This window comes from Prunus avium, chromosome 8 (genome assembly GCF_965620075.1).
Source record: "Prunus avium chromosome 8, drPruAviu1.hap1.1, whole genome shotgun sequence".
In the NCBI taxonomy this organism is placed as follows: Eukaryota; Viridiplantae; Streptophyta; class Magnoliopsida; order Rosales; family Rosaceae; genus Prunus; species Prunus avium.
This window is the reverse complement of record NC_142291.1, coordinates 1155895-1275847: the sequence shown is the minus strand read 5'-3', so window position 1 is coordinate 1275847 and position 119953 is coordinate 1155895. Positions and strand designations below refer to the sequence as shown.

Below are 119953 nucleotides of genomic sequence, written 5' to 3'. Positions count from 1 at the left end.
ACCAACAGAGTATTTTTTGTCGTTAACCCTAAAATTGATCTCAGAAACTTTTTTATTTTCAATTTTATTGTTAAATGTTGAGACATTTTGATGATTGTTGTCTTGATTTTATGGGTTAGATGTCGAATTGCATCTGCCCCTTCTATCCCGTACTATGTTTCTTTAATGTTGATCATGATACGAAAATGTATGGTCGCTCTCTTGATCCCACATGAAAATAATTCAACTTAAATGTCATAGAAATTCAACTTAAATTCACCTCACATGTGATAGAAATTCAACTTAAATTCACCTCAAAAAATTTTCTCAACGGTGCATCAAGTTATACACAAAACGTGTGCAACCAATGACATGGCCTTGTCCAATTAGGGAGGTACAAAAAATTTTGTACACCCATAGTTTACTTTATTAAGCCCTGGGCCATTGTCGGCCATATAATATCTGCTTTTTGGCAACCACCCATTGGAAAAGCAAGGTCAGGTTCAATCAAATGTACCATTTTACTTTATTGAGCCCTGGTCTGTGGGCCTGGCCTGTGGCCTTGCCTGATGAATCTGACATCAACTATTTATACAAAAGTCCGTGACAAGTTGCCAACCATACCTGTTTGGAAAATCACTTGATGAATTACGCCTCACTAGATTAGACTGGGTTAAATATTATAGCACTTGAAATCCTCGTTTGGTAAGAGACGGGACTAACTTAAATAAAACTGTATAGTAGTGAAAAAAATGCCTCACTCACTCGTCTAATATAATGAGACTGAAAAGTGGTTTGCTAAATAACACACTCACTAAATAGAATACGTGAGTCCAACGCCTCTCTTTAAAAAATATCATAATTTTATTTGTTTTCTTTTAATTATTGTTTTAGATCTATGAATGAATTTTTTTGCTGTATTTATTTTTTTAAGATAAAAATCCTTAGAATATTACAATAATTATTTTGATATTGCATTTGGAAAATCAAACTATAGTAATTTACAAATGTTTGATATTTTTTTATATTGAAACAAGTTTAATAATACATGATGTGATGCTTTCTTTATCAGGAGCAATTTTTACCTTGTCAACTTATATTTTTCAATTTGAAGTCAAAAGTCAAATATACAAAAATTATACATATATATAAATAATTTTTTTAATTATTGTTTTACTTGGTCCCTGAAAAACCTAGAATTATATAGAGTGAGCTTAGCTCCTTTAACAAAGTTTTGACCAACTAAAATTAATCTTGAGAAGCCAAAAAACAAATATCATAATTTTATTCTTCATTAAAAAAAAAAAGAATTTTATTTGTTTTCTTTTTATTATTGTTATAAATCTTTTTTTTTTTCTTCAGATAGATATTGTTATAAATCTTTGAGTTGGGTTTCTCTGTAGCTTTTATTTATCTTTTAAGTCAAAAACCCCAATTAAATTTAAATATTATAAGAATTATTTTTTAGTCTGACACAGCACCAAACATAGGTCTTCACTATTTTTATAATTCAGCTTCTTAATCCGAAGTAGCACCAAAAGTAGGTCAGTACTTAATCCAGCTTAGGCCAATCCGAGACAATCCCATGATTTAGTCCAGTCTGTAACAGTTTGATGTGCCAAACGACCCCTAATAATAGGATATAAAGGTCTTTCTAGGCCGCATAACCCTGGTTCTCAATTGCATTCATATGAAATATGTTTAATCATGTAGGAGTTGATACTTCATCTCAAACTAGATCGCTGGATTTTTTTTTTTTTGGTTATCTTCAAAACTAAGTTATATATATATATACGAGGCGAATCTGTGGCACTATATTTTTGGCACAAGTTTTGACACAATTTTTGGGCCATTAGATTACTCTACTACTTCGATGGTTAAGATTAAATATTACATGGTAAATAGTTTTAATTTTTTAAAATAAACAATCATTAATTTTATTCTCTCTCACTAAAATAAAAGAAAATCTTTCTCTCTCCAACTTTTTTTGCTGAAAGATGTATCTCTCTTGCCTTTTTAATCTCAAATATTTATTAGGGTCTAATAAATAAAGAATCTCACATTATCTTCTTTTGAGAGAGAGACGTGAGAATGTGGGATTGTGGGTTGGGCATTTACTTTTTGGTGAAATTCTTTATTTATTAGATCCTAATAAATATTTAAGATTAAAAAGGCAAGAGAGATACGTCTTCCAGCAAAAAAGTTGGAGAGAGAGATTTTCTTTTATTTTTATGAGACAGAAAATAAAATAAATGATTGTCTATTTAAAAAAATTAAAACTACTTGCCATGTAATATTTAATCTTAACCATCGAAAGGAGATATTTTTATATGTTTCGGGTACACCACGTGACTGGTGTACCATCCAATAAACATAGGACATGTGGAATTATTGTTCGACTTACTGTATTTCTTTTTATGACATGTGGCGGGCTGCATTGGAAATATTTCATATGTCCTCCGTCTATTGGATGGTGCACCAGCCATGTGGTGTACCTGGAACACCCAAAAATTACTCCATCGAAAGTGGAGTAATCTAATGGCCCAAAAGTTGTGTCAAAACTTGTGTCAAAAACGTAGTGCCACGAATCCGCCCCGATATATATATATATACCTTTGGAGGCGATTTCATGGTGGAAATGGTGTCACATGACCTTGTATGACTACTGCCAGAGAAGCCCTCCCTAAATCAGAGGCTATTTTATTGCTTCAAATATGGCTTACAAACTGCTCGAGTTACATGACCTTGTATGATTATTGTATGGATGTCGATGGTTGTTCCTTATTGTTCGAACCTCATAGGAGCTCTTCATTTATGTAGATGCACACCTAAATTATAATCCAATGTTGAAACAAAGTATGAATTTATGCATGGTTTATTCATTAACGGCATTACATACCACATATATTTAATCATACGTAGATCTTATACTTAGTAAATTTTTAGTTTTATTTATTCAATACATTCATTGATAATGTAAAATTACTCCAAAATTCTGTGTTTTAGAGCCTATGTATGTCATTTTTGTTGATTTTTTTTTTCCGATACCTAAACCATACTGATATATCACTGAAAGATCTGTAAATTGGAGCCCCATATTATTTGCACTACAAATATTTTCATCCTTGGTCATAAAAAACCGTGGACTTTGGCTTTTGTAAAAGAACCGCAACGCAAGTGGAGCTTCTGAATATATTCTTATATGGTGCTACAAGAAAAATGGAAGATTGTTGTACTGTTTTCGTTAATCTGAGTGAAGGGATATTGATGCTGTTGTCTAGGAGGCTTATATCTATATATATAAAGCAAAATGCAGAGAATGGTGAAACATTCAAAATACCAGAAAATGCCCTTAGTTAATGCAAACATTAAGAATTAAAATTATTAATTAAATGAGGATAATATGGTAAATTCACACTTTTTCATATTAAATTTTTTTTTAATTAAAAGAAAAATCAGATAATGGATCATCTTTTTATGGAACACAGCTACCTATTATCTTTTTCAATTCTAAAATAAATTTAAATTTTTTTAAAAAAAGCCTCTCACAAGCGCAGAAACGAGTGCAAAGAGGCTAGTGATTATAATGGTAAAGTTTTGAAATAGAAAGAAAGTATTTATTGATTGGAAAGGAGTACACGGCTTTAGACTTGTTGTGGGTTTGTTATTTTCACTTGATTACAAAGCCTTTTGGGTTAATGACCTAAATGGTCCCCAAATTATTGCCCCATTATCATTTTGGTCCACCAACTAAAATTTTCAATTCAAACGTCCTTAAATTTTTTATTTTGTACCAAGATGGTCCATCCGTTACAGATTCCGTTACTTCTGATCACGCGATGGCCACGTGACTGAGTTTTGAAGGGTATATGCGACTTTTTGAGAAGCTCTATCGTTCAAAACCAAAATACCTCCGGTCCCTCAACTATTGCTCTAGTATCATTTTGGTTCACCAACTAAAATTTTTATTTGAACCGTTCTTCAACTTTTTTTTTTTTTGGTATCAAGATGGTGCTACAGTCAAAGTCCATCAATTTTATTGTTATTTATTTTTGTATTTATTTGATTTTAAATTTTTTAATTAATTTAAACAATAGAGAAAAAAAATTATTACTTTTTAAGTCCATGTCAGCAAAAAAAAAAGCCATGTTGGTGGTGAGATTCAATTTTTTCAATTTTAAAATTAGGTACAAGTTCCTATAATAGTTTCCTTTAATTTTTAATTATTGTTTACTCTTTTTAAAAAATTGTTATTTTATATTTATATTTATGTGATTTTAATTAATTTATAGAATAGAGAATTTTTTATTATTAATTGTTAGGTCAGTCTCACGAAAAAAAAAAGCCATGTGGCTGGTGAGATTCAATTTTTAATTTTTTAAAAAGTTTTATAATAGTTTCCTTTAATTTTTAATTATATATTACTATTTTAATTCATAGAGACATTTTTACCCCTCAATTTGACAATGAAATTGACAGACTTTAACAATAGGACCATCTTGATACCAAAAAAAAAAAAAAGAGTTGAAGGACGGTTCAAATGAAAATTTTAGTTGGTGGACCAAAATGATACTAGAGCAATAGTTGGAGGGCCATTAGGATCAATAACCCTTTTAGAGGAGGATACTCACCTAAAAATATGGTTTTGTCCCTCAATTTCACGGAATAATACACAGACTTTGACGGATGGACCATCTTGGTACAAAATAAAAAGTTTAAGGACGTTTGAATTGAAAATTTTAGTTGGTGGACCAAAATGATAATAGGGCAAAAGTTGGGGGACTATTTAGGTCATTAACCCAAGCCTTTTTATAGAAACTCCACACAGTAAAGTTTTGAAATATCATGATATTTCTAGTTTTTACTCAAGTGTGCATTAACTTTTAGGGAGATGGTAGCAATCTTCTCTCTAACTTTTTTTTTTAGACATTTATCTCTTTTTCTCATGACATGTGACACTTTTCATTAAAATATTATCATTAATACAACAAATAAGCTAGTTTTTATTTTCCAAGTTTACCCTTCATTAATAAATACTAGCCTCTCTGCACGCGCTTCCGCGCCTGCGAGAGGCTTTTTTAAAAAAAAATTAAAAATGATTTTAGAATTAAAAAAGATAATAGGTAGTTGTGTTCCATAAAAATAGGCCATTATCTGATTTTTCTTTTAATTTTATTTTTTTTTAAATATGAAAAAGTGTGAATTTACCATATTATCCTCATTTAATTAATAATTTCAATTCTTAATGTTTGCATTAACCAATGGCATTTTCTGGTATTTTGAATGTTTCACCATTCTCTGCCTTTTGCTTTATATATATAGATAACCAAATGCTTTTTAATTTTTATTATTTTTAATTAAACACATTAACAAATTAGAGCATCTCCAGGGGATATGTAAAATACCAAACATCAAATTTAAATTTGATGGCTGATGTGGCAATTTGACATCTTACACAGCTTTACACTCCACCCGATATATCAAATTAAATTATTATTTTATTATATTTTAGTGTTGATTTATTTTTAATTAAAAAGAAAAGAAAAGAAAATAACCCAGAGATGCAAGGATGTCGAACGCATCTTTGTTCTCAGCGCACAGAGTTCGATAAGGCACCTTGTACACTCTACTGGTTGCCAACTTTGCCAGCCATCTGGAAATAGAAAGGTGTAGAGAACAAGAACAAGAACTACATAGCCGTACTCTTTCGGTAGCAATTCAACTGCATTGGTGGCCATTTGTTCTTTTTTGTTTTTTTGAAATGAAAAATCTGGAGCTTTTCTGATTGGGGTTGGTATGAATGTGATGATGGGATCCAAATTAGGCCCTGCAAATAGGTTATTTGTCGACTTTTTGATTGACCAACTATGTTTGGATATGGATGGAGGTCTTCTTCTCTTCTCATCTCTTCAGCCAGTATTTTGACGTGTGAGGGAGCTGCGAAGAGGAAAAGTCCTAACTCATTGGTTAATGTGTTTAGTTAACAATATTAAAATTAAAAAGCATTTGGTAATATTTAATGACCCATATTTAATTAGGGTAAATTTGGAAAATAAAAACTAAATTATTTTATGTATTAATGATATTATTTTAAGAATAAAAAAAGGTCTACATGAAAGAGGGAAAGTACAAAAAGAGAAGTTCAGAAAAAGAGTTGCTGGCATTAGCTTTACTCCACTTACGCTAAAAAAGAGCAACCCCAAGACAAGCTTCAAGGAAATTGAATTGGCAGTCTGAGGGTGTGTGTGTGTGTGTGTGTGTGAGAGAGAGAGAGAGAGAGAGAGAGAGTAAACAACAGAAAGAAGAGGAGATGGCTTCCGCTGTGATAGACCTTTCCATCGGCAAACTAGGATCGTTTCTCGAAAGCGAAGCGTCCCTGCTAGCAGGAGTTCATGACGAGCTTGAAGAAATCAAGCTCGAGATGTTAACCATGAAAGCCTTCTTGGCAGACGCAGAAAGAAAAGGAGCTTTGGGTGAAGTGGAGAAAACATGGGTGGAAAATGTGAGGGACGTATCCATGGACGTTCAAGACATCATTGACGAGTTTCAATATCAAGTAAACAAGCAGAGAAGTTGGGGTCCATACAGAAGAGCCTTTCGTCAAACAATTTGCTTCCCCAAGGGTCTTTGGGAGAGGCATTGGATCGCCACCAAGTTGCAAAGGATCATCAAAACAATCAGAGCCATTCCAGAGAGAAGCAAACGTTATGGTGTTCATCGTATCGAGGGCCTGAGGAATAGTTCTGATCATTACGATCCCAATCGAGTCAAAATCTATGGTGAGTCGTCTCTTTTCTTTAAAGATGATGAACTTTTTGGGATCGAAGATGCTAAAGCGAAGTTAGTTGGATGGTTGCTGTCTGGAGAGCCTCAAAGGACTGTAATTTCAGTGGTTGGTATGGGGGGTTCGGGCAAGACAACTTTAGTTGCAAACACCTTCAAAACTCAAACTGCAAAGTTTCATTGCTACGCGTGGCTCACTGTCTCAAAAACTTACAACATTGAAGATCTGTTAAGGGTCTTGATAACAGAACTTTCTAAATCAGCAATGGAAGATGTTTCTCAAGACTTGAGCAATATGAGCTACATGCATCTGGTGGCAATGGTGACCAACTATTTGCAGCCAAAGAGGTATATGATTGTGTTAGATGATGTGTGGAATATATACCTTTGGACTCAAATCCACGTAGCACTTCCAGATGGAGCCTATGGAAGCCGAGTTATGCTTACAACTCGAAACGAAGACATTGCTTCTTTTCCATTTGAGGCTGGAAGTCATGTTCACCATGTTCAGCCTCTTAATGAGAAGGCGGCTTGGGCTCTTTTTTCCAAGAAAGCTTTCTCTAGCTGGCCTAACGGCTGTTGCCCACCAGAGCTTGAATCCATTGCTTGGGATCTTCTTGTAAAATGCCAAGGCTTACCTCTTGGAATTGCGGCCTTGGGTGCTCTCATGTCAACCAGAAGATTGCCGTCTGACTGGATGAAATTTTCCAGCACTTTGAATTGGGAGCTAAGTAACAACCCGACGCTTGACGTAGTGAAGAGCATCTTGCTGTTAAGCTTTAATGACTTAACTTATCGACTAAAGCATTGCTTCTTATATTTGTGCATTTTCCCAGAAGATTATGTGATTGACTCTGCAAGGCTTTTTAGATTGTGGATGGCAGAGGGATTTGTGGAAAGAGTCGAAGGGCCTAAGCCGGAAGACATTGCTAAAAGCTACGTAGCAGAGCTCACTTGTCGATGCATGGTACAAGTTGTTAGGAGGGATCCATTTGGAATGGCCAAAACGTTTAAGGTGCACGACCTTTTACGAGAAATTGCGCTTTCAATTTCTAAAGCGGAGAAATTTTGTACCATTTTTTATGAGCAAAAAACAAATGAAGATAGCAAAGCTCCCCATCGCCTATCAATGCAAGCAAATTATGAAGAATTACAAACATACAGAGACATGTCAAAGGTTCGCACCTTCTTTATTTTTGCTCCGAAGATATCTGATTCTTCTTCAGTTGAAAAACTGCCCTCTGGTTTCAAGCTCTTAAGGGTTTTGGATCTTAAACATGTCCCGATTTCTCAACTCCCATATGAAATAGTTCATTTTTTTAACATGAAGTACTTAAATTTGAAAGGAACAAAAGTGAAAGAGCTTCCGAGAGACATAGGAAAACTTCATAATTTGGAAACCCTGGACATTAGGCATTCCAAAATTCGCTCGCTTCCAGCGGGGATTGTGAAGTTAAAACACTTACGACATCTTTTGATGTACCATTGCAATTTTGAAGCGCTTTTTAGGTCTTATTATTTCTTTGATGGCACACAAGTACCACTCGACATATGTAAGCTAAAGCACTTACAAGTTTTGGATGCTATTGAGTTGAGAGACGGGTTAATCAAACAACTTGGACGCTTGACCCAACTCACAAGAACGAGCATAACAAATTTGAGAGAGGCCGATGAGGAAGACTTGTGCAAGTCCATCCAACGTTTGAGACACCTTGAACACTTGTTTGTCCATACAAGTTCTGAGGATGAAGTGTTACGCTTGCACGCATTGCCATCTGCTCCTCCTATGCTCAAGGCACTTGGTCTAATTGGTAAATTAGAGAGCGTGCCGCTTTGGTTTCATTCTCTATATAGCCTTACAGCATTGAGATTGCATTGGTCAAGATTAACGGAAGATTTTGTTCCTCACATCAAAGCTCTGCCTAATTTGACCATACTTCGGCTAAACAACTCATACGTCGGAAATCAACTGGTCTTTCAAACTGGATTCCCAAGGCTTGCTGAATTGTACTTGATGGATTTTTCTCAGTTGAATGCGATCAACATAGAGAAGGGGGCGATGCCTGCATTACAGACACTGGTAATTACTGAATGCATGAAGCTAGAGCAATTGCCTAATGGAATCGAACAACTTACATGTCTCCACACTTTCGATCTGGTAAATGTTCCCAACGAAATCGTGGAGCGAATACGTGGAGAAGGAAGCTTGGATCATGACAAAGTTCAGCACATCTCTGAAATCAGTTATCACTATAAAAGTGAATCTGGGTGGTCTGGGGAAAGATTACGATCTTGTAACGAATGGATCGTTCGACCCTCATCTTCTCAGCTCAATATTCTGTCCCGGGATGGTCTACCTTATTTACCAGGTGATAACTCTTTGTTATGCTTAGTTTCTTCTTCTAATCTGCGCTTGCTCTTGCCTCCCCCTTCTCATATATTCAGTAACTGACGTTTTGTTATTTTATAGGTCATTGACATTTTGAACAATGAAAGGTAGGGCCTGCATGCCAACCAATATCGTTATACTTTAAATTTGTGAACAAACTTCTGAAAAACTAGATTTACAGTATATGTTCATGCGACGTTTTGTTCTCTCTCTCTCTCTCTCTCTCTCTCTCTCTCTCTCTCTCTCTCTTAATACCTTCTGCAATCTTTTTATAGGTAATTGATGTGGGGGATGAATAAAGTAGCGCTGACTCTGCATTGATCCATGTTCATCTCTAAATTGGAGCAGATCACTTCAGAGATTTCGGGTGCTTAGAATTTCCAGTCCAATAAGATCAGTCCAAGACTTGGCTTTGTGATAATGGCTTAAATGTAAAGTATACCGGTCTTGCTATTGTTTACCTTAATGCTATGTGTGTATTAATTACAATTTGCCACCGTGCTACTCTATATATATGTATGCGTCTTTATCATTTGCGTCTTCCCAAAGAATTATTTGAACTTTACACATGAAAGCTGATTCGTTCATTGCCTCTGGCGTTGGCTGTTGAAGTTGACGAGCCTCAAAGGTATTAAAAAATTTCGAGATCATATTTTATACGCAATAGACTTCAATGAATCAAAGAAGGAATGCAAATAGAACTTGAAATATGGATTTTGGCGCTCTCTGCTTGTCCCGAGGATGGGAAGAATCCATAAGTGCAGTTATTCCTTTGGTATGATCTTCTTGTCTTCCCTGAAATAAAACTCTTGTTCAAATGAAAATTAAGGCATCATGTGAAACTAAAATATGTAATTCCCCTATATTTTTGGGGACAACAAGTCTTCACAACATGTGATGACTGAAGTTGATAACAAGTCTTCACAAAGTAACATATGGTGACTCACTTGACAATTAGCAAGCAATCTTGAAAGTAGCAACATGCAGATTTAAGTGCCTGAGTGTGGTTATGCATGCGCATGTTGAGTTTTTACCTCTACAGCATCCTTGAGAGGCCCCCAGCATTCAATTCTATTGTACTTCTTCAAATTGGAATGAAAATGAACCCGAACCAAGGCATCCAATAGCTCAGGATGTGTTGAGAAGTCAACTAAATCCCAATAATATATTAGGGATTGAGGGATGAGCCAAATTATATGTAACTGATTGTACATGATTTGCTTTCCTTTATTAGTCTCTTGATTGTACGAAACCCTTGACATTGTAAAGAGAAAATCATCCAGTAATCAAATATTCTTCCTTTGATTACAATTTTACAGGATGCTCTCTGAAAAGTAGTGAGTCTCCATCTCAGCTACGTATAGAAACCAAAAGTAAGGAAATATTTAAGTTACAAAACATTCATTCAAACCATCTCAGGATTGCCAAAGTACTTAATAAAGTCGAGCAACATCTCAGACTTAGTGTAATATCACCCCTTTCATGATATTTGGTATGAGAATTGCGACATTATTACTAAATGGTATCTGTGTATCTAACATTTTTGGCTTGTGTTTTCTAATGAGTTGGCTGTGCAACGTATATGACTATGCATGGCCATGGAAGTGTTCATATCATATAGGCCTTTTAGAGTTACGTTCTCAAGCACCTCAGTTTCCTAATTATTCCCTTTTGCAAATAGGAAAGGATATCAGAGTACAGTCTTAGAAGAAATGCTTACCAAAGGCATTTCTTTCGTGCAAAATTTCAGTATGTTGTTTCGTGCAAAAATGAATGGGAGTGGACTTTAAAACCCATTCTATTCTAATTAGTCCAGGTAAGCACACCAAACAGGACCTAAAGAAACAACATATGTAAAGCGTGCAACCCACATGAAACATAAACCTACACAAAGTATCCCACATGATAATAATAATTCAACTTAAATGTCAAATGTCATAGAAATTCAACTTAAATTCGCTCCACATGAAAAAGTCGACTCTAAAAAAAATCCCTGCAAGTCCAGAATTCACCATTGGAGGAGAATATGTTGACCCCTGAAAATTGCCCACAAACTGCTTAATGAAATGCTCCAGAGGGCACAGCACACCAGAGCGCATTCATTTATTTTTATATTACTCAATTTACTTAAGTTTACAATGTAAATAAGGAAGTTCTCCCCCATTTGGATTCAAATAAAAATACTAGAAAATCAAATTCCCACTAAATCAAAATATGAAAAATCGGTTTTAGCGCAAAATACAATTTAGGCTAAAAATGATGGCTCATTAAGTCAATATATACTTCATACTAAAATCCCATAAAATCAAGTTTTCTTATTTGATGTGTAAGGAATAAAAGCCGCCAAAAATTATCTTGAGAAAATGATTATTCCAAAAAATCGTTTTTCATACTTAGCCAATATTTTTACATAAAATAATTTTTCATGTATGATATGAATGCTTGAAGGGACCTAAGGTCAATCTAGGTAAAAAGCCTTAGATGTTCAATCTACAAAGAGTTTTACAAGAATAACCTAACTCTTACGTATTGAAGAAATATTTGCTTGAAAAAGCTCCCCTTAAGACAGTACTCATAAGGGTCCAAAGTTTGAGAGCTGGAGCCTAAAAGAAATGCAAATAAAGCCCAAAAGCAAAACGACGACGTACCTCAAAAATAACGTAAATGCCCTAAAATGAGCAGGATTGCACTAATATATGCCAGCTCTTCGGTCGAATAGGACGAGACGCCTTGGGAGATGAAGAGTATTGCTCTAATTTTTTTGGTTTATTATCACATTCTTAGAGATATTTCTGGTTTATTGCAGTGTGTGTTTAATTTTCGAAGTTGATGCAGTTCTCTTTGATAATGAACATGAGTATTTTGTATGGTTTTATCTATTAACTATGAATTAGAATCCTATCATTTCATTTCGATGGGTCTATTTCGGATAGAACTTTTTTTAACCTTTTACACGTTGACCCCCGGAATGAAAATTCATGGATCCGCCACTGCTTACCGTAGATAAAACTTGCAGGGGCTTTGGTTTTGTTTGAAGGGAGATTGGGGGAAGAGAGAAAAAGACGGAGAGAGAAGGGAGAGAGTATGGGGAGCTGGGGAGGAGAGGGTGGGGTGGGGATCGGTGGCACTAAGGAGATGCTGGGGAAGATAGAGGTGCTGGGCTTTGGGGAAGAAGGTGGGGACAACTTGAGATAGGTTTTTTATTTTGTTTTTTTTTAATATTTAGTAAATTAATATAATAATTTTTTACAAAGTATTACGAAAGCTGTAAAAAAAAATTACTAAATTAAAGTAAAGCCAATACATCAAATAAGGGTAAATATGGAAAATAAAAGTTAGATTGTTTGATGTATTAATGGCATTGTTTTTTTTTTTTTTTTTTGAGAGGGGCGATAGCATATTAAACTCACACACACTACACTGATGCAAGGACTCGAACCCAGGACCTTGCCTGAGGGAGTAAATACTCCAAACCACTACACTAGTGGGTCATTTGCATTAATGGCATTGTTTTAAGTGTAAAGAAAATGACACATATCATGAGGGAAAGGAGAAGGTCCAAAAGAGAAGGTTTCTAGCATTCCCCTTAGTTTATTGAGCCCTGGCCTCATAGCTGTTTGGAAAAGCAGGTGATGGCTGCTTTTCAAAACTGTTGTTTGTATTTGTAACCACTAGGGTGGGAGGCATCTCATAGCGTACCAACCGTACCTAACCAAAAATTTGATTTGATCTGGTTAAATGACTTTTTTCTTCAATTTTACCTAACCAAAGATTTGATTTGATTTGGTTAAATGACTTTTTTCTTCAATTAGTCTGATTCAATCCAAATCGAAAAGTTTGCTTAAGGGACTGGTTAATAATACCTCTAATCCGGCATAAATTCATACCAAACTTATATTTATAATTATTTTATTATTTAAATCAATTCAGTATAGTAGTAGTAGGATATAAAGGTTTCCCTAGGGTGCATAACTCTGGTTCTCAATTGCATTCATATGAAATATGTTTATTTTATCACTTTCATTATTGATTTAGAGAGATATTTTCCCATTTCCTTTTTGTCTACTTACACTCTCTTTTGTTTTTTAATATTTTTTTTAATCAATTTAATTATTTTTTGTTATTTCTCTTTCGTATTCTACCTTTACCCATAATTAAGGTTTTGACAACTAAAATTAAGAAAAGTTCACAGAAAAGAAGTCCCATCGATAAAAAAAAAAACAACAAAAAGATCTCTATACAAAATTCCAACAAACTAAACCATCTTTAACTTGTGTTTCAATTGCTCTCAAATGATTTCCAATCCTCAAGTAAGCTTTGAATCCCCAAAAATATACTCAAATACCATAACAAAGCATTGAATTGCTGAGTAATTTCTCAAAAACCCCAAACTGGAGAAATTCCAAAATCTCAACAACCCTTAAAATTAACTTAGTTTGTGGGGCTCAATCTCACAATCATGTGAGCAAAAACGGTTCATGGATCCAACAACTAGGAAGAAAGTTATGATTTTTTGAAAAAATTTCAACCAAACTTCATTTTTGGAAGTTGCAGACTCGCACAAGAAGGAAGATGAAAGAAATTAATGCAGGGTAAGGGTAGAATAGGAAAGAGAAAGAACAAAAATAAAGAACAAAATTGATTAAAAAGTATTAAAAAACAAAAGAGAGTTTAAGTGAACAAAAGGAGAATGGGAAAATCAGCAAGTTGATACTTTATCTCAAACTAGCTAGCCCCTTGGCGTAGAATTTTTTTGTTAATATATATATATATATATATATTTAAAATCTTCATAACCGAGTTATATATATAGCGGTTGGGTTGAGTCAGTTTTGGTCCTAACCAAAAACCCAACCTATACATAGTGGTTTTTTTATTTCTTGGGCCCAAGACTCACTTATTATTAGGTCAACCCAACCCTTTTGTGATCGGGTTGAGCGATTAGGTAGGGGTTAGGGGTGAGCACAATTTTGGGTCAACCCGACCAAACCACCAAACCTAATCATAGTGAGTTTGGTTGGGTTGGGTGGCCTAAAAATGAGCGGGTCTTGCGTTCAAAAAATCGTAAACGGCTATGTACGGGTTGGAACCAAAACTTAAAAGTATGCTTAATTTTGAGTTAACCCGACCGAACCGCCCAACTCAATCACAAAAAATTTGGGTTGAGTTGAATTGACCTAATAATAAGTAGGTCTTGAGTCCAAGAATTCATAAACCGCTCGCTCTATATTTACTTTAGCTAGTTATTTAGACTCGGATGTTCCCATTTAATTTTTCTATCCCTTTTTCTTTTTCCTGAGTTGTACCAGCTGAATATCCCAAAACTCATACAACAACTTTTCCACAATATTTATTGCTAGCATAACTTGAGGAACTTTTTTATTGGAAAATTAACTTATTCCTTTGTTACCAAATTTGCCAACAAATTGTAACAGAGTCCAAACTTGTCTTGCAAAAGAACAGTCCACAAACAAATGATTATATTTGGGCAAGCGAAAATTGTTGGCCTGAAGCTAATTAAGAAAAGATGGTTCACAATAACAGCCGCATCCGATACTATGACCTTTAAGATGGACCCTTAGCCCCGACACCAACTGTGAAATTTCGCTTTTGCAAAAGAAAAGCAACCCAACATGAGCTTGTCTTGTGAGTATATTCTTATCGTGCTACAAGAAAACGAAGATAGATTTGTTTGTTTATACTAAATGGAGACACCAAGATTGGTTACAATTGTGATACCAAAATTTGGAATTTTTTCATTTGCAAAACAAAAGCAACATGAGCTTGTGAATAAATTGATTCTTATCGTGCTACAAGAAAGCGAAGATATGTTTGTTTTTTGGTGCCATTTTCCATAAGAAACGTGGACTTTGGCTTTTGCAAAAAGGAAATCAACACAGGAGGAGCTCCTGAATATATTCTTATATCGTGCTACAAGAAAATGAAGATTCCTGTGTTTTACTAAACAAGAGCAACCCCAAGACAACCTTGCATGTGTGTGACGAGTACATTCTTCTTGTGCTGCAAGAAACTTGACTTGGCAGTCTGAGAGAGAGAGAGAGAGAGAGAGAGTAAACAGCGCCGGAGAAGAAGAGGAGATGGCTTCCGCTGTGATAGACCTTTCCATCGGCAAACTAGGATTGTTTCTCGAAAGCGAAGCATCTCTGCTAGCAGGAGTTCATGATGAGCTTGAAGAAATCAAGCTCGAGTTATTAACCATGAAAGCCTTCTTGGCAGACGCAGAAAGAAAAGGAGCTCTGAGTGAAGTGGAGAAAACATGGGTGGAAAATGTGAGGGACGTATCCAAGGACGTTCAAGACATCATTGACGAGTTTCAATATCAAGTAAACAAGCAGAGAAGTTGGGGCCCACACAGAAGAGCCTTTCGTCAAACAATTTGCTTCCCCAAGGGTCTTTGGGAGAGGCATTGGATCGCCACCAAGTTGCAACGGATCATCAAAACAATCAAAGCCATTCCAGAGAGAAACCGACGTTATGGTGTTGATCGTATCGAAGGCCTGAGGAATAGTTCTGATCATTACGATCCCAATCGAGTCAAAATCTACGGCGAGTCGTCTCTTTTCTTTAAAGATGATGAACTTTTCGGGATCGAAGATGCTAAAGCGAAGTTAGTTGGATGGTTGCTGTCTGGAGAGCCTCAAAGGACTGTAATTTCAGTGGTTGGTATGGGGGGTTCGGGCAAGACAACTTTAGTTGCAAACACCTTCAAAACTCAAACTGCAAAGTTTCATTGCTACGCGTGGCTCACTGTCTCAAAAACTTACAACATTGAAGATCTGTTAAGGGTCTTGATAACAGAACTTTCTAAATCAGCAATGGAAGATGTTTCTCAAGACTTGAGCAATATGAGCTACATGCATCTGGTGGCAATGGTGACCAACTATTTGCAGCCAAAGAGGTATATGATTGTGTTAGATGATGTGTGGAATATATACCTTTGGACTCAAATCCACGTAGCACTTCCAGATGGAGCCTATGGAAGCCGAGTTATGCTTACAACTCGAAACGAAGACATTGCTTCTTTTCCATTTGAGGCTGGAAGTCATGTTCACCATGTTCAGCCTCTTAATGAGAAGGCGGCTTGGGCTCTTTTTTCCAAGAAAGCTTTCTCTAGCTGGCCTAACGGCTGTTGCCCACCAGAGCTTGAATCCATTGCTTGGGATCTTCTTGTAAAATGCCAAGGCTTACCTCTTGGAATTGCAGCCTTGGGTGCTCTCATGTCAACCAGAAGATTGCCGTCTGACTGGATGAAATTTTCCAGCACTTTGAATTGGGAGCTAAGTAACAACCCGAAGCTTGACGTAGTGAAGAGCATCTTGCTGTTAAGCTTTAATGACTTATCTTATCGACTAAAGCATTGCTTCTTATATTTGTGCATTTTCCCAGAAGATTATGTGATTGACTCTGCAAGGCTTTTTAGATTGTGGATGGCAGAGGGATTTGTGGAAAGAGTCGAAGGGCCTAAGCCGGAAGACATTGCTAAAAGCTATGTAGCAGAGCTCACTTGTCGATGCATGGTACAAGTTGTTAGGAGGGATCCATTTGGAATGGCCAAAACGTTTAAGGTGCACGACCTTTTACGAGAAATTGCGCTTTCAATTTCTAAAGCGGAGAAATTTTGTACCATTTTTGATGAGCAAAAAACAAATGAAGATAGCAAAGCTCCCCATCGCCTATCAATGCAAGCAAATTATGGAGAATTACAAACATACAGAGACATGTCAAAGGTTCGCACCTTCTTTATTTTTGCTCCGAAGATATCTGATTCTTCTTCAGTTGAAAAACTGCCCTCTGGTTTCAAACTCTTAAGGGTTTTGGATCTTAAACATGTCCCGATTTCTCAACTCCCATATGAAATAGTTCATTTTTTTAACATGAAGTACTTAAATTTGAAAGGAACAAAAGTGAAAGAGCTTCCGAGAGACATAGGAAAACTTCATAATTTGGAAACCCTGGACATTAGGCATTCCAAAATTCGCTCGCTTCCAGCGGGGATTGTGAAGTTAAAACACTTACGACATCTTTTGATGTACCATTGCAATTTTGAAGCGCTTTTTAGGTCTTATTATTTCTTTGATGGCACACAAGTACCACTCGACATATGTAAGCTAAAGCACTTACAAGTTTTGGATGCTATTGAGTTGAGAGACGGGTTAATCAAACAACTTGGACGCTTGACCCAACTCACAAGAACGAGCATAACAAATTTGGGAGAGGCCGATGAGGAAGACTTGTGCAAGTCCATCCAACGTTTGAGACACCTTGAACACTTGTTTGTCCATACAAGTTCTGAGGATGAAGTGTTACGCTTGCACGCATTGCCATCTGCTCCTCCTATGCTCAAGGCACTTGGTCTAATTGGTAAATTAGAGAGCGTGCCGCTTTGGTTTCATTCTCTATATAGCCTTACAGCATTGAGATTGCATTGGTCAAGATTAACGGAAGATTTTGTTCCTCACATCAAAGCTCTGCCTAATTTGACCATACTTCGGCTAAACAACTCATACGTCGGAAATCAACTGGTCTTTCAAACTGGATTCCCAAGGCTTGCTGAATTGTACTTGATGGATTTTTCTCAGTTGAATGCGATCAACATAGAGAAGGGGGCGATGCCTGCATTACAGACACTGGTAATTACTGAATGCATGAAGCTAGAGCAATTGCCTAATGGAATCGAACAACTTACATGTCTCCACACTTTCGATCTGGTAAATGTTCCCAATGAAATCGTGGAGCGAATACGTGGAGAAGGAAGCTTGGATCATGACAAAGTTCAGCACATCTCTGAAATCAGTTATCACTACAAAAGTGAATATGGGTGGTCTGGGGAAAGATTGCGATCGTGTAACGAATGGATCGTTCGACCCTCATCTTCTCAGCTCGATATTCTGTCCCGGGATGGTCTACCTTATTTACCAGGTGATAACTCTTTGTTATGTTTTGCTAAGTTTCTTCTTCTAATATTCGCTCGCTTTTGCCTCCCCCTTCTCATATATTTAGTAACAAATAATGCTACTCTTATCATATCACATTCCTATACCACCTTATGTGGCAAATGAGGTGGACAACCACATCAATTAAATTTATTTAACATTTTCTTTTCTTTTATGATTTATTAACACTTTAAAAAGCACTGTTAATACACTTCATTGATTTAATTGATGTGGCATATGATATGGACGTGCCACATCATGTGATATAGAAATTTGGGATAAAAATATAGTAAGTGTAGCATTACTCATTCAGTAACTGATGCCTTGTTATTTTATAGGTCATTGACGTTTTGTACAATGAAAAGGGTCAGACAAAATAAAAGGTAGGGCCTGCACATGCCAACCAGTATCGTTATACTTTAAATTTGTTAACCAACTTCTGAAAAACTTGATTTACAATATATGTTCATGTGACGTTTTGTTCTCTCTCTCTCTCTCTCTCTCTCTCTCTCTCAATATACTTGTACAATATTTTTATAGGTAATTGATGTGGGAGGTCAATAAAGTAGCGCCGACTCTGCATTGATCCATGTAAATTGGAGCATATCAGAGAGAGATTTCGGGTGCTTAGAATTTCCAGTCCAATAAGATCAGTCCAAGACTTGATAAATTATTACCAAATAATAATGGCTTAAATGTAAAGTATACCGGTATTGCTATTGTTTACCTTAATGCTATGTGTGTATTAATTACTAATTTGCTACCATGCTACTCTATATATGCATGTGTCCACTTTATTATGTATGCCTACGAACTATGCGCGTTTATGCGTGGTCAAATCCAGTTTGTGTCCACTTCACACCCTAGTCCCCAAAAATTCATCCAGTTTATGTGAAAGGAAATAAAACTCATTAATCGTGACAAAAGATGAGTTAATTGGTCAAACCCTATTTCGTTTCTTTCGTTGTGTAAATTGCAACATTTTTAACAAAAAATAAAAAAGCAAAAACTACTGGTTGTTTTATTTCGCCATTTTACCTCTTCAAATAGATTAGCAAAGGGAAATTTAGGATTTTTTATTTTTATTTTTTACCAAAGTGCTAATGAACTTCTAATAGCTCTCTAAGGATAGGGCTACGGTTTCTTTTTGTGTACGCTTGTAGGAGGAGTTAGACAGGCTGGGATCGTATATTTCATGCATCCCAGGAAACTTCCGAACGCTTTAATATGTTCATGACAAAGTCTGGGAACTGTATAGACAACACACTTCGGATTTTTTGGAGGTAGATACTTGACAATTTTCGGCATAAAATTATCATTTTATGAGAGTGGAAGAATTTCAGAGGGAAGTGGAGGAAGAGATGAGGGAGACACAACATCTTTTGCTTCTACTACAATTTGGAGAAGACCCATCAATCCTAACATTATCATCATAACTACTCTCAAATAATTGTCCGCCATTGCTTTTACCTTGTTTCAGATCTTTACTGTTTTCAAGTTGAAGATATCTATAACTCTAACGTTTAAATCCTTTCACAGATTTTACTATATATTCAAATAAATTTAAATTCATAAGCTTAGAGACACCATACGATCACCGAAAACTTAGCAATTCTTTTTAGGATAAAATATTTTCTAATTAGTGCCTTTTGGGTTAGCCCAAATGGTGAGGGCTTGTGACAAAATGATCAGAGAGAATTGAAAGAGGTTGAGGGGGTTTCCATTCCATCTAATGTAAATACAACCAAAAAATAATTAATTAATTGGTCCAATAAAGTGATAAATAAGATGAGGGAAAGACGAGCAGAGAAGCAACATATATCATTTGCTTGCACTGCAACTTGGATAACGCCAACAAACTAAAGAAAACAATTTAGTTTGGATACACTTATCTTGCAAGTTCCTTAAAGTCAAATTTATATGCTAACTATCATTTTGTCTAGTGGTAGTTGTCTCCATTTGGTTGGAGGAGGTCTCAAGTTCGAATCACATGGGCAAGTATGATATGTTTGTCATTAGTTCAATACTTAATTATAGCTAGCTCATTTTCATGGTGTAACTCTGTTGTGAGTGTTGCATTTCTTTATTACACTTACACCGATGTCGATTGGGTGAGGCTTCGTCAATGTATGTTCGGTTGCCCATTCCTAGGTGAGGAGAGAAACTCTCATGCAAGGATAACAATTTTTCTATCCCCAACTAATAAGACAATGACAGATGGAATAACTTTTCCACTTGTCATTGTATCATCGGTCGAGGATAGCAAAACAGTGTTATCCCTGTTACAAGAAAGTTTTGTTTTTCCGAAATGAGGCTTTGTTCCCTTCGTGACGAGTGATAGTCCAAAGTGACGCTGGTGGGGCAACGCAGCATATGATGGTTGTTGTTGTGATGAAGTTGAGAGAAGAGGGAGGGAAAGGTGAAATTTTAAAAACAAATATGAATTAACTTAAAATTCTTAAAAGGTAATTAAAGCAATAGAAATACAACTGGCCATTTTGAATGACATTGCATCATATATAACATATTGAAAACCATCTTACGAAGGATACAAATGGTTCTCATCGTTGAATGCTTTGCGTAGTAGCTCTATCTAGAAAGGATCCCCGTTTTATTTATTTATTTTAAATAAGGGCATCCTTACTAGAAAATTCTCCACAAACATATATATACAAGTATTTTAATACCATACCATACTTGTGCCTTCCAAGTTCAGTATGAGGAATTACGTACATGAATGTTGGGTTGCAAGCTTCAATCTTTTGAATAGAAGGGCAAGAATCTTACGCTTGATCCTTCCTCTAGGAGGGACTAGGCAGTATCTCTTGGAGCTACTTCCTAATCCGACGAATCTCGACACTGCTTCCAACTCTGCGCCGATATGATGCGTAGTCTTCATGGTCGTCTTCCTCTCCATCTCCACGTTACTCTGTACTGCATACATCTGCCAATGAGATGAGCCTCTGCATGTGTGTGTATCTAGTATTTAGAGAGTGAGAGAGGAAGAGAGAGTTGCATGAGAAGTAGCTTGCGCTAGCTAGAGATATCCAATATTACATCTTTTGGGGGAGAGTAGGAACCTTCGTCCCACTTTCATTTCATGCACTTTACCTACAACACAGCTTCCATGTTTTGCTCAAAATAGTGATTTTGTTGTTTAGCGAGTAGTGAATTGTGGGGGGATTTTCGCTTTTAACAATAATGAGAAGTTGCGAGGGAATTGAACAGTGCTACACCCAAAGTCTTGTGTTTGAAATCCCCTTCCGTAATATTGCTTGTGTCCAAAAAAAAAAAATCAATAATTTTGCTGGGCCTAGGCCCACTGAATTCCAGAATTTTGTTGGATCTTGAGTTTTCAGAGATCTAGAAGAGAGGTTTAAGTGAAATTGGACTGTCTACAGTCAAAGTGGACTCATGAGTCACATGGAGTCGGGAGACATGAACAAACTCAAACGCTCTGCTTGGTACATTTACATGAACAAACTCAAACGCTACGCTTGGGACATTTACATCAAGGCCGGAGTTAAAATTGTAAGGTTAGGTTGCCGAAAATACGAGGATATCAAATACATATTGATTCAAGATTTACATGTTAGTGTTAAATATTTCTAACTTAGTCATGTTTAATTTGTTTTAGAGGAGTCATTACGTCTATGTTAGAACACGTATTTATCATATAGTAGATGAGAGATGTCAAAAACCTGGGGGCCAAGGGCACTCTAAGAGTGGCTCCGCACCACTGGTTTACAATGAGATTTTATATGAATTGATATCTGCATTAGTAATAGAAAAAATAGAGTGGAATGCATGTAAACATGAAGCAAAAGACATGTCAAGCAACAAAGACATTAGCCATTGATTAACGCATGAACAAATTGGTCTTAGTCACAGAAAAATTGTGAATCAGTTTTATGAACCCCAAACAGTCCTTGTTTTACATCAACCTGATTTTTTTTTTCCTTTTCGCGTCTTCCCAAAGAATTATTTGAACTTTACACATGAAAGCTGATTCGTTCGTTGCCTCTGGCGTTGGCTGTTGAAGTTGACGAGCCTCGAAGGTATTAAAAAACTTCGAGATCATAATACGCAATAGACTTCAAAGAATCAAAGAAGGAATGCAAATAGAACTTGAAATATGGATTTTGGCGTTCCCTGCTTGTCCCGAGGATGTGAAGAATCCATATGTGCAGTTATTGACTTCAAAGAATCAAAGAAGGAATGCAAATAGAACTTGAAATATTGATTTTGGCGTTCTCTGCTTGTCCCGAGGATGGGAAGAATCCATGTGTGCAGTTATTCCTTTGGTATGATCCCCTTGTCTTCCCTGAAATAAAACTCTTGTTCAAATGAAAATTAAGGAATCATATGAACCTAAAATATGTAATTCCCCTATATTTTTCGGGACAACGACATGTAATGACTGAAGTTGATAACAAATCTTCACATAGTAACATATGGTGACTCACATGACAATTAGCAAGCAATCTTGAAAGTAGCAACATGCAGATTTAAGTGCCTAAGTGTGGTTATGCATGCACATGTTGAGTTTTACCTCTACAGCATCCTTGAGAGGCCCCCAGCATTCAATTCTATTGTACTTCTTCAAATTGGAATGAAAATAAACCCGAACCAAGGCATCCAATAGCTCAGGATGCTCTCTGAAAAGTAGAGAGTCTCCATGTAACACAGCTTTGAGTACCTGCTTGTATAGAAACCAAAAGTAGGAAATATTTAAGTAACACAACATTCATTCAACCATCTCAGGCATGCCAAAGTACCTAATAAAGTCAAGCAAAATCTCAGACGCAAGGCCGTCTTTAGTGTAATATCACCCCTTTCATGATATTTTGTATGAGAATTGCGACATTGCTAAATGGTATATGTGTATCTAACATTATTTGGCTTGTGTTTTCTAATGTGTTGCCTGTGCAACGTATATGACTATGCATGGCCATGGAAGTGTTCATATCATATAGGCCTCTTAGAGTTACCTTCTCAAGCACCTCAGTTTCCTAATTATTCCCTTTTGCAAATAGGATAGGAGATCATAGTAGTCTTAGAAGAAACGCTTACCAAAGGCATTTCTTTGGAAAATATGTGATATCTAAACTCTGCGGCCAGGTCCAGCATGAGATTGGGACCGCTCACATAGCAATGAATATGTAGGCACATTTCACCATTCACCCGTTTCCATTCTGCAACCACGTCATCCTTGCTGTACCATCCTTTTAACTGCAATAAGGATCAAAATCGCAGTCGTAAACACCAAATGGACTATCAGATGCAACCAATCACATTGAAACTTTTTCAATCCTAGCATAGATAGGTATCATGAAAGAAAAACTTTAGAAGCATCAGAAGAAATAAAATAGAAAACAGACCTGATCAAGGTTGATGACATTGGAGATCGTTAAGGTCAGGTTAGCTGTGAAGTCACAATGTGATAGGATGTAAGTTCTTGGGATGATTCCTACATAATTATTGAACTCTTCTCCTATAAATTCAACTTTGAGCTTTGAAGCGTCAAACGTTGCTGGACCCAAAAGACTGATAGCCTGCAAACAAGAATATAAAATGTTCATTTGGCATTTCATGAACTCAATGTCAAAAGTGAGAGGATGCAGAACAGCTAAGATGTCATGCGTTAACATAAGTATTCAACAATCACACGGTTGAGATCTTATAATATATCCTAAAATGTCATGTGAAGTCTCCCATTGTGCTAGGACAAAATCATTATTCTGAAAAATGAATGACCCTAGCAGAGCAGTATACTCAAAATCATAGAGAGAACTTTCTACAACAGAGAGGCATTTTCTACAAATTACAACCCAACTCAATGGAAAGATGCCATATGGGGGCTGCTGGAACTCAAAAGTCTATGAACTTCTCATGAGAATGAATGCATTGAACAAAAACATCATCTTTTTAAAATATAACAAAATGCTGGTGGCTAAAAGCAACTCCTTGACTAGGACTTGAGATAAAATTATCTAAAATTTCAAAATTTTAAACAATCCCTTAACAGATAATCCCTTTATATAACTCAAAGGAGGCAATGCCTAAATAAATATTACAAATTACATAATGAAGAGATAGAGAAACAAAAAGAGAGGGCAATGCTACCTCAGAAACCAAAGAATTGTAAGAGTCTCTATTGTTGCTGATGGCAGAAAGCAAAAGAGACTTGGGTCTTTTTGATGAGAGAAGAATAGTGGTCTTGTAGAAGTTCTTCCTCAGTGGTGATGGTGGAAATACATAATAAGCACAATGACAGGCCATGGAAGATGCATAACCCTGTTTTGCCCCTCTTCATCTTTCACCTGCAACCATTGTTTTGTTCTCTCTCTGTGGTTGAGTTAGAGAGGGGGAAAAGAAAGAGAAAGGAGAATATGTGGAGGATTGTTGTTCATAGCTGGTGGTCATGTGGACTGTGAATTTGTGATATTCTGATTTTCATATACCAAAAGTCCAAAATCTATGTCAAGCCCCTCCCACCGCATATTTTTCTTTTCTCCTTTTTTCTTTATTTTCTTGAATTGGTATATTTTTTAAAAGAGAACTGTCCAACTTTGTGACACGTCACCAGCAGCTTGAACTTTTTGATTTAACCAGTGTGGATAATGTGGTTGCGTGGCTTTGGATGGGTGCCACATGCATCCAGAGGGATGTACCCATCTATCCCCGAATGTGATTATTTGACGTATGTTAATCCACATAATATCCAGCAGGCCTCTCTCTCTCTCTCTTCCACCCCCCCACCCCCCACCCACCACCCCCAGTGCCGGTCCTGAACTTTTCAGGGCCCAGGGCAAAATTAAAAATTAAGCCTATATATATTTAAACTTAATGGTAAAATTAGGCCCCAATTTTAATACTTGAAAGAATAAGAACAGCTTAATCTGGAATTTGAGAAATTCCTCTTTGAGAAATCCCCCTCCACGGAAACAAACTTGATATTTCCAAATTTGCAATCAATTAGAACTTAAAAGAATTCCTGCAAAGAGAATATGTAATTGCATGAGTTCACAAATCTACAAACAAACCAAAAAAAAGATAAATTCATATTTCCCTTTTCAATTGATATCAAATCATAAAAAATTACCTTCAATTGATATCTACAAGGACCAATTTTGCACTGAATAAAAGCCCACACTTTGGATTTTGGAATCTCCCCAATCTACAAACAGAAATAATTTTAACCTGTAACTAAAAGAAGATGATTCACAAGGACCAACTTAGATGGAGGCTTAGGATTTTGGATTCACAAATCACAAGGACCAGCTTAGATGAGGCTTAGGAGAGGATTCAAAACTCTGTAGAAGAAGAGAAAGAAGAAAAAAAGACGAAGAAGAAGAAGAAGTAAAAGCGACCTGGAGGAGTGGAACAGGAACAGGCGCACAAAAGCATTCTTCTTCTTGAGAAGTGGAACAGACCAGATTGTTGGTCTTTTTTTTTCCTTTTCAAAATATTAAATAAGTTAATAGTTATAATAATATAATATAATACTTACTAAAAAAAAATATTTGGGCCCCCCTGAATAATGGGCCCAGGGCAGTCACTGACTGCCCCTGATCAGGGCGGGGCCTGCCCACCCCCCCTCCCGCGCCTCTCTCTTCCTCTTATAATAAACTGCTATCAGAATACTTGTGCGAGCATAATCATAGGGTGAATGGATGTTGTTTAACATGTGGTTGCAGACTTAGGGTGAATGGTTGGTTGAAGACTGCAGACGTGAGTTCAAAACTCAAGTTAGATATAGCATTTACTCCAACTTGCATTGCATCACACTAATTCAACTTAAATGGTGATTAGGCCTTTAAAAAATCAAATTAAACATTAAGCACGGCAAAACACATACTCAATAAAAAGGAAAAAACTTGAAATTTATATTAACTAAAAAAATTGAGCATTCATAATTAGGCTACATCTTAACCCTAGCTAAGAAAATTAGATCCTCAAACTCATAATAAAAATTAAAATGAAAAATAGCAAAGCCCTTTATATCCTTATATATCACGGCCAACAAGAGAAAAAATAAAAGAAAAAAAACTAATTATCTATCCTAACATAACTTGGACAACAAGTCCTTAATGAAAGAACATCCAAGAGATCAAGAAATTCTACTAATCATTTTTCCAATTCTGAAGGTTCTTTATCTTCATAAATTAATACATCATTTGCATTAGAACTTTCAGAAACGGATTTAGATAAGAAATCAATGTTTACTCCCTCAGCTAGACCATGAATCAAAGAAGCTTGTGTAGATAGCAGATTTTTGATGGAGGAGAGTTGTTGAGTTGTGAAGATAAATTCAATTATTTGCATGTCTATAAGTATTTTTATTAGCTTTTAAATTTAGTTGATCGTAATATTATTGGGTTTTGCAGAAAGAAGCCAAGGTGAGAAAAGCTGCTAGGAAGAAGAAAATGGCTGCCAGGAAGCATGAAAAGGCCAAACAGAAAAGCCCCAAGAAGGACCACAAACAGAAAGCATGGTGGAGTGAGGATATACAGATGGTACAAAGAATACCTATAAATATGTTAGAAGATATTGCATGCAGCTCATAACATCCTGTTTTTTGTTGAACAATTTGGAGAAGAAAGGACAGATATATGTAGCTCTCAAACACTGCAATTTTAATTAATAGATGGAGAAAGAATATGACGAATGATGAGTTGGAAAGAAATTACTCAAGTAATTGTTATTTGGAAATATAGTAGGCCGCTGTATTTGGAATCATTTGTTATTTGCTTTTTCTTTTCGGGCTAGAATATTTATGGCCCGCACAACATATGATATGTTATGGGTGTTGTTAAACGAACTTTAAAATTAACTTAATACACCTTATGATCTAAGTACACTATAATATTTAAATCAAAATGTAAAATTAATTAAATACATCTTATTTAACCACAAAAAATATCCTTGATACACTCTAATACATTATAGAAATACACATCTCATAAACCCTAGTTTTTAAAAGATATACGCCATTTAAGCAAATAGTCTACACTTAAGCAAAAACCCAATATTAAAATGCAAAAGTAATACTCATATTTAGCCCAAACTCGCTTCACTTAAGAGCATCCGCAATGGTGAGGGTCATTTCAATTTTATTTCAATAAATTGAACTTTTGATTTGCAGTGGTAAAGTTCAATTCATTTCAGAGGTCAATAAAATGGACAATGAAATGAAATTCATTTAAATAAGCTAGCCCACCATAATAACTTTACAGCCTCTCTCTTACTGAAAGTTGGACTACAATAATTTTTAATTTAGAAGTTATTGAACTGTACTACTGCAATTAGCCAAAAAAATTCAATAAATTAAACTATTGCGGATACTCTAATAATGCCTTGGAAGCGAATGTAAATACGTTCGGCGATGGCTCAATCTCAGCCGTTGTTGAGCACAAGGCTGTGTCGGCTTATTATGCATGCACGGTTGAGATTGCATCATGACGCCATCACAGTGGGGTATTTTTTTGATAAGGTGGCCCCAAGGCCCACGTTCTCATTAGTTTGGTCAATTTCATCCCAAAAGCGACTTTGTGTGTGAGACCCTCCTATAGCATGTGTCGGTGCTAAAACGAATTATAAGCACATGGATTGCAATGGAATCAGATTTTATTTTGTCAATTCATTGTCACAACAAAGAGTCCCACCAGTATTTTGTTTAAAATATAATTAATTTGAAAAACAAAATTGTTGCAAATATTCTTTAGTTAAGAAATAGTATTTTTGAATTAAGCACACTGCTAAGGGGATTGTAGGAGAGTTTTTTATTTTATTTTCTGATATATTTGGAGGAGATTTGTTTTAATTTTTTTTTATGCAAGCGGTATTAGAAAGCGAAAAATATTATTTATACCACATTTATTAACCACACCTCTAATACAAATAGATCCCGCATAAAACATAGCAAAGTCAAGAAAATTCTTACTTTCACAATTTTAGAACCATATTTAACTTTCATATACAGTCATGAGTGCGAATTCCTTCTATTTAATTTTTCTTTTACTTTCATTTGGTTGGGAAAAAGAAACTTATTGAAATGAATTTATCTTTTTTTATATTTTTCTATAAAAAATAGAAAAAATTATGGTAGATCACCGCCCTTCTATCTATGAATCTGCTTGCTTGGACTTTATTGGCTCATTGGTTTCCAACTTAACCTTAGCTGGAGTGGAGACTGCAGATCCCATAAAAAGGCTATAGAAATAGAAGTAGATCTCTCTCTCTCTCTCTCTCTCTGAGATATTTTTCATTCTTTAATAAATGCAATGCAATATGCAAATTTATGCTAAATACAATTGATCTCTCGAAATGGAAGAGTAGTGGGAGCATTATAAAGACCCACTGACCCAACCAAGCTCTCTCTTCAAGTAGGAGGCAATCAGTACTATGGAGTAAGCAAAAGGAGGACCCGACACTTCTCCCAGCCACTGAGCCAAGTAAGAAAAATCTCACTCTCTGTCTCAGATACTCTGCCCCTTGTCATTATTTGATCAGATCTTCGTTTTCTTGCATGACCGAAGTACTCTTTTGTTTAATGAATCAATGCCAAGAGACCTCCAAGTTTCTATCTTTTACATATTCCCAGCATGTAGTTGTTTCAGTTCTCTTTTATTTTTCTGCACTTTCGCACCAACCAAACAGTGCATTGTTCTTATTATTGAGCCCCCACTCTCGTTTTCTGTTTGTTGGGTTTATTGCGTTATGAAATGGGTTATAATCACTTTTTGTAAAAATATGTTTTTGAGGATATTCTTGTTGCGTTATGGAATTCAACAGAAAAAAGTTGATCTTTTACTCTGAAATGTCTTTGTTCTTTGTTAATTGATCGATCTGCTTTCTTTGGAACAAAGTTGAGCTCTCTTTACCCTATTCTATGATCCAATTTGCTATTCCTTGTCAATCTACTTGAGGAAAAGGTATCACCTTCGTTATGCCCAGAGAAAAACTATCAGAGCCGTAATTTGACATGATACACACTACCACTACTACTCTTGTATATCAAAATTAGCAAGGATGCCCTTTTTCTTATATATTTTGTATATTGGTGTTCTTTTAGCAGTGCAAGGCCTGTCGGTTCCTTTATTCATTCAAAAACAGTTTTTTTATATTACTCTTTTTGCGTTTGTGATTAAATCATTAAGATAAAAATAAGTGCAAAATTATGCTGCCACATGAGGGTTCAAACACTTTTTCCTTAACAATTTCCAGAAAACAAGCTTGAAGATACAAACATCATGGATAGCTGAGTTTGTTTTGTTATTGCCCTTGTCAGGTGTGTTTGTTATTTGGGATATCAATTTTCACCTCATAAAGATGGCTGTGGGGAAGTATTCTCGAGTTGACGGAAGGAGGTCATTGAATTGTTGTTCGACGACCAGTCTAGTTGTATTTGTTGCATTTTGTTTAGTTGGGGTCTGGATGTTAATGTCAACCGTTGTTCCAATTCAGAATCAAGACTCATCATCTGAGGAGACCGTAAATGAGGTAAAACGGCAAACAACAACTGATAAAGATTCCAAGCAATTCGAAGACAGTTCAGGTGAATTACCAGAAACTGTAATAAAAGGAGATGACAATGGCAATGATTTACCGAGTGAAAGCCATTTGGATATTAAGAATGCTCAGAATGTTGCAGAGGATGTTTCTGTAAATACAACTGAAGAAAAACAGGAAGAATTGGTTTCAAAGGAGGAATCTGAGGTGAGGACTGAGCCAGAAAGTGAGAATGGTGTTGAGGGAAATCAGCAAGAGAAGCTTGTAGAGGAGAAATCTGATGAGAAACTCGAGACTGAAGAGCAAACAAAGACAGAGGCTGAAAATGATGGGGATGGGAAAACAAATGATCATGAAGCTAGTTCAGGAGATGGGGAGTCCAATTCAGAAGTTGGAAATACATCTGACTTCCAAGAGGGGGAGAAAAAATTGGATGGAGACGAGACTTCTGATGGAATAAAGCAGGAAGATGAAGTGACTATTCAGACTGAGAAGGAAAATGTTGAGAAATATCAAGACATTCATTCAGAAGAAAGTGATAGTAATAACATAGAAAGCCAGGAAACTACAGCTGAAAATGAGCAAGGGTCAACTGAAGTCGTGGAGTCGCAGAATGAGAAAGAAACACAACAATCTTCCTTATCTGAACATAAGAGTGGGCATGAGTGGAAGTGGAAACTCTGTGATGTCACTGCTGGGCCAGACTACATCCCTTGTCTTGACAATTGGGGTTCTATCAGGAAGCTTCCAAGTACAATGCACTATGAACATCGAGAGAGGCACTGCCCTGATGAAGCCTTGACCTGTCTTGTTCCTCTTCCAGAAGGATATAAACGCTCCATTCAGTGGCCTACAAGCAGGGAAAAGGTATATCAGCTGTCTAGTAAAACAATAACAATTACCTCTTTTTAATCCTTGCAATTGAAATATGTTCTTGGTGCATGATGCAGATATGGTACCACAATGTTCCTCACACCAAGCTCGCAGTAGTTAAAGGGCACCAAAATTGGGTTAAAGTTACCGGTGAATACCTCACATTTCCTGGTGGTGGAACTCAGTTTAAGAATGGTGCTCTTCATTACATTGATTTTATCCAAAAAGTAAGTCCTATTGTTATATCATCTTATTTTCCAGATCCGGTCATACATTGGTTTGCCGAAATATATTTTCAGAAATTTTATGGGAAGGGAATATCATTTCTGATTCCACTTACAGCGCCAAGTAATAGTTGTATTGCGGTAGGGCGATAAGGATATTACATTGTGCATGACACTTAATGTGTCGTACCAATTGATCAGTGATTCAGGATGCACCTGTGTTCATTCAAACTTGTTCCTATTAATGTTTGTATTGTAGGCATAGGGACAGTTTTCAGGGTTTGGTTAATGGCTTTTTGCTGAATGTAAACTATTATTATCCTTTTTTTCCTGTATGCAGGACTGGGAATGTGTCTATGTGATTCTGTGTGGGTGTGCTCTAGTCCTTTGTGTTACTTTCCATATGTTCTATTTACGTACTTTGTTTAGCGCATGAATATCTATCAAAACCTATGTTATAAAAGCTTTATTTGAATGAGTGAAAAATAAAGGAAACTCATAAGAAATACTAATTTTGAAATTATATTTTCTTTATACAATTACCAAATAGTGGGTTTGAATTATGGGATGCAGTTCCATCTGACATTTCTTCATTCGTGCAACTTGTCCATTTCATTGTATTCATTTTGCCATGCTTCATGCGAAGTCCTGTTCTTTAGGAAGCAATATATTTGTATGACCTTGATTATATTTGTCTAAAAATATTCAATTGTGCCTCACTTGATCTTATATGTTTATTTTATTTTGTGGTTCCTTTTGTAAGAAAACTCTAGTATTCAGCATTATTATCTTACTGGTCCGGAGTTTCAGTCTAATTATAAAAAAAAGCATTATCTTTTGGTGGAACTTTTGTGTTTTTTTTCCAATGCTAAAAATGTATATTTCATTTTTGCTATGCAGTCTCTTCCTGATATTGCATGGGGTAAAAGAAGCCGTGTGATATTAGATGTTGGGTGTGGTGTAGCCAGCTTCGGAGGTTTTCTATTTGATAGAGATGTTCTTGCTATGTCATTTGCCCCCAAGGATGAGCACGAAGCCCAAGTACAATTTGCACTAGAACGGGGAATCCCTGCCATATCAGCTGTTATGGGTACCAAAAGACTACCCTTTCCAAGTTCTGTGTTTGATCTTGTCCACTGTGCACGCTGTAGAGTCCCTTGGCATATTGAAGGTAATGTTTGCAATTTATTTATTTATTTTCTAAGTCTGCATTGTTCTGGAGATATAATTCGAGTTACATTGCAGGTGGTAAACTTCTCCTGGAGCTTAATCGTGTCTTGCGACCTGGTGGTTACTTTGTCTGGTCTGCTACTCCTGTTTACCAAAAGCTTCCTGAAGATGTCGGCATTTGGAAAGGTAGAATACTTCCTTTTTCTCTCTCCCTTTTTCCCTCCCTCTGAAGCGAGTTGTATGTTTTGGTTGATCCTATCTAACATATTCTCACTCTCCCTCTCTCTCTCTCTCTCTCATGGTTATTATTGGCAGCGATGTCTAAATTAACAAAGTCAATGTGCTGGGATCTGTTGGTGATTGAAAAGGACAGACTCAATGCAGTGGCTGCTGCCATATATAGAAAACCTTCTACCAATGAGTGCTACAATAAAAGAGCACGCAATGACCCTCCTCTATGCAGTGAATCTGATGATCCAAATACTAGCTGGTACTTTACCTTTTTGCCCAAATATTGAAGTATTGGCATTTCTCCGTGTTTGTTATTGGTGACCGCTAGTACGGAAATTGGAAGTGACATCAAAGAAAGATAAAAAATAATCAGAAAAAAGTTTTCGTATGGACATTTTTATTACAATGATAATTCATATAGTGCCAAAAATAAATACTAGATTACCTAATGTGTACGTTTGCTACTCGATATGAGGCATTGGTAAAATAAAATGATTTTGGATCTCAATAACATTTGCCATATCAGATTTTAGAAGAGTACTGATATTTTTCTTTTTCTTCTGTTGTCTGTATAGTAATGTTTGGTAACTAATATAAATTCGCTATGAAGACAACTACTTATAGGTATCAATATTTATTTCTTAAATGGTGCTATAAATATAATTTAATAATGTACTAACTGTTTTTAAGTAATTTGTGCCATATCAGGTTATTTACGTGAATCAGTTTCCTTTATTGCTAAGTGCATTGAAGATTTTAAATTTCTTTTAGGCATCAGGTTATATGTTAGTCTTGTTATATGTATATAACCAATTTGCTCTAAGCTAAGCAATTGTGACTCATATGTCGCTTACTAGGACCATATTTGGAGTGTCTTTCTGGCAATAAGTTTTTGTTTTCAAACCTGAATTTTTATATGAAGTTTTACGTTTTGGGTTTTGTGTATGCCTTGAAAATTCATTAGCAATTTGAAGGATTTTGCAGTGTGAAAAACAAAAGGATTTTGTAGTGCAGAAAATTCTCCAATGTCGTGAACTTGAGATGCATAAATATCATTCCAAATCTTTAAGTTGTACTTGCCCTTGTGAGAGTGACTAACATGTTGAACTGAAAGAACTTTGATTGATAGCATCTTCCCTTTTCATAATTTCTGAGTTGTTAAATAAAATCTAGGTCATAAGTTTTCATATGAACAGAAATAAATAGAAATTGATGCCACTATAGTTTTCAAGTCCGCCTTTATTCTAAGTTGGCCTGCTAAACATCGTTAAATGTGGCTCAGAAAATACTTCACATCTTTGAATACCTATATGTAGTTAAAAGTTCCTTTATAGTATTCTCCATGAGTTAAATTTCCAACTCTGTTAAGTGCTCCATTTTATTTCTGCATCATCAGGAATGTTTCACTAGAGGCATGCATGCACAAAGTGCCGGAGGATGTCTTAAACCGTGGGTCTCAGTGGCCTCCGAAATGGCCATTAAGGTTGGAAAAACCACCATACTGGTTAAAGTCTCAGCTTGATGTTGATGGAAAATCTGCCCCAGAGGATTTCATTTCTGAATACAAGCATTGGAAAAAAGTTGTTTCCGAGACATATTTGAATGGGATGGGAATCAACTGGTCTTCTGTAAGGAATGTCATGGACATGAGAGCTGTATACGGAGGGTAAGCAATTATTAATCTTTTAATTTCTTTTTCCCATCACTACCTTAAACCACCCAGGTCACCCTCTTTCTGCTATTCCACACCCCCTCTTCTTTTCTGTTGCTTTGATTGAAATTATTGTTTCCATATATACCTAATGACTACTGCCGATTACAAAAAGTTGAGTTTAGTATTATTAATGCTTTATATTTTGAACATCTTAGTGGCTTAAGGTGAAAAATATTGATGGCCTTAGATGGAACACACGGTCGAAAAGTTCGGATCATTACAAATTGCATGTCATATTCTTTCCAAAAAATAATGATCCCCTTTTCATCTTCGTTTTGTTATTCTTATTTCTCTTGTGCAAATGTTTCTTTTTTCCAGTGTAGTAAAGAATTTTGAAATCTTTCACATAGTCTGAGTTTTTTTGGCAATGCTTTTAGTTTTGCTGCAGCACTAAAAGACTTGAAAGTATGGGTTATGAATGTAGTCCCAGTTGACTCCCGTGACACACTACCAATAATTTTTGAGCGTGGTTTAACTGGGATATATCATGATTGGTGTGAGTCGTTCAGTACCTACCCCAGAACTTATGATCTTCTACATGCAGATCATCTATTCTCCGTCCTTAAAAAAAGGTATGTAATGAAGCATTTTCCTATGGTTATTTATAAAAACACATTTACTGCGGTTTTAATCACAACAAAGACCTCCAAACATGTCGTCTGATACAATGTGTTTATGGTATTCTGGCAACAGATGCAACTTAGTGGCAGTGATTGCCGAAGTTGATAGGATACTTAGGCCAGAAGGGAAGCTAATCATATGGGACAATGCTGAAACCTTAAATGAGGTCGAGAGCATGGCTAAATCTCTGCAGTGGGACATCCGATTCACGTATTCGAAAGACAATGAGGGTTTGCTATGCATTCAGAAGACATTTTGGCGTCCTGCAGAGAAAGAAACAATTTTGTCAGCAATTGCTTAAATGCTTCGATCTGTGTCTTTGACTGGGTAAGGCTTAGTCAATGCTGGAAGTATAGTTAGTTCAAGTATTATTTTGTTCGCTTAGGCACTAAATTATAAGGACTATACACTGAAGTAATACGTTAATATGTAAAGTTCACATAATTGATTATTCTTTCAGATGCCCGATAAAGTTCTCGTCTCCTTTTCTAGTTGCTAAGGGAACTTGTGCCCCTTCAATAGAGGGATTGGGCTTGGAATTTTTGTATCTTAATGTTCTGAGTATAAATGGCAGTCAACTACTCAAACGCTTTTTATTGTAGTCTTTTGGTATGTTATTGCTCTTTCCTTACTCTACTCCCAAGAATGCATCTCCATGCTGGGAGAGGTTAATTAGTTGGTGGTGTTATGAAATTGTGTTGGCATTTTCCACGACCTTCGTATAGGTTCGGAGTTATGGCAACTAAAAAACCTAATTTATATAGTGTATAGATTAAGAGTTATGGCAACAAAAAAAACCTAATTTATATAGTGTATAGGTTCGGAGTTATGGCAACAAAAAAACCGAATTTATTTCTAAATGTGTTTGAGTTTGTCTTTGGTCGTGCAAAGCATTATAAACAAATAGTGTTATATTTGACTTCTTTATATCCGCATTACTTATTTTCTTATTTGCATATCCCTTTTGTATGAGAAAAACTTGGTTGCAACGGGGATAACACTATTTTGCTATCTCGACTAATAATGACGAGAATAGCGTTATTAGCCGAGAATAGCATCCCCGTTTTGCACGGGAAAAAGTTATCACAAGTGTCATAATGTTATTAACCGAGAATAGCATCTCCATTTAATACAAATGTTTCTCCTTTTTCACACCGGTTTTGAGAGCAGATAAGTAGATATAACCCACAGACAAATATCCAACAAAAATCAGGGCAGAGGAAAAAAATGATTTGGAAATTAATTAGTTAGGCCAAATTAAATTAGTGAGCAGTAAGACATGTGCAGTAGTTTGAGTGAGAATGGACCCTACCACTTTGAGATAGAGTACAGTGTCCATCTCCTTCCAACTCCTCTTGTCTCGAATGAGCCTGCATGCATATAAATTATAAATTAAAACATTATCCTTCACCCGACATTCTTCCAACTTTTACGATTTTATAATTCTCACACACACATGCGCTGCAAATTTCTTTTATATAGGGACTGCTTCTCTGCAATGGCATCACACCCTATATGACTGACTGCCTACAAATTTCTTAGCATTTTAGAAAGATAAAAATAATCGTAATCTATACTCAGTTTGTCATTCTACGCTCATTTTGCGAGTGATTCATACTAAAATATATATATATATATATATATATATATAAATTTTATAGTGACAAATTGGAAGTGTGAGCAACCTTAGAAGTTCTTGTTTTAAATAGTGATTACTTTCAATTACTAATTGTTTAGAAATACAAAGCGATATTGAGAGAAAGGAAATCGCCCCTAAAACCTGAAATGCACAAATAAATACTTTTAAATACTTGAGTTACAAACCCTCCAAACATTAAATTTTAGAGGAAGCCAGGACTATACCTTTTGACTCGAGTATGATTAGTTTGTTTAATGTTTTCTGTTGCTTGCTTGTCTGACTGAACTTCAACTAAGGTGCACCATTAACTAGGAAATTGTGGTGCTCTAATCACAACCCTTTTCATAAAAATATACTAATATCTCACTGACACCATTGATGGCCATTACCTTTTTGTTGTAAATATATTTCTTTGTTGGCAAAATAGCATACAAAAGTGTCAAGATGCTTCTTTTGAACTCTTTTAAAAATTTACTCAACAACTTTATATTAGCTAGGCTTGTTTGTTTGGCTGTGAGTAATCTGAGAAAATGAAAAGGAAACTCTCTCCCTCATGTTTGCATGATTGAAATTTAATAATAACAATACTGCTATAATTTTAGGTTGGGTGTTCTCAACCATAGGCTTAAATGGCTTCAACAAATTATCTATATTTCCATGAATGATGCATAGCTCAGTGAATTTAATTAGTTTGATGATGGTCTAACTGTCATTGCTTGATTGACAACAAAGAAATTAATGAATTTAATTTGTTTAAAATTAACAAAGAAATTATCAGTAAGATTAACCATATTTCTGTGCCCAAACCAATGCATAATGCATCATACATCATGACAATGTATGCATCCACATAAATTCAGCAGAGTAAGTTGGGTGATCTTGTTCTGGTTAGGTCACAAATTGTCCAAGTGGCATTACCAATTATAGCACTTTGAACAACTCTGACAACAAGGATTTGTTACCAGACATGGAAGAATTAATTTTATACCCAACCAAAATGAGGGGTCCAATAAGAATGTTTTTTTTATTTAAGAACCCCTCAAATTCCTCACTTTCTCACTCAAACAGATTCTGCTTCTGGTACACAATGAGAGCAACAACATGAGCTGCTCAAAGAGGTTTAGAATTATCAAATACCCTATTGTCTGCCATTGGCACACTTTCCTCAAACAATCAAGTTGGCAGTCTCCATACATTACTCAACCTGTCTGCTGCCACCAATGCTCTAAAGCTGCCATCTTAGGATGTTAAAGTAGCACAGTGCCTGTCAATTCCCAGAGTATTATTCAACCATGTCAGGTTCTTGGAGGCACAAGTGCTTGCTCTTCACTCTTGTTGCTTTCATTGTTCTCTCAGAAGCATCAAGGTTGCCTAAGGACTGTTGGCAACAGATGCTGCCCAAGAAGCTACCAACTCCTTCCTCATCTCCCTCCAAAGGCACGAATTCGGGGACTAAATCTTCCTCCAAGTCGTTGGAAGCTCATAGAAAACTCCCCTCATCAGATGGAAAAGTCTAGCCACAGTGCTATGGAAGAACTTTAGTTTCAATTCTATCTCTAGGTAACTGCCAGAAACGCAATCCGCAATGCTGCACCGATCAGAGGGAACCATGCACCGCTTTGAAATCAGTTATCAAATTGGAGATATGCTGGTCTGATGAGGTGCTTATGAACAAAATTATATCTATGTAGATTTCTTTTGACTTAGTCTGCGGTACAGTATGTTGTAAAGATCAGAGAGTAGATTAATTTTTGGACAGGATGAATTAGCAATCATAATTTTGGGACGGTAGGATAATGCCTATGTATCTCTCTTAAATATTGTTGATCTTTGTACTTCTTCCTCGTAACGACTTGTGTAATCGGTATCTAATTTCCTCTCGAAATGACTTACTCAAACTCACATATTGCTTCCTTCACTTTCTTGGTAAAAACATCTTTATGAGCTAAACATTTGCTTGTATATATAAATTTCAGTTATTCAACTTGGGGCAAAAACTAAAAACACATATGAATTCTTTACTTGGTTGGTTTGAGGTGCTGAATTGAAAATAACAGTAAATGAATTGAAACTTCTGAGGATGGGCAAAGTTAGAAACCAATTCTAGGCTAGTGTTATGAATTAATTATGCAAGACCTACTGTTGGAATAATTGCCCATATTAATGCTCACCAATATTACCGTTAGACCAAGGTTCTCAACTGTGCCACTACATTGGAATTGGAACAGTCTTCTTGGGACTGCATACTAAGAGAGTTTTGCATATGATGAATAAGAGCAAACAACTCTCTTTCAAGTGGACGTAGGCTACATCAAGTGGCTGAACCACTATAACTCTTATGTCTCTTTCTCCTTATTTTTCCTTGTTTATTTCTGTACCTACCGAACTTTGCCTTTCGATATTGTGGTGCTCTTTGAAGAGGTTAAAGATGCACACAGTTCTTGAGGTTAAGTTCTTCCAACTGCTATCATTACTGAACAGAGTTCTTGAGGTTTATTTTGTCACTTGAGACAACTTCCACTCTAATCATCTATAGCTGGTTAGATTAATTATAATCAGGTAGGAAAATACAGCGACACGAGAGAAGTGTACCGCCCTGGACAAAACAAGAAATTGCTTCAACTTGTGGACCATCCTCACTTTGACAAGCCATCAGGAAAGAATGCACTTATTGACACTCAATGGTGAAAGCAAAACTCACTACTAATCATTTTTTGGTGGTATCAAATACAACTTGCGGCAGTGATGAAAAACAGTTCAGATACTTCAAGTGTTACGCCAGGCTGACTGTCCAAACAACAAATGAAACACAAAAGAATCCATGGCTCAAATCTGACAGACTGATCTTTGATCAATTGCTACTAAAGTGACATTCAATCTTCAATATTAATCATCTAAAGCTGGTTAAACTAATTATAATCAGGTAAATAAGGGCACAAGAGAGGATATATTGAAAACTATTTTCTTTTTTTCAATATCTTGAACACCCGTATTTTAGTCTGTTTGAGTCCATGAGACATAAATTACAAACAACACACAGAACATAGAAGAATCCGTGATCCAAATTTAAGAGACTAATCTTCCAGCGACGGATACTAACCAGACATTCTTTAACATTAATACATGCAAATATACGCAAACAATATCAAATGCAACTTCTGAACAGAATCTTGGTAAAATTTCATTTAACAAGAAAATAAGAAATAAGATGAACCTTTGCAGCTTCACACAAGAACGGGTTCTTCTTGGGGAAATCTGGGTAAACTCCATCTTAAGTTCTTGGACTTGATTCTACAAAATATATAACAAGAAAAATATATGGTAATGAAATAAAATTCAATGAATATTTGTACCGAAAAGAAATCAATGCATATATTATGACTGTCGAAACTAGTTAGATAGGAAAAACTTGGTACTAGTATTACAGTTTAAATTATGCAAGTCTTGTGCAAAGATAAAAGAAATTACCTTCTTGCATGCAGAAGAACTAGTCTAGGGCTTGGTTTTGTTTACTTCATAGCCTCACATATATGAATCTTTCATGAAACAAATCCTAGACTACTTCTTCAAGTCTAGACCAATGTAGATTCATATATGTGAGGCTATGAAGTAAACAAAACCAAGGTGGAACCAGTTCCAGTTTGCCAGCCAAGGTAAGATTTTGAAGGTGAGGATGGAGGTGAAGGTAGCGCATTGATTCGAAGAAATTCCTCTTCATCAGATACTATTAAAGACAAGAAGCTGAGGAGCTTCATCTTCTGAATTGAGACACGTAGATCTGTTTCGTCTCTTTCTTTCACATTTGTAATCCCGATCCTAGTAAGTTGGGTCATATTCCTGACAAGTCTAACAATGTTACCTTCTGATTCAACACATGCCAAAACTTGTAATTTCTTCAACTTACAAACATTTGATGGTGCTTTTGTCTCATTAATATATCTGAAGCCCCTATGTACTCCAGTGTAACGATACATAATTAGATGGCGTAGGTTAATCAACTTGGAAATTCCTCTTGGAAGTGCCTCTATGTTTGTATCCTTAATGTCCAAGGTTTGAAGATTGCGGAGCCTTCCTATGGATTTGGGAAGCTCCTTAATTGGAGTTCTCCTCAAATTTAAATATCTTAAGTTGAATAAGTACACTGCTTCATCTGGCAATTTTGTAATTGGGACTTTCTCCAAATCTAGAACCCTCAACAATTTGAGTCCAGAAAGAAATGCCTTCGAGAAAGACAATGAGAATGTGCCAGTGAGAAAGAAAAAGAAAGTACGAAGCTTTGACATGCCTGTGAGTGATATAATTTATCCTTCTGTTTTTTGAATTGGCAAACGACGGGCTCCAATTTCTTCCCTTCTTTCCCATCATACACAACAGAAAAGTTCACTTTTTTTGATGTTGAGAGAGCAAGCTCCCGCATAAGATCATGCATCTTGCATGCTTTTGGCCTTCCATTTTCATTCCTCCTTACAACTTGTAGCATGTTTCGAAAAATAAGTTCCATAAGATAGCTCTCTGCAACTGCTTCTGGTGTAACCCCTCTGACATGTTCAACAAATCCTTAAGCTATCCACAGTTTAATGAGCCTATTTTTCCCCATCAAGTAATCCTCTGGGAAAAGGGAACAATATAGAAAACAATGCATCAACTGGTATGACAAATCATTGAAACTAAGCAACAAGATGCACTTCACAGATTCAAGCAAAGGATTGTTAGTTAGATGCCAGTTTAAGCTGTCGTAGACTTTACTCCATTCTGCAGGTGACTTCTTGGAGGACATAAGACCACCTAATGCAACAATTGCCAGAGGTAGGCCTTGACACTTACCCACAAGTTCCTTAGCTGATGATTGAAGAACTGGTGGGCAACTCTGGTGGGCAACATTTATTATGGTAACTTGAGAATGCTTTCTTGCTGAACAGCTCCTCGGCCTCATTATTTTCCAAGTGCGGAATACGGTAAACATTACTTTCAAATCCAAAAGAATAGAATGCTATGTCTACTCTTCGAGTTGTAAGTATGATGCGGCTTCCAATCTGTTTATCTTGAAATGATATCCTGAAGTCTCTCTAAAGGTGCACATCCCACACATCATCCAATACAACTAGGTACCTTTTGGACTCCAAATAGCTCACCATCATCTCTAGCAATTCTCTATAACTCATTGCATTCTGTTGGAATTTAGGGGAAACAAAGTGATTTTATTAGATTAGAGGAGAATAGTACATAGCTTAGTGTAGGCTAATTGGCCTCCTTAGCTTATTTTGGTTTATTGGCCACTGTACTTGATTTAGATTAGTTTGGGCTATTTGACCCTTACACTTTGATGGGTGAGCTTATTGACTCATCAACATAGTTTAATTTGGGTAGCTCTTGGCTCCCTTTATAGTTTGGGAGTTTGCTTCTTTAGACTCCCACATGGATTGGGAGTTGATTGGTTCACTCCACATTTCATTGTGATTGCATGCCTATTTATAGGCATCTTTGCCTACATCACCAAGTATGTGGCTTTTACTAGAAACTTCTATATTTTACAATATTTATTTTTGTGGCTATTGTTTAGCCATGATGCAACATGATGTTCTTGTTCTAGAAAGTTCTTCCAACTTCAACTCTCTTTACTCAACAAGTGTGGCTTTCTAGAATAATCTTCATAGTTGCATGTAGTTGTTGACTTCCCACCAAGCTTCTAGAATAGTTTAGGCTCTTCTCAAAACTTCTAGATTTTTCCACACATTTCTTTAGCACAAATGTGCATTAATTTCAACACTCCTCCTTAATGCATATTTGTGTTTCTCCAAGCATGCTCCTTCTGAAGCTGGTATTGATGAAGCTCTTGTTGATGATGCAGCTTCGTGCTCTTGTGGCACATTCTTTGCTCATAGTTACCTTGATAGTTCTTTGCAAGCAATATTTTTCTCTTCTCAACGCCCAATTTTTAGTTTCAACATTTGGGTTTTTTTTTTTTTTTTGCACACCCCACATGGAGGAAAGTTTTTCCTCTCATGTCATCTCTCTTTTATTTTCACTATCTCCTCCTCTAGAACTTTCTCTAGACCTCCTTCTCCTTCTCTAGATTTCTTGAAACTTTGAATTCAATATTGATAGCACGTACCTTGCTTCCTTAGAATCGGCCCATGCGCCCATAGTTGATCGAACACGGCGCTCGAGTCGGCCCTTATGCCCAAAGCGATCGAACTAGTGACAGGACCCGCCCCGAAATTCCTCGGAACCCGAGACGAATCCTGTGGAAATTCTGGCATCACACCAATGCCGGGCCCACTTACTAAAACCCGAGACTTTCTGCCGAAATTTCGGTAGAGTCTCCCTTGTAAATTTGACTTTTCCCAAAATTTCAACCTGAAAATTTAAACACAATTTATAACCCAACTGGCAGCATGCACAAGTTATCAAGATGCAAACACAAAATAGGCCTCCAGCCTTCAAATAATTCAAAACGGAACCAGCAATGCTCTTAATTCGAACAGTACACAAACCAAACAATTAATGGTCTCAAACAACTTTACAATTAACATCGAAAGCATCAAACATGATTCAAATTCAATAACCACATCAGAATCCAATCACATACACAGAATCGATCAAACCTTTTAAACACAATAATATTTCGCGGCTGCACCTAGGTGAGGCCCCAGCCTGCCTACGTACCCTTGGACAAGGGATCAAGCCACACGTAGTTCTCATCCCAACGGTCACAACTCCGATAATAAAGAATTATTTAAATCAGGACCAATGATACATTTCAGATTTATCACAACTCAAATTCTGACAAAATACAATGAACACATTCTCAATCTTTCTTTATATCAGTTCAAACCCCACGACCATACCCTATCCAAGGCGTATGGTGCCAAACAACACTGCCCAAATCCAGGGCTTATACGTTCATACATGTACAGGGTACTCACAAAACTCACGAATCTCAAATCCAGAATCAAAAGCACATATACCAAATGTAACATGTATGCCTAAATATGAGTATATATGTATATATAATAATACCCACCTCTCATCATCATCATGTACCAGGGGAAAACAATCCAACAGGGGATCGTTTGACTAGTCCACATTTAACAGCCCTCAAACGACATGTGGCTAGGGACGAGCCGTCCAACTGGGGGACTAACTCTCAGCAAGCACGTACGGACGAAGAATCAAGACCCGTACGTCTGTAAACAGTCCTACGCGCGCAGACTACCCAATCAAGGGTCTACAACAACATCCCGTCAAGGATGCCCCAGGTTCCGTCATATCCAGACCATATCCATCATATCCATGTATTAGTATCCAAGGGGAGGTACATGTGATGTTGCACATCATGTACTGGGGAAAACAATCCAACCGGGGATCGTCTGACTAGTCCACATTTAACAGCCCTCAAACGACATGTGGCTAGGGACGAGCCGTCCAACTGGGGGACTAACTCTCAGCCAGCACGTACGGACGAAGAATCAAGACCCGTACGTCTGTAAACAGTCCTACGAGCGCAGACTACCCTGTTAAGGGTCCTTGAACCCCTGATCAAGGGCGTCCGAGTGCCAACATATTCAAACCATATTCACAATTTTTCCGGCGTCCCACAATTCCAGGATCCGTGACCAAGAAAGCCCACACGCCCGAAACACGGCACGTGTGTAAATAGTAACCAGGGAAGGTACGTATGATGGTGGAGTTCGTAACCCTTTTAATCATATTTTAAAATGATATTTCCTTCCTTAATTCAATTTTTCCCAAGGCATCGTATTAAGAAGACATCCGAAGGGCCTGGACAAACTCCAACGGGCCTGGGCAAAATAAATCATCTGAAAGGCTTGGACAAACTCCGACGGGCCTAGGCAAAATAAATCAATCTCCGAAGGGCCTGGACAAACTCCGACGGGCCTAGGCAAGATAAATCAATCTCCGAAGGGCCTGGGCAAACTCCGACGGGCCTGGGCAAAATGAACTCTCAAACATAAAACCCATAACCGGGGAGGTACCTAAGGTAGTGCTAATAGCATTCAAATTAACATTCTAAGTACCCCACACAAAATCAACAAGGATAGTACTTTCTCAAATATTATATAAAACTTCAAGAAACTCGAATATTAACAATAATAGGATTAGTCACAGATTAACAATCTACTTATAAATATAAATATAAATCTCATAACAAACCATTAAAACAATATGCATAAACTTTCCATCACAAAATCCTAAAAATAATCTCTTAGACCCACATACTCAACATAAATCAAATGACGGTCAAGACCCGTCCGAAATGGTCGTTCTAGTACTCTTCAAAGAGTAAACTACCTCGGAAGACTTACGGTCAACCGAGGGTCAAACCTTCCAATTTGGTCAACCGGGCCCGCGGGCCCCACGACCTCCGTTTTACGATCCAAACATTCCTATGGATTCGTCAAGGTTTAGGAAACATGTCTTACAAGTTTGGTCCAGATCGAACGGTCTGATCGCTCACGATCGCACGATCGGACGATTATCGTAAAACACAAACTTCAAGTTATTGAATCGGAACATCTGGGGCTCCGATTCACGATCCGTCGAATCCTACACGATCCTAGGAATACCTAGATCAACATATATTAATTTGGAAGTGATCCAACGGTTCTAACATATCGAACCCGGATAACACACGATATGTAAAATCCGTTCGGGGTTCAAACGTTATCCGAATTGAGATCCGCGAATTCCTACGCGCTCGTGACTACTAGGAGATCACATTGGGACAAAATGCCCCTCTGATATAGTGCCCACGAGCCGCCACACGCGCTGGCAGCGTGTGGGTGTCCAAAGCGATATCGCATCGCCGGAAAATCTCAGAATCTCGGGCCAAGACTCGACGGCGGGGATGTGCCGGTCATTTTGGGTCCCGTACCGGCCGGACTAGAGTTGTCTTCCCTGATCCTCCCATCCCCAGGTCGGTTTGCAGTGTGTGAACGTAGAGTGACGAAGGAGAGAAGAAAGAAGAAGAGAAAGATTGACAAAACTTCTCTGCTATACGTGTAGCAGAGGAATGTTCATACCAATTTCTTCTTACAACCTCACACACTTGGTGTGTGAGGAATATATCCGTTAGGCACAGTAGCGGGATCCCTTACATCACAAGGTGATCTCAGCCATTCACTTAGACAACCAGTAGGATGCTTACACTTGGCTTACAAAATGAAATAAAAGAGAAAACTGTTTTTAACTAACTAATGAGTCAGCTTAAGAATTTATAATTCAACAAGATGACTGTTTGGTGTTTCTCTTGATTCATCAGCCACCCTGTCAATAATTGCTTCTTGCCTTCAATCTCGACAAGTTCATCTTCCTGGATGAAAAGAGAAGACTCCGCTTGGTTCTGCACCCATTTGTGAATATGATCGGAAGTACTTGTTGTTGGATAGCGATTTCCTGTTTTAATACAGGTCGGTTTTTGGCCTATTTTTGGGAGGTTTTTTAGTTTCCTATTCCTTGTATGATTGTGCTAAAGGCCTATACATATAAATAGGTACTTTAGACTAGGGTTTAAGAAGAGGTTCAAGATATACAAACCTAGGGTGAGAGAAAAAGAGATCTAGAGAGAGAGAGAGAGAGAGAGAGAGAGAGAGAGAGAGATCAAAGGGAGTTCTTTATTGTAACCAAAGGGATTTTTCTCATACTAGTGAATTTTCTCGGGGATCACCGGAGAGGACGTAGGCACGATGCCGAACCTCTATAAATTCTTGTGTGTGTTTAATTTTGTGGTTTCGTGTGCGATTTATCTTTGTGTAGCTTGTGTTGTGATTGTTGCGTAGTCCATCAACGACAAGGTCTTGGAAGTGTTTTCGCACAACAAGTGGTATCAGAGCCGCGGTTGCGGCGGGCGTTGGTTTATGCCCAAGTGCTCTTATAACTTTAAGAGCGGCGGTGTGTTGAAGATGGGAGGCGACAAGGACGAAGAATGTTCCAGTACTAAGTCACAACGGGTATCAAGCACAAAGGTGGAGTTAAAGCCGTTCACTGGCATGGAAAACTTCACGCTTTGGCAAAGAAGAATGAAGCATGTTCTTAAGCATCAGGGTCTCAGCAAAGTTTTGGAAGGCAAGGAAAAGAAGCCGGTAACCATGACAGATGCAGAGTGGGATGACCTAGACGAGCTTGCTAGAGGATCCATCGAACAACATCTAACCGATGAGGTGTTGTGTAATGTGATGGAAGACACCGCAAAGCAAACATGGGAAAAGCTAGAAGAGATGTTTGCATCAAAATTATTGTCCAACAAGCTTTTCTTGAAGGAAGAGCTTCACTCTCTTAAGATGGAGGAGGGCGCAAGCATGATGGAGCACGTGAGCGCCTTTAATAGGTGTATTGCTGCCTTGTAGAGAATGGATGAGGTTTATAAGTCGGAAGACAAGGCCGTGATGTTGTTGACATCCCTGCCACCGTCTTATAAACACTTTCGCACGACGCTTATGTTCGGGAAGGGAACCTTGAAGTATGAAGAAGTCATGCAAGACATCCTGACGCATGACAGAATGGTTCAACGTTTCGATGGAGTCTTTCAAGGTGAAGGTCTTATGGTCAAGTCCGGAGAGAGAGGTAGATTGAGCAAGCGTGAGGGCAAGAAGAGCAATAAGGGAAGGTCAAAATCCAAGGCGAAAGATGGTTGTTTTGAGTGTGGGTCAAAGGATCATTGGAAGAAGAATTGCCCTACATGGCTAGAGAAGAGAAACAAAGGGAAGAAGCCGGATGAAGCCGGGGTCGCGGAAGAGAGCGACGGTGAGCTTTTACTTACTAATAGCATTGTTAATACTGATGCCCTTGCTATTACTTCCAGGGTTTCTGCTTTTGATTGGATTTTGGATTTCGGGTGCTCGTATCACATGTGTTCAAACAAGTCTTGGTTTGACACATATGAGATGGACAGGGGCGGCGAAGTTATGATGGGGGACGGCTCAATTTGTAGAGTCGAAGGAACAGGTACAATCAAGGTGAAGATGCATGACGGTGTGGTTAGAACATTGGGTATGGTTAGGTACATACCTAAGCTAAAGAAGAATCTCATCTCCCTGGGTACTTTTGACAAGAATGGTTATTCGTACAAGTGTATGGGAGGAAAGCTCATAGTTTTGAAGGGTTCACTCGTGATTATGAAAGGGGATATTCAACCTAACTGCCTGTATCAACTATGTGGTACAACAGTGACCTGTGGAGTAGCTATATCTACCAAGAAGAACTCAGAAGATGATACTCAGCTTTGGCATTTGAGGCTAGGGCACATGAGTGAGCCAGCCATGCAAAAGTTTCACAAACGGAAGCTTCTAAAGGGCGTGCACAATTGCAAACTTGAGTTCTGCAAGTATTGTACCATGGGGAAGCAGTCGAAAGTGACATTCAAGCTACAAGACAAGGAAAAGATGAGCACGGGAGTGCTTGACTATATTCACTCGGATGTGTGGGGGCCCGCGCCAGTTAAGTCATTGGGTGGAGCTTGCTACTATGTTACTTTCTTGGATGATTTTTCTAGGAAGGTTTGGGTCTATTTCATGAAGGAGAAATCCGAGGTCTTCACAAAATTCAAGGTGTGAAAGGCAGAAGTAGAGAACCTAACAGGACGGAAGATCAAGGTCCTTAGGAGTGACAATGGGGAGGAATATAAAGATAGCAAATTTATGGAGTTTTGCAAGAGCGAAGGTATCAAGAGGCATTTTACTGTGAAGAAGATGCCCCAACAGAATGGAGCCGCAGAGAGGATGAACAGAACTCTCATGGAGCGTGAGAGGTGCATGAGGATTCATGTAGGCTTGCCCGAGGCATTTTGGGTTGAGGCGGTTAACCACGCTTCCTATTTGGTTAACCGGTCACCATCAAAGTATCTTGATTTCAAGTGTGCGGAAGAGGTATGGTCTAACAAGTCTATTGAGTATTATATTTTGAAAGTATTTGGATGCAGTGCCTATGCTCTTATACCTAGTGGTGAGAGAACCAAGTTGAAGCCAAAGTCTCTTGAATGCATATTCCTCGGGTTTGAGAATGGTGTGAAGGGTTTCAAGTTATGGGATCCAGTGAACCGGAAGAAGATACTCAGTAGAGACGTTGTTTTTTACGAGAAGACTATGCCTATGATTAAAGTCAAGAAACCAGAGGTGAAGGAGAATGTTGTTGGGATAGAAACAACTGTTACAGAATCATCTAGTAGTGTGTTCGGGGGTACTTCGAGTTTGCAGCCAATTGGAGACGTCCATGAAGCAGCGGAGTCCGACACTAAGATGGAGGAATTTGGGCAACAACAACATACTCAAGATGAAGAAGAAGAAGAGGCTCAAGATTAGGTGGAGCTGCCATCCATAGCAAGGTCCAAGCCTAAGAGAACCATCAAACCTCCTCAACGATTTGGATGGGAGACAAATGCAGTTCACTATGCTCTAAACATAAGTAAAGGAGACCCAACTACGTTCCAAGAAGCAGTTGAGAGTGCGGAGCGGGAAAGTTGGATGAGTGCTATGATGGATGAGATGGAATCTTTACACCGGAACTCCGTTTGGGAGTTGGTCCCTAAACCCAAAGACAGAAAAGTGATTGTCTGCAAGTGGGTGTTTAGGGAGAAGGAAAGAATATGTGAGAAGGAGCCAACTAGATTCAAAGCTCGTCTAGTGGCTAAGGGATACTTACAGAAGGAAGGAATTGATTATGATGAGATTTTTTCCCCGGCTGTAAAGCATACTTCTATACGGTTATTGCTCTCCATAGCGGCACAGTGGGACATGGAGGTGGAGCAAATGGATGTGAAGACAACTTTTCTCTATGGAGACTTAGAGGAAGATATCTACATGAGTCAACCTTAAGGGTTCGTTGAAGCAAGTAAGGGAAATCTGGTTTGCAGGTTGAAGAAGTCTTTGTATGGGCTCAAGCAATCTCCAAGACAGTGGTATAAGTGCTTTGACACTTATATGCTGCGGATTGGGTATAGAAGATGTGAATCAGATTGCTGTGTGTATTTTCATGTGTTCAAGGATGGGAAGATCATTTTGTTACTACTTTATGTGGATGATATGCTGATTGCATGTCAAGATGTGTCAAAGGTTCAAGAGTTGAAGATCCAACTTGGGAAGGAGTTTGACATGAAGGATCTTGTACCCGCACAAAAGATCCTAGGAATGGAAATAAGGAGAGATCGAGATGAGGGCAAGTTGTGGCTGTCACAAAGCAAGTACATAGTTAAGGTACTTGAAAGATTCAATATGTTGGATTGCAAGCCCGTGTCTACTCCTTTGGCGGAGCACTTTAGGCTAAGTGCCCAAGAGAGTCCTTCTAGTGATAAAGAGAAGGATGAGATGAGTAAGGTTCCGTATGCAAGCGCAGTAGGGTGTCTCATGTACGCAATGGTTTGCACACGCCTCGACTTGGCTCAAGCTGTGAGTGTAGTTTCAAGATACATGGAAAATCCGGGCAAACAACACTGGAATGCGGTGAAGTGGATTTTCAGGTATTTGAAGGGTACCAAGAGGTTTGGGATTGTTTGAAAGACAACAAAGAAAGGCATGTGTGTTGGGATATGTGGATCAGATTATGCGGGAGACTTAGACAAGAGAAGGTCCACCACGGGGTATGTTTTCGTTTGTGGTGGAGGACTGATTAGTTGGAGAGCGGTGCTACAATCAGTCACTGCATTGTCTACTACTGAAGCGGAGTATATGGCGCTAACGGAGGCTTCTAAGGAAGCATTATGGTTGCAAAGATTGGCACAAGAGTTCGGAATAGCTCAAGACCTGGTGGTGATTAAGTGTGACAGTCAGAGTGCTATATGTTTGGCCAAGAACCAAGTGTATCATGGAAGATCCAAAAATATTCATGTACAGTACCATCGGATAAGGGATTGGGTGAACGATGGGGACATTGCAATAGAGAAGGTTCATACAGATGAGAACGCTTCAGATTGCTTGACCAAGCCAGTTACAGCTGAGAAGTTCAGACATTGTTTGAGCTTGCTCAATCTTGTTACATGCTGAAGATTGAGGTGGAGCTCTTGGGAGTTACTAGAACGATTTCCAAGAGGTTTGAAGATGTTCTAGGGACCAATGTTTTTCACAAAGGTGTTTAGGCTCGCCAAGGTGGAGATTGTTGGAGTTGGCTCGACTAAACGAAGGAAAGAAGGAAGCAGCCCAGCATGTAGGCGCTCGAGCTGCAGAGGCATGTTGGCGCAGGCACTCGAGCGAATCGCGATTTCCTGTTTTAATACAGGTCGATTTTTGGCCTATTTTTGGGAGGTTTTTTAGTTTCCTATTCCTTGAGTAGAAAATAAGATGCAGAAAATTTCTTATATTGATTCATCTCCAATGGGAGGTATTTATAGCTATACAAAAAGTAGAGATGCAGCTGTACTAACACTAACACAACTGTAAAGATAGCAGCTGTACTAGCACTAACATAGCTGTACAAACAGCTATACTAACACTCACTAACACAACTGTACAAACACAGCTGTACTAACACTACACATTCTAACACTCCCCCTCAAGTTGGTGCATGGATATCGCACATGCCCAATTTGTCTAGTGAAGAGTAGAGTTCTCTGCTAGAAATAGCATGAGTCATCATATCTGCAAGTTGGTCTTCACTCTTTATATACGGTACTCGAATGACCTTTTTTTCCAAGTAGTCGCTGATAAAGTGTCTGTCAATATCAATATGCTTTGTTCTATCATGATGTATTGGATTATTTGCTATCTCAATGGCAGCTGTATTGTCACAATACAGAACCATAGGCTTCTTAGGTTCAAACCCGAGTTCCCTCATTAGAATCTTTAACCAAAGAAGCTCAGTTATGCCATGACTGAGTGCTCTATACTCTGCTTCAGCGCTAGATCTTGACACAACCCCCTGTTTTTTACTCCTCCAAGTTACAAGATTACCACCGACAAAAGATACATAACCTGAAGTTGATTTTCTATCAAGTTTTGAGCCTGCAAAGTCAGAGTCAGTGTAACTTTCCACATCTAAATGCCCATGTTTTGAAAACAATATACCCTTGCCTGGAGTATACTTTAAGTACCTGAGAATTCGATCCACTGCACCTTGGTGTGCTTCACTTGGATTATGCATGAACTGGCTGACAACACTAACGGCATAAGACAGGTCAAGTCTTGTATGAGCCAGATAAATCAGCTTTCCAACCAACCTCTGATACCTCTCTTTGTTAGTAGGTATCTGATCTGGATAAATTGACAATCCATGGTTAACCTCCATTGGAGTATTAATAGGTTCACACGCCAATTTTCCAGTCTGTGCTAGTAAATCAAGAACATATTTTCGCTGAGATAAGAAGATGCCTTTCTTAGAACGTGCAACTTCAATTCCTAGAAAATACTTGAGAGATCCCAGATTTTTCATTTCAAACTCTTTGGCCAAGTAACTTTGAAGATTCTCAATCTCCTGTTCATCATTACCTGTAACCACCATGTCATCCACATAAACAATTAGTAAAGTAATCTTGCTGCCAACATGTTTAAGAAATAGTGTGTGATCAGCTTGAGACTGTTTAAAGCCATAGTTTCTCATGGAATGACTGAACCGGCCAAACCAGGCCCTAGGTGATTGTTTAAGACCATATAAAGCCTTCCTTAACCTGCAAACCTTTCCCCCTTTAGGTGTAAACCCTGGAGGAGGGTCCATGTAAACCTCTTCTTGTAGATCTCCATGTAGAAAGGCATTCTTGACGTCAAACTGTTTTAGTGGCCAATCTAAGTTGGCAGCCAACGAGAGAAGAACTCTGATTGTACTCATCTTGGAAATAGGAGCAAATGTCTCCTGATAATCGATCCCATAAGTCTGGGTATAGCCCTTTGCCACAAGTCGGGCTTTATACCTCTCTATCGAACCATCTGAATTTTGCTTCACTGTGAACACCCACTTGCACCCCACAGTTTTCTTGTCTCTTGGTAACTCAATCATCTCCCATGTAGAGTTTTTCTGAAGAGCCTTCATTTCTTCTACCATAGCAGATTTCCATTTAGGATCATCAAGGGCTTCTTGAAACTTATTAGGAATAGACACATAAGACAATTGTTGTGTAAAAGTCAAATGAGACTTGGAAAGACTGTGGTATGAAATATAGTTGGAAATGGGATACTTAACATTGTTGGATGAAGGGAAACCCAATTTTTCAGGAGGGTGACGATCACGTGCAGGATATCTTCTCCCATGGTCCTCATCATGTGGAACCAAGGGAGTTTCTAATGGAGCTAAATGATCATATTCAGATAATGAGTCAATATCAGAAGAAAGGGATAAGATAGGGATAGAAGTATGTACCTGAAGATCAGTCCCAGAAGAATCAGTCGATTGGTTGGTAGGATCATAGAGAGGAGGATCCAGAGAAGGAGGTGGCTGTTTCTTTTTTCATCTTTCAAATGTTTTCAAAGTAACAGGTTCATGTTCAGCTAATATCTCCCCCTCACCTTGAGTAGGGAGAACTTTAATTTCAGGTTCAAACCACAACTTCTCCTCATCCGTACTTCTAATCTCCCCCTGAAGAGGGGAAGTTGTGACTCCCCCTGAGAAATATGATTCCTGTTCACAAAATTCAACATCCATAGACACATATGTCTTACCCGAAGGAGGATGAAAACACTTATATCCCTTTTGAGATGGGGGGTATCCGAGAAAGATACACTTAAGGGCACGTGGATCTAATTTGTCCCTGTGAAGAGAATGAACATGGACATAGCAAAGACAACCAAAGATTTTTGGAGGCAAATTAAGTAATGAAGGGATTGAGTGGAAGTGAGACAATACTTTGATGGGTGTTTGATAATCAAGCATACGAGTAGGCATTCTGTTAATGAGGAACGCAGCAGTCATGACAGCATCAGCCCAGAACTGTTTCGGAACTTGCATAGTAAAGCATAAGGACCGAGCCACATCGAGAAGATGGTGGTTCTTACGCTCTGCTATACCGTTCTGTTGGGGTGTGTAAGCCGTAGTTGTCTGGTGGATAATGCCATGCTGCTGGAAGAACTCAGTAAGAGAAAGATTGACAAACTCACGTCCATTATCAGAATGAAAAACCTGAATTTGGACATGAAACTGAGTATTGATTAGTTGATGGAATTTAGGAATAATAATACTAACTTCACTTTTAGATGTCATCAAATAAATCCAACACACTCGAGTGCAATCATCAATGAAAGATATAAAGTATCGACAACCTGAAGAAGTAGGAGTAGAAAATGGTCCCCACACATCAGTATGAATACGAGAAAAAGGAGTAGTACTTTTATTAAAGCTTGGTGGAAATGAGACCCGATGATTTTTCGCATAAATGCAATGTTCACATCGAAGACTAGAAACTGAAACATTAGCAAATAGATGCGGAAATAAGCGTTCTAGATAGATAAAAGAGGGATGTCCTAAACGGCGATGCCATAGCAGAATTTTTTTTCGATCTAAAACTGGATTTCCAGTCACCTGAAAACCACGACCATATTGAATTTGAGATTGCCCTGCCCCCTCCAAGTAGTAGAGACCCCCTATCTCCTTACCAGTACCAATCGTCATCTCCGTGAGACGATCCTGAAAGATACAATGAGTAGAAAAAAAGGTTACTGAGCAATTTAAACTGTTGGTAATTTGACTGATAGAGAGAAGACTATTAGAGAGGTTAGGAACATGCAAAACAGAAGATAAAGGTAAAGTAGACGAAAGTGATAGGGAACCAGCCCCTTGAACTGGAGTGAGAGTTCCATTTGCAACCTGAACTGAATGACGAGATGGACAGGAAACAGAGGTTAACTGAGATGAGTCACTAGTCATATGATCGGTTGCCCCTGAATCAATTATCCATGGATTTTTAGAAGAAATAAATGACACTTCATTCTTACCTTTACCGAAATAAACCTGAGATGGTTGTGGTGTGTCAGTAGAGACTGAGTTAGCCTGGGAGGACTTTTTTCCCTTGCGTTCAGCCTATTTCAACTTGAACCATTCTGGATATCCTACAATTTTCCAGCAAGTTTCCTTCTCATGACCCTTACGATCGCAATGAGAACATTTTCTCTCTGAAAATGTTGAAGAAGTCTGAGGTGTTGTAGAAGTAGTAGTTTGCCAAGGTTGAGCCCTATGAACTGCCAAGGCTGAAGCTTCTGGGCTTCCTTCGGTAGCCATGGTGACCTGGCGCTGTGCTTCTCTACGAACCATAGAATAAGCTTCATCAATATCAGGGAGAGGTGATGTGGCCAGAATACGTCCACATACTTGATCAAGATTATGATCAAGTCCAGCAAGAAATGTATAGACACGTTCTTCAGAGATACGTTTCTTCAATTTGGCAAAGTCCAATGGATTCTCCAAGTCATTTGGACGACGAAAGTCAAGCTCCATAAAGGTGGAATTGAGTTCCGTGAAATAGATGGTCAATGGTCGGCCATCTTGACGCATCTGGAAGGATTTCTTCATCAACTCGTAGACTTGGGAAGCATCAGAAGCATCATGATACGTTTTCTTGACGGTATCCCAAACATCTTTAGCGGTCTCACAATGAATAAAATTCATCATGAGGGCAGGGGCCATAGAATTGATGAGCCATGACTTCACTAGTGCATTTTCGGCCATCCACTTCTCAAATTTAGGATCTGAATCATTTGGTGCAATCCTAGTCCCAGAGATGTAACCATATTTTTCACGGGCAGCAATATGCATCTCAAGAACTTTGGACCAAAGACGGTAATTGGTGCCATTGAGCTTTACCCCAATTGAGGAAGGTGTATCTTGGTGAAAATTCATCACTGGGGCAGATGTTTCAGCACCAGGAGAATCTGAATTTTCTGATTTTTCAGCCATAATAGCAGCGGAAATTTGTGTTTATGGTAGAGATAAATAAAAAAGGAAATTTCTGATGTAGAAGTTCAGTCTAGCTGCAACTACAGAGCATACTCAGAGATTTCAGTAAGAAATGAAAGAGAGAACACCAAGGTCAGTATACCCTTGGTGAAAAAGATAGAGATCTGTGGTAACACAGAAATAGGAAGGAATAAGAAAGTAAGAGAGCAAATTAGTATGCTCTGATACCAAGTAGAAAATAAGATGCAGAAAATTTCTTATATTGATTCATCTCCAATGGCAGGTATTTATAGCTATACAAAGAGTAGAGATGCAGCTGTACTAACACTAACACAACTGTAAAGATAGCAGCTGTACTAGCACTAACATAGCTGTACAAACAGCTATACTAACACTCACTAACACAGCTGTACAAACACAGCTGTACTAACACTACACATTCTAACACCTTGTATGATTGTGCTAAAGGCCTATACATATAAATAGGTACTTTAGACTAGGGTTTAAGAAGAGGTTCAAGATATACAAACCTAGGGTGAGAGAAAAAGAGATCTAGAGAGAGAGAGAGAGAGAGAGAGATCAAAGGGAGTTCTTTATTGTAACCAAAGGATTTTTCTCATACTAGTGAATTTTCTCGGGGATCACCGGAGAGGACGTAGGCACGACGCCGAACCTCTATAAATTCTTGTGTGTGTTTACTTTTGTGGTTTCGTATGTGATTTATCTTTGTGTAGCTTGTGTTGTGATTGTTGCGTAGTCCATCAACGACAAGGTCTTGGAAGTGTTTTGGCACAACACTTGTTCCTTCTACAGAACCAACACCGTATCTCTGATTTCTCTCTGGAATTTTTGTAATCATTCTGGTGATTTTCTGTATCCTCTTGGCGATTTGGTGCTTATACCAGAGATTCTTTGGAATGTGGATGGTTTTGTGAAGCCACCTTGTGAATCGATCCCTACTTTGCTGCTCATACATGTGATACAAGAATTCGTCAATGATATCTTCAACATCATAGGTTAAGTCTCTGATGCTTGCAACCCACGCTTTCTCTCCTTCCATCTGTGATATCTTGCCCTCAACATCCTCTAGGAAAGATTTCATGCTTAGAAGCTCCTGCTTAATCTCATCAACTTCATCACAAACACCCGCCATGGTGGATGCTTCTTTCTCAAGAATGGCCACAATTTTTCCGATCAAGAGGTCTGTTGCAACTGAGGCCATATTGGCTTTCTAGCCTTGTATCTAATTTATGTCCTATACCACTCTCTGTATAGAAGAGAGGCAGATTCAACAAGAAGTAACAGCAAAATTTCGAAACCAAGTGTAAACAAGAAATGTCCCAAAAGCAAAACCAATACTTATTCAGATATACATTTTTTTCCTCAGAGAAATTCTAGAGTAATTGTGGTGATAACAGAGAATACATAAAGTGTGGAAAACTAGCCAACTGCAATTTCTTTTTTCGCCAGAAAAATGGTAGAGCGATAACAGTGAATAAGGGGAGTTAATACATACCAACCAAGTCTTGGATAGAGCATATGCGAAATGAAAGCTACAAATAACTTCAATGATTCACTTCAATTCGATGAATTATCCTCCAAAAAGCTAATGGGGGCCCTGCCTGCACTGCTCTCTCTGTGATTGATCTCTGAAATAAAATGATAAAGTTTAAGGAAGAAAATAGAGACTGGCACTTCTATTAAAATGTACTTGTGCTTTGGTAACGTGCAATTTCGTGGACCTTGATACTCAGTCAAAGAAAACGCGTAAAGATGCTATTGGTCCCTCTTTTATTTCAACCAAGACGAAGACTTTTTTGCTAACCAACCAACGCTAGCTTTTGCAACCCATCTTCCACTCTTCACAATAACCGAGAGATATTGTCTATTTTCAATTAGGAGCATTTTTTGCACAGCACTTTAACCCAAGGTGTATGCTCACCAGCCTTCTTAATACTTCACACATATTCATAACTAGTATAATCATAGTTACACAAATCAAAGTAAAAAGTTAATCATGGTTATGCCTATAGACATGTGTCAATTATTGAGAATGGTGATGAGCATACACCTTGGGTTTAAATAAAAACTTTTGTAATCTCTAAATCACCATGGTGCTGCCTTCATTTTCTTAGTAAATACTGAAGGAAGTTGAGGTTCCACCCCAAAACCAATTGGCCATGGGGGGAGTAGCCCAACTCCTTATAAACTCAAGCCTAACACGTGGACAACACATATTGGGTGGCATGGGAGCACGTGTGGCCGTTGAGCCCAACACGTGAAGCCTTGCTCTGGGGGGAGTAGCCCAACTCCTTATAAACCCTTGCTAGGTTTCTCAACTTTCAAATGTGGGACTTTTTATCTTCACATTCTCACACGCCCCCGCACGTGTGGCGAATTTTCAAGCTTAACACGTGGACAATACATATTGGGTGACGTGGAGCGCGTGTGGCCGTTGGGCTTTCACACGTGGGCTAACCTGCGCTCTGATACCATGAAGGAAGTTGAGGTTCCACCACAAAACCAATTGGCAATGGGGGAAGTAACCCAACTCCTTATAAGCCCTTGCTAGGTTTCTCAACTTTCCAATGTGGGACTCTTTACCTTCACATTCTCACACACCCTCGCACGTGTAGCGAATTTTCAAGCCTAACACGTGGACAACACATATTGGGTGACGTGGAGCACGTGTGGCTGTTCGGCTTTCACACGTGGGCTAACCTGCTCTGATACCATGAAGGAAGTTGAGGTTCCACCCAAAACCAATTGACCATGGGGGGAGTAGCCCAACTCCTTATAAACCTAGGCTAGGTTCCTTAACTCCTCAATGTGGGACAAATACTCTCAACAAATACATCTTTATTCAGTTAAACATTAGCTTGCATATACTTTTCAGTTACTCAACTTGGGAAAAAAAAACAGGAAAAAGATGAATTCTTTACTTGATTGGTTTGAAGTGCTAAATTGAGAATAAGAGTAAATGAATACTTCTGGGGATTGGCTGGCTAAATTTACAGCTTCAAAGTTACAAACCAGCCTTCAAAGTTAGAACTAACTTTATTTTGTGCAGAATCTAGGACTCGAATCTGAGAAACTGATGTTTGATCAATTGCTACTAAAGTAACATTCAATCACCAAAATTATTGCAAGACATAAAGACAGACAGTACCAAAAAAGCGATCTATGAACCTACTCTTGGTATTATTAGATTCAAATACTAATAATAGAAAATACAATTTAGTCTCTGCAACTTCACAAAAGAAAGGGTTCTTCCTGGTGCAAACGGGATTTAATCTTCACCTCTGATACTAGATTCTGCATAGAAAATAGTATTTGGTCCATAGAAAAAATATATAGCATTGTCAAGATGTTAATTTGGAACAATTTCTATTAGAACAGTTCAAATTAGATACCTTCTAGCAAGAAAAAAACCTAACGTACCTTCATGTGGATGAACTAAGATGAGCTTTTATCAAGCATTTCGAAAGATGATTTGTAATTATGGTGTGTGTTTTACCTTTGGATGATCCACACCTCCTGGTGTGGACTCTATAAGTTGCATTGAAACAGACAACAATTCAAGTGTTTCTAGCTTACGAAGGTATTCAAAACCCTGTGGCAATGCCTTTAACTCCATACATTACTCAACCTGTCTGCTACCACCAATACTCTAAAGCTGCCATCTTAGGATGATAAAGTAGCACAGTGCCTGTCAATTCCCAGAGTATTATTCAACATGTCAGGTTCTTGGAGGCACAAGTGCTTGCTCTTCACTCTTGTTGCTTTCATTGTTCTCTCAGAAGCATCAAGGTTGCCTAAGGACTGTTGGCAACAGATGCTGCCCTAGAAGCTACCAACTTCTTCCTCATCTCCCTCCAAAGGCACGAATTCGGGGACTAAATCTTCCTCAAAGGCCTTGGAAGCTCATAGAAAACTCCCCTCATCAGATGGAAAAGTCTAGCCACAGTGCTATGAAGAACTTTAGTTTCAATTCTATCTCTAGGTAACTGGCAGAAACGCAATCCGCAATGCTGCACCGATCAGAGGGAACCATGCACTGCTTTGAAATCAGTTATCAAATTGAGCTATGCTGGTCTGATGAGGTGCTTATGAACAAAATTATATCTTTGTAGATTTCTTTTGACTTAGTCTGCGGTACAGTATGTTGTAAAGATCAGAGAGTAGATTAATTTTTGGACAGGATGAACTAGCAAGCATAATTTTGGGACAGTAGGATAATGCCTATGTATCTCTCTTAAATAATGTTATCTTTGTACTTCTTCCTCATAATGACTTGTGTAATCTGTATCTAATTTCCTCTCAAATTGACTTACTCAAACTCACATATTGCTTCCTTTTCACTTTCTTGGTAAAAACATCTTTATGAGTTAAACATTTGCTTGTATATATAAATTTCAGTTATTCAACTTCGGAATAAAACTAAGAACACATATGAATTCTTTACTTGGTTTGAGGTGCTAAATTAAAAATAACAGTAAATGAATTGAAATTTCTGGGGATGGGGTGGCTAAATATTTACAGCTTCAAAGCTAGAAACCAATTCTAGGCTAGTGTTGTGAAAAAATTATGCAGGCCTGAGCAGAACTAGTAGCATATCTTTCATCAATTGAAACACAAAAGAAACACAAAAGAATGCATGGCTCAAATCTTTGATCAATTGCTACTAAAGTGACAGTCAATCTCCAACAATATTACAAGACATACAAACAGACAGTACTGAAAATGCAATCTATGAGCAGAGAGTCTTGGTATTACTTCATTCAATTATTAACAAAAGAAAATAAGATTTAGTGTTTGCAGCTTCACAACGGAAAGGGTTCTTCCTGACGCAAACGGGATTGAATCTTCACCTCTCAGACTAGATTCTGCAGAAAAAAATAGCATTATGAAACCAGTATGGAAATTGGATGAAATTTCAATGCTTATATTATGGTATAGAAACTAACTATTAAGGATTTGGTATTTGGTATTATATGGCTTTACCAAAATGTTAGTTTGGAATAATTTGGAACAATTTCTGTTGGAACAGTTCAAATTAGATACCTTCTAGCAAGAAAAAACTAAACGTACCTTCATGTGGATGAACAAAGATGAGCTTTTATCAAGCATTTCGAACGATACTTTGTAATGACGTTGATGTGTTTTACCTTTGGATGATCCACACCTCCTTCTTGTACGGACTCTATAAGTTGCATTGAAACAGACAACAATTCCAGGGTTTCTAGCTTACTAAGGTACTCAAAACCCTGTGGCAATGCCTTTAACTCCATACATCTACCAAGTGTTAATAACTGGAGATTCTTCATCACCCCTTCTGCTATAGTTATCTTATTCAATAAGGGGAGATTAAACAACTCCAGAATAGTAAGCTTTGGAAAGCCTCTATTGAAACACAACTCGTTACCAACATAGGCATTGACAAGTAGAAGCCTTCCCAGACATGGTAATGCTTCAATATGAGGTAGTAAATCCTCGTCAAGTCTAGTCCAGTGAAGATACAGACATGTAAGGTTCTGGAGTGAAGAGAACCAAGGTGGTACCTTTTGCAGCTTGCCGGCAAAAGTAAGCCTTCGAAGGTGTGGATGAGGTGAAGATAATGCATTGACGTCAAGAAACTCCTCCTCATCACTTACCATTAAAGCCAAGTACTGAAGTAGCTTCAACTTTTGAATTGAATCACATAGGTCCATTGCGTCTCTTTCTTTTACATTCATAATGCCAATCCTTGTAAGTTGAGTCATATTCCCAATGAGCCTTATAATGTTTCCTTCTGATTCAACAAATGACAAAACTTCCAATTTCTTCAGCTTACTAATATTCAATGGCACTCTTGTTCCATTGGCAGTTTTGAAGTTCATATGCTCTCCAGTATACCGGTACATAATTAGATGGCGCAGGTTTAGCAACTTGGAAATTCCTCTGGGAAGTACCTGTATCTTAGTATTGTGGATGTTCAATGTCAGAAGGTTGCGGAGCAGTCCTATGGCTTTTGGAAGCTCCTTAATTTGAGATCCCTTCAAACTTAAATATCTTAAGTTGAATAAGTACACTAAATTATGTGGCAGCTTATCAATTGGGGCATCCTCCAAATCTAAAACCCTCAACAATTTGAATCCAGAAGGCAATGACTTTGAGAAAGAAAATGAGAATATGCCAGTAACGAATAAAAGAAAAGAACGAGGGCGTGATGTACCAATGCAAGATTTAATTCCTCCGTCGGTTGTTTGGATTGACAAACGGCGGGCTCCAATGTCTTCCAGTGCTTCTTTCCCATCATATACAACAGAAAATTTTTCTTTCTCAGATGTTGACAGGGCAAGCTCTCGCATAAGGTCATGCATCTGACATGATTTTGGCCTACCGGTTTCATTCCTCTCTACAACTTGTAGCATGCTACGAAAAACGAGTTCCGTAAGATAGCTATCTGCAACTTGTTCTGGTGTGACCCCTCTAGCATGTTCAACAAATCCTTCAGCTATCCATAACCTAATGAGCCTTTTCCTTCGAATCAAATAATCTTCTGGAAAAAGGGAACAATATAGAAAACAATGCTTCAAGCGATATGGCAAATCATTGAAACTAAGTAACAAGATGCTCTTCACAGGTTCTAACAAATGATGGCTTGTTAGATGCCAATTTAAGCCGTTGTAGACTTTACTCCACTCCGCAGCTGATTTCTTGGAAGACATAAGACCACCTAAAGCTATGATAGCTAGAGGTAGGCCTTTACACTTTTCCATGAGTTCCCAAGCTATTTTTTCAAGCTCTGGTGGACAACATTTACCATCAAAGGTAGAGAATGATTTCCTGCTGAAAAGCTCCCAAGCGTCATTCTTTTCCAGGGGTTGCATACAGTGAACATGGCTTTCAACTCCAAAACAATGGAATGCTATGTCTTCTTTTCGAGTTGTAAGCATGATTCGACTTCCAAGCTGTCTATCTGGAAGTGCTATCCTTATTTCCCTCCAAAGTTTGATATCCCACACGTCATCCAGTACTACTAGGTACCTTTTAGACTCCAAGTAGTTCAGCAAAAGTTGCAGCAAGTCTCTGTAGCCCATGGATAGCAGGTCTGCAGGGACATCTTCATTCCTTGCTTGGTGGAGTTCCTTGATCAAGCTTCGAAACAAGTCTTCAATCACATAAGTTTGGGAGACAATGATCCAAGCATAAGAATCAAAATGTCTCTTTATAGTTTCATTGGTGAAGGTCTTGGCAACTAGAGTTGTTTTCCCAGATCCTCCCATCCCGACCACAGAGACAACAGTTAGGTGTTGCTCTTCATTGAGCAGCCATGCAGTTAATGTTTGCTTCTTTCCATCAATCCCGACGAGTTCATCTTCGTTAATAAAGAGAGAAGACACTGCTTGGTTCTTGACCCATTTGCTAATATCATCCCAACTTGTTCCTACTACACCATCAAGAGCATATCTCTTATTTCTCTCTGGAATGGCCTTGATCATTTTAGTGATTTTCTGTAACTTGTTGGCAATTTTACGCCGATAGAAGAGATTCTTTGGAATATGAATGGTCCTGTGGATCCACCTTGCAAATCGTCCCCTACTTTGCTGCTCATACATAAGATACATGAATTCATCGATGATATCTTCAACATCACTGGTTAAGTCTCTGACACTTGTGACCCAAGCTTTCTGTGCTTCTGTCTGTGTTTTCTTGCCGTCAACATCCTCTAGGAAGGATGTCATGCTTACTAGCTCCTGCTTAATCTCATCAACTTCATCACGGACAGCAGCTATGGAGTATGCTTCGTTCTCGAGAATGTCCATAATTTTGCCAACCAAGAGAGCTGTTGGAGCTGAGTCCATATGGATTCACCTCTTATGCAACCCTAATTGACAGAATTTCCAAAGTATAGCTCTCACAAATGTGCAAATGTTTTAAGATCAAAACAAAATATGAAAATGGTGCATATATAGGCAATCATCATGTGCAAAATGGAGCAGTTTTATTTTATGCAAATCCTAACTTAACTTGAATTGCATGCTTTATCAATTACGTAGTAAAATTCTTGGACCATGAATCTAAACCGATGAAGAAAAACATACCAAGTCTTGGGTAGATCTGATCTGATGGGATATGAAAGCTCATAAAAGAAATGGAATGATTTGCTTCAATTATGTGAAGAACAGGACTCTCTCCTCTGTCAATGAGCTCTAATAGCAAACTCAGTGAGATAAAACGACAAGGTTTAAGAAAGAAAATGGAGAGGTACGTGGGAACGCTTAGACCATGAAAGGACACAACAGGGTAAGAAAATGGGCATCAGTCAATGGTTTCTTTCTTCTCTTTTTCATACATGGGGTTACCTATTTCCACTTGCACTTGTCCTGCTCATCAAGACCAAAGAGATGTCCTGAAAGCCTTTCATCATTATTATTTTTTTGTTCTTTTGTCAAACTAGATGGGCCAGAAAAGCCTTCTTAAGTCTTCATGTCTGAGTATGGCTATGTGAGAGACAAATAATTTCAGAGTATCTCCGTTCAAAATTCTCTTGTTAACTTGTTTTTTCATTGATTTCCCACACATGTTGTTGCCAAAATAGAGCAGCACACATGTTGTTGCTAGATTAGCCTGATCTTGTTTGGATATGTTTGTTTGGATGGATGATGGAGGATTTGCTTTAACCTCTTCTGGGGATTGTTAAAAGTATGTGTGGAAAATGATGGGGAGAATATGTTTTCTCATTATATCTTCTTTACAAGATTACAAAGGTATATATATATATATATATATATGCATAAGCTGGGGAAGGCTAATATCCACTGGCCAGGTTAAGAACCATTGGCTAGTCTAAGAGCTGTTGGCCAACACGCCACAACCTTAACTTCCGTGATTTAATCCCTAATTATAGGAAAACTCTAATTACAAGTAACAAGATCAAGTCACCATAAATTAAGGGAAACAAACGTGTAAATGGGACAACCACCAATAGCTAATCACAGCTAGCAGCCACCAATGCTTCCAATAGTATGTGTGTAATCCATTGTTTGGCAACTTAAGCACGGAACTTATTAAATGATAAGCAGAAAAAAAAAAAATCGTGAAAATTGGGGATTGGGATTCCCAATTTTAATTTCCGACAAAAGAGGCGTCATTTCACAATTTCTATTGAGTATGAATTCGCATTTCATTGTAATTTCTGTCATTTACAAAATTCGACATACATAAATCCAAACACTAAAATTATTTATTGCCATAAATTTAAAAATTCTTTGCAATTTTCGATTTCTTAATCCATTAGAGGGTAATGTAATAGAAAATGATACTTCATCTTATTCATTCATTGAGGCAAAAACAGAAACACACCCAATTTAGACAGAAAGAATGCTACAAAAGGAAGGAATCAGCATATATAGACTAAATCAAGGGAGAGAATCATAGCATATGATGGAGGCAATTAACAGAACTTTCCTGACTGGAAAGTAGAAACCAACAACTTTAATTATATATTTAACCTAACCTAACCTAACCTAAAACTTATTTTGCTCCTCAACCCCAAGCTTACTTGAAAGTGCCTCTTATCTCTGTGTTCCTGTTCGATATCCAAAGTTTGAATTGAAGGTTGTAGAGGAGCTGTGCCTTCTTGCCCTCAGCATCATATCTACCCCCTTCCTTCTTCCTATTTGTGATTAATTCTGTCAATTTTAAATAAAATTTAAAACTAAAAACTGAAACTTGAAGCAAAATAAAAACTGGAACTTGAAAGACCATTCCCCACAAAGGGTTTCGAACCCAGTCCCCCCTGGACTAAGGCTTCACTTCAAAGCCCACACCACTCGACTAACGCATTCACCGTTGTATTATTTGTCTAAACATTAAATTTATTGCCTTTCAATTTGAACAAAATTAAAACTCGCGTGAAACCTATTTTCTTCTCTTCTCTGCGCCGTTACCTCTCTTCTTCTCTGTATCTCTGCGCCATTTCTTCATATCCTTCTCCTCTCTCTCTCTCTCTCTCTGCCACGCCGACCAGATCTGGCTTTGGCCCGTCTCTAGCTTTGACAAAGCGAGATGGGAGGTGGATTTCGAGTTCTTCATCTGGTGAGACCCTTCCTTTCGTTTTTGCCGGAAGTGCAGAGCGCTGACAGGAAAGTCCCCTTCAGAGAGAAGGTGATATACACCGTCATCTCCCTCTTCATTTTCTTGGTATGCAGCCAGCTCCCTCTGTATGGCATTCACTCCACAACTGGCGCAGATCCCTTCTATTGGATGCGTGTGATTCTTGCTTCCAACCGAGGCACTGTCATGGAGCTTGGGATCACTCCAATTGTCACATCTGGGCTCGTCATGCAACTCCTTGCTGGCTCTAAGATCATTGAAGTCGACAACAATGTACGCGAAGATCGTGCTCTTTTGTAAGTATAATCTCCATCTCTAGGCCTTTATATTTAATTTTTAATTTGGTTTTATCACTCTTGATTTGTTCGTTTGAATGCTTGAATTTGCATACTATTGCAGCCAAAAGGGTTTTCATAACTGTTTCAAAATACGGGCTTGAAATCTGGAAACATTAAAAATGGAGTTTTCAGTTTTGGGTTATTATAGAGCCATTTTTTCTACTGCCTTCTAAAATTATACATGTTAATTGTGTTCACTTGTCTCTAGTTAACTTATTTTGTTAGGAAGTTTCTGTTGTTCAATTCTTTTCTAAGGTAATATTTAGTATTCTCTTTCATTTGCAACTTGCAACTTGCTTATGCATCTTGCTATTTGTATTCTACGTGATGATTTCCGTTTTTCGTCCCAGGAATGGAGCACAGAAGTTATTGGGCATCCTGATAGCTATTGGTGAGGCAGTTGCGTATGTTCTCTCGGGCATGTATGGTAGTGTTGGGCAACTTGGAGTTGGAAATGCCATTCTCATTATCATTCAGCTCTGCTTTGCCGGTATCATTGTGATATGTTTGGATGAACTGCTTCAGAAGGGATATGGTCTAGGCTCTGGAATTTCTCTTTTCATTGCCACCAATATCTGGTGAGTTTGTAATCCTTTCTTCTGCCTAGTTATGTCCATCAGTGGGATCTTTTGCATAACAGCTCAATAGTTTACGAGTTCAGCACGTTCAAAATTTTCCAAATTGAGTACTTTAAAAGTGATATAATTCTTTATCAGTGAAAACATTATCTGGAAGGCGTTTAGTCCCACCACTATCAACAGTGGCCGAGGAGCTGAATTTGAAGGTGCCGTTATTGCCCTGTTCCATCTTCTGATAACCCGATCAGATAAGGTTCGAGCTCTTCGAGAGGCCTTTTACCGGCAGAATCTTCCAAATGTTACAAATCTGCTTGCGACAGTGTTGATCTTCCTTATTGTAATCTACTTCCAAGGGTTCCGTGTGGTTCTGCCTGTGAGATCAAAGAATGCTCGTGGGCAGCAGGGTTCCTATCCTATCAAGCTGTTCTACACCTCCAACATGCCAATCATTCTGCAGTCTGCACTTGTGTCCAACCTCTACTTCATATCCCAGGTACTGGAGTTTTTTATGTTTGTATGGACAGGTTGTGACTGTTTCTTCTACTGTGCAGTGTAACAATTTGTTTTTCTTTTTAAATTTTTATGTACAGTTGCTGTACAGGAGGTACAGTGGAAATTTCCTTGTGAATCTTTTGGGTAAGTGGAAGGAGTCTGAATATTCTGGTGGACAATTCATTCCGGTCGGTGGTCTTGCATATTATATCACTGCCCCTTCAAGGTAATTTAGATTACTTTCCCTCTTGAAGATGTTATGTTCTCTGCCTAATAAAGCTTGCATTTTTGTTCGTAAACCTGATAATTATGTGTGCTTCGCCCTCCATTCTTGCTGATGGCTGCTTTAATTGATACGTTGCTATAATGTTTTGCAGCTTAGCTGATATGGCAGCCAATCCTTTCCATGCACTCTTCTATCTTGTGTTCATGCTGTCAGCCTGTGCACTTTTCTCAAAAACATGGATTGAAGTTTCTGGATCCTCTGCCAAAGATGTTGCCAAGCAGCTCAAGGTAAGTTCAAATAGTTTATGTATTCTCTTTTGTTGCAAATGAGGGGGTTAGTGTGGCTCCTACCCATTGTATTCTCATATCTTACGATTTGTTTGACCTTATGGTCTTGTCTTGAGTTTAGTGGCCAGATCAGACCCATCCCACTCGAATTATTTTCCTACCAAATGCACAATTTATATACATAGTGCATTTGACATTTTTTTTTTTTTTTTTTTTTTTTTTAATGAAGAAAAGTTTAGGGGGAGGGGAGGGTACCCCATCCCAGGGTCAGGGCATACCAAGGCCTCTTTGAGGACTGCATTTGACTACTCTTAAATCTGCGGCATTGTGTATTATACACACAGCTATGCATCATGCTAAATTACATCTTCCTTTCTAATTTGCAGGAACAACAAATGGTGATGCCTGGTCATCGTGAATCAAACTTGCAGAAAGAGTTGAACCGATACATTCCCACAGCTGCCGCCTTTGGAGGCATGTGCATTGGTGCTCTGACAGTGTTGGCCGATTTCATGGGTGCAATTGGTTCAGGAACGGGAATTCTGCTTGCAGTCACAATCATCTATCAGTACTTCGAGACATTTGAGAAAGAGAGAGCCAGTGAGCTTGGTTTCTTTGGTTTCTAGGCAATTTGTTGCCAGTAATGTTTGGTCTCCCTGACAATTTTGGTGTGCTGAGAGATGTAAGTAGGTTTTAACAGCGAAGTTCAAGATATTAGGCTAGTCTCTTATCACTCCTTTGAAGAAAATACAAAAGCAATAAACCTCTAAACATAGTGTTATATGGGATCTTTTCCCTTTTGCATTTCCGCCACTACCATGTTTCATTGTCAAGTATCGTTGGATCTATGTAACACTATCAGGTCCTATGGTAAGGATCTTTATAATTTACTTGTCTGAAATGTTTAAGGACACCTTTGAGAAGGAACTGACTGAATTTTGCTCATGTTCAAGACTCTTAGAAATTCCCTTGTACTAGCATGTTGTTTCTGTTACACAAATGACTTTGCCTTTTTCCGAAAACCTAATATCATTGTTTACAGGATTGCCTGCTTGGCTATGCAATTCTAATATTTTATGTCATGAAAGTCCGTCGTCCCCATCTAAATTAATGTGTTGTTCTACCTAAGGGTGAGCATCAATTTGAAACCAATGGTTTTTTACCAATCCAATCTTTTATTGGATTACAAATTTTACAATCCAATTCAATATGGTTGGATGTTAGGATCCAATTCAATCTGATCCAATGTACATTGGATTGAATCCGATGATCAGTTTGTATGAAAAAATAATCATCACAAAAAAACTTCATAATCTTTCATTACATATAATACAAAATTCAATTTGATTAAAGATATGACATTAATATATTAATTTTTAATAGAAATTAATATAATAATATATTTAATATGTTAATGTTTTTAATTTATTCGAAAGTACAATTAATATATTAATGTGTATATTGGATTGGTTCGGTTTAAATTGGATTTTCAATTCTTGATCCGCCAATCGAACCGATAATCCAATCCGTCAATGTTATTGAAACCAATGAAAATTGGATTGCATTAGATTGAATTTACATACCGTTGATTTAGTCATGGAGTTGGCGCACATTTTGGTTGATTGAAAGGCGACTGCGATAGTGCTTGTAAAATCTGAAACTGTCTAGGCATTTTATCATTGCCTCGAGCATTTTATTGTTTATCAACAACATTGTGTTTTATTTATTTGATCTCATTTATTGATGTAAGTGAATTTTTTTTCGTAAGGATTTCTTTCAATTATGACTTATAAAATGATGGATTCAGATCATGGGATAAAAAAATGTCGAGAGGACCCAAACAAGTGGTGGATATCGTATTAACTTATTAATTGATTAGTTGCTTATGCTCTAGTGTTCGTCTTTAACGTTTATTTAATCCGACTTAAACAAGGACCACCATATATGAATTGAGATCTATTTGGCTGCTCTGTATGAGAATGACATGTATGTTGACAATTTGACACATTATTTGATAAATAAATAAAACCTCATCCAGTCTAGTATTATTGGCTGGATATTATATCTTACCGGGATATGAAAATTCACAAAACAAATACAATTAATTTTTTTTTTTGGTAACAAAGAGGGCTACAATTCCATGAAGAACTTGTCTTCTCGCCTGACCAAATATTTGTCAACAATCTTTGGAAGGATGACAAAAACGTCGCTACTAAATAAAACAACACCCCATCTGTTAAAATACATAAGTAAATAAAACACCACCCAGGCCATCAAACAAAAATCAAGTTCATACAGCACAACATATGGCTGCTTGGGTGAAAAACCTTCAGTCTCCAACATTATCAACATGGCGGCTTTGATTAACAAGAAGGACAAAAAGAAGATCAATATTTCCATCTAAGCAAAAAGTGATCTTTGCGCCATTTTTCTACAATTTGATTCTGCAACAGATATTACAAACGAAACAGAAATATGATTATCAAATAAATTAACCATACATACATTATGCAGCTCACGAAACTGATATACGGATTTAGCTTGCTTTTTGTAGCTTGAATTTTGAAAATGCAAATTTGTTTTATCGTTTGATTTTTAAAAAATATTCTCTAAAAACATTCTATGAAAACGTTACAGACAGGCCTTAAGCAACTCCAAAAGTGTAAGCTTTTCGAAGCCTATATGGAAACACAACTCATTTCTAAAGGGTGTTGTCATAATTTTTGAACCCCCGTGGAGGGTGTTAGTGTAAATAACCCATTAAAGAAATTAGAAATCTTTTCTTAATCACACCAAATTGCAAATTTTCCCTCACTTGTATTACTATATGAGACATGTGGGTGGGTTAAATATTTGTTGGGGTTCTCTATGTTGAAGTGAGTCTCCTAATTAATTAAGGAGATTTATTTCCTTGATTAATTAAGGGATTTACTTTCCTATTTTATAGATTTATTTCCTTGGTTAATTAAGGGATTTACTTTCCTATTTTATATAGTTGTCAAATCATTATATAATTAGGAAATACTTTCCTAATCCTTTTCTATATCTAATTCCTTGTAAAGTACTCATGTAAATTCTTATATATACCTCCTTATGGAGAAGAATAAAAATAAGAACCTAACATATTCAAACTCATATTCATATTTTAGCATGGTATCAGAGCAATCGATCCTCGGTTGTCTCTAAATTCTCATATCAAAATTTCTCCTCCCCTCCTCTTCAAGGGGGGGAGGGGGAGTGAAAACGGATCTGTTTTTTTTTATCATGGAGATTTTGCCTCTTTCTTGACTCCGACATACCCTTCTCTTCAGGGGGAGAAGAGAATTGAAGAGAAGTTTCTATGTCCTTAGCCGTATTCACAGGGTTTCTGTGTCCTTTAGCCGTGTTCACAGGGTTTCTGTGTTCTCTAAATCCTCGTATCATCGTATCGCATTCCTCATATCCTCGTATCGTATCCTCGTATCCTAAATCAAATTCCTTGTTTCAGATTCAGATCTGAATCCCGAAACCCTGAATCCTGAAACTCTGAACCCTGAATCCTGAAGCTCTGAATCCTGAATCCTGAATCTCGAAACCCTAAACACACCCCGAAACCCTAAACACACTCTGAATCCTGAATCCTGAATCCTGAATCCTGAATCCTGAATCCTGAATCCTGAATCCCGAAACCCTAAACACACCCCGAAACCCTAAACACACTCTGAATCCTGAATCCTGAATCCCGAAACCCTAAAACACATCTTTTTTATCTTATTCTTAAATCCTTCCGCTGCCATGGATATCGTTTCCAAAACCACCGAATCCACTTTCTCATATTTTAAAAAAAAAATAAAAAAAATCAAATCAAATCAAATCAAATCAAATCAAATCAAATCAAATCAAATGGTCGGTCGCCAGTGGAAAGCGACCGGCCCCCCCTTAGTTCTTCGAACACGGAGAATCTGCTTCAAAACTTCCAGTCGCCAGTGGAAAGCGACTGGTAGTCAGAGAAGCTGTTTCAAACCGACCGGTCCCCAAAATCCTGCGACCGGTCACCAGAGGAAAACGATCAATTTTCTCCATGCTGTCAAAATCAGGAGGAGGAAATTGAACCGTCTTATGAGATTTTGTCCGCTTCAGCTCCAGTACCACACCAATCACCTGCTGAGGACGTCATTCAGAAGGCACATAGCCTGCACATCAGATTCCAAAAAAAGGAAGAATCGTGGTAAACCTCCAGTTCACTACGAAGCAGATCTTAATGCAAAGGGGAAATATCCCATCAACAATTATGTATCCCTCAACAGATTATCAGAGTCACGGGTACACTTTGTGAAGCAGTTAGCCGACATACCTGTTCCCAACAGTGTAACTGAAGCACTAGAAGACCAAAAATGGGAAGAAGACATGAATGAAGAAATGCGAGCTATCCAGAAGAATGGCACATGGGCACAATGTGTCTCATAGGAATGCAGTTGATCGAATCTTAAGACTCACAAAAGCATGCGGTCAATCCTGATGTTCTACTTTTCATATGTCCTCTCAAAAATTCGCGTGGATTATCGACTTGGGTGCTACGAATTTCATGACTCACTTACCAAGTTGGGCATTTGACGTATATGCACCAACTTGAGGAGGAGTGTTGAAGTGAGTCTCCTAATTAATCAAGGAGATTTATTTCCTTGATTAATTAAGGGATTTACTTTCCTATTTTATAGATTTATTTCCTTGGTTAATTAAGGGATTTACTTTCCTATTTTATAGATTTATTTCCTTGGTTAATTAAGGGATTTACTTTCCTATTTTATATAGTTGTCAAATCATTGTATAATTAGGAGATACTTTCCTAATCCTTTTCTATATCTAATTCCTTGTAAAGTACTCATGTAAATTCTTATATATACCTCCTTATGGAGAAGAATAAAAATAAGAACCTAACATATTCAAACCCATATTCATATTTTAGCACTCTAACATACAAGTCCACTCCATCCTTTCCAACTTTCCAGCATGTAATGAGCTGCTTCTATTAAAATATATTGCCTTTGAAATTGAGTTATGAGTTTAAGCTTTTAATATGATTTGTGAAATCTTTGCTACTAAATTTGAAGACTTTTTCAACATTTGCTACCAGATAGATAAATAACATGAGAGTATAATAAGTTATCAAGAAGCAAACAAAATGAGCAAAGTGAATGAATATGGTTCTGTGGATTCAAAGTCAGCAATCGAGCATAATATTCAAAGTCAACATACAACTCACTCTTGATGATAAAAATTAAAGACTTTCAGCAGTAAAAGCTATAGGAATTTTTCAATCAGCCAAGCTGGAGTACAAACAACAACCCCATCGGAAATAAAAAAGTGCAAACAACACAACCTCCTTCAATCTCCAACATTATTACATATGCAAACCAGCAGATGCACAAAGAAGACCAGTCTTTCCATCTTCACACAAAGACATCTTTGTCTCAGTCTGTTACGTATTTGCAAATTCAGATATCATTTTCCATTTGCTGTGCTCAAAATACAATTTCAAATCACTGAAATTTCTTGCACATTGGAGGAACTGCCACTGCCAGCTGAAATCGTCACTTGATTCATTTGGCTCATCTTTCAACCTTTTCTATACTCAAATTCGTTCTTCCATTGTGAGCAACTAGTTTGGATACAAGGCTAATATGGCCATACCAACAGACTTCTTGATCGGCAAAATTGTGACCATTCTTGAGAAAGAAGCATCCTCCATAGGCGGTGTTCGTGATAAAATTGATGACATCAAGCAGGAGCTTGTAAGGCCATCCCCAATGGTTGGGGCTCTAAAAAGGTTTTATAGAGCCCCATTTAGAGCTCCGATGGAATCTTTGGGGCTCTAAAGGAATCTCTCCCACAATGGGAGGCCCTATATTCATGGCGGGCTCTATATTTTTTTTATGATGTAATTTGATTTACTTGGTGTTTTTTTTTGGTTAACTATTTTACTTTAATGTTTGTTCATGTTATGTTAGTTTTTTTTTCCGTGAACATTTCAACCCAAAAAAAATCAAAATTTGGACAAAATTTGGAAATCAACATTTTATTTCATAGATACGATACAACATGGTTAAATTAAAACAAGATGCATAACATTACTACTACAAAAAACACTTTGCGCGATGAAATTTTGGTCGCGCAAGTTCTGTCGCGCAAAGATCGTAAAGAAAGGTTTTGCGCGACGAACTATAACAACTTTGCGCGACGAATACTAACGTCGCTAAAAGATACTTTGCACGACGAATTATAACTACTTTGCGCGACGAATAGTATCAACTATGCGCGACGAATATTAATTACTTTGCGCGACGAATAATATTATTTTGAGCGACGAAAGTTAACGTCGCGCAAATACACTTTGCGCGACGAATCCTAATGTCGCGCAAATCTTTGCACGACGAAATATTCAATTTTTTTTATTTTTTATTTTTTAAAATTTTTTAATTAAAATTAACTAGTTTAATAGTTTGCGCGACGAAATATTTTGTCGCCCAAGGTTTTTGACATTTTGTTTTATTATTTCTTTTATATCAATTTCATTATATTAATTTTTCAAATTTTTACTTTTTAAATTTAATTTAATTGTATGATTTTTTTTTAATTACTTTAATTTAAATTGACATATTCAAAATAAAATTACATACGAAAAATAGTGGTCAAATTATCCAATATATATAATATTCAAAATGTACACATAAATTAACAAAGTACAATAATAAAATCTACAAGCCTATTGTGGTGGTAGTGGCGGAGGATATGTTTCGATAGCGTCCAAATCCTCAACTTTAGCCGTCAAAGTCTTGACGATTCCCTACAAAAAAAACAAATATTGTCAAATAACAACAAAATAACAAAAAATTGGCATAAACTCAAAACTAACTCCAAAAACACATATTAATGAAGAAAAAAAATTAAACTTTGGAGAGAATATACCTTTTGGCAAGATTTTGAGTGAGTGAGAATGAGAGGGAGAAGTGAGTGTGAGAGAATAGAGAAGATAGTGAGAGAGAGATGAAAGAGTGAGTGAGAGTGAGAGATGATGAAAAGAGAGATAAGAGAGTGAGTGAGAGTGAGAGATAGTGAAGAGAGAGATGAGAGACTAAGTGAGAGGAGTGAGTGTGAGAGAAAGGGTAGGATTTGGGGAGAAGGAAAGAGAGAGGAGAGGTAAGAGTAGAAGACATTGAGAAAATGGTGGAGGTGTTATTTTGGTTTTAAAAACCGTATCACTTTGCGCGACGAAACAATATATTGGTCGCGCAAAGTCTCGAAATTTTTTTTAAAAAAAAATTCCCATTTTTGTTGCGCGCCCAAATTTTTAGGGTTTTGCGCGACGAAATTTTGGTGGCTCAAAGTTTTGCGCGACCACAATATTCCCGCTTCCCATTTTTGGTACCCGCCCAAATTTTTCGGGTATACTTTGCGCTACGAACGACTATATATTGGTCCCGCAAAGTCGTAATTTTTTTTTTTTAAAATTCCCATTTTTGGTACCCGCCAAATTTTTAGAGTATACTTTGCGCGACAAACTACTATATATTGGTCGCGCAAAGTTGGAAAAAAAATTTCGCATTTTTGGTACCTATATTTTGGTCGCGCAAAGGTGGAAAAAAAAATTAAAAAAAATTTCGCATTTTTGGTACGCGCCCAAATTTTTCGGGTATACTTTGCGCGACGAATGACTATATGTTGGTCCCGCAAAACTTTGCGCGACGAAGTAGTATTCGTCCCACAAAGTAGTATTTTTTTTTTTAAATTCCCGTTTTTGGTACTCGCCAAATTTTTAGAGTATATTTTGCGCGACGAACTACTATATATTAGTCGCGCAAAGTCGTAAAAAAAAAAATTTTAAAAAAATTCTCATTTTTGGTACCCGCCCAAATTTTTAGAGTATACTTTGCGCGATGAATTATTATATTGGTCGCGCAAAGTCTTAAAAAAAATTTAAACCTACTAATAAATATATATACTATTCAATTTCTTAAGTGTTATACGTACAAAATAAACAAATTTAAAGCTACTCAACGATCCAACCGTCAAACTTATTTGTTTATACTTCGAGATCGTATACGCCAAAATTTGGAAAAAATAAACATTAAGAGATCAAGTAATGGGACAAAACATTTCGACAGTTATAAAAGAAAAATCAAGATTTAACGGTTATTTCAACTCTGATTTTGATGATTTTTTACAGCTACACTCCTTGACCCTATATGAATACATTGACTGCATTCGATCGTCAATTTAAAATATTGACACTAGTGGATACCACAAAATCTTATGTTATATTTAATGAAAGTATAAATAAACTCTTAATTGTTAGTGAATATATTGTTTTGATGGCATACACATTCTATGAAACTAGTTTCAACGATCCAACTATCAAACTTATTTGTTTACACATCGAGATCATATACGCCAAAAATCGGGAATTTTTTTTTTCAGAGATCAAGTAACGGGACAAAACATTTTGATGGTTATAAACGAAAAATCAAGATTTAACGGTTATTTCAACTCTGATTTTGATGATTTTTCACAGCTACACTCCTTGACCCTATATGAATACAATTACTGCATTCGATCGTCAATTTAAAATATTGACACTAGTGGATACCACAAAATCTTATGTTATATTTAATGAAAGTATAAATAAACTCTTAATTGTTAGTGAATATATTGTTTTGATGGCATACACATTCTATGAAACTAGTTTCAACGATCCAACCATCAAACTTATTTTTTTACACATCGAGATCATATACGCCAAAAATCGGGAAATTTTTTTTTTCAGAGATCAAGTAACGGGACAAAACATTTTGATGGTTATAAACGAAAAATCAAGATTTAACGGTTATTTCAACTCTGATTTTGATGATTTTTTACAGCTACACTCCTTGACCCTATATGAATACAATGACTGCATTCGATCGTCAATTTAAAATATTGACACTAGTGGATACCACAAAATCTTATGTTATATTTAATGAAAGTATAAATAAACTCTTAATTGTTAGTGAATATATTGTTTTGATGGCATATGTATTCTATGAAACTAGTTTCAACGATCCAACCGTCAAACTTGTTTGTTTATACTTCGAGATCGTATACCCTAAAAATCGAAAAAAATAAACATTCAGAGATCACGTAATGGGACAAAACTTTTCGATGGTTATAAACAAAAATCACGATTTAACGGTTATTTTAACTCCGATTTTGATGATTTTTTACAGCTACACTCCTTGAACCTATATATGAATACAATGACTCAATTTGATCTTCAATTTAAAATATTTACACTAGTGGATACCACAAAATCTTATGTTGTATTTAATGAAAGTATAAATAAACTCTTAATTGTTAGTGAATATATTGTTTTGATGGCATACGCATTCTACGAAACTAGTTTCAAAGATCCAACCGTCAAACTTGTTTGTTTATACTTCGAGATCATATACGCCCAAAATCGGAAGAAATAAACATTCAGAGATCAAGTAATAGGACAAAAAATTTCGACGGTTATAAACGAAAAATCACGATTTAACGGTTATTTCAATTTCGATTTTGATGATTTTTTACAGCTACACTCTGTGACCCTATATGAATACAATGAACCAATTTGATCGTCAATTTAAAATATAATACATTAAAAATATTATATTTTCTAACAAAATAATTATTTTATTTTATTTATTTTTATTTTTGTAAAGACTTTGCGAGACGAAGTTTATAAATTCGTCGCGCAAAGTCATGCAAAGATTTTTATAAAAAAAAATTATTTTCTTTATTTTTGTAAAGACTTTGCGCGACGAAATACACTTCGTCGCGCAAGACTTTGTGCACCGAATTTCATTGTTTCGTCGCGCAAAGTCATGCAAAGATTTTTACAAATAATTTTTTTTATTTTCTTTATTTTTGTAAAGACTTTACGAGACGAACCACACTTCATCGCGCAAAGGTTTGTCGCGCAAAGTGACTTTGGGCTAGTTTGGCATTGCTGTGCTTTTAAAAAAAACTGCTTCTGCTGTGCTGCAAAAATAATCAGCTGTGAAAAAAATCAGTTAGGCGTTTGGTAAACTATATTTGAAAAAATGCTGTGAGTAATCAAAGTGTTTGGCAAATTTTTATTAGAATTGCTTTTAGTGTGTATAATGACAAAAAAGGACATGAATCATGATGAAATTATTTGTTGTTTTCTTATTTCTTTTTCTACTTTAAAAAAAAAAAAAAACCCATTTACTCTACATTTTTTTTATATTTTTAATTTACACTTTTTGAGTCAGAACTTTTTCGTCTCTTTGCATCTCTTTTTTTTTATTGGGAACCCCTTTTTTGGTTTCCAGATCTCTGCATCTCTTTCTGCTACTCCATTTTCATCTTCTTCTTCTCCTCCATTTTCATCTTCTTCTTCTCCTTTCTCCTGTCATCTGCTTCTTCTTCTCCTTTCTCTCTGCACTTTTTTTTTTTCAAAATTTTTCTCTTCTACTCCTTGTTCTATTTTTCTCCCTTTGCCCAGAGAGGTCGTCCTCCTTGCACGGTCGTCATCGTCGTCTATAATCCAAGCTGTGGAGTCTTCGTCGTCTGTCATCGCTGTCATCGTCGTCTGTCATCGCTGTCATCGTCGTCTGCCATCAGTGCTTGTCTGTCATCGTCGTCGTCTACAGCCCATGGTCGGAGGTTGTGGTTGTGGTTGGAGATTGGGTGGCGTTTGTTGCAGAAGACGAATAGAAAAAGGGAGGTTGTGGTTGTGGCTGGAGCTTGGGTGGGATTTGTTGCAGACGACGAATAGCAAAAAGGAATGAAGAAGAAAATGGGAGTCTGCAGAATGGGGAAGAAGAGGAGTTTGCGTTGCTTGATTGTATTGGAGGGACAATGACTGTCTATTTGAAAAATAAGTGAGGGCATTATGGGAAAGTAAAACATTCATTAAAACCACCGGTTAAATTTTTTTTAAAGCAGCTTTTAAAAGCTGGGTTATGCCTGCTTCGGAAAAACAGCGATCATTGACCGCGATTTTAAAAAAAAGCTGATTTCTGATGTTTACCAAACACCATGGGTGTGCCAAATTTTTATTAAAGCTGCTTTTTTAAAAATTTCAGCGGGGCCAAACGCCACCTTTGTGCGACGATTTGTGTTTCGTTGCGCAAAATTTAGTCGCGTAAGACTTTGAGCGACGAAGTTTCATTTTCGTCGCGCAAAGTCACTTTGAGCGACGAATTGTGTTTCGTCGCGCAAAATTTGGTCGCGCAAAGGGTTTTTTTTACTAGTGTTAATTTTATATTTAAATTGTGTGTTTAGAATTCAATAACTAAATTGCAATGTCCTTGCAATTTAGAGTTGTGTGTTTAGAATTCAATAACTAAATTGCAATGTTCTTGAATTCAATCATTTCATTAAGTTAAACAAACTAGAACATTTTTAAAATAATAAAACAAAGTATAATGGAGTTTAAATAATAAAACAAAGTACAATGGAATTTAAATAATAAAACATTAAAAAAAAAACTAAATTGCATGCATGGAAATATGGCCGTTGCCTTTGAAAAAGTGGTATGACAATATGGCTGTTTACACAGCTTTTGAATAATTGATTTAGCATGCTGGGTCAGCTGCTATTGACAAAATAAAAAAATGGCAAGTAGGCTTTGTACAATCGCATGGCAAGTGAGAGACTTGCAGAAAGTGGGCTGCAGCTTTTTTTCTAGCGGGACCCACCCGGTTTCAAGGGCTTCAACCAAGCACATACATTTAGCTACTACTCCGGTTGGGCTTTAAGTTTTAGAGCCCTAAATTTGCACTATTGGGGATGCCTTTTTAAAGAGAGTTTGTATATATAGGAGCCTTGTGGTGGTTGAGCCCCAAATAGAGCCCCCACTGGGGATGGCCTTAGAGCAATGTCTTATTTAAATACTCTGCACATAAAGTGTAGCCCATTCGGAGGGGATGCTAAATATGAAGTAAGTGAAAGTCTTGGTTGCCTATGGTTATCTCAAGAATATAGTTGTCAAGTTATTAAATTTTTGTGTTTTTTCTTGTCTTAATTTCTACTCATCTGGGTTTGATATGGGATACTGGAAAATGCAAAATCTTGCGTTTATTGGCCAGCTTACAGAGGTAACCATAAAGCTCTCTAATGGGACTAATGAAATTGAGTTTGCAAGGTATATTCTTGAGCATGCTCAGAATTTGAAGGTGATTGATCTTTTTGAAACCCATCAATCAGATGTTGTGGCAGATTTGGTAGGGAAAAGCAAGATCAAATCCAATGCCAAAGTTTTTATTCGGGAAAGTTTTGTACAATGAAAAAGGGAGAACTTTTTATATGTTGGAGAGAATTTTATGTATGTAGTAACCTTATTCTGGATGCTAGAAGGGCATTTTGTCATTGCTATATTTAAATTTTCTTGTTTACTGGTCGTTGTCGTTGTCGTAAGTTGTAACCTTGTTGTGGAGGTGCTGGATTTACACCATGTAGACAGCCAATTTGTTTTACTTTGGGGTTATATCCTATCTGAGTCAAAATAGTTTCATCTCAGGTTTCAACCAAGTAGAGCTTACTTTTTCTTTAAGACTTCCATGAAGCAATGCTCAACCTTGCTCAAGTTTTATTCTTGTTCTGCTTTTAAGTCCTAGCGGGTAACTCCTGCCCTTATCACTACGCTAACTATGCCAATAATATTTGTCCCTACGAAAATTCTCTCTGCTATACAGAATTTTCTCCAAAAATTTTAGTGCATTTTATTTTGCAGACTCATAACTAATCCATCTTTCTTCAACATAGTTATCCAACCCAATACAATTCTAGGCACCATACTAGCGTCATATGTTGGTGGGCGATTCAATCAGTCTCTTAGCTGGAAGGTAAGATGGGTGCTTCATTATAAAGATAATTTGAACTAGAAATCTGCAGTAACGATTCAAAACATTCTCTGACACCACTTGAAAACTAACTTCTGTGCTCAATATGTTATCGGTAGGTTATGAGAAAAAGATAATCAGTGCACATAAATTAGAACATTGATTTATTGATTCCTGTCACTTATTTCACACTAACTACCAACATTTCATAATATCTATTAGGAAATACAAATTTATTCAGACAACACAGTAATGAACCCCACACAACTGAAATAACATTTTGAACCACATGACATATATGCTTACTGCAGTTTCTATAACTACAAATTTTGAACCAATTACTTGTACTTGTTCAAGTTTATTGACACCCCGCAATTTAACTGTCTGCAGATCAAGCTTTTAAAGACGAATTTGTTCAATGCTAGATTGGACATCGATCTCATCGGAGCCATTAGCTTGTAAGGATTGCTTGTAGGTCATTCCACGATATGCAGGTGGGTGAGAGTCATCCACAAACTCTGGTGCTGGGCTCACAAATGCATCCAATGAAGGTCCATGAAGTACACTGAGATCCTCTTCACTTTGTTGTTGTCCACAACCACTCGGTGAACATGGCTCTTGTATTTCCCATTTGTCAATATCTAAATCAAGACAATTAGTAAGTACTAGGGAGCCTTCACTCCAGAATCATTTTGATCTCTTTTTTTTTTAGTTGGATGAATTCTCTACTGGTTAATTATCCGAAAGAAAATTGTATTTCGCTCATAGTGAAGTTGGATATAACAAAAACATCATTATGAAGATATAAGTAAAGATATAACAAACTATTAAGGGATAGAGTTGTACCTCAAGATGGTCCCCAAGGTTTATAAAAATGGCATTAGGGGGAATATTGACATTGATGCAGTTTCCATCATTGGAAAATACTTGTAGGCCACCATTCACATCTTGAATGAGTGAAACAAAGAAGCCAGGATCAGTATGGTCAGGTAGACCAATGGAACCTTTTGATTTGAAATTTGGAGGGTAGAGGTTCATGGCAGACACATCAAAGCCCGTTCCAAGCTTAAAAGCTTTTTCTATGTAGCATTCTTCAAATCCCAAGGCTTTTGACACTGCCTTTCCCAAACCCTGTACTACCTCTCGCAATCCCTTGAAATACTCTTCCATGGACTCACTGTTGAAAACAAAAACAAAAACAAAAAATTTACCTGGCACCATTAGAATATGCCCGACACTGCGGATCTTGACCATATTTATCCTTGTCTTGACAAGGGTTAAAATATCTTACTTCTGGATTTTCCTTATATTGATTTACTCGAATAATAGAGAATATCTTAATATAGTAGATAAATTAAATCATATACCTGAAACCAGCTGGTTTAGTAGGGCAGTGATACTGGGGATGCGCAATGATTTTGAGATATTCCCTATTCTCTCCAGGAGAAGATCGTAAGCCCCATCGAATTCTATCTGTTGGATTCTTTTTCTCGTACTGCTTTCGGCTCTCTATCTCCGTTGGATTAAAGAAGTCAGAAATTCCTTTGAAAACACCCTCAAACACACTATCGGATATGCCATGGTTTACCAGCTGAAATGTAATGAGTTCAATACTTAATTCAGAGCATAACAATTTGTAATATCATACAAATAATAAAAAAAAACAATGAACATATTGCATGCCAAATGAAGAAATGAAATGAAATATTTCACATGTTCAATGTCAAAGAAGATTTCAATTCCAGTTTAGGGAAATACTCTATATGGATCTACTTGGATTGATACTTCAGATCCAAGGTATGAAATCTAACTGAAACTTCACTAGTTCATATTTTCTCTAATATTTTTGGGTCATGTCGGCTTGTATTAGAGTTAATCCGATCAATTACGGAATTAATAGAAATTGAACCTTTAAGTTCATTTTTGTAGAGAAATAAGCAAGAAACTTAACTTGATAAAGATATTGGAGATTTGTGGTCAAACTTTCTAACATAAAATGTTATGTTGTCAAACTATAATCGTCATTAAATAGTCCAAATTTAGACAAGAGAGCATTTCCTACAACATCGGACAAGAAAAATTTTGCAAAATATATAACACTATTTTTCTCACTCATATGCCATTAGCACATGATCCCGTTGGCCCCAGATTGTAATATTGTTAAAATAGTTATAAAAATATAGAAGAAGTACAGAATAAATAAATAAAAGCAATAAAATATTAAGGAAACGAGTAACCCTATTTGGTATTTTCATTTTATGATTAAAGTACGAAACTAAAAATACTAAAAGGAAAGTTTTGGCATTAGTTAGGATATGTATAAAAGCAGAGAAAAAGCCTGTCAAAACGAAAAGAAACAAGCATACATAGAAGAAGCCAAAGTCCTTGCAGACATGGCCTATGTATTCGAGGGCTTTGGATCGTTCATCAAGATCATCAGAGAATAACATGAAGTAATCAACGGTGGGGATCTCAACATCATCAACAACCGCAATGGAATCATGAGGTTTGATGATGGATGAGTCAATGGAGTGAAGGGAGAGGATAGGGTTTGGTTCAAAAGGCCTGTGGTTAACAAGAACTGGAGCTGTCTCAGCCATTTTGTTTGGGTGTTTGGAGAGGTAGAAAGATTGAGTTGATCTTAACAAGGAAGAGCAATATGGGAGACAAGGAGATTAGTTTTGCATGCATTGATGCGAATACGTTCCTCCAATTTATAACGAGAATATATGGGACCCCCTGGCTAGAAAAAAAAATATATTTTACGCAAAAGTATAAACTAATAATCTTAGTTAGACCAGTTTATTTGAGATGCCTATTGTCACGGGACGAGCGTGCGACGCGGCGCGGCGGAAGCAAATCACAGATTTCGCTCGCACAAACGCTCCCGTGCGGCCCAGGATCCCTTCGAATCCCAGTCAGCCTTCTCCCCACTTCATGACTCTCACAACTCCGCGAGAGGTTCACCATCATGTGTCGTCTCCCATAGGCGCCAAGCCCTATGGCTAGACAACGAGTCACACTTCCTTGTGACAACACAATCACCCCGCATCCGGCAACGAACCCTCGACGCCCATACATCAAGCGTTGCATAAGACACGTCAACTGCATCGACCACGTCGCATGCCAAACTCGTGGCTCGCTCATGTCCAAGTCGAGACATGGCGATCCAACACACCATCGGTTTACCCACACTTCTGTCGGTCATCCGTTAGCAACCACGATAGCCCACATCCTCAAGCTATCCACGCAAGCTGTCACGCTCGCATGTCGCCCAAGCCTTGGCGACATATGTATTCCGAATGTCCCACATAACCATCTATGCTTTGCATGGGGTCGCAACCCATGCGTACCGGCATCCGAATATCTTCCTTCCATCTTGGACAAGGCCGAACCCAAGCCAAGTCCATCGAGTCTCGTCAAATGCCTCGCTAGCCGACGGCATAGCGAATGCCATACGTTGACCTCACTCTTTCCAACGATGCGCAATACGAACGGCCCCGCGTGTTCGTACTGTCCTCGGGAAGTCCTTTCCCTCGGAGACATAGATTATCCTTCAACAATCTCATGCCCGCCCTTATGACAACCTCCAATGTCATAAGGATGCTCGCTTAGTGCCACAAGGGTGTAAGCACCAGGGGTGGTGGAGAGCATGACACCATGTCACCCCCTATATAGCATTTTATGCATTTAGCCTTCTGCCAGGAGGAAACATCACCTATGCACGAGGAGTCATAATTGGGCATAACTTCTTCGTACGAACTCCGAATGGCGAACCGTCAGTTGCATAGCGTGTATCTCGTCATTACGAACATCTTTCGTGTTCTGAGTTTCTTCAGGTTCCTCCCGTAACCTTCCGAAATACCCAAAATACCCCTCACACGCACAACCCGGCCAACACCAACCATTCTAGCTCTTAAGTCCTTGCCCCTTCCACACTTGGACTACCTCATAAGCGCATGGATGTCCCAACGGAGTCACGAAAGCACACGCTCAAGTGCGATCCGTGACACTATTGAGGGTTAAAAAGAGAAAAAATATCGAACTAGGGTCACATTAATCCTATTATTTATTTTGTTTTAGTTAGTTACTACTAGAATCTTACCAAAGGATTAGATTTGAAATTATTGGGGCGGCAAGAAAATAATAAATTAGTTTTTGCGAGGAATATTTGCATTATGCTTGAGTCATGTTGATGACGTTTGCACTGCTTAATAAGTAAAATTGTTTGTTTGTGCATAGCAAAGCAAAAGAGTTTTGGGAAATCACCTTTTTTTACTGATTAGCATTTGGTTTAGTGGTATTTGTCTTCATTTAATAAGATTTTATTTTTGAATATATTCAAATATATTTGTGATGAGTTCGATACCTAGTTAATGATGGAATAGCCTTATTGCGGATGTATTAGCCCGTTGGGTATATTAACCTGTTGTAGATAGAGTATCTTGTCATTATTCTATCATTTGTCCCACTTTTTTTTTTTTTGCCCTTTTTCTTTCGGTTTCTACCTTCGCACGTGCGAGTGGTAATACCCCTCTAGCTACATATATATATTTAAATTAAAATGCTACATTTTTGTGTTCAGATGAGAGTATGGTAACATATTAATGTATTTTTTGTTTTTTTTTTTGTGAAACTAGAATATACTAATTTTTGTTGTTTGGGTACTGAAGATTGTTGTTGTACTTACCCAAAATTTAAGAAACAGCTAACGAAGGACATTATTTATTTGTGTACATATTCAAATATATCAACTAGTTCCTTTGTTTTTTAACTCAAGCTATAATTTAGGGAGCTAATTTTCACACTCTCTTTATTGGAAATTATATGTTCTCACTCCTCTTGTCCACTTACACTCCCTTTGTTGAAAATTATATGTTCCTACAACAAACCCAACCCCTAAAACATATAAAAAAGCCCAAAACACTCAATAGGGCATCAAAGTAATTTAATCTATCTACATATATAAAGCAAACGACACAGAATGGTAAAATATTTAAAATACTAGAAAATACTTTTGGTTAATGTAAACATTAAAGAGTTCGTTTTGTACGTTAGACTGTACCGACTAATTTGAGTCAATTGCTACCTTAGTTAAAATTTTACTGCAATGTATCACTTAAGCTAACTCAATTTGTTTTCTCCTCCAAAATGCCGCATGTGTTTCGCATGTCAGATTTTTAAAGGACCGTGTAATAATAGTCTTGTAATTAAATAGCCTTTCAAAAAGTATCACATGCAGTTGTTTGAGACGTTCAAGTAGGAAGAATTATACATTGCAACAAAGTTTTAGTTTAGGTAACAAATTGACTAAGCTTTTTCAATGAAAAATAATTACAACAAGACTTTAACCTTCTTATTATAATATGTTTTATGATGTGAGGAGTTGAATGGAGCATCTTTTCTTAATCATGAGTAGACAAATAGATGTATAGCATGGGATCGGCGGTGATCCCCGTAAACTTCACTGAGGCGGAGACCTACGAGTCTGCAGATATAAAAATCGGGTTCTACCGGGGCGACCACGGTGATGGGGAGCCGTTCGACGGGGTGCTGGGGTGCTGGCGCACGCTTTCTCCCCAGAGAACGGGAGGTTCCATTGGACGCGGCGGAATCCTGGGCCGTTGATTTCAAAAAGGACAAGTCGAAGGCGGCCGTTGATTTGGAGTCGGTAGCGACCCATGAGATCGGGCATGTACTTGGGCTGGCTCACTTCTCGGTCAAGGAGGCTGTGATGTACCCGAGTTTGAGTCCGAGGACCATGAAGGTGGACCTCAGGATTGATGACGTGGAAGGGGTCCAAGCTTTGTATGGGTCAAACCCTAATTTCAGGATTAGCTCCCTGCAGAGTGAAAATTCTTACAACCATGCTATACATATATTTGTCTACTCATGATTAAGAAAAGATGCTCCATTCAACTCCTCACATCATAAAACATATTATAATAAGAAGGTTAAAGTCTTGTTGTAATTATTTTTCATTGAAAAAGCTTAGTCAATTTGTTACCTAAACTAAAACTTTGTTGCAATGTATAATTCTTCCTACTTGAACGTCTCAAACAACTGCATGTGATACTTTTTGAAAGGCTATTTAATTACAAGATTATTATTACACGGTCCTTTAAAAATCTGACATGCGAAACACATGCGACATTTTGGAGGAGAAAACAAATTGAGTTAGCTTAAGTGATACATTGCAGTAAAATTTTAACTAAGGTAGCAATTGACTCAAATTAGTCGGTACAGTCTGACGTACAAAACGAACTCTTTAATGTTTACATTAACCAAAAGCATTTTTTGTATTTTAAATATTTCACCATTCTGTGCCGTTCCTTCGTTTATTTTTTGTCCACTTACACTCCCTGCTTTTCTGGCCCACCTAGTTTGACAAAAGAACAAAAAAATAAGGGTGGTGATTTTTCCACTCCCCTTTTGCCCACTTACATTCCCTTTTATTTTTAAATAGTTTTTAGGATTTAGGGAATGGGAGTGTAAGTGGGAAAAAAAGGAGTGTAGGAAAATCACCACCATTATTTTTTTGTTCTTTTTTTTTTTTGATGAGATCCAAGGGTGTCCACCGCCGACAGCAGTGACTAATCCCTTTCACCGTGAGAGCTCTCCAAAGCCTTTGGGCTAGAAAAGCCTTCTTAAGTCTTCATGTATGAGTATGGCTATGTGAGAGACAAATAATTTCAGAGTATCTCCTTTCAAAATTCTCTTGTTAACTTGTTTTTTCATTGATTTCCCACACACGTTGTTGCCAAAATAGAGCAGCACACATGTCGTTGCTAGATTAGCCTGATCTTGTTTGGATATATCTGTTTGTTTGGATGGATGATGGAGGATTTTCTTTAACCTCTTCTGGGGATTGTTAAAAGTACGTGTGGAAAATGATGGGGAGAATATGTTTTCTCATTATATCTTCTTTACAAGATTACAAAGGTATATATGCATGAGCTGGGGAAGGCTAATATCCACTGGCTAGGTTAAGAACCATTGACCAGTCTAAGGCCCAGTTTGGGATTGCTGTCACTTTAAAAAAAAGTTGTTTCTGCTGTGCTTTGAAAATAATTAGCTGTAAAGTAAAGCAGCTCCTTGTTTGGCAAACAATATTTTTAAAGTGTTGTTAGTACAAAAAGTAGGGTCAAAACCATTTGGTAAATTTTAATATAAAACTGTTATAACTGTGAATAATGGCTAAAATAGACATAATGTTGAAAGTGTTATGTGCTAATCATGTGGTGGTAGTGGTGGTGGTGGTGGTGGTGGTGATAAAGGTGGAGTTGGTGGTTGTGGTAGTGGTGGTGGTGGGGATGGCAGTTGTGGAGGTGGAGGTGGAGGTGGTGGTGGTGGACCAGGTGGGGGTGGGGGTTATGGTGGTGGTGGCGGAGGATGAGGATGTGGTGGTGGTAGTGGTTTTTGAGGTGGTGAATGTGGCGGTGGAGGTGGTAGAGTTGGATGTGGAAGGGAAGGTGGTGTCATTTTTTAAAATGAATAATGGTATTTTAGGAATTAAAAAATCCATTAAAGGCTCATCTCTGTTGCTTTTGAAAGCAGCTTTGAAAAGTAACCCAGAGTCTGCTTTTAAAAGCTGTTGTCAAAACGCCATTGCTTTTAAAATAATCAGGATATTTTATTTTTACCAAACACCTTAAATTGCTTAACTTTAAAGTGAAGCAGATTTTTGGCCAAAAAAAAAAATCCCAAACGGGGCCTAAGAGGTGTTGGCCAACACGCCACAACCTTAACTTCCGTGATTTAATCCCTAATTATAGGAAAACTCTAATTACAAGTAACAAGGTCAAGTCACCCTAAATTAAGGGAAACAAACGTGTAAATGGGACAACCACCAATAGCTAATCACAACTAGCAGCCACCAAGCCACCAATGCTTCCAATAGTATGTGTGTAATTCATTGTTTGGCAACTTAAGCACGGAACTTATTAAATGATAAGCAGAAAAAAATAAATTTGTGGAAATTGGGGATCGAGATTCCCAATTTTAATTTCCGACAAAAGAGGCGTCATTTCACAATTTCTAATGAGTATGAATTCTCGTTTCACTGTAATTTGTCATTTACAAAATTCGACATACATAAATCCAAATACTGAAATTATTTATTGCCATAAATTTAAGAATTCTTTGCAATTTTCGATTTCTTAATCCAAGAGAGGGTAATGAAATAGAAAATGATACTTCATCTTATTCATTCATTGAGGTAAAAACAGAAACACACCCAATTTAGACAGAAAGAATGCTACAAAAGGAAGGAACAACATATATAGACTAAATCAAGGGAGAAAATCATAGCATATGATGGAGGCAATTAACAGAACTTTCCTACCCATTGTATTCTCATATCTTACGATTTGTTTGACCTTATGGTCTTGTCTTGAGTTTAGTGGCCAGATCAGACCCATCCCACTCGAATTATATTCCTACCAAATTCACAATTTATATACATAGTGCATTTGACTATTCTATTTTTTTTTAATGAAGAAAAGTTTAGGGGGAGGGGAGGCTACCCCATCCCAGAGTCAGGGCATACCAAGGCCTCTTTGAGGACTGCATTTGACTACTCTTAAATCTGTGGCATTGCGTATTATACACACAGCTATGCATCATGCTAAATTACATCTTCCTTTCTAATTTGCAGGAACAACAAATGGTGATGCCTGGTCATCGTGAATCAAACTTGCAGAAAGAGTTGAACCGATACATTCCCACAGCTGCCGCCTTTGGAGGCATGTGCATTGGTGCTCTGACAGTGTTGGCCGATTTCATGGGTGCAATTGGTTCAGGAACGGGAATTCTGCTTGCAGTCACAATCATCTATCAGTACTTCGAGACATTTGAGAAAGAGAGAGCCAGTGAGCTTGGTTTCTTTGGTTTCTAGGCAATTTGTTGCAACTTGCCAGTAATGTTTGGTCTCCCTGACAATTTTGGTGTGGTGAGAGATGTAAGTAGGTTTTAACAGCGAAGTTCAAGATATTAGGCTAGTCTCGTATCACTCCTTTTTGAAGAAAATACAAAAGCAATAAACCTCTAAACATAGTGTTATATGGGATCTTTTCCCTTTTGCATTTCCGCCACTACCATGTTTCATTGTCAAGTATCGTTGGATCTATGTAACACTATCAGGTCCTATGGGAAGGATCTTTATGATTTACTTGTCTGAAATGTTTAAGGACACCTTTGAGAAGGAACTGACTGAATTTTGCTCATGTTCAAGACTCTTAGAAATTCCCTTGTACTAGCATGTTGTTTCTGTTATACAAATGATTTTGCCTTTTTCCGAAAACCTAATATCATTGTTTACAGGATTGCCTGCTTGGCTATGCAATTCTAATATTTTCTGTCATGAAAGTCCGTCGTCCCCATCTAAATTAATGTGTTGTTCTACCTAAGGGTGAGCATCAATTTGAAACCAATGATTTTTTACCAATCCAATCTTTTATTGGATTACAAATTTTACAATCCAATTCAATATAGTTGGATGTCAGGATCCAATTCAATCCGATCCAATGTACATTGGATTGAATTGAATGGATCGGATTGAATTGGATTGGATGATCAGTTTGTATGAAAAAATAATCATCACAAAAAAACTTCATAATCTTTCATTACATATAATACAAAATTCAATCTGATTAAAGATATGACATTAAAATATTAATTTTTAATAGAAATTAATATAATAATATATTTAATATGTTAATGTTTTTAATTTATTCGAAAATACGATTAATATATTAATGTGTATATTGGATTGGTTCGGTTTAAATTGGATTTTCAATTCTTGATCTGCCATCCGAACCTATCAAATTGGATTTCTATTTTTCTAATCCAATCCAGTCTGCCAATGTTGTTGAAACCAATGAAAATTGGATTGAATTAGATTGAATTGGTCAATTTCAGTGGATTAGTTTGGTTCCTGCACAGCCCTAGTTCTACTTTCTACAGTTTCTAAAATCACAATTACCTACCGTTGATTTAGTCATGGAGTTGGCGCACATTTTGGTTGATTGAAAGGCGACTGCGACAGTGCTTGTGTGTTGATTTGATAGTTACTGCTCCTCATTCTAATATCATCCTCGTAAAATATGAAACTGTCTAGGCATTTTATCATTGCCTTGAACATTTTATTGTTTATCAACAACATTGTGTTTTATTTACTTGGTCTCATTTATTGATTTAAGTGAAATTTTTTTCGTAAGTATGATATTTCAATTATGACTTATAAAATGATGGATTTAGATCACGGGATAAAAAAATGTCGAGAGGACCCAAACAAGTGGCTAATATCGTATTAACTTATTAACTGATTAGTCGCTTATGCTCTAGTGTTCGTCTTTAACGTTTATTTAATCCGACTTAAACATGCACCATATGTGAATTGAGATCTATTTGGCGCACTGCTCTGTATGAGAATGACATGTATGTTGACAATTTGACACATTATTTGATAAATAAAAAAAACCTCATCTAGAGTCTAGCATTTTTGGCTGGATATTATATCTTAGGGATATGAAAATTCACAAAACAAATACAATTAATTGCTACAATTCCATGACGAACTTGTCTTCTCGCCTGACCAAATATTTGTCAACAATCTCTGGAAGGATGACAAAAACGTAGCTACTGAATAAAACAACACCCCATCTGTTAAAATACATAAGTAAATAAAACACCACCTAGGCCATCAAACAAAAATCAAGTTCATACAGCACAACATATAGCTGCTTGGGTGAAAACCTTCAGTCTCCAACATTATCAACATGGCGGCTTTGATTAACAAGAAGGAAAAAAAGAAGATCAGTATTTCCATCTAAGCAAAAAGTGATCTTTGCGCCATTTTTCTACAATTTGATTCTGCAACAGATATTACAAACGAAACTGAAATATGATTATCAAATAAGTTAACCATACATGCATTATGCAGCTCACGAAACTGATACATGGATTTAGCTTTGCTTTTTGTAGCTCGAATTTTGAAAATGCAAATTTGTTTTCTCGCTTTGATTTTTAAAAAATATTCTCTAAAAACATTATATGAAAATGTTATAGACAGGCCCTAAGCAATTCCAAATGTGTAAACTTTTCGAAGCCTATATTTTAACCCAACTCATTCCTAAAGGGTGTTGTTATAATTTTTGAACCCTCATGGAGAGGGTGTTAGTGTAAATAACCCATTAAAGAAATTAGAAATCTTTTCTTAATCACACCAAATTGCAAATTTTCCCACACTTGTATTACTATATGAGACAAGTGGGTGGGTTAAATATTTGTTGGGGTTCTCTAACATACAAGTCCACTCCATCCTTCCAACTTTCCAGCATGTAATGAGCTGCTTCTATTAAAATATATTGCCTTTGAAATTCTTTGCTACTAAATTTGAAGACTTTTTCAACATTTGCTACCAGATAGATAAATAACATGAGAGTATAATAATTTATCAAGAAGCAAACACACTCTTGATGATAAAAATTAAAGACTTTCAGCAGTAAACGCTATAGGAATTTTTTAATCAGCCAAGCTGGAGTACAAACAACAACCCCATCGGCAAACAACACAACCTCCTTCGATCTCCAACATTATTGCATATGCAACCAGCAGATGCACAAAGAAGACCAGTCTTTCCATGAATTCACACAAAGACATCTTTGTCTCAGTCTGTTACGTATTGGCAAACTGAGATATCATTTTTCCATTTGATGTGCTCAAAATACAATTTCAAATCACATTGGAGGAGCTGCCACTGTCAGCTGAAATCGTCACTTGATTCATTTGTCTCAGCAACTAGTTTGGATACAAGGCTAATATGGCCTTACCAACAGACTTCTTGATCGGCAAAATTGTGACCATTCTTGAGAACGAAGCATCCTCCATAGGCGGTGTTCGTGATGAAATTGATGACATCAAGCAGGAGCTTGTAAGCATGACGGCATTCCTAAATGATGCTGAGGGCAAGAATGTACGCAGCGAAGGAGGGAGGATGTGGGTTGCAAGCGTCAGAGGCATGGCCTATGATGTTGAAGACATCATTGACGAGTTCATGTATCACATGTATGAGCAAGGATGTCATAAGGGCCGAGTTGCAAGGTGGCTCCACCAAACTATTCGCATTCCACAGAATGTTTGGTTCAGACGTCAAATGTCAAAGAAGTTGCGGAAAATCTCAAGAATGATTAAAGCCATTCCGGAGAGGAATCAGAGATACAGTGTCGGTGGATTAGAAGGAACAAGTAGTACTTGTGATGATGTAGGCAAAGGGATGCGGAACCAAGCGGAATCTTCTCTCTTTATTAAGGAAGATGAGCTCGTGGGGATTGAAAGAAAGAAGCAACTACTGATGAATGGAAAGCAACAGCAAACGCTTATCTCTGTGGTGGGGATGGGCGGATCAGGGAAGACGACTTTAGTTGCAAAGACCTTCAACGACGAAAGGGTCAAGAAACAATTCCACTGTTGTGCTTGGCTATCTGTTTCACAAACTTATGCAATTGACGACTTGCTTAGAAGCTTGATTAAGCAATTCCACGAAGCAAGGATGGAAAAGGTCCCTGCAGACATGAATTCCATGACATACAGAGAATTGCTACAGGTGCTGGTCAATTACTTGGGGTCTAAAAGGTACATGGTTGTATTGGATGATGTGTGGGATATCAAACTTTGGAAAGAAATGAGGATAGCACTCCCAAATACACAGTTTGGAAGTCGAATCATGCTTACTACTCGAAGAGAAGATGTAGCATCCTATTCTTTTGGAGTACAAAGTCATATTCACCACATTCAACCCCTCGAAAAGAATGATGCTTGGGAGCTATTCAGCAGCAAAGCATTCTCAGCTTACCAGAATAAATGTTGTCCACCAGATCTTCAATCATTGGCTGAGGAACTTGTAGAAAAGTGTGAAGGCCTACCTCTGGCAGTCGTGGCTTTAGGTGGTCTGATGTCTTCCAAGAAGTCATTAGAATGGATCAAAGTCTACAACCGCTTAAACTGGCAGCTAACAAACCATCCGTTGCTAGAGCCAGTGAAGAGTATCTTGTTGTTTAGTTTTGATGATTTACCATACCCATTGAAGCACTGTTTTCTATACTGTTCCCTTTTCGCAGAAGACTATTTGATTCGAAGAAAGAGGCTCATTAGGTTGTGGATAGCTGAAGGGTTTGTTGAAGATGTCAAAGGCGCCACATCAGAAGAAGTTGCTGAGAGCTATCTTATGGAGCTCATTTTCCGTAGCATGCTACATGTTGTTATGAGGAATGAAAGTGGAAGGCCCAAAGCATGTAAGATGCACGACCTTATGCGGGAGCTTGCTCTGTCTAAATCAGAAAAAGAAAAGTTTGGTGCTGTACATGATGGAAAAGAAGTTATGGACGAAGTTCAAGTGCGCCGCTTGTCAACTCAAACCACTGGAGGAGAAATTAAACTAGGCACTGGTATGGCACAACTTCGTACTTTTCTTGTGTTTGTTACTGACATGTCCTCATCCTCTTCCTCGAATACATTGCCTTCTGGATTCAAATTGTTGAGGGTGCTAGATTTGTAATATGTTCCAATTGATATACTGCCAAAAGAACTTGCATACTTATTCAATTTAAGATACTTAAATTTAAGGGGAACTCCAATTAAGAAGCTTCCTGAATCCATTGGACAGCTCCGCAACCTTCAAACTTTGGATATCATGAACTCAAAGATAGAGGCACTTCCAAGTGGAATTGCCAAGTTGCAAAACTTGCGCCATCTAATTATGTATCGTTACACTAAAGAACCTAATGGCTTCAGATATGTGAATGGGACAAGATCACCATCAAATATATGTATGTTGAAGAAATTGCAAGTTTTGACGTGTGTTGAATTAGAAGGAAACATTGTTAGACTTGTGGGTAATATGACCCAACTTAGAAGGATTGGAATTACGAATGTAAAAGAAAGAGACGAGATGGACCTATGTGCTTCAATTCAAAAGATGAAGCAACTTCACTACTTGTTTCTAATGACAAGCGATAAAGAGGAAGTTCTTCAAACAAACAAACTATGCTCACCTCCTCCCCACCTTCGAATGGTTATTTTGGTTGGCAAATTGGAAAATGTACCACGTTGGTTCTTTTCACTCCCGAACCTCACATATTTGTATCTGCATTGGTCTAGAATTGAAGAAGATTTACTACCTTACATTGAAGCACTGCCCAATCTGGGAAATCTTTCACTTCTTAATGCATATGTTGGCCGAGAGTTATGTTTCAGCAGAGGGTTTGAAAAGCTTACGAGATTGCATTTGTGTACTTGCCCCTTATTGAACAAGATAACTATAGAAAAAGGGGTGATGTCAAATCTCCAATCTTTATGGCTTGATAACTGCCCAGAGCTAAACACAATGCCACAGGGTCTTCAATACCTCACTAAACTAAAAGTATTGGCATTGGAGCATATATCAAAGGAACTTAAGTTTTCCATACGAGGAGGTGTGGATCGTGAAAAGGTACAACACATCCCTGAGATCTACCATTTTTACGAAACGTCACTGGGGATGTGTCGTGAAAGCTTGTCCTAGTTGTTTTGGAAGGAGGTATGTAAAGTTTTTTTTTTTTTGGTCTCCTTGTTTTTCCTTTTTCATTTTTTTACATATGCCTTGAGTTCCCTAACTTGCATCGTATAAACTATTCTAGTACGAACTGTTGTCTTGTTATCCACAAGTTTGTCTGTGTATTTTTGTCCATGGACTAAATACTAAGTCTGCAATAGTTAGTTTCGATAGCAAAAGATTTTTGTTTTGAAATTCTGTTTGATTATCATTTCGATTTTGTTGTTTGCCATTCAGAATCTAGTCTGAGACGGAAAGATTTTACCCAGTTGCGCCCAGAAGAACCCTTGCTTTCTTGTGCGAGGCTGCAAATCTTAATTATTTTCCATCACTATCTCAAGTTTTATTTGAAGCCATTTGATCATTAGTGAGTTTTGCTTTGAGACTATGGAATCTTATGTAATTTGATTCGTGGGTGTGTTTGCTATTTGATTATGTAATGCCTTAAGAAGCACTAATCAGTATCTAATGCTCAATTTGATTTTGAGAGTTTCCTATACTTGTACATTGATAATCATCTTCTGCTGCTCTGGAAAACTTTTAACAACCGTAGAACTTGAATTAAGTTAGGAGTTTAAGCTTTTAAAATTGTGATGTCATTAGAATTTGTGAGCAGAGTTTTTCAACATTCTTCTTTGCTACCGGATAAATAACATCAGTAAAAATGCAAAACAGGGGAATGGCGAAGTCACGGAGAAAATGAAAACCCTGCCTACTTCATTTCCATATAATTGAGCAAAGTGAATGAAAATGGTTCTGTGGATTCTCACTTTGCTTAGGCCCACCATGGAGCAATCATTACTTGTAATCAAAGTTTTGTAGGTGGAGAAGTGACATGCTGGTGGTTTTTGAGAAGATTAAGGATGAATCTTTACTAATGGCTGAGACAATTAAATTATTTAAGAATCTTGAAGAACTGTGATGGCTTTACCAAAGCAGCAGAATATGATTAATAATTGCAAGGATACCACAGGTGAGTGTTTGTTGTTGCATTGCATAATGAATTGTAAAAGTAATAATAATTCCAATAATGTTGGTAATAATAATTCTAACAATATTCAAACTCATTATATAAATAAATGAATAAATAACTCACTGTTAATGAGATTAAAAAAAATTTAAAAATAAAAATCAGCAGTGAAAGCAGTAGGTATTGTTTAATCAGCCAAGCCAGAGTACAAACAACATTTGATCATCAAAGAGCAAATAAAGAAGCTCAGTCTTTCCATCTTCACACAGATTCATCAATTTGAGTCTTTAAAGGGATATGACGAGACAGAGCAATACCATATAACAGACTTGTAAATGAGAAGTGGCTTATATAACAGTAGTTGAAGGATCTAAAATGATTAAGCTTTGGAAAGTCAATTGAAGGATAGAAAACTTCGGGTGTGGGGAAAGAATGCCAGACTAACCAAGGATGCCACAAATATGCTCAGAAGGGGTGCTATTCAATAGGTCAAGGCTGCAAGGGACCATGCCATGACAAGCACTGACCGATCCACAGAGGCTCAAGGAGGTGGAGCTGCACTTCCCCTCACTAGAAAATACCATAGAGATGCCGGAATTTGACCCTGTGCTAGTGTGCACATGTTCGACTAAATGCCTCAAAGAAGTTGTTTTCTTTGCTGCTATGTAGGTGTCACGACCCGATTCGAAAATAAAGAAACATTCCCGAATCATGGCGTGAGTCATACCATAGTCATAAGAATAAAATCCTACAACCATGATATGATGAGAAATAGAGCCACAAAAAAAAAACAAATTTACTTAACATTACAAAATCAGAGTCGCAGTAGCTTGTAATTAATACACACTATGATCTTAAATGGTTGACTCCTTACAAAAATTAATTACACAAATCAACAATAAAAGCCCAGCAGCTTAGTTGAACCCGCTTCCTCAAACTTCTTCTTTAATCCTGCACAATCTATTAGGGTATGAGCATTCTAATGCCCAGTAGAGTACCGTCAAACCCCTCAAAGTCAGCTATCACAGTTAATCAAAGTGTCATGCATCAAGCAACACAAGGTATATGATAATTATGAAATCAGACCAGATAAATGAATTTGCATATGCGATGATGTCATGAACTCACTCCCTTCTAATCCCACTAATTCATATCCTAGGGCAACAAGCCTGCATGTCCCATACCATGTGTTTTACCACTGTGGCTCCGAATACCCTAAAATATGAACTAGCGCCCATCCGTCCCTTAACCCATTTTTCTTTTGTTTACGAATTTCTTAACTTTCACTTATCATTAGAGGCCCTGCTCCCATCACCTTAATATATTCAAGCTCTGCTCCCATCACCTGAATATATTTCACATTTTATTCAGATATATCTAAAGCCTTCTCCCACCCCTTAGATATATCTCAAACGACACACACACACTCCCAACACCACTGTATTTCTGATGCATATGTAGTGCAGCACAAACATCATTTATTTCTGCTGAATAATGCCACAGATAATAACAATAATATATCAGGCTTAATCACATGAATAATAATATTCACAAAACATCAAATAATATCCATGGAAAAACATCAATAGTAATGTTCACATAACATCAATTAATATTCATCGAGCAAAGCAACCATAATATTCACGGAAAAACATCAATAATAACATTCACATAACATCAAATAATATTCATATTTAAAATACTATATATAAGCACCAAGATTAAAAGTGATATAGCCCAATCATCGGGAAATCAGGAAACCCTACCTCAAGTCCAGCTAGCTTAACCTTGTGCGGTTTCGTCCTCGAAAGTACGCAGAGTAGAACACCTAGTTAAGATAATTTACTGATTAAAATTTATTGGAAAATAAGGAAACAAATTTGAGTGTCCTACTAGCGCACGTAGACCTAAAATCCCAAAATACACTTGACAAGTTGTTTGACCCGATTGTTACTCCCTTAACCTCACATCCAAGCAAGCATAGAACCAAGCGTTTAAGGAAAACTAATCTATTCCCCTCTTATAATAGTTCTACTCTTTGGGATGTTTAAAATCAGGTGGTTCGGCTTTAGACTCATAAAGAAAATTTAAAACAACAATTTAAAACTAAAATTTCAGTTTTGCTAAACATTTGGGTTGGAACACGTTAACTTTGAAATTTCACTAAATATTGAGTTTAAATCAAAATAATGTAAAACTTTCCAGATCACAACTAGACATAGAAACGTTAAAGATGTCAAAATTTGATAAAAATTAGGGTTAAGGAAGCATGTCAAAATAGAAACCAAAACAGACTAGGCTGCATAACGTTCTTTTTTTCAGGTTTGTACACTTTATTTTGAAAAATCACCAAAATTACAATTTACAACCAAACTGGATAAAACTTTCCAGATCTGAAGAAAATACGAGAAATTAAAACATACTAAAATTTCATGAAAATCCAAGTTTAGGAAGTTTTCAAACACTTACTTCAAAACATGGTATGCAGCAGAATCAAAACAATTCCAGCAGGATAGTCTCTACTTTGAAATTTCACAAAAAAATCAATTTAAATTCAAATGGCACAAAACCAACTTTGAAATAACCCTTGAGATATTCATTTTGATGTAACAAAACCCCAAAATAAAATTGGAACAAAAATCACATCGAAATAATCTAGAACTTCACAAAAACACACTTCAAAAGATATATAAATACTTGAGGCATTCTAACCACACTTGGTTTAAAACTAGTACTCAAAGAGACAATAAAAAGATGAGCTTTAAGCCTTCAAAGAATCATTTACTTGAGATGATAGTGGTTAATTTGAGCAATTGAATGATAAGCCATTTGAGAGAAAGTACACATCTATAACAAGAAATTCAACATAATCAATTGAACAAGTTTTGTTCATACCAATTTTTAGAGAGTTATAATGATTACGTTTGGATAATCTTTGGATATGTTATAAAGAGGAGAATTTGGAGTAACTATCATGAAGAAACCATAGTGTTTTGAGCTTTTGAAATGAGTGTTTTGGACTGAAAACAAGGGAAGGAACTAAGGTTGAAAACTATAAACAAGTTCCACTCTAAACGTTCCCAAGGTGGCTAGAGATGTCCGATCAATCTGACATTTTGATATGTTATAATAGACAGTATTTCAAACAACTTTGATGAAGGAACCAAAGTCATTTGAGTACCGGAAATCACAGAAACAAACTGAAACCGAGCATACTTCTGTGAAATCAGGAAATGGTAAACTTATTGTGATCATACCAACGTTTCAGAGCCTATACTGATTGGATTGAGCTGAAATTTGAGTATGTTATAGGAATCATGGAAATGAACAACTTTTATGAAGGAAGTTTTCTCATTTGAGCTTCCGAAATATGAGTTCTCAGCAGCTTCAAGAAAGTGACGAATTTTGGATTTTGGAGAGGAACAAAAGAAAAATGAGGATGAAGATAAGTGAACGAGGAAGAAAGGGATGATACAATGAATGATGAGGATAAGAGTGAATTTATGATTGAAGAGCCTTAATTAGACTAGGTGAGTCATCCCTTTAGAAGAGGGTGATAATACAATGAATGGGAAGAAGAGGATGAGAAAGAATCTTAGGCTAGACTAGGTGACTCACCCCCATAGGTTTACAACTCATCCAAAATCAGATTTTTTGAAGACAAAGTAAGTGGGAAGGGGGGAAGAATGAAGGAGGGAAGAAATGCTTGGCTTACACGTTGCCTCCTACTTTCTTTCTACAAGGGTATTTTGGTAATCTATCACACATAGGGGTGTTTTGGTTCATGTTTGTCCAACTTGAAATTAAACACACTTAATTTAATAATCTCAATCCAAAATCACTTGATAAAATACCCATAATCATTCTCCACAATTATATTATTTTTCACTAAAATAGGAAAATCCACCTTGAATTTTTCGGGGTACTACAGTGAGACCCTGAATATTTAACTTAGATTGTTGGGATCGATCTCACGAGCATGTAGGAAAAAACCATTCATCAATCGGAGCTCCACGACTAAAGTTAAGAATTTTTTAAGTTTTTTAAGAACTTTAGAATTAAAGTTGCAGAACAAGTTCGACGAAGAACAAACAACCAGCACTTCTCATTTTAATTCCTTTCTGAAATGGTCTATTAGCAAGGCACCACATGTCAATTCGTAATTGGTCAATTTAAAAAATTTATTAAAAACTATCTCTGTTCTGAAAAATTCACAGAAAGTTACCCCGAACTTGTAATCACTTGTACTTTTAACTTGTGATCTCCAAAGCACATGTACTTTTGGTTAGATTAATTGGTATTAACCTTTGTTAGATTAATTGTCTAATTGACATGGATTTTGTTCATATTTGATATGAATTTTAGTAGATTAATTATATAATTGACATGGATATTTTGTTTATGTATTGATATACTATATAGACTATAGTCAATTAGTTATAGATGTTTGTACCATATCTTGCTAGCCCAGCCATATAATCGGTAGGCGCCCTCGGCACCCACGACTGGTTCTACGCCTAGCACGGCCAGTAGCCCATGTTGGCAAACCCAGCCTCACAATCGATAGGTGCCCTCGGCACCCACGACCGATTGCACACTAGTCGGCCCAGTCGCTTAGGCCCACAATCGACAGTCGGCAGGTGCCTTCAATGCATAATTGTATTTCATTTTGTACCCTTCTAGCTTATGATTTGGTTATGTTTTTTTAGTTAAACTTGTTTTTTAATCTATTTTGTGTTTGTTTCAGTGTATTAAGCTTTAGGACTCATTTAATGAATTTTGGAGTCAAGTTAGCTCAAAACTGTGTCTGTAGATCAGTCAACTTCACAAGTTGGACTGTACGTGCTCAGGAAGAACCAGATAATGATCCTTACACCATTGGAAAGATGTGGGAGTATAGTTTTTGGAGCATTTTACGATTCATGATTCCAAGTCTTCTAGAAGAAGTTATGAAAGTTTTGGCAGCTTAAGGTGAATTTTGGAAGTATCTGCATTACTGTGCCAAAAAAGACATTTGAAGGCCTTTCCGATTTTTCCTTTTGATGGGCTATATGTGGGTTGAAAGATAAGACAAAGAGATTGAAGGTCCATATTGTTCCAGAATTTATTGAGAAGAGAAACAAGCCCAAAATCAGCCTACAAGCAAAATGCAGTGCATTGTTATGCATGAGCTAATTGTTTTTGGTGGGGAAGTTAGGTAAAGATGATAAAGTGGATGTTGTATAAGATTTTTACGTCCCTTAGACCTATAAATAGTGAGGTTCTCCAAGCTTAAAAACACACCCCAAGGGGAAGAGCTCTCAAACATCTCTCTAGAGCTCCAATCCCTTCTCTACCTCAAATTCTCTTAGTTTTTCTTTTAAGTTTTCAATTGTTGTAACAAAACCCTTTTGTTAAATTTTCCTTTACATTTTTCTTCGTTGTATTTTATTTTTCATTATGTAATTTCTTATTTTAAGTTTTCAAGTTTGATTAGTTTTTAGATATGGTTCTTGTTGTTATTCATTATGCTTAGAAGTTAATATACTTGTTTGAATGATTGATCACCATTAAAACTTGTATGTTAGCTATCTTGGTTGGAATTAAGAGTAGACACCATATGGCTTAATTCGAATTGAACTATGAATAGGAAGAGTATGTATGGACATTCGACAACAGGGATTAGATACATGCTTGGTTGTTTAAAACATTCTTTCTATGCTTAATGGATTTCTAATGCTTAATTTAGGTTCGACAACAAATGATCAAATTAGGGAATTAGGAATACAAGGTTAGGACCAGACACCATGGCTTAATCATACTTTATCTAGAATCAATATGTGAATCTGAATTGAACTTGTTAACTGATTTGCTTGAGTTAGTTATTTTCTTTTCTTTTTTGTTTTCTGTTTTGTGCAGAGAATCAAATTGAATCAATCTACCATCAATCCTCATGGGATTGACCTTGCACTTACATATGCTATACTACCAAACGGCTCGTGCACTTGCGAGTATCACAAGTTAAGGATGCAGTTGATTCAATTTTGGCGCTGCAGAATCCCACACAACAGTATCTTGTAGGAATCTCTCGAGTTCCTCACTGGTATATTGGCTGGGACACATGACAACCTCCAAGGCTACTCCCAAGAGTCCCACATCGAAACTTCACACCAAGAGGACACCCCAAACCTCTATAAAAAAAAGAGCCCCTTGCCCCAGGGTACAAGGTAAGATAGCTACTTCACATTTATGCCCTTGCTTTGTCAATAGCTAACTCTTTCTTTTAGCTAACTTTAGCATTGGAGGTCCTTTGGCCGATACCACACCGGTGCCTTAGGTCTTACCAACTGCTTTCTTTTCTCTCTCTCTATCTCCGTGCAGATAACGCTTGGTCTGCAGAAAGGAAGTCCTTACCAAAGATAGATATGATCCCTCAATCATCTACCTTATCTTTAAGTTGGGCCTACTACTACCCGTCTACTTTTGAGCCCCAACAATAGATGTAAAACTCTTATTTGTTTTAATTATGAATGACGTTAGTATTAGGGGTGGGCGCGGTCCGGTTCGGTTCGCAGCTCACATCGGAACCGAAATCGGTACTGTTCATCCGGTCCAGTCCAGTCCGATTTTTGAAAAAAACAGAAGAGAAACCGGATCAAGCCGAACTGGTAATTTCCGGTCCGATTTTCCAGTTTTCCGGTTTGAACCGGTTCTCTAGCAAGTCACATACACAGTAGACAATAAGGAAAAAAAAAACATAAATTTGGTTAAACAATTCTTACTTTTATATTAAAAAATATTCGATTTTTCCTTTCATATTCTCAGATGGCCGACATAAAAATAACCCTAAACAATCTAATACCAGGTATACCAGAAATCATAAACACATCAGATCTAATGAAACTCACAAAAAAAAAAAAAAATGAATACAACACCAGATCTAATGAAACCACCAAAAAAAAAAAGAAAAAAAGAATACAACACCAGATTTCTCCTTACATGAGACTTTGATGCTTGAATCTAGTCCTAGGATCTTCGTTACCAGCATATGAAGAAGGCTTCATAACAAGAACTCCTTTCATCCTCTTCATCAGATCACACAGAGAGAGGGTGAGAGAGTGAAGTTGCAGAGAAGAAAAAAAAAAGGGTAGAGAGAGAGTGAAGTCGCAGAGAAGAAGAAGAAAAAAGAAGAGAAGAAAAGGAACGGAAGAAAGGAAAGAAAAGGAAAAGAGGGGGAGAGAGAGAGAAGTCGCAGAGAAGAAGAGAAGAAATAAAAAAAAAGAAAAGGGAGAGGAGGAAAAGAAAAAGAAACGGGAAGAAGAAGACAGGAGGATTGAAAAAAAGGGGAAGGGGGAGAGAGAGATCAGAGAATGACAAAAAGAAAAAGAAGACAAAAAGAAGAGGAAAAGTAAGAGAGGGAAGAAAGAAGGCACCTTCTACAGTGCACCAGGTGCACCCATGCACCATTTGTCCTTTATGATGCTCCCAGATTTTTTTAAAAATTGGTTACCGGTTATACAAGTTATCAAGTTTCCACTTTTTGAAAATGTAATTGCATAAGGGTCATGCAATTATGCCCTTCCTGTTTGGCAATTGGCATATGATTGGATAGTGATTTACAGTAGTTTGGATATGAGAGTACCATAAAATAGGTAGATATATATATACAACATTAGGGTTCACCTAATTCATAGTATTGTAAACATCCCAGTTTACAAGTATAAGGACCCAATTTACCATCCGAATGTTCCTATTTACCCTAATATTGTACTACATGTCTTTATCTTTGTAAATTACGATGTTACAAGATTAAGGATGGGTTTTACAATGTTCTGGAATATAACTATCCATAAAAGAGTAATAAAAGACCTTAGTATTGTAAACATCCGAGTTTACAAGTATAAGGACCCAATTTACCATCTGAATGTTCCCATTTACCCTAATATTGTACTACATGTCTTTATCTTTGTAAATTACTATATTACAAGATTAAGGATGCATTTTACAATCAAATGGAACATAACTATCCAAAACCGAGTAAAACAAGACCTTAATATAGTAAAAGTTTGTGTTTACACATATAAGGACTTAATTTACTTTCCTAATGTCCCTAGTTACCTTAATATTGTACTAAACGTCATTCTCTTTGTAAATTACGATATTACAAGATTAAGGATGGGTTTTACAATGTTCTGGAACATAACTATCCATAAAAGAGTAATACAAGACCTTAATATTGTAAACATCCGAGTTTACAAGTATAAGGACCCAATTTACCATCCGAATGTTCCCATTTACCCTAATATTGTACTACATGTCTTTATTTTTGTAAATTTCGATATTACAAGATTAAGGATGCATTTTACAATCACATGGAACATAACTGTCCAAAACCGAGTAAAACAAGACCTTAATATAGTAAACGTTTGTGTTTACACGTATAAGGACCCAATTTACTTTCTCAATGTCCCTAGTTACCTTAATATTGTAATACATGTCCATCTCTTTGTAAATTACGAAATTACCATAATAAGGATGGGTTTTACAATATCCTAGAACATAACTATCCTAAATAGAGTAATACGAGACCTTAATATTGTAAACATTCATGTTTACAATACTAAGGACCCAATTTACCTTCCGAATGTTCCCCTTGACCCTAATGTTGTACTACATGTCTTTATATTTGTAAAGTACGATATTACAAGATTAATGATGCATTTTACAATCATATGGAACATACCTGTCCAAAACGGAGTAAAACAAGACCTTAATATAGTAAACGTTTGTGTTTACACGTATAAGGACCCAATTTACTTTCTCAATGTCCCTAGTTACCTTAATATTGTAATACATGTCCATCTCTTTGTAAATTACGAAATTACCATAATAAGGATGGGTTTTACCATCTCTTGGAACATAACTATCCTAAATAGAGTAATACGGGACCTTAATATTGTAAACATTCATGTTTATAATACTAAGGACCCAATTTACCTTCCGAATGTTCCCCTTGACCCTAATGTTGTACTACATGTCTTTATATTTGTAAAGTACGATATTACAAGATTAATGATGCATTTTACAATCATATGGAACATACCTGTCCAAAACGGAGTAAAACAAGACCTTAATATAGTAAACGTTTGTGTTTACACGTATAAGGACCCAATTTACTTTCTCAATGTCCCTAGTTACCTTAATATTGTAATACATGTCCATCTCTTTGTAAATTACGAAATTACCATAATAAGGATGAGTTTTACAATCTCCTGGAACATAACTATCCTAAATAGAGTAATACGAGACCTTAATATTGTAAACATCCATGTTTACAATACTAAGGACCCAATTTACCTTCCGAATGTTCCCATTTACCCTAATATTGTACTACATGTCTTTATCTTTGTAAATTACGATATTTCAAGATTAAGGACGCATTTTACAATCATATGGAACATAACTGTCCAAAACCGAGTAAAACAAGACCTTAATATAGTAAACGTTTGTGTTTACACGTATAAGGACTCAATTTACTGTCCTAATGTCCCTAGTTACCTTAATATTGTACTAGATGTCTTTATCCTTGTAAATTACAATATTACAAGATTACGGATGGGTTTTACAATTCTATGGAACAATTTACAACGAATTGTTTGTCAATTGTATTATTCGTTTGCAATTTCCAACTAACTGTTTGTCAATTGCATTATTCCTTTGCATTTTCGATCTAACTGTTTGTCAATTACATTATTACCTTTTCATCTTAGGTGAGGCAATCTATCAGTGCCCTTTCCATCTTATGGTTACTTCCTTTGGAATTAACTAATTGAACCCATTGAGATAGAACAATACACCAAAATGAATATATATATATATATATATATATATATATTCCTCATGCATCCCCATAATGTTGTAAATCACCATTTTACAAGGTTATGGATCCTAAAGCCTAAAGCCACTTGGAAAAGCCATCACACCAACTTGCAATCTCGTATAAATTTCCTTATTTTGCTACAACATATCCATATTCAAAACAATAAAACTTGGGTATCTTTATATAAATCCGAATAGTTTTAACCAAAAAAAAAAAAGTTTTAAGAAGAAAAAGCGCTTAACTTTATTTATGTCTATCCATTATAGCTTGTAATTGCGCAATTGGAATGTAAATGAGACTGCTTTGTTTGTCATTTGCAAGACACGAATGCAAATGACACTACCTATTTGTCAGTTGCATTGACAAATCACATAATGTATTTCCATTCTCAAAATTGAAAAAGCTGCCAATAACATAAAGACTTGGGCTTTTTCGCTGTTTTACTGTCTCTGCTTTGTTTGTTCTTGCTAGTTCTTTTTGTCTTTTCCCTTAGATTGTATTTAAAAGTGAAATCAGAGTTAGGTAATGGGAAGGATGGTGTAACATTTGCTTAGGGATATTTGAGATGGGATTCTGATAAGCATTCTGTTACTAGCCCAATAACTGTTATCTTTGCCAACAAGTGAAATTAAAATAGGATCCCAGTAGAAGTTGTCACAAGCTTGCAGAGAATAACAGAAACAACTCAAGCCCCCAAAACATCATCACTACATGAAAGTTTATGATTCCAGGAAAAAGAAAACAACTAAACAGCCAAAATATAAGTCCTATGGACCATGACAACTTCAAACTAAAATCTAAGTGCGTATCAAGGAAAAGAAAATCAAGATCAAAGTAATAAAACCGAAAGCTTGTTTCTAGTGCCAACGAAGGGAAGGACTTTGGTAGCATATATCAATTATTTAGTAGACCGAAACCTAAATAACAATAGAAATAGAAAGAAAAAAAATTTAACTACATTCCACCACATTAAAAAGGACTGGGACTTAACCACATCACTCTCATCTTCAATTTAGCCCATGCCTTACGTCACCAAGCTCATACAAAATTCCTTTATTTTGCTACAGCACAGCCACATCATGTTGGCAATTGACAAACATGCACTATGTAATTGCCATTATGTTCTTTCCTTTAAAAAAAAATGAATATGTAAGTGCCATTCTAATTTGCGGAAGCCGGTCGTCTAAGTGGTAATTGCCAAACGACCACTGTCATTTAATTTAGCTTCTCTTCCATGATTTAAGTACCTAAAAGTAAAAACAATAGAATTTAGCATATCAATTAACTTTTACTTTCATTGCAAGTGTTAATAACTTAGTGACAAGTAAATAACAAACATTGTTGGACACAAGGTAATTGAAAAGCAATTGTATTTACAAAAATCAAATTGACAGACAGGAAGCAGGTAATTGAATATGTGAAATCCAATTGTATCAGTGGAATTCACAAAAACAAATTGAGAAAACTAAACATTTGTGTTTACACGTATAAGGACTCAATTTACTTTCCTAATGTCGCTAGTTACCTTAATATTGTACTAGACGTCCTTCTCTTTGTAAATTACGATGTTACAAGATTAAGGATGGGTTTTACAATGCTCTAGAACATAACTATCCATAAAAGAGTAATACAAGACCTTAGTATTGTAAACATCCGAGTTTACAAGTATAAGGACCCAATTTACCATCTGAATGTTCCCATTTACCCTAATATTGTACTGCATGTCTTTATCTTTGTAAATTACAATATTACAAGACTAAGGATGCATTTTACAATCATATGGAACATAACTGTCCAAAACCGAGTAAAACAAGACCTTAATATAGTAAATGTTTGTGTTTACACATATAAGGACTCAATTTAGTTTCCTAATGTCCCTAGTTACCTTAATATTGTACTAGACGTCATTCTCTTTGTAGAGGGATACTTGATTTCATAGAGGGAAAATTACCCATAGAAATAGCTGGTTTTCTTTGAGCAGATCAATATAGCAAAATGTTATATTGCTGGTCTTTGGGAACTCAAGTGTGGACAAGGATAATAAAGCTATTAATTTTACCTTTGCAATGGCCACTTAAATACGTTTCAGCAACATCAACTCGTTTCCACTGGTTTTTTGTGAACCATGCAAAAATGCCCAGCCACCGAGATTTAAGATCTTCTCAATTCATCTCCAGAATCAAGCGATTCACATGTAGGGGAAGAGAGGGAGAGATGAAAGAGAGAGTGTCGTTGGTGGGATTGCCTATGCAGCAATTCACGATCTTCCCTTCTCCCTTTCTGTCGTTCTGTTTTTTTTTTCTTGTTTTCTTTTTCTTTTTCCATTTAATTTTTATTTTATTCACTTTTACCTACACCAACCCTTTTAACAGGTTACCAGCATTCAATGGTGTGGATTTAACCCTCATCTCCACTTACTCATCCAATGTCTGATATTTTGGGCGCTTGGATACACCACGCCCATTGTAGAATTTTCCTATAAGTTCAATAGGTGTCACAGCCTTTGCACGATTGGAATGCAAATGAGAATTCTTTGTTTGTCAATTGCAAAACTAAAATACAAATGGCACTATCTATTTGTCAATTGCATTGACAAATCACATAATGTATTTACATTCTCAAAATTAAAAAGGCTGCCAATAACATAAAGAAAACAAATCAATAGTTTTTATAATTATTTATATTTCTCATAACCATGAGTTTAATGAAATATCCTACTAAGTACACATAATGGGAATGGATAACTTGTCCATCAAAAGCAATACATTAAAACTAAATGCCAAGTATTTCAGGCAAAAAAATAAAACAAACTAAATGCCAAGTACAAGAAGGAAGAAAAAAAAAACTGAACTACAATCAAGATCTGAAGCCTAAATAACAACAGTAGAAATAGAGCAAAACAATTGAACTACAATCTACTACACTCCCATCTTCAATTCAGCCCATGCCTTACGTCACCAAGCTCATACAAAATTCCTTTATATTGCTACATCACAGCCACATCATGTTGGCAATTGACAAATAGGCACTATGTAATTGCCATTCTAATTTGTGAAAGCCAATCGTCTGAATGGTAATTGCCAAATGACCACTGTCATTTCATTTTTCTTATCTTCCATGATTTAAGTACCTAAAAGTAAAAACAACATAATTTTTGTGCTTTTAACCATTCTAATCGCATATATGAAAAACTAAACAAAATGTCGACAACAATTAAACACATCCTACTCCTAATAAACAATCCAAGAAATCGTATTCTTCCCAAGAATTTGTGTATTTCTTATGCAACCACCTTGACATGACACTCACTCAAACTACTATTCACCCAATTCATAACCAAATAAAACACACACCGCCAACTCATAAGCCACAAAATATATGAATCGTCGAATTATTCTGCCTCTGTGACTCCTTGTACTGTCAAATGTTTCAAGAAAAAATACAAATGAGAAGAAAACAAAAAAGGGAATCACAGCATAACTTCACAAAAAAAATTGTAGCATTATATGTATCTTGCTAGTGAAGTCCTCACCTTCACGAGTTGAATAAAATGAGATTAGTAAAATGAAGATAGCTACTCCCGCTACAAAAATAAGAGGAAATAAATTATATAGCGATATTTTACTATACATTGAACGAACCAGAAAGCAAATCAAAACACTCATGATGAAAAAGGGCTCGCGGGAACCATTGGACAAGGGAAACACAAAGTGCAGATTCATCTCCACGTCTCTATGTTCCCAAACAACTAGCAAGGATAGGACCTCCAACTTTGGGTGATAGCATAAGTCACCAAGACAAAATCAGCCATATAGCAATTACTAGCATGCTGACTTAATTCTTCAAATATCTATGCAACTAAGCCTACTAGACTGAATCAAATGTTTGTGTATTTCCAGTTGATCACGAAACAACATTGCATCAACATGTTACTTTTTTGACTTTTTTCACAGCAACGTCATTCGTATGCAATCATATTTAAAGAAATGTTAGAACACCCACCAACAACATAGTCTTCAACATCCATACCAAAATTTGAATTGTTCACTGAAAAATCAGAACTAATTCAGATTAGAAACTAAATATATTACTCTACAATTTAGACTAAATTATCTGAAGCACAAAAATAATACATTATAAGAAGTCATAGATCTCATGGGTTGTAATGGACACCAATTTGCTCCATTGTCGTGGAGGACAATAAATGTCTCAATCCTATCTCAAGTTCTAGATCATTATTTTAACATTGAGATCTCAAGTAAACAGAGTACATAAAATTCCAAGTTATCAAACACAATACACACAGTTTACAAAATAGAAACCTACAATATCTCTTCAAGGTTGAAATGGATGCTCCATCGTCTAGCATCTTCCTTCAAGAACCCAATGCTTTTGGTTTGAACAATATGCAGTCTCAAGGCCATCAATTTAAAGTCTCATATCATTATCAAGAATGAACAACTCTCAAGCTTCCAACCCTCAAATTCAAATAATAAAAAAAGTAAGAAAGTAGCAATGATATCTCTGAGAGGGAGAAAGGGGAGAGAAAAATTCGAAAGAGAAAAAAAAAAGAATTATAATTTCAAAAAATTACCAAATTCCTATATAAATCCAAAATATTACCAAAAATAATAATAATAATAATAAGGACTTGCGATTCAATAACCAAATCATTAAACCCTAAATTAAAATAGGACATATAAATCATTTTGTTAGAAAGCCTAGACCATAATTCAAAGTTGAAATACTTTCTGCTCTGATGCGAATCATCTAAATTACACAATTAGAAAGATAGGGAGAAAATTAGAGTTCTTACCTGCCATAGAGAGGTTGAGAGAAAGCTAGCCACGGAGATCCAGATGAGAGTGAGACAAAGAAATCATAACTGTGAAAACCTAAAAAAACAAAACAAAGAAAAACCAGCGATGAAGCAGCAAGAACAAGGAAGATACCCAGACCCAAAGCCCTAGAAAGGAGAATGAAATAAAAAAAGGAGAAGAAGGAGCATGACCTACCTGAGAGGAGAGGAGATGTGATCGCCGGCATCGTCTCGTCGTCACAGAAGGAGGAGAAGAGCTATTGTAGAAGGAATAGAACTCGAAGATAAAGAAATGAGAAACCCAACCCAAAGTTGACTTGAAATGTCTCTGAATGAGAGAGCAAGTATTTTTGTATTTTTTTTTATTATTTTACCTACAGCAACCAATTTAACCGGTAACCAACAATCAACGCTTTGGATTACCCCACATGCCCCAATTACTCATCCAAAGGTCTATAATAAGTGGCGCATCAGTGCGCCAGGTGCACTGTAGAATTTTCCAAGAAAGAATAGAGGAAAGAAAAGAAAAGGGGAAGTGGGAAGGAAGAGTGCGGCGCTTTGGGAAGAGAAAGAAAGCTTTGGGAAGAGAGAGAGCTTTGGGAAGAGAAAAGAAAGGGAAAAAAATAGAGAGAGTTTAAGTGGGATTGGAATGGGCTTTGAAAATAAAATGTACATGAATTTTAAAGTTGGGCTTTTTATTTGGGTTAAGTCGAATCGGGCTTAAATATAAGATATTTTAAAATAAATAATTAATTAATTAATATAACCGGTCCGGTCTGGTCCGATTTGGTTCTGTAGTATGTAAAATCGAAACCGAAATCGGTTCAAATCGGTCCGGTCTGGTTCGGTGTCAATTTGTTGACTTTTTTAATCAACTGGTTTCTTTTCCGGTTTTTTCTATTTGGTTCGGTCCGGTCTTCCGATTTTCCGGTTCAAATGCCCACCCCTAGTTAGTATTGTTTAAATTCTAAAAGTATTTAGTTGTCTAAATTTCTTTTGAGGTTTTAGCCTTTTAGGGCATGTTTGGTACACCGTATTAGACTCTAGATAAGAGTAAATAATTCATGTTAGTTGTTTGGTGCCAGCTTGTATTATTTAATTACCTGACTATGTTAAACGAGTTGGGCTTTTAATACTCTCCTTACCTGACTAACTAATACAACTCACCCACACACCTAGGTTTAGATAATACATGTAGAAAATTTGGCATAAGTCCAATTATGAGGGGAGATTTTGGGTGCAATCCACGCAGAAATTATTGTTGATCCAAGTCCTTTGACTTTTGTGCCACATAGTATTACATGCCTATTTCAATTTATTGATATTTACTTTTTTTTATTTTTTATTTTTTGTTCCAGTTATGCACCTAAAACATAAATAAGGTAAATTATGAATTCCTAAAACTGGAAAGTTATTGATTTGTAGGATATTAATTATCATATTTGATTTGAATTTAATTGCAAATCTATTTATTCAATTCTGAAATTTTCCCAAGGTATACCGACATCAAAATTTGTAATAAGAGTTCATAAAAACTTCATACCTTAACAATAGGTAAGGTACCTATGCATACACCTCGTATGCAGTATGCAGGTAATTAAACCCATAAATTACCTCTGATCCAGGTAATTAAATCCATAAATTACCTCTAGTCTAGGTAGTTGTACCCTCTAGCCCAGCTAATTGAACTCATATAATATCTTGGTATGGATCTTTAAACTCAACTGAGATAAAAATCCATACAAAATTTCTTTGGAAAAAAAAAACAAAAAAACAATTACATGGAAGACATGTACATATGTATATAAATATGAATCTCCAGAAAAAACTGCTTAAGAAAACTCAAGAAAAAAACACTTACCTGTAAGGCAGGTACATATATACCTGTATGTATTAACATTATTTACCTGTATGTCAGGTACATAATTTAATGTGGGTGCTTGTCTGATCGATTGGTATAATATGTGTGTGAGTCTTTACTTTTTATTGATTAAATTGTATTTTATCTATATATTAGGAATATTATCAAGGAAAAAAAATTCAAAATTCAAATTCAAGGAAATAATGCATTAAATTTATATTTTCAATGTGTTTTCCTTATTTACCTTAAAGGGTAAAATTGACACAACAAAAAAGTAATAAATGGTAAAGGACCTACATCTAAAACCAAAAGCACGAGGACTAGACCCAATGATAGCTAATCGTTTTGGACCTAGATCTAAGAACTCCTAATACATGCTTAATTATAAGGCTAGGGAAAAAGAAAACATGCTTTCTATGTCAAAAATCATACGCTCTTTTCATCTTATTCTCCTATAGGGTTCTTCTCTGCTATCTTCTCCACAGGTTATTTTCTTCACTCTTCTCCAAGTGCCCATCTCTCACTTGTTAGACTTCTCTATATATATGTTCATGATCTTTCACATAACCTGAAATACATAGAAGACATACCTGGCGCTATCTTCATTGTTTGCACGATCTCAGAACTCATTCAATCATAGTAGCAACAACTCTGGCAAAAGACACGAACAGCTTAAGACTTCTACTCTCTCACATAAACTGTTTCAACTCTCTCTTTGTGATGAGATTAGGGTTAGAGAACGTGTCTGGCGAGGGCAGGGTCTTAAGCTTATATAGGGCTAGGTCAAATCATCTCTACTCATCAACAAGGGCCGCCTTGACTAACACTCTAAGCCCATCAAGCAACGGTTCACACAAAAGGAAATAAATAGGTACCCTTTAATTGGCTTCAAAACTTTCCTTATTTCACAAGGTTTTGGGCCTCAAGGTATAACCTAATTTAAACTCTTAGCAAACCTGATATAACTTAGTTATGTAGTGTACCAATCTAAATAGGAATATAACAGTCTCCCACTAGATCAACCACTAGAGAACTAAGCTTCTGTATTGCAAAAGTTTGATATCTTTATTGGCCATGAGTTTAAAACAGTTAAGTCCTTGCCTTCAAGCTACAGTGAAAAGCAATTAGACAAAATGAACTATAGACAAGCACTGCTCTCCTTTATTAAAAACATGTCATCTATAATCACATAATGCAATCTTAAAACACATGAAGCACCTACAAACGCGAACCTTAACATGTACTGATCCGTAATGTGAATCTTTATGCTTTTTAGTACACATACCCCTTTACAACTTAGCAAGAGTCAATCCGCAATGTTATTGAAACAATGGTATCTCAAAGAGACCATAAACTCACATGCATACACAAAATGCATAATAAGTTTAAACAACTAAATAGTCAAAATGGTAGGAATTATCTAATGATATAAAACTGTCTACCAAATTAACATCCTTAAATGCAAATCGCTTAATCCAGAAAACATCAAAAATTAAACATACTAGAAATCTATTAGAATGGGAAAAAACTCCCACTAGATTGCAGCATCAAAGCTAGAAAATAATCTCATGCTCTCAACATGTCTCAGAAAAGCTTCTAAAGATAGAAACTTTGTAAACGGATCTGCAATCATATCTTGAGTTCTGATATGATCAAACCTGACTAGTTTGTCTACTACCTTCTCCCTCACTATTAAATACTTTATGTCAATGTGCTGAAGTCCAGACGACATCTTGTTGTTCATGCAGTGAAAAACAGCTGCAGTGTTGTCATTGTATATCTACACTTGTCTTGAAATCGAGTCCACCACCTTAATGTCTTTGATAAAATTCCTTAGCCATACTGCATTAGAAGTGGCTTCATAGCAAGCTATGTATTCTGAAAACATAGTTGAACTTGAAACACCTGATTGTTCAGCACTCTTCCAAGCAACAACTGCACCTGCCATCTTGAAAAGAAAACCTGAAGTAGAGATGTAATCATCCTCTTCTTTTCCAAGATTCGCATCAACATAACCAACAAGTTCTAAATTCTCTGTGCGTCTGTAAATCAACATGTAAGCCTTTGTTCTCAATAAGTACCTTAGAATCTTCTTTCCACCTATCCAATGGTGCATTCCTGGATTTGACTGAAATCTCCCCATCTTGCTGATGCATAAGGCTAGGTCTGGCCTCGTACATACTTGTTGTCACATCCTGGGATTGGCTCCGCCGTAGCACGATATTGTCTGCTTTGGGCCCCCATCTCTGCTCTCACAGTTTTGTTTCTCGGAGCTCACGAGCAACTTCCCAGTGGGTCACCCATCCTGGGATTGCTCTAGCCCCCAACTCGCTTAACTTCGGAGTTCCCATGACTCCGAAGCCAGTGAGCTCCCAAAAGGCCTCGTGCTAGATGGATGCGGGCATGTACATATAAGGCACATCACCCCCCCTCTCCGTTGGTCGATGTGGGATCTTACAATCCACCCCCCCTTAGGGGCTCGACGTCCTCGTCGGCACACTCGCACCACACGGTAGAGTGGCTCTGATACCAAATTGTCACATCCCGGGATCGGCTCCGTCGTAGCACTATATTGTCCGCTTTGGGCCCCCTTCTCTGCCCTCACGATTTTGTTTCTGGGAGCTCACGAGCAACTTCCCAGTGGGTCACCCATCCTGGGATTGCTTTAGCCCCCAACTTGCTTAACTTTGGAGTTCCCATGACTCCGAAGCCATTGAGCTCCCAAAAGGCCTCGTTCTAGATGGATGCAGGCATGTACATATAAGGCAGATCACCCCCATCTCCGTTGGTTAATGTGGGATCTTACACTTGTGCGTACATAATGCTACCAATTAGAGAAGTGTACGACTTGTCCCTCATCTCATCTTATTTTTCTTTATTCTTGGAGCAATGCTCCTTCTTTAAATCTCTTTTAGCTAATGGAACTTTCTGTCCAGAACACATACTCATGTCAATATGTTTGAGTATCCTTTCAATGTATGTTTTCTGTGATAAGCCCAGCAGACCTCGAGCTCAGTCTCTCTGAATTTCAATGCCTAACACAAAAGCAGCTTCTCCCAAATCATTCATCTCAAAATTGTTCGAAAGTAGCTCTTTAGTGTCCTTCAATAACTTGTGATCATTTGTAGCCAAAAGTATATCATCGACATACAGCACTAGAAAAATAAATCGGCTCCCACACTTCTTTAGATAAATGCATTGATCAGCTATGTTCTCTTCAAAACCATAGGATGAGACAATTTGATGGAATTTTAAATACGACCTCCGGCTTGCTTGCTTTAGTCCATAAATCACTTTGTCAAGTTTTCAAACCATATGCTATTTTCCCTCATTTGCAAACCCTTTAGGTCACTTCATAAAATTTGCTTCTTCAAGTTCACCATTCAGGAATGCAGTTTTTACATCCATTTGATGTAAAAGTAGGTCATAATGCGTCACCAATGCCATAATTATGAGGAAAGAATCTTTGGTGGAAACTGGAGAAATGTCTCAGTGTAGTCAATTCCCTCCCTTTGGGTAAAACCTTTTGCTACCAATCTAGCCTTAAATCTTTCGATTTTTCCATCATTATCCTTCTTTGTTTTAAACACCCATTTTGAGCCTACCAATTTTTGGCTCTTGTGAGGTCCAACGAATTCCCATACTTGATTATTCTTCATGTTTTCGAGTACATTTAACATTGCTTCCCTCCATTTTTCTGCATTCTGACTCTCAATAGCTTCTTTAAACTTGTTGGACCAGCTTTATCTCCAATGTCAAAATCTGCTTCTTGTAAATACACAAAATCTGAATTTGTAGTGGATCTTCTTGGTCTGTCAGATCTCCTCGGTTGCACTTGTTCTTGATGATTATCTGGCTCAGGATTATCGATAGCTTGTTCTTGTTGTTGGTCAACTGGTTCTTCGAAGTGTGGAGGTTCCAATATAGTTTCACTTAAAGGAATCAAGGGTGTAACGTCTTATTCATCATTCTCGATAACAGCTACATCACCTTCTTTTTCAAAAATAAAATCTTCAATCCCAGTGGTATTCTCCTCATGCTCTATAAACTTTGCACAACCAGTCTCAATAATTCGGGTACGATAATTTAGACAATAAAATCTAAAACCCTTTGACCTTGCAGGATAACCAATGAAATAGTAGCTAATCATTTGAGGATCAAGCTTCTTCTCTTGAGGGTTATAGATTCTAGTTTTAGCCTTGCAAACGCCATAAATGCATAGGCAAATCAGTTTTGGAAATCATGCTATGAACCATAGCCTTCAAAGTTCAATTTCTTCTCTCAACCACACTATTCGACCAAGAGGAATTATTATGTCTGCAAAAGTCTCGAAACACTTGGCTCAAGGAAGGGGATAGAAACACTAGTTTTTTCCATCTTTCTACTGTTATTAGACGAAGGAGGAATAAGCTTGAAGGATTGAACAATGATGATGGCGTGTGGATTACTGAAAAATATGGTATGAAACATATTATTGTCAACTATTTTCAGGGTTGGTTTGCTATTGCTTCTCTTCCTGACCCCTTGAATGATACTCTAATTACCTTAGTTCCCAAAGTGGAGAGACTGGTTTCAATGGCTTAGGTTAGACCTATAAGCTTCTGCAACACCTTATATAAAGTGGTCCCCAAAATCATCGTTGCTACGCTTCTTCCTCTCATGGATAAACTTGTTAGTCTTACCCAAGTGAGTTTTGTTCCAGGTCGTCATATTGTGGACAATATTTTTGTTGCCCAAGAATGCTCCATAAATTCAAAACTATTAAGGGTAAGAAAGGCCTTATTTCTTGGAAAATTGACCTATCCAAGACTTATTACAACATTAATTGGGATTTCATTAAAAATATCTTATAGGAAGTTGGTTTAAGAGGAAGGATCCTTGAGTTGGTAATGCAATGCATTAACTCTGTGAAGTATAAAGCTATGTTGAATGGTGAGTTAACTGCTGAATTCTCTCCCAATTGTGGTATTAGGCAGGGAGATCCTCTCTCTCCCTATATATTTATCTTGTGTATGGAAAAACTATCTCACATCATCCAACAAAAGGGGCAGGACAATTCTTGGAAGCCTATTCAAATTAGTCAAGGTGGTCCTTATGTCTCCCATATTTTCTTTGCGGATGATTTGATCTCTGGTTTATATGGAAATGGAGATGTAAGGTAATTTGATTAGGACTGTACCATGCCCGCTAACCCTCAGCAAGTGGTTATAAATTATGCCTTGGATTGGTCTACTGCCTGTTCTCCTAAATCTGTTTATGGTCAGCATCTCTTAGTCCAGTTACACTGGTTGCTCATGTGCATGGTACGGTTAAAATCAATACTGATAGGGGTAGAAATTCTGACATTGGTCAAATTGGTACGAGTAGTCTGTTAAGAGATTCCTCTGGTTCCTAGGTCAAGGGCTTTGCTGTCAATCTTGGCATTGTGTCTATCCTTGAAGTTGAGCTGTGGGGTATTTTCTGGGGGCTCAAATTGGCCTGAGAGGCTGGCTACAGAATTGTGGAGATTGAATGTGATGCATCCTCAGTGGTGGCCCTCTTGAATAACCCTCTCATTCCTTCTCATCCCCTATTTAGGGCTAGTTTGGCTTTGCTGTGCTTTTAAAAAAAGTTGCTTATGTTGTCTTTCGAGAATAATCAATTGTGAAAAAAAGCACGTAGGCGTTTGGTAAACCATTTCTAAAAAAGTGTTGTGAGTAGTCAAAGCATTTGGTAAAATTTCATAAAAAAATGTTTTTATTTTGTATAATGAGCAAAGAGACTTGAATCATGAATCATGATGATGAAACTATTTGTTGTTTTCTTAATTCTTTTTCTACTTTAAAAAAGAAAACCAACTTCATAATTTTTTTTGGTCAAATTTTTTCGTCTCTCTCTGCATCTCTCTCTTTTATTTTTTTTTTTATCCTCCTGCTGCCTTTGCCTTGGGCTTCCTAGATCTCTACCCCTATCAACAACCCATCTGAAAATGGAGGATTTTGAAGGAAATATGCATATAATGCTTAAGAAATGAACTTTAGCCACAACTTATACAACAAAAACATTCTAAATGGCAGATTCATTTTGTTTATAGTAGTTGAGCAAAACATTTTTCATTTTAAACCAAGTATCTTAGTCTAATCTCTTTGAACACAAATAGAAAAAGGAAAAAGGGAATAGATCTTTACCCTTGATGACATTTTTTCTTGATTTCACAAGAATGAACACCTTTGTTGGAAAGACCTTTTCTTTCTCTTGATTTTGACTCTTTCACCTTAAGGCTCCAAGATTGGAGTCATCTACCTCACCACACCAAATGCTCCTAGAGATGAAGAGAAGGCAACCAAGAAGTGTGGATGCTAGTCTACTTCATGATTGGACCAATTTTTGGTTTATGAAAGATGAGATACAAAGATGATCACTCATCAACCAAAGTAGGAAACCAAAAACCCTAGCTAGGTTTTCTCAAATACTTAGCTTATATAGGACAACACAAAAGGCAATTGGGTGGGTATTTGGGGCTTCATTTGGTCTATGGGTCATGTCATCTTATGTCACTTATCCCTTGGGCCCAATAACCTTTTGGGCTATTTTGTCCATTTCCTTGTAAATCATATTTAAAAACCCAATCCAATATTTCTATATGTCAATATTAATTACATAATTAATCTTTTAATTATAAATTATAATTATAGTCTTACTTAATTGACCCGGTCGAACTATTTGACTTTGGTCAATTGCTCCGGTCAACATGTTGACTTTTGACCGTTGACTTTGACATTGGACTATCAACCATTGATTTGTGTCTCCTCATTTCATTTCTCCTCATTTGTACCTCTAATCACATTCTTTGGGTGTGCAGACCCGTAGGTTCCCTTTAACAAGGGAGTGAGTTGACTTAATGTTGCGTAGATACAGCTGCACCAAAATGGATTCAGTTGCATCCTCAACTTGTGATACTCGCAAGTGCACGAGCCGTTCGGTAGTATAGCGTATGTAAGTGCGAGGTCGATCCCACGAGGATTGGTGATTGAATGATCCAATTCATTTCTCCTACACAAAACAGAAATGAAAAAAAGAAAATAAATAAAACAAGAAAAAGGAAATACCTCAAGCAAATAAGTTCCCAAGTTCAATTAGATTAATGGATTGATTCTAGCTAAAGTATGATTAAGCCATGGTGTGTGGTCATAACCTTGTGTTCCTAATTCCCTAATTTGATCATTTGTTGTCTAACCTAAAATTAAGCATTAGGAACCCATTAAGCATAGAAGAACAATTTAAACAACCAAGCATGTATCTAATCCCTGTTGTCGAATGTCCATACATAGTCTTCTTATTCATAGTTCAATTCGAATTAAAGCATGGTGTATACTCTTAATTCAAACCAAGATAGCTAACATGCAAGCCTAAATGGTGATCAATCATTCAAACTAGCATATTAACTTATAAGCATAATGAATAAGAACAAAAACCATAATTGAAACTTGGAAACTAATTCAACTTGAAAACTTAAGAAAAGAATTTACATTACAAAGAAAAATAAATTACAACAAAGAAGCAAAAGGAAAGCTAGAATTGAGAACTAGAAAGCAAAATTAAGAGAATTTGAGGGAGAGAAGGGAAGGGAGCTCTAGAGAAGTGTTTGAGAGCTCCCCCCCTTGGGGTGTGTTTACAAGCTTAGAGAATCTCCCTATTTATAGGCCTAAGGAAGTGAAAAATCTGAATTCAATATGGCTAATGCATACAACACTTGTTTTATAAAATCTGAAATGGTTGATGCACTTGTATTAGAAAATTTGAATTGGTTGATGCACTTCACCAATAAATCCCACCAGCAGCCCTAGCTCATCTTCATGTCACCATGACCAAGCTTCCAACCAGCTCAATAGCTCATGCCTAGCTCACCATGACCAAGCTTCCAACCAGAAACAATAGCTCATCCTGAGGTCAGCATGACCAGCAACTTCAAGGGCTTACAAATTGGGCTAGGCTGAATCAAATGAAGACTTTAAGATGTCCATTGTGAAGTTCAGAATGTGTATGATCCAACCACACAAGTATTGGCCCAATCCAA

At 37.0% G+C, this 119953-nt stretch overlaps 6 protein-coding genes, 1 long non-coding RNA gene and 3 pseudogenes across 10 annotated transcripts; 5 read left to right on the top strand and 5 right to left on the bottom strand.

The window, feature by feature from the left end:
* The first annotated feature begins 6124 nt into the window (after positions 1–6124).
* LOC148291098 (disease resistance protein RPM1-like) lies at positions 6125–9683 on the top strand. Its single transcript, XM_088244909.1, has 3 exons — positions 6125–9131; positions 9233–9258; positions 9427–9683. Exons 1-2 carry the CDS (start codon positions 6290–6292, stop codon positions 9238–9240), a joined length of 2850 nt encoding a protein of 949 aa, XP_088101035.1. The 5' UTR covers positions 6125–6289; the 3' UTR covers positions 9241–9258; positions 9427–9683.
* A 5512-nt stretch (positions 9684–15195) lies between these two features.
* LOC148291097 (disease resistance protein RPM1-like) lies at positions 15196–18736 on the top strand. Its single transcript, XM_088245154.1, has 3 exons — positions 15196–18091; positions 18444–18488; positions 18646–18736. The coding sequence occupies exons 1-2, from the start codon at positions 15250–15252 to the stop codon at positions 18449–18451; spliced, it is 2850 nt and encodes a 949-aa protein (XP_088101280.1). The 5' UTR covers positions 15196–15249; the 3' UTR covers positions 18452–18488; positions 18646–18736.
* Positions 18737–21937: 3201 nt separating this feature from the next.
* On the bottom strand, positions 21938–24800 carry LOC110769037 (STAY-GREEN-like protein). Its single transcript, XM_088245151.1, has 5 exons — positions 24232–24800; positions 23487–23660; positions 23179–23337; positions 22658–22804; positions 21938–22429 (listed from the first exon to the last, which is right to left on the bottom strand). The coding sequence occupies exons 1-5, from the start codon at positions 24385–24387 to the stop codon at positions 22313–22315; spliced, it is 753 nt and encodes a 250-aa protein (XP_088101277.1). The 5' UTR covers positions 24388–24800; the 3' UTR covers positions 21938–22312.
* A 3478-nt stretch (positions 24801–28278) lies between these two features.
* On the top strand, positions 28279–35053 carry LOC110769041 (putative methyltransferase PMT24). Its single transcript, XM_021972941.2, has 9 exons — positions 28279–28562; positions 29399–30486; positions 30570–30719; positions 31617–31887; positions 31962–32072; positions 32202–32376; positions 33514–33783; positions 34209–34403; positions 34525–35053. Exons 2-9 carry the CDS (start codon positions 29440–29442, stop codon positions 34751–34753), a joined length of 2448 nt encoding a protein of 815 aa, XP_021828633.1. The 5' UTR covers positions 28279–28562; positions 29399–29439; the 3' UTR covers positions 34754–35053.
* A 4591-nt stretch (positions 35054–39644) lies between these two features.
* LOC110769040 (disease resistance protein RPM1-like) lies at positions 39645–56135 on the bottom strand (annotated as a pseudogene).
* Positions 56136–60006: 3871 nt separating this feature from the next.
* Positions 60007–62760, bottom strand: LOC110744979 (disease resistance protein RPM1). The gene has a single exon (XM_088246153.1). The coding sequence runs from the start codon at positions 62758–62760 to the stop codon at positions 60007–60009; it is 2754 nt and encodes a 917-aa protein (XP_088102279.1).
* A 1926-nt stretch (positions 62761–64686) lies between these two features.
* LOC110744987 (uncharacterized) lies at positions 64687–67880 on the top strand. The gene is made up of 6 exons (XM_088245993.1): positions 64687–65310; positions 65703–65930; positions 66069–66423; positions 66521–66648; positions 66800–66935; positions 67322–67880. The coding sequence occupies exons 1-6, from the start codon at positions 64967–64969 to the stop codon at positions 67559–67561; spliced, it is 1431 nt and encodes a 476-aa protein (XP_088102119.1). The 5' UTR covers positions 64687–64966; the 3' UTR covers positions 67562–67880.
* Positions 67881–80146: 12266 nt separating this feature from the next.
* On the bottom strand, positions 80147–82451 carry LOC110744986 (2-oxoglutarate-dependent dioxygenase 19-like; annotated as a pseudogene). The gene is made up of 4 exons (XR_015826636.1): positions 82165–82451; positions 81166–81389; positions 80645–80975; positions 80147–80439 (listed from the first exon to the last, which is right to left on the bottom strand). The product of XR_015826636.1 is annotated as a 2-oxoglutarate-dependent dioxygenase 19-like (transcript).
* Positions 82452–91603: 9152 nt separating this feature from the next.
* LOC148291096 (disease resistance protein RPM1 pseudogene) lies at positions 91604–94887 on the top strand (annotated as a pseudogene). Its single transcript, XR_015826139.1, has 2 exons — positions 91604–94373; positions 94626–94887. The product of XR_015826139.1 is annotated as a disease resistance protein RPM1 pseudogene (transcript).
* A 13481-nt stretch (positions 94888–108368) lies between these two features.
* Positions 108369–110387, bottom strand: LOC148291095 (uncharacterized). Of its 2 annotated transcripts, none has more exons than XR_015826225.1 (5): positions 110233–110387; positions 110034–110112; positions 109220–109695; positions 108750–108800; positions 108369–108634 (listed from the first exon to the last, which is right to left on the bottom strand). It is a non-coding gene; the product is annotated as an uncharacterized LOC148291095 (long non-coding RNA). The 2 variants fall into 2 exon arrangements; XR_015826226.1 differs by having other exon boundaries at positions 109220–109686.
* Positions 110388–119953: the final 9566 nt, after the last annotated feature.

What these genes read in the sequence shown, in the direction of transcription:
- LOC110769037 (XM_088245151.1), bottom strand. Translation starts at nt 24,387, where the DNA reads ATGGCCTGTCATTGTGCTTATTATGTATTTCCACCATCACCACTGAGG. An exon ending in ACAATTCTTTGGTTTCTGAG is followed by an intron (nt 23,661 to 24,231) that starts GTAGCATTGCCC and finishes TCTTGTTTGCAG; the next exon opens with GCTATCAGTCTTTTGGGTCC. An exon ending in ATGTCATCAACCTTGATCAG is followed by an intron (nt 23,338 to 23,486) that starts GTCTGTTTTCTA and finishes TCCTTATTGCAG; the next exon opens with TTAAAAGGATGGTACAGCAA.
- LOC148291097 (XM_088245154.1), top strand. Translation starts at nt 15,250, where the DNA reads ATGGCTTCCGCTGTGATAGACCTTTCCATCGGCAAACTAGGATTGTTT.
- LOC110744987 (XM_088245993.1), top strand. Translation starts at nt 64,967, where the DNA reads ATGGGAGGTGGATTTCGAGTTCTTCATCTGGTGAGACCCTTCCTTTCG. An exon ending in TTCATTGCCACCAATATCTG is followed by an intron (nt 65,931 to 66,068) that starts GTGAGTTTGTAA and finishes ATTCTTTATCAG; the next exon opens with TGAAAACATTATCTGGAAGG. An exon ending in ATGTTGCCAAGCAGCTCAAG is followed by an intron (nt 66,936 to 67,321) that starts GTAAGTTCAAAT and finishes TCTAATTTGCAG; the next exon opens with GAACAACAAATGGTGATGCC.
- LOC110769041 (XM_021972941.2), top strand. Translation starts at nt 29,440, where the DNA reads ATGGCTGTGGGGAAGTATTCTCGAGTTGACGGAAGGAGGTCATTGAAT. An exon ending in AGTCCCTTGGCATATTGAAG is followed by an intron (nt 31,888 to 31,961) that starts GTAATGTTTGCA and finishes GTTACATTGCAG; the next exon opens with GTGGTAAACTTCTCCTGGAG. An exon ending in TTCTCCGTCCTTAAAAAAAG is followed by an intron (nt 34,404 to 34,524) that starts GTATGTAATGAA and finishes TTCTGGCAACAG; the next exon opens with ATGCAACTTAGTGGCAGTGA.
- LOC148291098 (XM_088244909.1), top strand. Translation starts at nt 6,290, where the DNA reads ATGGCTTCCGCTGTGATAGACCTTTCCATCGGCAAACTAGGATCGTTT.
- LOC110744979 (XM_088246153.1), bottom strand. Translation starts at nt 62,760, where the DNA reads ATGGACTCAGCTCCAACAGCTCTCTTGGTTGGCAAAATTATGGACATT.